Raw genomic sequence first — 144,179 nt, forward strand, 5'->3', positions numbered from 1 at the left:
GCCTTTGGGCTTTGACTCTTTTATTGTGTAGTATATTGGGTTCTTTAAAATATCCTATATAAATACTACTACTATTATTTTTCTTGCTGAAAATGAATCCATTGATGCATGGAGATTTTTGAGAAATACAGAACATATATATTTCTAGGACAATATGCATATTTGTCTAAGTATAACATAATCAGAATAAATGCATCATGTTGATGTTTTCCTTACATGGAGCCATGTCATATACACAAGTGCTTTTAATACTCTGTGCAAATTAATACGGTTCTTTGGACTGCTATTTACAATAGTGCTAGACAAAAGCTTTATATATATATATATGTATATATATATATATATATATATATATATATATATATTCCCTTTCTTGTATACTAATAAATACTTGTTTGTGTGATATTTCAAGCTTAAAATAAAATCTTTGACCTGGTCTTGAGATTAATCTTCCTTCAAATTTTCTGGTTGTTTCATAAAGGGCAATCAATTTTTCCATTTCTCATTTTGAATATTAACAAAACATTGTTATGCTCTTAAAAAGCACATTTATCAGTATTTTATTGCCATGACCGTTTCCATTTCTTTCTTCCTTCCTTTTTTGTGATTGTTGTGTTACTCAATCACTCAGAGTTGATTTGGTTCTGGTCCGGCAATTTAAAAACACTGTAAAAGTTAAATTAACTGAATTGTTTACTTTCACATCTCGGGGTGAAATTAACACTCATGAATTGCGTCCCATAATATTCCTGTGCCAGTTCACTCAGGAGGAACATCTTTGAAAAAGCTGCCGCTGTTTAGAACTGTGTATATGCTTTAGAGTTGCTTTTTTTAAAATCATATTGCAATGTAGAAAATCAGTATAAATCAGGCAGCTTTTTTAAAAAGTATTGTTGAGAGAAGGAAAAGATGATTAGAAACAAATAGATATTGGAGAACATAACAAAATTATAAAGAAAAAACAGAGAAATACTGATATTATTTCGATGATGTGATCCTGGTGTATTTACTATATTCAGCAGAAAGATATTGACAAACTAAGGCAACAGACACAGACCTCAGCTGAGTCAGTGACTTGTTCCTTAGGAAAAATATGGATTTCCTGGCATGTTGGCAAGTGGGAACTGGATGTTGCTGGGTGAAATTGGTTGAGATTTGTCTGCAAAAACTCACCAACAGGTGAAAAAGTGAACTGGACAAGCTCTGCCTTAAAAGTAAAAGTTGTGCCTTAATACAACAGATTTGATATGATTTAAACAACCATTTCTTCAAACATAGCATCTAAACAAGGAAAAACTGGTATTTATGATGAACAGTAGAGCAGATAGTGAAAGCAATTACCTTTCAGGCAATTAAAAGTAGGAAAAGTTTTCATATTTTAGTGTTGGCTTTATATTTCTATTAGTTTAGTCACTAGCTTTATGTCTTTCTGTGTGGGATCTTAACACTCACGTAATTTCTCTGTGATGGATCCAGGCATTGACTTAAAAACTAACCTGCACACCATTCCTTAACTTGGACTAAATATCCTGCCATCAAGTAAACCGCTGGTTCCTTACTTCTTCGGTGAATGAAATTGTTATCACGCTGGCTTTCTCTCATCAAATGGAAAGCCATGTTATATGATACCACAGGAGTCAACTGACAATTTAGAAATTTACGACACAGAAGTGATGCTCTGTGAGAAATCATTTCTAAAGACTTGACCTTTTCCAAGCTCAGTCCACCTAAGGCCTCAGTCTACAAATCTGATATCAATAATCATTAACATTGAGTTGTTTGTTGTGGAAAATTGATGAAACTGTGAAAAATGTGGAGTGGAGGGCTATGTTATTAAGTACTGGAATGCACCAGTAAAGCTCAGGGTTGAGTTGTGAGCTGGGCAGTACCAGACCACAGGTTTTTGTAAACCTGTAAACCAGCTCAGGCTTGGCCTGGCTGCTGGAGTCAGAGCCCAACGGTGAGCAAGATATCCCACATGTGTATAGACTGATTGTACAATATTACAGCTTTGACCATTTGCTTTGCTCTCATGAATGAAATCTGTGTTGCAGCACATTGAATTTCAACCAAATTACTCCAAATGTGAATAATCTAATTTCATAAATGGAGAAAAAAACCTGGCAGATAGTCCAGTGCATTGATAAAAGAGATACACAAGAGGAGTTCATTTCACATTTCTAGCATGAAGTGCTAGCTAAGCTAGAGCACAGAATCACAGTTTAAATACATGAATGAATGAATTAGTAACTGCCTGATGAATTTAACTGATATTAAGTGAAAATGGTAACATGTTAATACACCCACATGGAGCTTCTGCTTCCAACAAGTCCTCCACAACTAAACAATCAAACACATTGTTTTTCCTGCTAATCTAAAATGACTCACATAAGTCTTCCTGAAAAAACATATTTGAGCGTTTCCATGTTAAACAACCAAAAAGCAGTTAACATTTGTAGGTAGGTGTGGTGGCAAAAGCACAAACACATCTGCTTTTAACCAGGAGACTAAAGCATAAGTGTATTGGGTACCTAGGAATATCTTGTGAAGTATAATTCTTACTTGCTGGTTGCTAGTTAGGCTATGGCACAAAAGTAGTTGGTATGAATTAAAGGAGGGGGGAAATCATGGTTTGTGTAAATATACACCTATTTACATATACCAACATGTTATAAAGTTTGTAAAGGTCACTAAATATTAAAACGTAGATCCTGACGTGTGGCCGTTTCTGTGCGTGGCAAAGTCTGTTTTGTTCACTGATTAGCTCTCCTCTCCAGACGACTGACATCAGCCTCACTCGCCTCTTAGTTTTGTTGCACCTGTTAGTGTGAGACAACTTAGACTGTTATGCTAGTACAAATCCCCGCTGAACTATAATACAGTAATCCTTATTTAATCTTTGAGCTGCACGCAACCTCCACCCAACTAAAGGTCTAATCAGCCGGGGTAATTGAAAACACCTGTGTGTGTGTGTGTGTGTGTGTGTGTGTGTGTGTGTGTGTGTGTGTGACCTGTGAAGGTCAGGGATTTGTTTTATGTAAAAAAATCAACTGATATTCTAGACATTCATTTAACAAAATATTGCCATTTTGATCACTCAAGTTCTCTTTTGTCCTTATGATATTGGTGAGTGTATGATTTATCTATCATCTTTGATCATGTACATTATTGCCAATTACATAGAAATTTACATCTTGTTTTTTTTAATAATCCACGTTAGAAATATGTGAAAATATTCACAAGCAAGATTCAAAAATAGATAATAAGATGCTGATCATAATGTTTACCATGCTCACCATGTTAGTTTAGTATTTATTTAATGTAATGAATCTCCCCGTGGCCCTTATGCCCACAGACACAGACCTGTCTGTAGTATGTCATTTAATGAGACACCAATAATGAATACAACATAAGTCTGATAAAACATTAACAGAAGCTAAGGTTGTGTATTTGGCTTGCAGCTGTTTGTAGGAGTCTTCTTCTGCATTCATTAAACAAATGCATTTTTACTAGCTTCCCTTTAGCATCAGGATTTGTGATGAGAGTCTCCAAAGCAAGTGCGTTGCAGACATTTATGCATATAGCACAACAGGGCTAACAAGTATTCACATATACTAGTTTAAATGATTTGTTACACAGTGATCATTGTCCATCAGAGCAAAAATATTTTTCATGGGATTTTTTCTTCATATTTTTGCTTTAATTGAAGGTCAGTGGGCATATTTACAGGACTAATTATTGCTCATTGTTCTGTGGATGTACGTTTCCAATAATCATACTATATAGGATGAGGTGACCTCTTTGATCCTACACTTGCCTGGCTGGAACCAGACCCGTGTCAGTTGTCAAATTAGCAAATGAGTCACATTTGTACCAGCCACAGCTGGAAGCTTATGATCAAGATTCAATTAGTGACTAGATGGTGAACACAGTAAACTATTAAGCATCTAAGGAGCTAGATATTTTTCACTGGAGTTCATAAGGTGAGACCAACACAGTCTTTACAAGAGAGCCGATGCTCGATTTTACCACAAGGATAGAAACACTAATCAAAGGAAATGTTTATGTCTGCTGGGTCTGTAACCTGTAAACTTACATGCTAACAGTAACAACCTTTTTTTTCAGCTTTCTTTCTATCAAGTAGGGGGAAAAAGCAGTTTGTAGTCTTCGGTGAATGCCTTCCTGTTTCTAATGCACACAAATAACACTAAGCAATGACAAAACTTGCATTTATTTTTAAAGAGGTTCAGAGAAGGAAACACAATCTTGCATGTCCAGATAATGGTTGCAAAAAAACTGAAGACTACATTGAATTCATACCTATACATGAACTCTCATACTAATTATTCATATTAATGCTAACATGGTCAGAATACAAGAAAATTATATAGACTAGTAAATCCTCTGATCAAATCAAAATGCTATGCCTCCTGTGAGAGAAATGCTCCCCAAAGATCCGTCCACACTACAACCAAAGAGAAATATCATTTAAGAAATGCAGGAAAACTGTAATTACTTTCATCAACGTTTTGTCCATTTGTGTGATTTACATAAATGTAATGATTCTATTATACTGATCTGTTACACATTCAAATACACATTCGGGGACATTCACCCATACAAGTTATCAACATCATTCATATAGGAGTTAGCTGTGGGTTATTGCTTTGACAGGTTAATAGTAAGGATCATTAAATTTCAAACCAGAGGTGAAAACTATAGAAAATGAGAACTATAGTAAGAGCACAGGCCTTGTACAAAGTGGACCAACCAAAGGGTAATGAAAGCAAGTGGATTCACCTTTTGCACTTATTAACATGTGTGATATAGATGTCAATAACTGATGTACAATGACTAATTTGTTATTGTGCCATTACGTTATTACTATTGTTATATAGCTAATTAGTTATTGTAATATTTGTATTATTATGAGTTAACCCATAGTCATTCAAAAGAGAAATCCCTAATACCTGTAAGCATTGTTTGTACACAAAAATTCTTGAAATTTTTGTGTACAAACAATGGTGAAACAGCCTCCCCCTTATTGGACAAACTTAGTGTACCCTTATGTCTTAAAGTAATAACGAACTGCATCTTTACTATGTTGTGCAGTTCTTGCCAAAGTGGATTTTAATATTAAATGAATTTGCCTTAAAACTGCCTCAACATAACTGATTCTCTCACATAAATATAGAAATTGCTATTACCGCATACCTAGAATATCTGTAAAGAACTTTATAGAAGCATGGGCTCACCTAAATTGAACAAATGAATATTGGAAAAAACATTGCCTTCTCTGATGAGTCTCAATTTCTGCTGTAATATTTGGACAGTAGGTTCAGAATATGTCATACACAACATGAAAGAATGGATCCATCCTGTCTTCTATCTATTGTTCAGGCTTCTACTGCAGGTTTGGTGTGGTGTGGGGGATGTTTTCTTGTCAGACTTTAGGTCCCTTACTACCAACTGTGCATCACTCAATCGCCACAGCCTACCTGAGGATTGCTGCTGACCATGTCCATCTCTTTCTGATCAGTGCACTGTTCTTCTATAGCTGTTTTTAAGTATTTCAAGCTGGTTTATTGTACTTGACAATCAGTTCATTGTAGTTAAACTGCCTCACTTCAGTAGAGCACCTTTAGGATGTGGTGGAACTGGAGATTCACAACATGGATCTGCTGCCAACAGCAGCAACTGTATGATGCTATCTAGCAAGGTGGATCTAATAAAAAGTCTTGTAAGAGTATATCTCAAATGTCCATAGCCCTTTGTCTTCTTCATGTGACGATTTCCTTGCAATGTTTTTCTTCTTTTCTAAGTACCAAACTAATTCATGACTTTTTATTTTACAGCCCACTAATTCAGAATGTTCAAATACTCATTTTAAACTTGTACTTACTTGTACCCAATTCCATTATGGCTTGGCCAATAAAGGAATTTCAAATTTGAATTTGAGTGGCAGTGCTACAAAGAGACGAGACTAAAAGGAGAGAAATCAGAAAAGGAGAAAATGAATTGTAATGGAAGCTTTTGTAATAATGTTTATGCAGCGTGTTGGATTGCTAAAAGGAAATTGAATTGGGGGAGATAAAGAAGCAGTGCAGACATAAGTGAAAGAACGAGAGGGTGACTGATACAAGGAGGATTTTAATATGATAACCTATAACTGTTTCACAAACACACACTCTTCTGTCATGCCAATAAAGCACATCCTACAGAGAGAGAGGGAGAGAGAGAGATGCTCTAGCTTTCATCAGTCACATCTCGCTGTGGGAGGGGGATTGAAGCGGCTGCCTCGGAGCTCTCCGGTAACAGAGACAGTAGACGGCACTGACTCACGCTGACGATCCACGGACAGCACATTTTAGACTCTACCTGACCTGCAGTTGAAGATCCGACAGGAGGGCGATTATGAAGGCATAAGAGAACTTTCCTCTGATTTTTTAGGGGGGGAGGCTGTTTCACCATCTTTCCCGTAAATTCGGACATCAAATAAAGTCAGAATGTACATCAGTGATTTATAAACACCAGATGGCGGTGAGCTGAAAAATCACTAAAACACATCTGAGTGTGTTGGGACGGGACACGGTGTTATTCTTCTCCCCTCCTTGTCTTTTATTACACAGAACTTGTTTTCCACTGGTGGCGGACCTTCTAGGCTATTTTTGTCCTTAATTTTGTCAGACATTATCCGACCCCCTTCTTCTCCCTCCTCCACTACCGCCTCGTCCTCCTCCTCCCGTTCCTCCTCCAACCGTCTTCACTCGGTTTAAAAAAACAAAAAGAAAAGAAAAAGAAAGCCACCAAGGAGACAAGACTACACTCTACCAGCGTTCAAAGGGAATCAAAACAATCTAATCAACATCAGCACAGGACTGGACCCTGACAAGGATGCTACTCCAGCACAGAGGCTACTAGACGGTCCAAACAGCCTTTGCCAATATGTTCAGGCCAGGTAAGGAAAGAGGGCTCCACTTGTTTTTGTTGCTGACGAGGATGTGGAGCGCGCGCAGTCGGTGTGTGCGAGCGATACATTTTTTGTTTGTTCTTTTGAGAAATTAATTTAGTTAAATTTTGGGCAAATTGAGTCACAGACGAGGCTCTCGGTGTTTCTCAAACTTCCCAGTCGTCTCTTATCCGCCGTGGTGGCCGCGACTGGGAAGCAGATTAAATATTTATTCACTTCATGTAAAAATTATTCTTAAAATAGCGAACCGCTGCCGCACTGCAGTTTGTAGGACCTGTCTGCACGAGGGTGGCTGGTGCTGTTGCTACGCGCGAGCGAGAAACGGGTAGAGAGCACGTGAGAGTGAAATTGAAAAAAAGTTTACAATTTCACTGGTTTTCTACAAAAGTTTCCCCCGTTTTTTGGCGCTTTGTGTTAATCCGCGTGACAGAAGGAGGCGCTCAGCCCGTGTATTTCTACTTGTCGCTGAAGGGAGGGAGACGGTGGGTCTCCCCACGGGTTCCGCGGGCCCAGGGAGACTAAAAACAGGTGTAAAAGTGTCTACCAGAGAATAGCTGTGCGCTGTTTACTCTGACACTCACACGCTTCCGTGTTACGGTGAGAAAAGGTATTAGGTTTTACCACGATGACCTTGCCTGCTCATGTGTTGATAAAGGAAAGCTCCATTTCCCTCCCGCCACCTCTTTCTCCGTGCGTGCACGCGCATTGACAATTAAAAATCACGACTGATAAATCCCGTGAAAAAGAAGCAATTTCACAAATTCATATCCGGTATTAAACAACACACCAACCTTTCTGAAATTATTAAATAGTGCTGTGATGCAAAGTGTACGGAAAGTACACGCACACTTACACACACACACACACACACACACACACACACACACACACACACACACACACATTTTAAAGAAGAGTATTTGTGGTGTGGAGTGGTGACTCATCTGCCAATTGCCCCCCCAAAACATGTATGCATGTTGGGCTCCAGTGAAAGACAGCTTGTCTGAGAACTGTTTGGAAATGAGTGCAGTCCATGGTTGACTGAACCCCGAGAACATAATGGAAAAACATTCTTTAATAGAGACACTGGATGTCTGTCATTTGTCATTTCCATGCAGCTCAACGCAGAGCGGGGAAACAACACACATACATCCATGCACATCATAATCTATTAGCTCACTTGGTTGGCCTGAGTCAGGGCACAAGCTGGGCGATCTCCTCATTAAGAGTGGGACCTAATGGGCTTGACAGAGGGCTGATTAGTGCTGTCACTGTGTGTGTGTGTGTGTGTGTGTGAGAGACAGAGCACAAGAGAGAGGGAGAAAAGAGTTTGCTGGCTAGAGGGAGACAAGCTTTAATTTTAATCTTCCTGTAATTTCAGATGGATAGCATCCACCCACCCACCTACCCGCACACACAGCAAAAAACACACAGTGGTGATGGCTGATGCGCTGCTTTGTATCTCCTCCTACAAATATGTGACTGTCAGTCGCAATAATAAAATCCAGAGTAATTGTGCAGTCTGCCTGAGATACAGTTATCTTTGTCTGTCACCTTTACCCACAGTATCTCTCTGCAGTGGGATAAAACAAGAGTGAGAGAGTGAGGAGAAAGAGGATAAGTGTTTTTGTGTAATGAAAACTCCCTCTCTCTTTCTCTCCTTGTCTGTCTCTCATTCTTTCTCTATCTCTCTGCTTGGCCAACCAGCTCCTGCTGCCAGCCTCAAACTGAGAGCGGCCTGGCAGGCTGATTGGCTACTAGCTTGCTGGTTTGGGTGGCTGCCGAAGCTTTGTTTCCCAGCGTGTTTGAAGCTGGATTTGTCTCCCTTACTTGACTTTGCCTCTGTTACCCAACTTGTCAATTTCCCTATTTATCTACATTTTTTTCCTGCACTAAGATGTATACAGGCACTGAACAAAACAAACCAAAACAAACCTTAAAATTAGTCACAAAAAGAATAATGGCCACTTAACAAAAAAGAGAAAAAAAGGCTTTGCTACGTTCTGTAAAAGTGCGGACCGGTTTTTATTGTCAGCTATTTAATGGATGCTCATGGCTTCTGAATAAAACAAACAATTAGTGAATTATTCATATATCAGATCATTGTAGTAAAATAAAACCCCACAAACTGAAAGACGTTTATCTCACACGCAGCTAGGAAATATGTTAAATTCTTACATTTTAGTGGGTACATTAGTCAACAGTTGGTATTTTAACGAAAACCTAAAATGATTGGTCAATTATCAGCTACAGATTACAGATTAATATTTTTATCAGCTGATTCATCACATTTTGAAATTTAGACTATTCCAGAACCGGTGCTAATGTTGCTAACCAATGCAGACTTGTTTGGATAACCATTTAGTAAATTCGAAGACATATTCTTTTTTTGTTTTCCCTTTGAGGAAAATTGGATTAAAGCACATCGGATTAACCCTCTCAGGTTTAAGACATCATAGGTGGTAGACCTAACCCTGTATTTCTGGAGAAAGGCAAATTCATTACTCTGGGAACTCTAGGGTTATAGTTAGGGCTAGGATACTTGTAGATGATGACTTAGACCCCAAAGGGTTACGTGTTTGTCCACCTAATAAGCAATTATACCCATAAAGCACAGGTAAGCCCATTCAATGTTTAGCACAGATAAGCACAAGTAAGTACTTGTGGAAGCAATTGTATCTCATGTCCTGAATATGAGGGGCCAGCCATATAATTTGGCACTAAAATGGTCACCAATTTGAAAACATTCTGCTGAAGAAAGAAACTTTTATGCTGTTTTTCTTGAAAAAACAAAAACAACCTGTCAACATTTACAGTCAGTGAGCTGTAGAAGTAAATTCCTGCTGGTGGCTTAACTGGAGTGAGAATTACATATAAATGTTTAGTAGGTGTAGAGTATAGTTTGCCAAACAGTGCAGTGCTGTTTCAAGAATTTAGAAAAATTGTTGTTAGCCCTCATCAGAAGCTATTATTTTCTGTTAAATGAAACCTCTTTGCTGCACCTTGGCGCTAGCTATGCCATTATACCAGAAACCTTACAGCCCAAATCAATATTAATAGAATTACACAACTCTCAAAAATGATTTGACATGATAATAAAATAAAAAAATTTTCATTAAAAATTAATTTGAAGTCACTGACCTGGTGTGGGCAGAAGATTTATTTAAAAGGCAGGATTATACTTTGTTTAAGGGACACAGACTGAAATGGCCTCACGTTAAATACATTACGATGGCTTAGACATTTAAATAATGTTAGCCACTTCTAACGTTCGGTAATGCTAGCTTCCTCAAACAAAATGATACCGTGTAATTCAGGATAACATAAGAAGGAATTGGAAGGATTTCCCCATTGGTGTTGTTTGGATAACCACTTAGCAAATCCTAAGACATATTCTTTTCTTTATCCTTTGAGAAAAAATGGATTAAGCACATCTGATTAACCCTATGAGGGTTAAGACATCACTGGCAGTAGCCCGAACTCTGTATTTCTGGAGAAAGGCAAAATGATATCATTTGCATTGTTTGCATTTTGCCCTTTGTGAATCAGTATAATCCATTGGTCATTTCCCTTAAATCCAAAGTACTTCCACATGCTTACTGACTTTCTTAGCGACGAGCTGCTGCAGCTGCACTAGCTGCCGTGTCAATCATGTAGTATTTGCTGTCTTTGTGGGCAGTCTTCTTTTTCTAAATATGTGAGCATGGACAAAAACATGCCCACATTGCCTATGGTACAAAAAAACAAACAAACAATACTGTTGTGTTCCTACTTGGTACCATGAAAAGATGAGAGGCTTGCATAAGTAACTATTAAAAGTACTTTCTTGGAAGTACCCAGTGATGTACAGACAACTATCAGTCATAGACAGAAGAAAACTACAAACGTTCCCCAACAAATTTTCACGAGCATCTTCTTTTTATGATTTCTGTGCTGATTTATTCCCATTTTTTCCAAGTGCACATCAAACATAATGATATGATCGGCAAAGCTAAGTCTTCATTCAATTCAATTCAATTCAATTCAATTTTATTTATATAGCGCCAAATCACAACAGAAGTCGCCTCAAGGCGCTTTATATTGTACAGTAGATCGCACAATAATACATACAGAGAAAAACCCAACAATCATATGACCCCCTATGAGCAAGCACTTTGGCGACAGTGGGAAGGAAAAACTCCCTTTTAACAGGAAGAAAACTCCGGCAGAACCAGGCTCAGGGAGGGGCGCCCATCTGCTGCGACCGGTTGGGGTGGGAGAAGGAAAACAGGATGAAAGACATGCTGTGGAAGAGAGCCAGAGATTAATAACAGATATGGTTCAGTGCAGAGAGGTCTATTAACACATAGTGAGTGAGAAAGGTGGCTGGAAAGGAAAAACTCAATGCATCATGGGAATCCCCGGCAGCCTACGTCTATTGCAGCATAACTAAGGGAGGATTCAGGGTCATCTGGTCCAGCCCTAACTATATGCTTTAGCAAAAAGGAAAGTTTTAAGCCTAATCTTGAAAGTAGAGATAGTGTCTGTCTCCCGAATCCAAACTGGAAGCTGGTTCCACAGAAGAGGGGCCTGAAAACTGAAGGCTCTCCCTCCCATTCTACTTTTAAATACTCTAGGAACAGCAAGTAGGCCTGCAGAGCGAGAGCGAAGTGCTCTAATAGGGTGATATGGTACTACAAGGTCATTAAGATAAGATGGGGCCTGATTATTTAAGACCTTGTATGTGAGGAGCAGGATTTTGAATTCAATTCTGGATTTAACAGGAAGCCAATGAAGGGAAGCCAAAAAAGGAGAAATATGCTCTCTCTTTCTAGTCTCTGTCAGTACTCTTGCTGCAGCATGTTGGATTAGCTGAAGACTTTTCAGCGAGTTTTTAGGACATCCTAATAATAAAGAATTACAGTAGTCCAGCCTGGAAGTAATGAAGGCATGAACTAGTTTTTCAGCATCACTCTGAGACAGGATATTTCTAATTTTAGAGATGTTGCGCAAATGGAAGAAAGCAGTCTTACATATTTGTTTAATATGTGCGTTGAAGGATATATCCTGGTCAAAAATGACTCCAAGGTTCCTCACAGCATTACTGGAGGCCAAGGTAATGCCATCCAGAGTAAGAATCTGGTTAGATACCATATTTCTAAGATTTTCAGGGCCGAGTACAATAACCTCAGTTTTATCTGAATTAAGAAGCAGAAAGTTAGCGGCCATCCAGGTCTTTATGTCTTTAAGGCATTCCTGCAGTTTAACTAATTGGTGTGTGTTACCTGGCTTCATGGATAGATAGAGCTGCGTGTCATCTGCATAGCAGTGAAAATTTATGCTATGTCTTCTAATGATGCTGCCTAAGGGAAGCATGTATAATGTAAATAGAATTGGTCTTCATCTGTGTGTAACATTACTCTGCATGAGATTTAAATGAGTAATGGTTCAGAGGAGTAAACATGTCGATGCGCTCCTTTCACCTGACGCAATATCTTTGCCTCACATGCCTTCCTCAGTGGCCTTCTTCCTACGCAACTCTTGAAGACTAAAAGTTGCTGCCTGGATTGGATGGACAAGTTCAATCTATATGGAAGAGAGCACGGTCGTGCAGCTCCTACTCGAGCTGTGAACTTCAGCCTTTAAAAACATGACACCGCGTCATCCTTGCTTCGCATCACTTTCAATACGATTTCATCCTCTCACTTTTCGTCATCATTCCTGCCGTTGGATACACCCTGTGATCCAGAAAGAAAGAAATTAGCAGTATTTGAAATACTGAAATGTTCTGTGTTACTACATTCAGCCATGATAATCTATAACGAACGTCAGCTCTGTATTGAATTTCACTGATCAATACCAATATATGATGTTAAAATTGCAAGTCACTGTTCATACAGGCTATAGCCTCAGCCTCGCTCCAGGCTCTCTCTGGGCCCCAGTGTGAATAAAGCCCTCATCTGATTAACAGACTTGTTAGCAGTGTTATGAAATTTAAGTTGTTCCTGATTAAACCTCCAGTTTTTATTTGCATACTATACTACGGATTGCTGACTGTCATTTGTCACCTCTGAGCCTACTTTCTCTTTGGATAAAGCACAGTATCATGAAGTACATCTGATGGCATTGTGACAAAAGACTAATGCCACATCCTTACTTTCTCTGTGAGCTGACAGTTGCACTGGCACGCATACATTTTGCCTGCAGGCCACTGTCAAGTCTACAGTCACACAATTAGAAGCTGCTGTTGCTCGTTTGCTTTGTTATGCATGCGTGTGTGTGTGTGTTTTGTAGATGAGTGCTGTGGTAGATGATAATAACATATGGATTGGTGACAAAATGTTTATTCGGGTCGTGAAGCACCAAATGGTGGAGTAATTGAGAGCTGAGATTGATCCAAATTTGCTCTTGCTGCACCGACATCCTGAGGCAGCAGACAGATTTTACAGATTAGGACAATATAGGGAACATTATGCTTTGTGTGGATTTTGTGGATATATTATATTAGAGAACTAAATCATCTTGGGATTTGATTACAGGAATGGAAGTCATATCATAATCAATTACATCCCTAATGCAAGCCACAGTGGAGAGCAGGATGAAACGCATCGCCACACACACCGCCACGCAGCGAGTGTCCATGTGATGGCTGTGCATATCAATGACCTTTGCACATCTTTGCACCGCTCCTCCTGCCTGATCTCAAGGTCACTCACGGACTCCTTCTTTCTTTCTTCTGCTTTATCCTGAGCTCAGTGTGGTCCGCCTGCTGAATTCTATTTTATCATTATGTCTCGCCACAATTTTCTGGAACGTGCACGGCATTTACAATCGATGTGCCGCGTAGAAATGCGTAGAAATAATTACACGGGCTGGTGTTTTACAGCTCCGAGCTTCTAAAGTGGCAAACTCTCACAAACACAATGCAAAAAAAAAAAAAAACAACCCACAAAAAACCTTTAATGAGCAGAAATTGTTTTGATGCTAAATAAACAAACACCGAGTGCTACAAATTATGCAGTACAGAGCATGAAATGGCATTTCACAATGGCCCTGTGGTGTTTTATTCCAACTTTCTTGCCAAGTAAAGCTTTATTACACATTTATTTTTATACCAAACATACCCCTTTTTGCATCTTCTGTATTTTTCACTGGGGTAAAGTGCAAGTTAAGGCAGCTATAAGAAAGGAGCCATTTTTCTGCCTTAAAAAAACCCATAAGGCTGTCAAGCAGAATGAACAAAGCTGAAGTGGTTTATTCCTCAGTTCCCTCGAATTAGATTCATACTACTTCTTTAATTGGCAGTGCAGTGAAGTGGCTGCTGGTTGTTGGTAAATACGGTGCACTAATTTGCTTATGGATCTCCACAGTTTACCTTGAGAGCTGGCGGCACACACAGCAGGAAGGTCCTGTGTGAATTAAGTGTCCAATCAAAGAAGACATTACTCCCTATCAGGAGTCCTGTGAAGGCCTCTGATTGCAGGTTCACTTAGCAACAGCTGGGGCTAGCTGTGCACTTACTGCATGTACTCTCTCTCTGTGAATATGTTTGTGTGTGAATGAGCATGCACATGGATGTGCCTGCATATGTGAGCGTGAGAAAGTTTTCGGATGAAAGTGATGCAAATGCCAGTGATCACATAGTCAGAGCATGGTGCTCATACAGATTTTTAAGTGTGTTCGAGCCTCAGGAATCATTATTGTAAATGTCAGAGCTGATGCATGAGAGGGGAGTTATACTGTGCTGATGCGGCAGGGAGAACAGACAGAAAAATGGACACCGTGAGAAAAGGAATGGTTATCAGGAGAAAGAATTTACATGGGATACACACAGAGCGAGCCAGTGGCAGGTAAAGGTAGCGGAGCTGATATGAGCTTACTGCGTGGATGTGTGCTACGGTGTCACCCGCTTTGACGAAGGAACTTTGGTATTTTCTAGTCTTCAGAGGGAGAGACAGTTGGATGAAGCAGCCCTCTCCTTTTCTGACTGAAAGCGAATGAGACGTAGACATTTTGGAAACATTTGTGAGACATTTCTTTCTGAGACTGACATGAAAGGAAGGATGTACATCTCATGTCTGTGCATTAAGTACAGTGAAGGAGAACCTTGGCTTAGCAGTAAAGCTGGAAGCAGGGGGAAACATGAAGCTTGGCTCTGTTCAGAGATAAAGAAAAAAGTACACCAACCAAAATCTCTGAAGCTTACTAAATAACAGGTTGCATCTTGTTTGTTTATCTTGTGCACCAACAGAAATGTAAAAAAAAAAAAAAAAAGGGACTGTATGGGGAGTTGTGTGTGTGTGTGTCTGAGGTATTTCTTAACAAACAGCAGCTCATCCATCTGGCTTTAATACAGGTTGCCAGATTTATGAGGACTGTTTTTGGCCCTATACAGGCACAGTGATACAAAGTGTTCCAACTTATTCAGGAAGCAAGGCCAACAAACAGATCCATCATTTAACTCCCGCTAAAAAGTTGTTGTTTTTCTACATCTCATCAAGCATTTGTCATGCATTTGCAAACATACACTTAAACACATACTATAGCTTGCAGCTTTGAAAATTTAAGCCAACACAGAAGTGTCTTAACCCCAATCCTATCGACATTTTGAAATATATAGATTACCAACTGGGGACCCCAAGAATAATTTACTGTGAGAAGCATCCTAACCCAACCCTAACAAAAAACAATATCATTCTTATTATTTTTGCAAAGTTATAATTAATTTGCATATTTTGTGAGATTCTATACTTTTCTTTGATACAACCTGCAACTTTTAAGTTAAGCTAAAAGTTTACTGTGGTGTCACTTATTTTTCAGTAGTTTTAAACAAACGCTGTTTGTGTTTAATTTTTATGATGAATCCATTTTTAACCCAATATGAAAAACTCAGATAGACATAAATTCCTAGTATCATGAGATGTACTCTTTCCAGCTCTGCCCTGGGGCCTCCTCACGTCCTCCTCGTAGGACATGCCCAAAACACCTCACCTAGGAGATGCCCAGGAGGCATCCTGGTCAGATTCCTGAAACACCTCAGTGGCTTTCCTTTCTATGCGGAGGACTACTCTACTCTGAATCCCTCCCAAATGACCAAACTTTTCTATCTCACTACCTCTACGGTAGAGTCCAGACAACCTTTAGAAGAAGCTAATTTCTGCTTGTATCCACAATGTCATTTTTTCAGTCACTACCCAGAGATCGTGACCTATGAACTGACAGATTGAGGGCCAGCTCTCTTGTCACCACAGCTGAGCGTCTGCAGTGTCTCTGTCAATCTCCTGCTCCAATTGAAAAGTGGCCACTCCACTCTTTTTCAGCTGAGAACCATGGCCTCAGACTTAGAGGTGCTGATCCTTATCCCTCGATTAACTCTCCCCTTAACCCTCGATAAAACTAATGGAATCACATCATCTACAAAAAGCAGATATGAGATCCTGAAACCATAAAAACGTCCACACCTGGGCTGCACCTAGAATTTCTGCCCATAAATGTTATTAAAAGAATGAGTATAAGTGGACCAGAAACAGCTAAAGATACCTAAAGCTAAACAGACACAATAGGCAGCTATAGCACCCAAATTCTTTCATGCTGTGCTCAGGCCCTGTGACAGGAAGAGCAAGCAGTTGCTACCTTAATGTTTGTGATTCAGGAACAAAGGTAACAGCTTTGTGGAATCAGTCTTCAAGCTGAGGACTGGGCAGTCATCAGTGGGAGCTTTGCTCATTCCCAGGAGGGTCATTGCTGCTCAGATCAGGGCTTGTAACACTGCAGCATCATCATCTCTCCCAGGTACATCAGATCCAGCGACCTCTACAACGATATCACACCTTCCAGTCTGGGAAGGTACCCATCAAGCTGATGAAGGCAGCGATGGCATCTGAGTTTTTCTTCTTTATGGCAAATATTAAGTGACCCAGTCGTTGAATTTATTAAAACTACATAAACAATATTGAGTTCCTTTTACTGTGGTCCCCTGAGACTGCAAAAGTGTGACATCGTTAGGAACAAATTGATAGACAAAGTAAAAAAAAAATGGAATGCAGTATCTTTGCTGTTTCCAGGACTGCGGTCTTCTCGACAAAGATCTCGTATCTCGTTCCTGGGATCTGAACTTGAATAACATCCCACTCTTAATCCAAATGATGTCGGCCAACCTTTGCAGCTATAACAGCTCTGCTCTAATTCATCCCAAAGGTGCTCTATCAGGTTGAGGTCAGGACTCTATGCACGTCAGTGAAGTTCTTCCATGCCAAACTCGCTCATCCATGTCTTTATGGACCTTTTACTTTAAAATTTCTCATAGTTGTATAGAAATCTATGAGAAATTTGAACCTATGATGCTTTACTGTTACCCACCTAAGTAAACACTTCCCTAAACGTCTTGAAGACTAGTTTGAGGACTTTTTGAATGTGGAATGATGGTCATTACATAAATTGTGGGTTAGAGGAAAACAGACCATGAAGCAAGGTGTGTTTGGGAAATTGTTATGATTGACAAGTTGTACCACATGAGCACACAGTGTCCCTTAGCTTCTTAGTCAGATCCATCCCTTAATCGTGATATTTGGTTTCAAAACAAAATAAACAAAACAATGGGTGATGTTTCGGTGACTGCATCTGTTTTTTACATATAGTTTATGGAAGCAGGAAGACAAATAGAAAACTTTAGAGGTAAAGCTTCCAGGCTTATCAAAAGTTAAGAAACAAGCAATTCTTTAAGCTGAAGCCATAAACTTTCTCACAGTTTCCAACTAAGTGACTTCCTGCATTCGTTCACTGTTGCTGATGAATTAGTCAAAAAGTGCAAAATATGACAGCTGCATTATCAATACGAGTACACCACATAGTGTATTTCTGAACACACTGACATAAAATAAAAAATTTAAATCCTTTGTGTCTAACTCCCAGGCTGTATCTCCTCCATCCCTCCTCTCTCCCCTCAAATCTCCTCGCCTCCCATGTCTTCTCCTCTGTAGCTGGTTCACTCTGTACCTGTTGAATAATTGATAGCTGTTTTGGTTTCTGATAAGGCGTTTGGGGTCCACAGCTCTCAGCAGTATGGGCTTGCTGCTTTCCTCACGGTAGATCACACAGCTCAGTCCGTCCTTTTACTCCCTCTCTCTTCCTCTTCTTCACTGCCTCCCTCTTTTTTCCCCCTCCGTGTCTTCTCTTATTCCCCGTCGCAGTTATTCTGATAACATGCTTGCGTGCATGTCGTAGCCAACAGCTCAAGTTCCAGGTTTTATTTTTGATAAGGCCTTGATATTCATCTTCTTCTGATTACAAAGGAGCATGTGAACATAAATAAATGTAATACTCGGGATATTACCATGGAAACAGAAGTAGTAGATCCAAAAAAATAAGTATAGGAAGGATAAGCTATTTAAAATATGCTTGCATGAAGCAGCTCACAGCGCAGCAGCCCTGCCATCATATGCTGGTTGTTGCATGGGATCCAAGGTACACCCTACTGTTTACAGAGGGTAGTCAAATTAACAGAAACACTCTTTGGAAAAGTTTCAACTTAGGTGGCTGATTCATCAAAGCAAGCACGGAAATGTGCGTAAAGCAGGCTTCATGCCCAGTGACAGAATTTAAGGACGTCTCCTATACTGTCAATCCCTCTTAGTTTCAAGATGACACTATAATTAGTAGTGTCCTGAGACTGTCCTTGTGAGTAAACAGTAGGTTTAGTTGTGTATTCATTTCCCTCAGGTCGTGTTCTCTGTTCATTTGAATGGGGCTGTGCAGTGGGGGTGCAAACGCAGAGGGCTCTGGCAAGAAAACGTTGCTTAGCATTTGCCAGGATACAAAACAATCCAACAAGGCCCAGCATAGGCCACCATTGCATCCACACAGGGAAGCATTGTGGTGTTGTCACACAGTCTGGTCACATGGCAAAGAAAAAGATAAGTGCCGAAATGCATTGTTGCTTTTGACAGTCAGAACATTTCACGGCTTCAGCACATATGTCTTTGATTCTCCTCTGTGGGGACGTGTCACCAAGGTGGTGATTCTGTATTTTAACCTAATCCACTGTCTTTATGTAAACCTCACCAAGAAGTTTTTTCTTTCTTTTTTTTTGGTGACATAACCTATGCAAACAGTCAATGCAAACACAGCTCCACTTTTAACGTTATACCAGAGAAAGTCTAAAAACATCCTGGTCTAGGGTACAAAGTAGAGTATCTTGAGTGAATGATAGTAACTTGTGGCGTTACCTCAGCCTTCTACCTCCTAATATGGAGTTTGCTGCTCAGCCAATATGGAAAAACTGTAATTGATGTCCTTGAGCACAATGAAAAGACAACTTCTCGGTATTTCACAAACTGCTCTCAATTTGAAAGATAAGAGAAAACCTTGTAAAATGGGTCAAGGTCAAGAATGGTCAGCAAAGGATGTTTTCTTTTTTCAGTTTTCATGCAGAACATTTTTATTGTTAAGTCCTGGCAGACAAAAGGTGTTCTTTTTTTAAATAAACATTGTCCTGAGAACATAATCAAATTGACGTACAAAATTTGGACCTGTGACCATTTCATGACTCAGTGATGTAGTAGTGACAAAAGATAAGCACACCAGCTCTTCATCACAACAAAGTTTTACCATTTTCACGATGTGATGCAGCATCCGAAAACCAACCTAAAGCTATTTCTGGCTTTTTTAGGTTTCCTAAAAATCTGAAAACTTCTAGAGCAACATATAAAAAAGAAAAAATAAACAAAACAGATTTTATGTATCTATCTTTGTTTGTTTTCTACTTAGTTTTTACTTGAAGATATCAAACTGTGTCAGTTCTTTGACTTCTTGCGGTTTAGTAACAATGCAAATTAGGGGTGGGCGGTATAAACGGTATACAGTAGAAACGCTATAAATTTGGCCAACGGTAGAGATTTTGACTATACCGCTCTACCGTGATAGCGCATGTTGATGGTGTCATCAAGCTGCGCCTGTTTTTGTTGAAAGCATGGCAGCGGCTGCAAACAATATCATCTGCAAATTATGCCGGGCGACAGTAATAGCAAAGAGACGAAGCACTTTTGGAATATGTTGAAAGCCAAAAACTGCGCTTCCTCCACTTCCGTACCATTGATTCATTAATGCTGAATTCTCTCGCAGCTGCTCTATTCCCATGTTGTTGCATATACTGCAACAACATGAGAACAGAGCAGCTGCGAGATTAGTTATTAATATACTTAATAACTAACCTCGTATTGTGGATGGATTATCTCAGTTGTTCTCCTGACTGAAGTTTGGTCCGTGTACAGCATCCTGCCATGCGATTGCATTTGTCTCTAACCATCAGAAACCCTCACGTTAACTTTTATCGAGTGGCAAAAAGTTAGCATTCATCCTACAGCTTCACTGTGCTAATGTTATGCTAACATAGTTGTGTCACTAGCGATCACGTAGCACAACATTTTATACCAGCTAGTCCAACTTCAGTAACCCTACAAAAGTCACTGCTGTTTAGTTTTCTGTCTTCATTTATGTTGGAAGTGATAGTAGAGTCAGAACATGGCATATCATGTTTAGGTGGAAACTAGCGAGCTAACTTCCTGCTAACTTCCAACTCCGTTAAATTTAATAAATTCTGTTTTCATGGATGCCTGGATGTTAAACTTAATTGTTACACCTGGTAAAGCAGCAACGCTGATGATTTTATTAAAGATGAAAGAATTTAGACCGTTTTTAACTCTCAGTGATGCCGCAGTGCTCGTTTGACTTTGGGACCTGAAAAGGACAGAGTTTTGGACACAGATTCCTCCGCGAGGCTCCTGACTACGGTGGCCGTAATGCTCCGACAATCCATCAAGCCTTCATAGCTTACCAAAGTCGTACTAAAACATTTTTTGACAGATTTCTGCGCGCTGTGTACCACATAAAATCGGTTTGAGGTTAGTAAGCACAACCATAATTGAAACATAAGGCGCACTGTCATTTTTTGAGAAAATTAAAGGATTTTAAGTGTGCCTTATAGTGTGGAAAATACGTTTTACAGAAGAAAAGAATATATCGCGATATATGTCGTTACCGCACATGCTTCAAATTATATGGATGATATGGATTTTAGGCCCAGCCCTAATGCAAATAGATAAATACTCACTTGTAGCATGTTTTTAAACTATTAAAACTCCACTAGATTTACAGGAACCTGTTGACCAGCCACAACCCATATGACAAGATTGCCACAGGCTAAAGCACCAATATATGGGGTAAATATTGCTGGCAGAGGCAGTTTTTACATCAGGAGCTGCTCAGTACATCTCATTTCTCAGACATAGTTTTGACAGATATTTGCAGACAGTGACATCAAGATAACAAACACTGGGAGCAGTGGAAATTTACGGTTGCTCTTAATTGTGCCACTGCTTAGTTGTTTTTGTGTTCAGCTGTGATACTCAGCCTGTGTCATACATTAAAAATTGTCATGTTTTGATTTCAAATTTAACAGTCTAATATTTTTTTTTATGGTTAACATATGCTGCACATTGGACCTCATTCTGTATAATCCACTCATGCTGAAGCAAAATCTTTTCCTTAATTTACTTCATAGTTGTTTTTCATATATTATTGATGTTGTTTTGTCTATACACCTAAAAACAAATCTCAGAGTGCATGCATATCCCAAAACATATTTAGCGCATTAATATGCATATACTGAAATTCTCTTGCGATTTTTCTTTCTTTTTACTTCTCCCCTTCTAAGCTCTCTGCTCTGGTCTGTCATCCCTGCTGATACAAGAGTGCAGAAAATGTTAAATGCCTGTATTGGCTGTTACCCAGAATGTGAGGAATTGCAGAAGATGGGTTAAAGAGGGAGAAAAGTTAATCAAACCCAGGACAACAAGTCAATTCCTCTTGATTTACCACATCAATCTGTCCCACACACACACAGGCACGCACACAAACATGTGTGTGGCGGTAATTGCTCAGACGCTCGCCGACTTATAAGCTCTGTTTTACATCTTCTGCCTCTCTCTTTCTACTGCAGTATAGAAAGAGAGCAGCGGCAGCAGTAGCAAGTCTTACATAACTACATCACTGCATTAACGAGCCCATCTGCCTCTGACTGGTGCTTAGACTTACTGTTAGGGGGCTGTTTAAATGACACATTATGAATATATGTGAACAGACACCAGCGTGACCGCCTTAGCTGTCCTTTTAAGCAGACTGACCAGGTGAAAACAGGCTAAAGATGTCCAGCTTCCTCCACTGATTTTAATTTTAATGGTCAGGGATGTAGGTTTCTGTAGTGCCCGACTGCCAGTTTAATGCAAATTTGAAATTATAATAAGAGGCAAAACCCAATCAGTGGTTGAATAGTCAAAAATAGCAACACATTTTTACTAAATACCAAATGTTTTTGTTTTGTTTGTTTGTTTTAATTGCAGAAACCTGTGTCCTAGATTTGAACTGCATAGCAAAGTCCTCTACTCTCATCATACATATGCATACAAAGTCATTTACCAAGACCCCCCCCCAGTGGTTTGTCGTGATCCATATGAGTAATGCTCAGTCCAAGTCTTGAATAAGTTAGTCTTTAGGACAACAAGTAGTGAAAAGTCAAACGTGACTTCAGACGAGAAAGCCAGGAGCACACAAAGACACACATTTAATGGGTGAAATTAGACAAAATATTTTGTGGGAGTCTGTGTTTGACATGTACTTCAGAGTGACGGGAGGAAGTAAAGATGGAGTGATGTGAGAGAACAGGAGATGAGGGACGTGTGAGAAAGTGTTGTTTGTCGGCTGCCACAGCTTGTTTGTGTCTTCAGTCTGAGTCTCATTATAAAACTGAAGCATGGTGTTTGTACGTGTGTGTGTGTGTCACACTTAGTCTTACATAACAATCAGTTGCTCAGCTGGGGACACTGTACAGATAAATCCCAGGATGCCTTTTTATTGGACCGAGTGAGGAGGCCGTCTGGAACACAGCTAAAAAAAAAAGTAATCAGTGGTGAACTTTTACAGAGCCGGAAAAGTCATAAATGTGCACTCACGCTAATATTCAAGTAAATCAGCATCACTGCAGACATCGCTGCACGAACCTGCAGTCATTTTCATGACATTGCATTCATATTTTAGGCATCACTGGTGCTATTTTTCCAGAATGAGAATGTCAGATAGGCTTTTATACATTCTTTTTCTAGCAAGTTTTTTTCTTGACATATTGAATTCAGGTGTGGAATTTTTTTTTAGTAGGTGTATATTTATAATTTTTAATTAAATATATCTACTAAAGCACTACATGTCATTTGGACATTTTTAGTGCTCCCAACAAATCTGGATTCTATTTGTGGCCCTTTTTTGGACTCCCAGGCCTTGGACTGCAGCTTGTTGTGTTTGCAGGACAAAAGGACACAAATGCAGCACTCACAAGGCGGGCTTGAAGAACACAAAACTAGCCTTTAATAAGGTTGAGTGGAAAAGTTCGAATGCCAAACAGGCATGAAATGGCACAATCTAAAAGCAAAGTGTGTGGGGGTAACACAACGCTGCTCAAACCAATCGAGATGACGATACAAGGGAAAGTACAACTAATGACAACAGATGATCAAAATAAAACTGGAGACAAGCAAGACCAGGATAAAGACTCAACAGCAAGATACAAGAAGCCAGAGAGGCTAGACTGAACCAAATATAAGCAACTGTAAACACTGAAGGCTAAACAGAGTGACTTATAATAAAAGTAAGGAAAACCTGTACTATAGCTAAACTAAAGACTTTAAATGATTAACCTTAAGACCCATAACTGGACAGAGATATTAATAAACGTGAATTTAAAGTCCAAGAATGATAAACTCAGAGTCCATTCCCAATCCCTTGTTCTGCTTTGCAGTGTCACTGGAGTGGAGCATAGCAGCACATAAAGCAGCTCTACACCTGCTGCAGGATCTGGATAGAGCTGCTCTCCAGCTTGTAGTGGATCCAGAGCAGAACAAGGAGTAATATTGCCAGCTGCCGTCCAGAGGACTTTGAATCTGTTTGAGACATAAGCCTCACTGGAGAAGCAGCAAAATGATGGATGGCATTCTCTAAAATAGCATTCTCCTGGATGAATAAAAAAAAATTGTTACAATGAGTCACCAAATCAGAGTCACACTGGTTTGATTAAAGTAGAAGAAATATGTTAGGAACTAATATTTCGGGGGATTCAATTCAAAATGCCAAACTGAACCTGCTGCTGTCGGCTTTATTTCCAGCAAATTAGAAATGATTTGTACATGATGGGCTCAAGGTAGTGGCTGTAATAATCCATAGTGAATTTTCTTTTTTATGTAGCGAGCTTTGATTTTATGTCAGTCATCATTCAAATGGTGGATTGTGGCTGAAAATGAAAGATCTAATTTATGATATGTTAACAGTGGTACAGTACATTTGCTTTTTAAATTATAGGGAGATCGTTACAGGTTCATATCATCATGCGAATGGACCTGAGTCTTTGCACAGAGCTGCATTACATGCTGAGAGAGAGAGACAACATTTAATGTAGTGAGCTTTAAATAAAAGTGCCTGTTGTTGATAGAGCTAGTTCATGGGAGTGCTGCTGTCCTGTGTAAGTGATGCTTATGGGAGACTTATCCCTGCAGCATCTGTGTTCGTGAGTATGAGCACAGTTAGCGTTGAGGGTTAGGGTCTGTTAGGGGGTGATTATCACAAAACATACACCAATGTTAGTTTGGCCCACAGGCCCACATAATATTACAGTGGTTAGAGGAAGAATGGGTGAAGACATCGAGAGTACACAATTTGAACTGCCTCCCCTTTAACCAACACTGCATTAATCTTCTTAAGCTGTCAACATGACCTAAAACTGATGATGCACAAACACGCTGAGGAGAGGGGGAAGAAAACTCCTGCCAAATAGACAACAGATTGTGACTAATAGTGAGTTTAGCACAGCTCACCAAGTTCATAACTGAGTTGTAGCACCATCATCTTGGCACAAGTTTGCTTTCAGAAAGGTGCTTGCCTCAGTTGTTTCTGCTCACTCATGAGCGATTCAAGCTCTTCACCTGGAAAGCGTGACCTCTCGGTGCATCGGGGCAGCCAAGAGAACGTCACCTTTTGAGACATTTTTTTTCGTCCAGATGTGCAATTTACCAGATGGCTCCACTGCCTAAAAAGTTAATGTCAGCGCGCCCCCGCACGACACCAGACATCCGTGTGGTTATCAGGCAGGTGCGAGCTAATGAAAGGTACGCATGCCAGAGCTGTGTGAAGCAAATGCTGTAACACTGAAAGGAAGTGTGAATGAATAAGGAAGGGAAAATGACACAGAGGATGAAAAGGGTAGCCAGCAACAGAAGCATTTATTCTCGTGATCTTCACAGGAAAGAATTTTTACACCTTGGCTTGCACCCGTTATTTAGCCATATAATGACCCGGGAGATAATCGCAGCACAACAGATGCCTACATAATAATACAGTGAGTCCCAGAAAGCCTGTATGACCCGTGTTGTTGTTATGATTACTACAGTGCTACTGCCCCAATAAGAATTTGGCAACTACACTGCAGCACAGCTGTCATGAAGATGGGCTGCCTGCCCAACTACACCAGCTGTGCCAGCCCAACCATCACTTAATCACCCTGGGAGGGAAGCAGGAAAGTAGGGACAGAGGGGGAGGGAGGAGAGGAGGAAGCGGTGAAGGTGAGAATGTTGCAGTCAAAAAAAAAATTTGCCAAAGGTAAACTGCAAAAGCTCAAAGGGATAAAGAAGAAGACAAGTTTTGGGGTTTTTTTGTAAGGGGGGATAGAGAGGACCGAGCAGGGCTTGCAGATGTAAAAATCAAGCAATTCAACGAAGGGGGAATGGGTGGCTGAGGAAGACAAAAATTTATGAGACGCAAGAGGATGTGGTACCAGAAGTAAACCGAGGCGAAGGCTAGATAGATGAAGATGGGGCGGAAGGTGAGTCTTGTGAAAAGAGTGATGGCAGCAAGAGTGAAGAGGAAAGGTGAGAGAGTGATTTGTAAAAGGAAATAAAGAACTGAGGTGAAGGAAAATGGCCTACACTGTAGAATGACAAAAAGCATGAAGGGCGAAGTGTGAAAGAGATAAACTGGGGAGGAGGGGAAGATGATGTCAAACATATTTTAGGTCGATTTCTCAGCTGACTAGATCAATACAGCTGCAATCAGTCTTGTAATAGCAAGAGCAGTATGCAACCACATTCCACTGTATTTAGCAGACAAAAACTTCTGAGAGACTTTCAAGCACTCGCATCGGTACAAACACCAAGACTGGACTGCAGTGAAATCTCTGTTTGAACAAATCCCAGTAAATATTAAACTGCAACCTTTAATCTAAAGCAAACATAAGTCTCTCTGTCTCTGCTACCTACTGACTCTTGTAAGCTATGTGAAAAAGTAATTAATCCCATGGAAATGTTTTGGTTTTTTCAATTATTATAGGTGGTATGTTTAAACACCACCGCAAAGAAAAAAACTTTTTCAATTATTGAAATTGAAACAGTTTGTGTTTCTCTCTTTAGCAGTGTTAACTAGGGCCGTAGCCCTATTAGCCCTAATGTTTAAATTTACATTTACTGAACTTTCACTCAAATAACTGACACTTTGTTAAGCCTCAGTTACACAGGCCTAGATACCAGTTGATGACTTCCAGGGAAAAATGTAGAGCCGATAGTTTACATGGAAGGTGCCGGATCATCTGTGCGTTTTGAAATGTTTTTGTTACAGCAGTAAGACACGTTTGCTTTGAAGTTTCTGTTTCCAGTTCACATAAAACTTTTTCCAATGCTCAGACATTAAATGGCAAGTATTTGCAGACCAGTATTTTTCTTCTGTGCAGACTACTGGCAGCTGCAACCACCTCGCTGTCACCAATTTTCTTGCAACTATTTGCCAGTCAGTTGTGGATAGATAGAGGTTTTTTGGTTGACTACATAGCTAAAACTAAAACTGAATTCTTGTTGGTGTTTTGCAGATTTTCATCAGTTCCCACTGAATATCAACTCCATGCAGTTTTTCATGGAGAATTCCTGGAGTTTAACAATGTATATCATTTTTTATGCATGGATTGACTTTTTCCCTGAACATGTCAGTGGCTTTACCCAGCCACAACTCCTCCATTTCTTCTTTTTGAGTCATTGCTTTACGGATATGATAGTGTTCTTATGACCAATTATCATGTTGAAAGGTTCACTTCTGGTTCAACTTTAGCCTGCTCACAGATGGCCTCACATTATCTTCAAGCACTCTTTGATCTGAAGCATATCATAGCGGAATGAGTGACTGCAATCTGACCAGTCCTTGAGATGGTGAAGCAATACCAAACCGTAACATTTCCACCACAATGTTTGTCTGAGACAGTCTGTGCTTTACCTTGACACTGCCTGATTATGAATCTGTGCTAAGGGGAAATAACTAATTCATGAATATTAAAGTTAAACATAAGCATGTCTTGATGCATGCCCAATCATCCAGGTAAGTAAATCCCAAAAGGTTGATTCTGTTTATCTGGACGTAGCATTTCCCACTGAAGCATGAATGATAAAGTTAGGTATTAACATAAGCTTGTTTTTTTTGGCAAGATAAGCATGTCTCATCAGTTCAAGGGAGCCTTTTGCCTAACCTAATCAGTCAACAGGCACTGGTCTGATAACACAACTTTGTGTTGAACACAATGGTATAAGGGTCTTCCAAAAAAAAAGAAAGGGAACAAAGACGGTCCTTTCTGCAAAACACATACAACCAAGCTATATTAGATTAGTCTGTTCAGGATAGAGACTGATACTAATTTTTGCTGATTTAAAAATCCAATATTAATTTGCTATACATAGTTACTTATTTACTTGTTTATGCTAAGCCCGACTCTGCTCAGATCCGCTGGTTGTTGTTTGTGGAGTCCAAACCGGAGAAGTGTGACCTCTGGTGGAGAAACTATGCAACACTAACACTCATAACATGTTTGAAGGGTGTTTCTCCCTTCTCTTCTTTACTATTTGATCTTTATATATCATCATTTGTCATTTATCATTTATAAATGCAGAAGCAGATAGTTTACAAATAGTTAATATCAGCTGATAATATCGACAAATTGATAAATCAGTCAGGCTTTAGTCCAGGGCAAGTTATTCCAAATGCTCTGGTCTGATAATTGGAAAACTGTAGTTTTAATTTAATGTTCCCTTTGGACAGCAAAAGCTCAGCCATCATTTAAAATTTGCTTTAGCTTGTAGATAATTGTTCTTACAGTGAAATTATTCAAGTAATTTTTTTCCATGTGATTGATCTCGCTATCCTTTTTCTCATTGGCTTTTACTATAACAAATAATAAAGAAATGTCAGTTACATGTGTCATTTGTTTGACATTACACTTTTTGTCAACCAGCGGTATTTCAGAAAGGATCAAATGATTTTATTTGTCCAGATATGTCAGAAAACAATTTTCATGGGATGTACTTTTTTTTTCCATATGACTGTATCTAACAATCTATCATATTCCTCTTATGCCTTCCTCCCTCTCTCCTCGCTCTGTGAATATGTGTGACTAACACCATGTCAGGCAACGACTCTCAGAGCAAATCATTCATCCCCAGGGCAGATTTGTGCCGCACTGCTCAAGATTTAGGGCAACCAAGATGAGTACGTTTGTCTATATTGTAAAAAGACAGGTTATCCTTTATGTTCACATTGCGTGACTATGAATCTTTGCTAAAGGGGAATCACTGATGCATGAATATTAAAGTTACATATTAACATAAACATGCTTTATTGGCAGGATAAGCATGTCTCATCAGTTAAATGAAGTCTTTTGGCTAAGTTAATCAGTCAGCAAGCATTGATCTGACAACATTCAGTCCTGCAAAACTCTTTGTTTGTATTGAACACAGCCAGCGACTCTTGCATTCATTGACTCAGAACTCGCAAGATTCAATAGATATGGGCAACTCCAAGGAATTAATGTAGTGCTGCAAAATTTAGTTTTATTTATTTACTCGCTGCATGAAATACAATAAATAATATTGCTGTCTTTGCTTATAATGGGAATGAAAATGAGTACAAAGCAATTTTTTGTATCGGAAAACAAAAGACTAATCTGTTTTTAGTCACTATTATGAAATGCAGGAGTGGGAAAAAAGAAAGCAGGTTTATGCAGAGAACAGAACAAATGAACAGTGAAATAACACGAAGCATGAAAAATGTAATGAAAGTTAATAACAGATTTCTGTAGCCAATCACAGGTGTAAAATATATCAAACCTTTATGAATATGACTTTAATGCAGAGTGCCAGTGTTCCTGCCTACCTCTCAGAACGTGTTTTGGTCTGCATTTCCCTCTGCCTACCCCTACCTGCCCTGTCTCTTCCCATCTGTCTCCTCTGCTAGTGTGAGGGACCTTACAGGCTCGTCTCAGCAACAGATCGAGACAGCTACATCATCTCCAAATGTCATTTCACAGGCATTTCCCTTGACACGTTTATGGAAGAGGTTTTTCATGTAGTCACATGTGCATGTGTGCGTCTGGTTGTACACCGAGTGGGAGTTGAGTCTGCTTCCAGAGATGTCACATTTTTGTCTGGATCAGCTGGGGTATTAACCAATTAAGTCTCGTGTGTATGCCATCAGCGTGCCTAATAGATTACATGTGTTTTCATGCCGAGAAGGGAAGTGGGATGTGGGGTAAATAAAGTATTGTGTTGTTTAAATGGTGGAGTCAGAGATGGATGGACTTAATTCCTCCTTAATCATCCTGAGATGTCACCAGAAAAGAGGGTAATAACATGTAATCCACTCCTCCAATCCCCTCCTACTACTGCTGCTTGTTTGGAGGCTTGTTTGGTGTTTTAATAATAGAAAGGGCACCTCAGGAAAGGTAGATAAATTGGATTAAATGTGCACTATGGATACTAAAATACACAATGTGCGCACAAACTCTGTGTTTGGTTCGTTATATTTTCCCACTTAGGCTTGTTTGTACATCCAAAACACCCTCTACAGACGGGTTTCTCTTTCCGACTTCAATTCCTGCGCGTTAACCCAGAAGCCCCCTGTGGTCCAGAGGCGATGGAGCACGGACTCACCTTAAAGAGTTGGCATGGTAATACCTCCTGGAATCGGAGTCAGTCAGCCAGGCCAGAGTAGAGTTAAGCCCTTGCTCTATACTCACTTCAAAGGGGATGGCCCATCCACAGCAGCCTCAGAGAGAGAGAGGGGATAGAGGGGGGGAGGTAGAAAGGAGGGAGGCTGTCATATATTCCCTTTATCACGGGGAATTTTACGGTTCAGACTTGTGATTCTGAGGGGAATTTTATGGGCTGACCAAAGATGGGCAGCTTCAATTCAAAAGCAGAGCTGTCTCATCTGTTCCACAGGAGTGTGTGTAGCATCTGTGTGTGTGCGCGCGCAGTTGTGTTTTTTGAGTTTGTGCCAGACTCACCTTTCTTTACTTTAAAGGCATATTTTATCATCCTGACAGCTTATTGTTTATCAATCCCGCTTTGTTACGAGCTGATTCATGCACTGCTGTTGCCTTCCACTCAGACCTGAATTTTTAATTGAATGCTTCTCCAGGAGGGCAGGAAAAAAATGATCAATTAATCAATTCATTCTGGGGGACAAAGTCGTGTTTCGGGTTGTTTCTCTTTTCGTGGATATATGCTGTGTCACTTTAATAGGCGCACCTTTGGCAAAGGTATTGCTTTCAGGATGAATTTGTGAGCTTTGTGTGAATGGGTTATCAGACTGTGTGCTCAGGAGACTGACACAGCTATCATATCAGCATGACACAGATGTCATTATGTGACCAAAAAACACACTGCATTAATAACAAAAAGTGTTCTCTAGAGATTATTCAAACATTGTTTTAATTACTAGATGGCCTCACGACACGATAAGCTCCTTATCTGATCTGTGTGCATCGGTTTATTTCCAAATGAGCCACTGATATCCGCGTTATGTGTGTGCCCACAGATATCGGCTCCTAAAAGCAGACCCAAATGGACTGGGTGCACACATGCACACAGTGCATCTAAGGCAGCTGGATCTCTTGAGAAACACAATTATTTTTAAATACTTTGGCAACCCTGAAAACCTATTTTCTCTTTCAGCTTTATGCAATGAGTAAGTTCTTATCTCATGGGCAGATTTCTCTATTTGTGTTTTTGTCCTCATGTCTCTAATTTGTTTACTGACTGTAGGGCACAGTTTAACAGTGTTACGTATTTCTGAACACCCATCAGATTGTGGTTAGATTTTAGTTTGCTCATGTTGCCAGCCGCTGTCAGTCAAATCTGATCAAACTGCAGACTCGCAGCCCTGATGGAGCTTAAGCGCTTAATAAATAATAACCATTTGTTTTAATTGAAGTTTAGCTTTGATTCTTGCTCATTTAGTCGTGTATTTAATGTTGTACAGAAATGCCCTCTGAGAAGATTTGAAGATGTATTGTTTTTTCTCGCTTCCAGGAAAGAAACATGGCAGCAGATTGATTTTAATATCTTAACAAAAAATATGCAAAACACATTATTTTTGTGTATATAAAAAAAAAAATCAAAAATCTTTAACACCACTTCCAGAAATTCTGCATAAATGTTCATACAGACTCAATGCGAAGAGACAAGGAGATGAGTGGCTGGGAGAAGGGACTGCCCGATAGACAGTTAGTCACACGGGGACACAATGTGCTCGCTGAAATGTTTGCAGTCATAAACACAACATTGTTTTGAGTCCTTATAGCGCTGTTATGTCTTTCCCCTCATGATAAACAATATTTCACTAGCTGGGACCACATCCTCATTTAGATTTGATTTCTAGGAGGAAATGGCAGATGGAGTAAGCATAAACTGAGGCTGTGATTTCGGGAAGGTCCTCAGAGGGGACTGGCGGCAGCTCTGGGCCAGGCAGATCCCTATGTACTAATGAGAGGTGAATGAATTGAAAAGTGGGTTGGGGGGGGGGCAGCTTGTATTGCAGGAGGTATATATAGAGAGAGAACTGGAAGGGGAGTGCATGAGGTGTGGCTCCACTCCTGAAATTCAGTACTACAATTCAGTGTAGGCTAGCATTAGCTCGGCTCTGAATGTATCCCATTAAGAATTCTGGTTGGTTTGTCTTTAAAATTATGTCTGCTTCACATATGAGACTGAGAGATTGTCTATTTATGCCATATTTGGGAAAAATCTTTTGTTACATCAGTTGAAATGATGATTAATATAAGCAAAATAATAATAATAACATCATTCAAATACCTTTTTGCCAGACAGCTATATGGTGCATGTGATATGAAAGATGCTCTTCTACTTGTCCTGTAAGTGGCCCTGATGGATAACAATTTGTTCAGGGACCTTCTTTCCACCACAGTTTCAAAAGCACCCAGTCTGAAGCTGCCAATCACATTGTTGGCCTTCCTGATCAGTTCATCCAGTCTCTTGGTGTCACCAGCTGCACAACACAACAATGTACTCTGCACTCATCACCCCTGAGTGATGGAAAATCTCCATCATTTTTCTGCACACATTGAAGGATCTCAGCTTCTTTAGGAGATATAACCTGCTCATCCCATCTTGTACACAACCTTGTGTTGATCTCCCAGTTCAGTCTGTTTTTGATGTGTTTGCCCAGGTCCTTGAACTCATCCACCACATCAACATCCAGTCCCAGGATAAACATCCTCTTCTTACTGAAAAACACAATACTATGTAAACTGATTTATAATATAATGAATTTAAACTTGTTCGATAAAAGCAAAGGATTTGCAGACAACTACATTATATTCCTCTAATATTTCATAAATGCAAATTCATGTGTCTCCGTTTTTTTAATACCACATGTGATTGACATTTGATTGGTACGTAAAATTGTGGTGATCAGACCACCAAACAACATCCACTTCACGCATGCAGACTAATGTTAGCAGTCAGTAATTTGTTAGTATGTGTGTATCAATTTTATATATGTAAATTATGTTTTTCCGCAGGTTATGTCTCATTGTGTGTTGCGTGGTGAGCCCATCATTGAGGGCCTCTGCACAATCAAAGCCCATTGTTCCCACACCCTAGAGCGGCACAGTGGTTAGTGTTGCTGTCTCACAGCAAGAAGAGTTGCTTGTTGTTTGAGCAGTATGCAGAGGTACTGAAGTGGAAGAGTGTCTTTTCACTTTTTATACCAAATAAAAAAAGAAGAAATAAAAGAAGTCTTTTCAATGAACTGAAAGAAAGCTTTTCACTTTTCACTCATTCATACAAAAGGCAAAGTCATCTTAAAAGTCTTTGCAACATCTTTTTCAATTTTGTCCTGTGTTTTTTCTTTACTTTTTCAAAACAGTGTGTGGGTGTACGGGATTCCAGTGTAACTAAAGGCTAATAAGCTTAATTACTGTCAGATAACACTTCACAGCTATTTAGTGCAGTTTGTGCTCTTCATATGGACTGTAAACTTTCATGCTACTAAAGCCGCTCAATTGTGATTGTTAAGTAGTGCCAGACTACAACCAGAAAGCTGCCTGTTTACAAAGATTATCCTGTAAATAAGCTATTATATATCTTAATTTCATGAAGTTTGCAAATGACATTGTGAAAGTTGTGTAGTGAGAGTATCGAGCAGATGAAAGAGAGTCTGGAGAGGTGGAGGTATGCTTTGGAGAGAAGAGGAATGAAGGTCAGTAGAAGCAACATGTGTGTGAATGAGAGGGAAGCCAGGGGGAAATGTAGTGCAGACAGGGTGGAGCGGGTGCAGACGAGTGTAAGGAGTGACAGAGGGAAAGCAACAAGAGTGAAAGGGAAGATTTACAAGGCGGTAGTGAGACCTGAATGGCTGGAAATGGTAGCACTCACAAAAACACAGGCTGTGCTGGATGGAAGTGGCAGACGCTAAGATTTTTGTTAGGAGGGAACCGAGACAGACAGGGTTAGAAATGAATATATGAGAGAAAAAGCTCAGTTTCAGTGGACTGGAGATAGATAGATGTACGAGAGGCAAGGTTGAGATGGTTTGGACATGTGCAGAGGAAGAATCGTGGGTATACTGGACAAAGATGGAGCTGCTAGGCAGGAGGAAGAGAGGACGACCACAGAGAGGATTCATGGATGTAGTGAAGGAGGATATGTAGAGGGCTGGTGTGACAGAGAAAGATGAGATCGAGTGAGATGGAGGCAGATGATCCGCTCTGGCGACCCCTAAAGAAAGCAGCTGAAAAGAGAAAAAGAAGACTGTCAGTTGTCTGCTAGTCTTCATAAAATACTGTGATGGAAAACCAATTTTAAAATTGTTTATAGGCTATATAAAGCATTCCATTCCTTAATTACACTAAATATCAGTAGGATTTCATTTTATAGCGGTTTTTTAACTTCCTCTCTATGCTAGCGTAGCAGTTACAGTTACATTATGCAAATGTATGACACGCTTAGCATCATAAAACTGAGAAGATATGAGGCAGTGCAACTGCACAGTTAGAACTGAATGACAGGGGCTGAAGAGGATTTCTAATGAGCTTATAGGTTCTGACGTAACTGACTGTCCTGATGGTCATTCGATCACCAGAGAGTTAAAGGGCAAAATAGATCACAGTGAACGGAGCGAAAACAGGTCACGTCACTCCAATGTTTGACAACCCACATGTGCTTATGACAGCAAATGCACTTAAACAGTTACATATTTGTTTTCTCATACACCAAGTGCCATTGAGGAGTCCAGTCAACCATAGTGCTAATTGCTAAGTGCGAGGGCTTAGTAAATATAAAATGTGCTGAAGTATTCTCAGGAAAGAGCAGTTCACTGTGCTACTTTCTATTATAGAACAGGCAGAACCCAAAAAAGTACAGCGTTATTTTTAGTCTCCCAAACTGTCTGAGAGTCTGCGTCAGCTTCTCTCTCTCTCTCTCTCTCTCTCTCTCTCTCTCACACACACACACACACACACACACACACACACACACACACACACACACACACACACACACACACACACAACAGAACCATGGCTATACTTAATGAAGTTCATTCCACTAAGTATGTTCATTGACTGTGTCACCATGGTATCTGGAATAAACCAATCAATTCTCCTTCATCTGCTAGGAAGCTGGAGAGGCTCTAAGCCTGTCTGTGGCATTATGCATTATGGACAGACCAATTAAGAGTCGGAGACAGAGCCCCGGATGGGAATGAGACACTGAAGCAAAAGACTGAAATATGGGCAAGCGTCTGCACAGAGACTACGCATAAAGTCAGACTGATGGCACTGAACAAAGTAGAAATGGAAAAAGAATGATTTGAATAGATGAAAAAGAAGGCAACCTATCAAGCAAACTGAAAGAGATCGATGCAAATGAACAACTTTCAAGTCAAGAGCGTATTGAAGCAGAGAGTGGGTTTTTGCAGTGATATAAGCTTGGTCCAATAACCATAACTCTTCCAGTAGGTGGGAGGTGGTGGAGTGAAGGGGGATGCTGCTGTTTTAGAATCTATAAGCACAGCTGTCGCCGACAGCTAAAGCAGAACGATTACAGCTTAACTCCATAACATCTGCTGCTCCCTGGCCAGGGAAAGCTGGTCGCCAGAAAATACGTTAGAGAGAGGAATTAAAAACAAGGGTAGGTGCAGGGCAGGGGTTCTTTACGCAGTGTCACCGTGTCCATCCTATCTGTGTCACCTAAACTTGTGATCTGTGTCGTCCCACTTTCCTAAGGCTTTAAATCCCAACAGGGACTTCTTTGCCGGTATCCCCAGAGAGTGGTGGAGATGAGGGAGTAGGAGAGAGAGTGAGACATGTAAAATACAGACAGATGGAAAGGAGATTTTGAAACTAAGCCAATAAGGGGCCTGCAACACCACCCTAAAAATGCATGTGAATGTCTGACTGTGAAAATGAAGGTTTGGCCTCATTAGGAGCTTGTTTGGGTAGGACTGGGTGATGCTACTGTGAAAGGGAGGATCAAGAGGGAGCTAAAGGGAAGCTTGAAGTGGGGGGGGGGGAATTGAAGTCAGATTGAAGGCTAGTTTCTAAAAAAGACTGCAAGAGAAGGACATCAAAGAAATACAAAGTTAATGGGCTCACTTATGTGTGCACGGCCATTCACGTAGTCTTGGCTGTACAAAATCTTTTAAGCAGGTGGAAAAGCAAAAGGGATTCAGAGGAAATAATTTTGTTGATAATGATGTTTTCCCAGGATAAATGCATATTAAAAAAAAAGATTAATTATTTCAGTCATTGCACATTTGTTATTAAATGCCACAATTAGAAAAGAAAAGCAAAGTTTGCGAAATCTGAGTAATTAAATATCAAAATGCGGAAATACTTGGCATACTGAAGATTTCATGTTTCAGAGAAACCAAGGACTTTCTGTTAAACTGTGTATATCAGTATCAGTACCAGAAGGAAGGAACAGTGGGCGAACAGGTTTCTACAGCAGTTCGTTTAAGAACTGGTTCAGAGACAGTTCATGATCCTCTTCCATTTGTCTCATGCCTTTGCACTTACATACAAGAACACTTAGGTAGGGCTTTCATATACCCACTCACCACAAGGTTATGCGATTGGCTGTAAGTACTTTCCAGAGGGTCAAAGGTAAAGTGTTGCAGAATGTCGACTATATCATTAAATATCTAATATCACTACTGCACATGTTCTGAAATGGACACTTCTGTTTATAATTATACCCACCTTACAACTTTATGTATGTTTTGAAAGCAGTAGCTAGTGAACTGAAAGAATGAGTAAAAATCATAAAAAATGTGATTTTAAAAGGGCATTAAAAATACTTTCAGCCAATATTTCTTTTTAGCACATATATTATTATATATGCTGATTGTATTGTGTGCATGTCACATTTAAGCTATTATCCATTGTGCACATAATGCTTGTACTTTTAAGTGCAGCGATATTCGAGTCTAGTAGTGTCTGTCACTGAGGCTAAGTGGAGGGTGAATTAAAAAACGCTGCAAGAAAGAGTGAAAAGAGGAATTTGGAGCAGAATTGATGAGGTGTAAAAAGAAAATGGGGCTGCGGTAGCTTTGATGTTTTTCGCACAGCATCCCTGACAGCCATGCTGCTATGGGACTCAGAAATGTTCCCTTTATTTAAGCTATAAATGTCTATGAAAGTAGAGACTCTACCTAGTTAACATGGAAGGAACCAGAAAATAACCATGTAAAAGTGAGCAGAATTCAGTGTGGAGCTTAGTTTTTTGTCTATTTAAAAAAAATATTTTTTTTTCATTTTGAGAGCATCACATCTGCTTTATTAAATCTGTGCACACCTTAGAGTGTTTAGAGTACGGTTGCACTAGCATTGCATTATATTTGTTTAATCCATTTTAACCAGTGGCTCAGCAAACATTTCCCTTTCCACAACAGTAAGAAGTAACATGTCAAACAAGTCATGCTGCACTCAAAGCAGGGAGAACAGAGTGAAGTGAGGAGATTTTATATCTATTTAACAACATGCTGCTGTGTAAACAGATTAAAAGATAATAACACAGTGGCACTAAAATAAATGCCACCAGAAAACTTAAAAATGTCACGCGTGTGTTTATTATACGGCTGATCTAGAAACTTTAAATAACTTGGCAGCTTGATAGCTTAAACTATATTGCAAAGCTTGATTATAATACAGTTTAAACACCTGGCAAATGGCTTTTGTTGCTTTTAAGGAATTCTCTAACCATGTTTAGCATATCTTAATCTTACATTTTTGACATTTTTCTGATATGATAATGAGCCAGAAAACTTATATTTGGTATGACCACATTTATTCTTCAAAACAGCCTGAACTTTCTTTAACTGGTTCAGGAATAGTTCTCCAGGCTTCTTGAAAGAAATTTAAAGCTCTTTTTTGGATGTTGGCTGCTGTTTGTTCTGTTCTCTTGTCAAGATGATCCCACACTACTTCAATAATTTGAGGTCCAGTCTCTGGGGAGGCCAATCCATGACTTACTGTGTTCCTTTGTGTTTTTCTATCCATGTAAGCTTTTACTGCATTGGTAGTGTGTTTGGGACCATTGTCATGCTGTTTCCAATCAGATGCTTGCTACATGCATGGTACTGCATGGCGGATTAAAATCTAATGGTACTTTTCTGGGTTCATAATTCGATACATCTTGACAGGACAAACACAAACAATGCTTTGGAAAATACTGAAGGGACTGAAAATAAAATGAGGGAGAAAGCAGCCAATGTCCAAAAACACTGAGAGCTCTTCAGAGAGCCTGGGGAACTATTTCCCAAGACCACTGAAATCCTTTTTACATGAATGACATTTTAATGAATCATTTCGCAGGCCCTGTGCACACACATGCACATGGCGTGATGAACATTACTGCCAACAGTTTCACATGCTCCAGTGATGAACAGGTGGTGGTAACGTCACAGCAGCACAGTGATAAATGCAGGTAAGAAGAAGGCAAGAGGGATTTTTCGAATAGTAAATAAGTAAATAACTAAGTGTACATTCATAGTTGAATTTCCAGGAACTTATGTATATATATGACAATGTAGATTCATGCCTAAATATGAAATTATAGAAGAAAGATTGCACATTTTAGCCATCCTGGCCACCCTTTGGTTAGATAACGAATTTCTTTGAGTGATAACAAAATAATGGGAGCTCCACAAAACCCCTGCTGATGGTGCATTTACCCTAAAATCCTGTCCTGCCATTGAGATGCCAGCCAGTATTTTGGGGAATAAAAACTTGCCAATTGCCTTCTTTCTGCTCAGCTTATGCAGTTGAAGATAATTTGGGAAAATAGGAAATTTTAATAATCAGCCTTTTGTTCACAACATTTCTTGGAAAAAGACTGGTGGTTGCTGTGCCGCTGAAAGGCGTACTTCATTGGCTGACAGCATATTCTTTATAGTGCTTGAATGTGTATTTGTGTGGATGCGGGAGCATGTTTTCTTGTACACAGATGCTTAACAGAGCTCAGCTTTCTGCAGCTGACTGAATCCTCCTTATGTAACCCCGTTTCATATTTCATAGTCTTCTATTTCAGCTCTGTGCGCTTGACATTAGATGCTTCGGAGATAGAGGATGAAGAAATGCCAGAGCTGTGACAGACATGTTGAGCGGGAAGAAGGGGGAGAAAGGGGTGAGGAAGAAGCAGTCGGCAGACATGGGAGTGGGCTGAAGTGACTAAATGCAATACTCAGGCGTACACACAAACCTGGGTCAAACCGCATTTACAGAAACTTTTCATAGTTTGCTGTGACTTTCTGAGATGCCAAATTTAGGGTTTTTTTCCACTCAGAGGAAAGCATTTGAAAGCCATTTCACTATGACTGACTACTCACCTGATTTGACCCGACATTTTAAACCCCAAACAGTTGGTGAGGTTAAAGCGAATGCTGGTATTACCATGCAGAAGGTTGATTTGTCCCAGGTCTTCAGGCATTTTAAGTGCCAAAGTTTTCTATATGATGTGACATCTTGCCTGTAATCCTATAAAGACACAAGCAGGAAGAGGCGTAACATTCAAACCCTCAGTGAATATTGTTCAGCTGTCATATTCGTCAGAATGTGATCCCATTTGTGAGGATCAACACCCCAGGAACATAATCTCACAATAATCTCTCTCTGTTTATAAACACAAGTATCCCAGCGTTTATAAATAGTTTTTTGCGGGTTTTTTTGTAATACAACAGAAGGGCCTTACATTTTATTTCACATGTTAGTGTCCATTCCCTAATCACAATAGCACTTCTCAAATACTGTAATATTGGCTATTTAATGCCTTTTGTGTGAGATGCTTTCTCATCATCTTTTAAGGTCTATCGCCTGGAGCTTCACATTAAATCGTTTTCCCATATGCCTTAGACAACAGCCAACACACACACATACACATAAAATCAGACACAATCTAATCCTCCTTTATTGTCCCAATCCACATCTCCTTTTGGAGGGGCCGCAGGAGGAAGGCATTTATGCAAAGCAGGCTCAGTGCACCAACGTGGAGACACAGAGACAAATGCATTAAAAACTGTGCTTGCAAACTTTTTCTCCCCCCATTGTGTTTCAGATAGTAAGGTGTCAATTATTAAAGCAACTTTACATGTATGTATGCAAATTCCAAATGTAACCCCTAACGCCTAGTGGTAGTGTATCATATGTAATACATGAGTTTTGGGTGCTTCTTCAACATTAGGGTTATCTCTTAAAAATGTTCACAATAATGTTTTAAGCAATAAATAGCAAAAAACTAAAAAACAAAAACAGATGTAGCAAATATGATACAAATTAAAACTCCTGCAACATGCAAATTAATATAGAATTATTTTTGTGAAAACTGTCAGAAGGTTTAATAAACATTCAATTTTCAAAAATTTAGATTTTTTCTGGCAATTATTTCAGGGCTTTACAGGGCTAAGTGCCTTTCCCATCATAAAATTATTTGCTTACCTACTCTACCTCTCTCCCTATTTTGTCACACGCACTGGGCTCCACAATCAGAAAACCTCAAGCATGCAAGTGCGTCAGCAGTGACAAATGATGAGAGGTAGCAGCAGTAAAAAACAACTGTCCAAACTAAAAAATGATAAGACAGCTGTGGCAGCACATCACAGCACTGCAGCACACTCATTTATAAGTAGCCTGCAGAGACGCTCAAAAATGCGTGGGATCAGCGTGGACATGGAATATGCATGCACACAGGTGTGTTTTGGGGCTTGATAGGAGACAAATGTTCATGGTTGAAATTTATTGCAACAGGCAGAAATGGTTTGGAACACAAAACACTTTTCAAGGGTTGGAAACAAGGCAATTAATGAGGAAATGACAGTGTGCAATCAGATACAATCAAATGTAATTTTAGCATCAGAAATTCTTTTTACAATTTTCTCACTATTAAAATTTCCCTCCACAGATGAATAACAAATCTGAAAGTACAAAAGAGCAGGGAAATCTCTAAATTCAGAGCTGTAGAGCCATTATAATTATTGGGGTCGTTTCTGTCACTCTGCTTCTGTTCATCAAGTGTTTGCATGTTTTGTTTAACTTTGTGACTGCCAGTTAGTAAATTATAACCTAACACACTGTCCCTGAAGGGTGTTGGGCAGCTTGAGATCAAAATGTTCCATGACATCTGTTAAAAACAATGTTTCATCAAGGGTACGTTTTGCCTGGTTTTTGGAAAGTCCAAGGTCTGAATCCCGGATAAGCCCCCAAGTAATGAATTGAACAAATGAGAAAACTGCCACACAAATGACAGATGGTTATTAAACTATAAATAACAACTGATTAAGAAATGCACCTTTACATTCATTGGTGGTGAAAGGGCGAGAGGATGAGAATGGTTGAGAGATAAGAAAATACTTAAAAAAACAAACAAAAACAAATTCAAAGTGTCAGCCATATGCAACAATCACAGAGACAGAAGGTTTTTTGCATCTCTCTAATTTGTGCCTCCTAGTCTCTAGTGTCCTCTGTGCTCCTGTCTGTGAAAATCACTCTCAGTACATCATTTTGAAGGATGTCTCAATTCCTAAAACACATCTGGAGCACAGTGGAGGGAGGAGACAAGAGGCTTGAAGATGGAGCTATAATAATGGATACACAGGTGTATGCTTTACATAATTATTTTTACCTTTAGTGCATAAAAGAGGCGTGATACATAACTGGAATATATAAATCATGGCAGGAGGGAAACAACTATTTTTTCTCTAATGGTCAGTTACTTAACCTGGTCAACTGTATGATCAGACTTCACAATGAGATTCAAAATAAGGTATGCCATGTTTGCCATGTTGTGAATTTCTTTTAAAAAAAATAGCCCTAAATATAAAAGCGTCATGAACATTGTTACATCTGACACCATCAAATACAGCCATAGTTGGGCTCTAAAGAAAAGTACTTATAATGCAGTTGAGCCAAATGTCATCTTTAACTTCAGTTATGTTAAAATGAGACTCCAAGGTAAGAATGTCCCATGTTGTTACCTCAGCTCTTGTCTTCCTCTCGATCTCTGCTTGCATCATTTTGGAAAGGACTGATGGGTGATTTAGACTTCTGTGGTGAATCTTTATAGAGCCTACACGAGTGACTGACTCCGTTATCAGCATTCATGCTTTTGAATGTTTTTTTTATGTGTTATTTACCTTATAGCTGTATCTCTGTGTTTGACATGTGGTGCCAGCCATGATAGAAAAAAATACAATAAAATGCTGGGACTTTATCCCTCCTGGGTCCCTTCTCTTTGTTGTGATCAGTTTAGATTTTCTTTTTAAATTTTGAAAGCAAACATATTTCTGCCTCACATTTTTCCACTGCTTTGTGAATTCCCTCACATTTATTGCAGTCGGTTTTGTCAAGATTTGATTGGTATTTTCTCATTGATAAATTCACAGAAATGCACAAATGTTGCGAGCTGCGCTTTTGTGATGTGTAGTTACATTTCCAGGAAGGTGTGCATCAGGTTAAATTGTAGAGTTTCAGAGGGGTTTATGGTTACATAAACACACCTACGGCGTACATTTAAGAAAGACTTTCACTTTATGTCCTTTTTTCCCCCACTCCTTCTATAGGATCAACCAAATATTGATGACCACTGATGACCTCTAAACTCCTGGAAAACACACAGAATTTTAAAAAAAGAGAGACAGGGATGAATTTGAAGCACTGCCACTAAAACAAAAGTGATAACTCATATCAACATTTTACTGAGTTGCAATGATCCTGCCAATGTGACCCAAAGCATGCTAGCAAAATCATACTTGAGAAGTTCTCTTGGTTATTACTGATAAATGTAACTAAAATGTAAATTTTGCCCACTGGCTTTTTGCCTTTATTCATCTGTTCGATTTATGTCGCTGATAGACCTCTCCTTTTCTCAAATCTGTGAGAGTTCACCCACTGACCAGGACACACTGGCTGCAGTGAATGTGAGGAATGTGTGAAATACAGTTATGCCCTCAACCACATGAGTCACATACCTACTACCAGCACCTCTGAAAAGAAAGAGCAAAGAAATTGAAAATTCAACCTTGAAGTGATTGGCCAAGTCCCTCAATTCAGCTTCTGCTGTCTGTCACGCATCTGTGCCCTCAGTAAACAGTGACCCATTTCCAAAATGGTTGACTACATCAACCACTACTTACTTAGAGATTGAGTTCCTCTTTGAACACGGGTTAAACACACAAGACAACAGAACCTTGCTTTTTTACCATGTTCACTGGCTCTCCTGGGATTTAAATCGCTTGGAGAAAAAAGTCAGATATACAACAACAATAATAACATTAGTAATATTAAAATACTTGGGTGCTGGGGAGGAAAAATGAGTTTCAGGCACAAACAATAGAGCAGCAGCTGTGTTTGGCAGTGGCCTCCTGAAGTGTGGGAGGTGTTAAGTAGCTGATTAAACTTTTTTTCACACTTAAGAAAGCTAGAAAACTAAACATTTAGAGCTAATAAATATCTCACTTCCTTACAATGGCTCCAAAAAGACTTAACTGAGGTGACCGACAACCTCAAATTCAGTTACAAAAGAGCATATTGCAAACACTGGAGCAACCTCTTTGATGATGATAATCAAGATGATACATCTTTCAGCACTCAAGGGTTATGCACAAGGCCAAACCCATCTCGGGTCTCAGACTACTTCAAAATGACCTTTACATCACACAAGGAGAGTTTCATCTGTTGGGAAAATTGAAAGCCGATGAAGCACGAAGTCTAAAGTAGACAATGTAAAATAGTCAACTGTAGATCAGTGATGCTCAATACATGATACCCTTGGTGTAAACAAAAGGAGATAATTACCACAATTTGTTTGAAACACAAACGAAAGTAGTATTGACTCGGCGCGAAAGTGCAGCTGCTATACCACGCTCGTTTCGTGCATTCAGATCATCAGCTTCCTATTCAGCTCATGCTCAGCCTTGTCTAGCATTCGGGTGCAAATGTTTCCAGACGCTGGACTTGCAAAGTTTTATTCATGTTGTGGAACAAAAACAGCTTCCCTTTCATGTTTTGGTCTGTCATCTTATTTTAGAGGACAGCGACTCAGCTATACAAAGTTGTCAAGCGTGATGTCATATCATTTGAAAAAGGCTTAAGCAAAGTGACACTGTCTGAAAAGATGGTTTTGCAGCACCTCAGTGCTAAAAGAACGAAAGGTTGTGTCCTGGATTCAAAGCTTGTAAATTTGCAGTAAAGTTTACCTTTAAAATGTTCCTATAACAAGAAGTTTTTAAAGTTTTTTTTTCTTTTCTCAACACACAGAAATCGTGAAGACTCAGACATGTTAGAGCTGATCAGGTGTGGTAGCCAAGATTAGACGCTGGACGATACAATATTGAAATATTCTCAGGCTGTTGCTGCAATTAATCTGCATTTAGTTAAATCTGGATAAATGATTCACATGACACAATAATGCATATATTTCAAACTGTTTATATGCATATATTTATATCAATAACATGTTCCATCATTGATTAGCAGTAATACAGCTAATTAGTGCTAATGGAAATGGAACATTCCCTGCAGCCGTTGCATTACAATTACACTCACCTAGTTATTGTGTCTGGTCACTGCAGTAAGTTCTGACCTTAACTGTTTATCAAAAATTTGCCTGCAAGACAAAAGGCATTTCATGCATTTTATCTGGGCAGACACATTTTTTAAATATTGCAGGATGTAATGGATGAATAAGATGCCCCCTGCAAATAGCTGTTAGATGAGTAGTTGCAGGTGCACAACTCCAACTCCTCAGCATGGAAACAAACTCTATAGTAACAAAACAACAGGGGATTCTGTTTGGCTGCACTGTAATTAGATATCATAGCAGGTCTTTTTTATATTTGTGACAAAACCTGCATTTGTTTTATTATTAAGTTGTGGGTGAGGGGCTGGTTTTTCTATAGACTGTATATTAAAGATGGATGTAGCCACAATAATATCATCCGTTGGCTGGCAAAGTGCTTTATGGATTTGATAAGTGGGTAATCTTACTGAGAAACTACTGTCTGTTCATGTGGTAGCAACTTGTCAATCATTAGGAAGACCTTGACCTTTTTGACTCTTAATGGCCTCCATAATTTACAAAACAAACTTCCTGTTGTATTCATTGGTGCTTGAAGCTAGAAAAAGTGATAAAAATTACCAAAACAAATTACTGATGATTAAGGGTCAGATTCATGTGAATGTAATCCCCAAATAGTGGTGACAGGTGTGGTTAGTTTTTTCAAGTGATTTACAAAAGTTGTACTGTTTTTCGAACAAAGAGTCTTCATTTCAATATAACATGTCCAATCTTCCAAGAGACAAACTAGAGATGATATTTGGCTGCTTTAACTAACAGAATAGGTACAGTTTGTTAATTGTAATTTAAAAAAAAGCGTATAAATGTAGGTCATACATGGTAAAATGTAGGCCTAAGATGGCAGTCTGGCAGAGAGATGTGTTATAAAGGAAAGAAGCTTCAGTAAATGATAGGCTTCAATGAAAGGACTGTAAGCCGTGTGACAGTATTTAGACATTATGTTCTCGTATGAGGACAGGTTACATCCCTGAAAGCAATAAAACAAGCTGCACTGCATTCAAGTACCAAACTGTGGCTCTGCCTCAAAAGGGGTGTGTGTGGGGGGGGGGGAATCATATGTGTGTGTGTGTGTGTGTGTGTGTGTGTGTGTGTGTGTGTGTGTGTGTGTGCAAGGTACTGACTTTATGGGAAAACAGTTTTGTGTTAGAGCACAGTTAATGAGACCACAGTGAAAACCACTTGCGCTATCCATGGTGCTGAAATTGCAACAATATTTCATCTTATTTAATTTTATTTAAGGAAAAATGTTTTTTTAAATGTATTAATGTAAATGATTACAACAACAAAAACAAGCAGCAACTTCAAATTATCAAACCAATTCAAACCAACCATGCCATCGAAGGATAGGGTCCAAAGTCAGCGTCGTCACCCCCCTGTTCTTCGTAGAGATTCGTTCAAATCATTTCGCTTTGAACCCCATTGCACAGGCTGTGAAATTCCTGCCACAGAACACGAAGCCTTGAAAACTACCCGATGCCAAAATTTGAAGACTTTGCTCCTAGTACCACTTGACTCCTTTTGGTTTGAGTTTTGAGATCATCTCTTGAGTGCAGTGGGAAAATTAGTGAGTTAGGTGGCTTGCTAACCTACATATTCATATTGCATCTTGTTCTAGCATTTCAAATAAATTGACACTAAATTTTTCCATTGGCCAAATAACTTAAACAATGGAGAAATTCTTCTAGTACCTGCTCTGAAATTTCTGTGATGCCTCCTCTGCACAGCAACATCTGTCGCCATATCAGATGCAATAAATATTGACTTAATTAAATAAAGTGCATTCGGCAAACGTTAATGAATGAGTTTGCCCACTAGATTTAAATATTCTCATTCCTATATTTGGGGACTTGAGAAAGGAACTAAGTGAGCAAAAGGTACCTTTACCACTGACTTGCCTATGCATTATTTCGATGCTGCCATTCAGATGTCTTATTTTAAAAGGTTCCTTTGTATGTAATAAATATATACAGTATGCTCTGCTTCAAAGAAACCAACAAAACATGCTCATCGACTCAAAACTACCTTTTTTTAAACAAAACAAATTACTAATGATTAAAAGCAGCAAGTCATACCTAAATATATGATTCAGAAACATTTTCACAGTTGGAAAACAATATTTAATACAAGATTTTTAAAAAATGTTTTGGGTCTTAAATCTCTTTATCTTTAATGCCTTTATGTCTAGTCTAGTCGATTTTTCATGCATTTTTAAAGTAAGCCGAGACTGATAAAAGACTAGTTGAAGTTGTAAATTACCATTTTTACTCAATGTTGGTTTCGTTTTTTTCTTGTCCATCTTATAAGAGGAAACATAAATTATAACACACTTAACAGACTACTAACATAACAGACTAAGAGACTGGGTAAATTCTACATGTAATGAGGTCAAGTTACCACCACTACTGTCAACAAATCAAAGAACACTGAAAGTAAACTTGAAGACACAGTTTATTATCAGGTCACACTACCAGATTGTTTTTACTGTTAAATTGAAATTCAGTCTGTACATGCCACTGCACAGTGGGACTTAAATTAGAACTCAAGATGTACGGCAGATCAGATGGATGAGGGAAACACTTTAAGACCGTTCAAAGAAGCAGAGACAGTGAGAGCCACTTGGCAACTTTTTCCACTAGCTGTTTTTGCACGTTGCTTTTTCTTTCAGATTTCCTTCAAAGTTCTCTGTCAATGCATGGTTGAAAAATTGAACAGCCGAGGAGCATGCAGGTCTACATTAACAGCAAGGGAGAGAAAAAAAGACTTGCAAAGCAAAGGATGTCAAAGACCCCTCATCCATCTCATCAGCATCCTACAATACTTTGGAAAAGGCCACCGCTGCTTATGCACATGAGTGGCATGGCAGCAGGCAGCCCTTTTTCACACCCCTTTTGAGGCAGAGCCACAGTTTGGTACTTGAATGCAGTGCAGCTAAAACAGTTCTGGATTTGAAAATTGATATCCAGTGTTAGCTGTTAGTGAAAGGAACTGGAACGCTTATAGTGGAAACCAATTCTAAATCTTGAAGTTAGGCCACATTGACACAACAGTGCAATAAAATTGCTTTGTTTGCATAAAAAAGCTGCAAAGGGAGCATCATGCAACAAACTGGAAAACCAGCAGAGTTTAAAGCAGATGAACACGGAGTGCTTCTCTTCCACTGCCACCATCAGTGAAAAGTTGATTGAGAGCCCCTCTGATGTGTGCGGCTGTCAGATGCATGAGCTCCCTTGATCCTGTGTTCATGGTGCAGCATGCCAAACAGTTGGAGAACACCCTATGGATTCTACTTAACCCTAAAGTATTGACTTGGTTCCCAGCATGGAAAAACCTTGCTGAATACAAACCCTCTGTGGCAGAATGATTACAAACTACAAAACAGTGTTCTGTTATGTTTACAGCTTTCCCTGCTGTGGTGGATGATTGAACGGTGAAAAAGTGGTGTGTATGTCTTAATGGCCTTTTGAAATCATACATGCTGTTTAATTTTAAAAGCAGAGATTCTTGGCTACCTGCATGGACAAGATGTAGATATGTTCTGAGATATGATTAAAAAGAAAGGATTTGTTATTTCTCACCTGATATATCTGCATTCATTTTTATTTCTATGCATTATTCTGCTGCCGTTACTTCAGTTTCAGTTGGCTTTCGTTTTTTGATGAATCTGGTGCAAAATAACATCCACAAGCCATACAATAAAAACGTGATTCCTTAAATTTGTGGCTTGAAAAGTCTTAAACGTCTTCATTAGGGTTGTACGTGCTTATTTCACATTGTCATTAAGACATACACACCAACGTGAACCGCATGCACTAAAATAATCCAGAATTCATTATGCATATTCTACTTATGAAAGCAGAACCACCATTACTCATCAACATGGCAGCAGAATGTTGCTTATGAATCACATGTGTTTTGTAACTTGCTCTTTTTATTGAGCCAGTCATTAACATACATCGTGACCACTTTTTTTTTCCCGACAAATGTGAGGCAACATGTTCTTTTTCCAAATGTCCTGGTGTCATACATTCCCACAGACTTCTTCATACATTCAGTTAAGGGATAAGTGTGGTCTAACTCCACTGTGCTTTTCTTGCCCTCTGTGTTTCTAGGTGAGGGTGAATTTTTAAAGCCTCTTTCCTTTCAACCCCCCTGCATAATTATATAATGTATATTTGTAACACATTGCAATTTATTCTCAAAATTCCTTCTCCATTCCAAAATGTGTTTTGTTCATTGTTACTTCAGTGGCTTGGTTGACCTTCACTGTGCAGAGTGATGTATGTGAGTGAGTTTGATAGCGGAAGGCTGTTTTTACATTCACCTTCTGAGGGGGAATGTGTCTCCAGGCTCACCTTAAATCTCAATTTAACTTGTGCATACAAGCAGGTTTTTGACAACACAACTCTCTGGAAGCCAATCTTAATCCAATATGCAATTTACACAAGCGTGATGTGGAAACTTGAAGCTCCCAGTGCTCAAACACAACACATGAAATCAACAGAATTTGCATATTCATAGATTATGGATTTCTCAACAAGGGAGTAAAAGCAGAGGTAATTTGAAGCATTAACATGGCAATTATTTGTGGAAAAAAAGAAAACAAACGTACGGCATGAATTATTATAGTTTAGAGTAAAATGTCAATGCTAAAATGTGTATGGGCAGCCTTATAAAGAGGCAACTTGCCATCAGGCAAGGCAGAAAACTGCTTGGGGCTCCTAGGCCACTGGGAGGCTCCCAATGGCTGATGAACTTTAAACTACAGCAGAAGCAATATACCAGTGTGGGAAGTTTGAAGTGACAGTATAGAAAAAAACTCCCTGAAGGGGCCCCACTTGACTCACTCTCCTTTCAACTGGTGTTCACGTGTGCTTAAATCAACCGAAAGCCACCTGATGAAAATGAAGAGGAGTGGTCCTAGTGGATGTTGAGAAAAGTGAAGCAAGACAATAACAGAGCAGAATAGTTAAATAATTAAATGCTGCTAGTCTAGCTTTGATTGTGGTGGACACTAGATTAATGTAACATCCACCTGCACCACATTAAAATAAGTTAAATTAGCTAGCAAAGCAACGTCATATGTTCAGCTCTACTAGGATTACTGAACAAGCGCACATAGTCGGGAATCAACCGGGACAACAGCGGTTGACTTGTTAGCACTACTTGCCAGCTGAAATTTAGTAGTTACAGTTTTAAAACTTCATAACCTGTTAAACTTATCCTGAACTTAGTTATCAAAATGGACCCTAATATTTCTAAGTAACATTTTGCCTGTAGTTTTATAACACTGCTGTTCTTGTTGGTGTCAACATGATCCTGCAGTACACATTTGCTCACTAATAGAATGCTTATTCGTTTTTGCCTCAGTGTACGTTTAAACATATGCAGTTGCTTTGCTTGTTTGATTATAATCAGGGGTGCACATAAGTGGTCCGCAGGTGCGTATGCGCTGTCAAAATAAAAAACACGCACCAGATAAGAAGTTGTCCGCTATAGTGGGATTTTCATGGCATATTCTGCACCAGATCTCTGTGCGTTCATCATTTGTTTGAAGCCAGCTCACCTCCTGCAACCACTTTTCCGAGAATACGCGCTTCTTTTGCAGTTCGGACTCCTGACATTTCTTTGGAGGTGGAGGAACACCAGGAGCTTGCTTCTTCGACATCTTTAAGAGTTCTAAACAAATGTCTGTCCTCCTCCTCTTAGATAACTTCTTATCTGGTGTGCGTTTTTTATTTTGACAGCGCATGTGCACCTGCAGACCACTTATGCCTCCCTGTAGATGTGTGATATGTGAAGTAAATTACAGAGAAAATGTACTGTATGCAACATCTTTGTTTTTCTTCCATTGTAAAAACTGTCACACATTTAGTCCTCGGGGCATTCTGGTGGCTCACTTGGCTCAGCAGCTATGATGTAATAGTCATGTCTGTATCTCATTTGTGGTCTGTGACATTTGTTTTATGTCAAGAGTCATACCATTTGGTTCTCTTGCTCTACTGTAGAGGATCATGAAAGCAAAAAAGGAAAAAAGTCAAAAATTCTTTTTGTATGGTCAATAAATATGTTTTTCATTTACATACTTCGCTGCAACGTCAGTGTTAATACTCACAACTTCCTAAACTTCAAACCTCTGCTTCCAACAAGGTACTACAGTCTTTTCTGTTTCCCTCTGTTGCTGTCATGCTCCTCAAGGACACTGCATTTAGCATTGCCAATGCTGCTGTAAGCGCTGACCTTTTTAAGTCTATTTCCATCCATTGAATCTGTATGTTCAGTGGTTAGTGTGCACGCCTCGTGGAGCAGAAACTGTTTTCCCCAATAAAGCAGAGAAATGACACAACAGTCACCTCATGCTTATGTCTGCTGTTCACTTTATAATCTGTTGTTGTAAATAGTTGGACACTTCACATGATGCATGATCACTTTGGTGTGCTCTAAATTTTTCCACACAGTGCCTGGTCACATCTGTAGAAAATTTCTGAATATATAATAAACTGAAAGAGAGCACAATAAGTAGAATAACCTGGTGCATTTATTTAATCGATATACTTGTACGTTAAGTAAATTTGATTTCAGACTCATCCTTTGATTTTCAAGAAATTTTTTAGACATTCAGACATTTATGATCCTAAGAGGAGGAATTCTATTCATGATTTTTCCTTCTAGCACCACGCTGAGGTGGACATTTATAGTACAGAGTGACATATCTCCATATTTACTGAAGATAATTTGTAACACTTTCTAACACCCTTTCACTGAGAATTGAAAGTGAGAGTTGTAACTTTATTTATCCACTGGCATTTCTTTTCACATGAGGCTTTTTATGGCATTTAGCTAAAACATGATATAACTATAACCTGCGTGCTGGCATGTCATTATAAGCAACGTTTAGCTCAGAGTATTAAGGGTAGGTGCAGCGCTGCTCTTTATTACTACCTATTACCAAAATCTCAAATTGTAACAGTTCTTTTGTTGTTTGTTTATTTGTTTTTAGTTCCAGAGATACTGTAGGCAGTATGGGGTTGTCAAAAACTCTTAAACTCGGATACTAATTGACACTTTTATACTAAAAGAAATGACTCTATTAGATTCTATTAGATACTAATTGGCTGCAATATTAATACCAACAGTGCCATTTTAATAATGAAACTCAGCACTGCTGCAGACTGGCAGACACACAGTCCCTCCCTCACTAGCAGCTGAACACACCAACGGTAGCAGCTGAACACATCAACAGTAGCAGCTGAACACATCAAGGGTAGCAGCTGAACACATCAACGGTAGCAGCTGAACACATGAGTGGTAGCACCTGAACACATCAACAGTAGCAGCTGAACACATCAAAGGTAGCAGCTGAACACATCAATGGTAGCACCTGAACACATCAACAGTAGCAGCTGAACACATCAAAGGTAGCAGCTGAACACATCAATGGTAGCACCTGAACACATCAACAGTAGCAGCTGAACACATCAAAGGTAGCAGCTGAACACATCAATGCTTCGAGTTCTGCTAAACTTGATCAATTTTTTCCACTGACCGCCTTCCTCAATCTGTCTCAGATCTGTCTTCCTCGTTCTAACGGTGTGTGTTCAGCAGTCACATACACAGTTTTAACCTTTCCCGCTTTTGTTTCTGTGACAGTGACTGTGTTTACATGAACACGGTACCTCATTGACCCCTCCTTGTTCCCTCTTTGTTTTTCATCGTTCTCTCCTATCATATCTTTTCTCTCTGCTTTTGTCCTATTATATCTGTCACTATGGCCCCTCAGCTCTTAGCACTCAGGTAGACTCATTATATCACAAGGCCAGCTGGTAATTAGTGGTATTTTAACAAGCTTGTGAATTGCTCCCAGTCCCACCCCTCTTCACCTCTCTTTTTCTCTCACAGTCTCACACCTATCTCCCCTTCAGCTATCGTCTTTCTCTTGTCCCAGCCTCTCTGCCTTCCTACTGTCCCAATTTCGTGTTACAAGTGAAATCAGATCTCAGATAAATATCACAGATGGAGTAGCTGTAGTGGCTGAGCCTCAGTGCCCCGCATTCTCTTCTGATTGTTCATTATCAAGCTACTTTTGTGCATCTGCAATTAAAAACAGAGGAGGGAATTTTCATCGCAACCACGCTATCACATTGCATCGCTTTCTTGTTTGTCTCATCATAGCCACTCAGCGCTGTTTATTTGATGTCCTGCCACTTTTCTTTTTCAATCTTATTCTAAGCACCCTGCAACGCTCTGGTATTTGGCTTCATCATGTCTCCCTTGACTAATTCCCCCCCACACCTCCCTGTGGCTCCTCTATCATTCTGCTTGCTATGCGCCTCACATAGACCTGTCTAATTACAGTGGAACGGGGAAAAAAAAGAAGAGATGGAACAAGAAAGAACAAGACACAGCCCTCTCTCCACCCCTCCAAGCCGCCCTTCCGTTGTTCTCTCAGAGAGCTTCCTTTATACTCTTGTTACCTCTCATCTTTAACACACACACCTAAACACACATATGACACCTAAATGAGCGATGCTCTCATCACCTCTTTTCCTTTCTTTTTTTTTCCATGCGCAGTTACTCAAATCTGCTGATGACAGCAGCTCACATTATCGGCTTCTTCGCCCATCTGGACAATGTGTGCAGAGCGCACAACTCAAAGTGGGCCTGTATTAGACTGTGTGTGCATGTGTGTGTGTGTGTGTGTGTGTGTGTGTGTATGTTTGTCTGTGTGTGAGTGAGAGAGAGAGAGTCTGGCACACACATCACCTACCTTTTTGTAAACTTGAAGCAAACTTGTAAAATAAAGCAAAATCATCTAAAACATTTATAGAGATAAATGCTCTCTTCTTCTCCCGCACACACAAATATACACTTCTTTTGAAGTGTCCTTGAGCAACACACCATATCTCTATCAGCTCCAGGGATCTTCTGCTGTTCTGAGATCTCCACTTTGACCTTCCTTTGCAGAGGAGAACTACAGGGCTTCCCTGCAGGAATGAAGAAAACTCGCACACTTAAATCTAAACACCAACCAAGTTACTCCGGAGCTTTTTGTGTTTGATGACACGTCCAGATGTGTGTCCAACCTGCCCTTATTACCTTTTGAGCTTAACAGACTGGCCCTGAACAGCTCGATTAGCTTGGCCTTTGTTTCACATGGCAGACCCCAATTAATTTAGGCTGCTTGGCCAGGGCTGGTTGCCATGCCAATTGGTGATCAAATCACACCGTGGCTTTTATAACCTCTGTTCTTCTCATTCCCGCCGATACGCTACATTTAGTCCAATGGACGGCTGTTATTGTTTTTCTCAGCCTCTATTTGCCATGAAGAGACAACATGTTCTTGCAGTAACGCTGCTCATTTATTTTAACCAGGCAGGATGAACACTGTAAGTGAAACCAGCCACCTGCTAGGAAGGAAGAGGCAATACAGAAACAAATCATTTTTTTCCCCTTAAACCATTGCTGTAATCACTGATGAACATATGGTGCATTTAAAAAAAGTGTGCTCTTTAATTTACAAGAAGAAAAAAAATTGGACAGAAATTTAAGTGTTTAACAAAACAACAGAAATTGCAACATTTTTAAAATCTAAATATTCCATTTCAATTCAGTTTTATTTATATAGCACCAAATCACACAACAGTGATGTCAAGGTGCTTTATACTGCAAGGTACAGATACTATTTATTTCAAAGAAAATAGTATTTTTTGAGTAAATACTTCAGAAAAAATCAATACAGCTGATCAAACCTAAAATATCAAGGTCAAAATCTTAAGTTGAGAAAAATGAGTCAAATATGAATGTTTACAAGGCTTGGGAGTAGCAACATTGTGTACCATGGCTTAGGGTTAGGGAGCACTACACTGCTTGAAATCATTAGAAGCATGGAAACTTGCACTTGGAGGTATATAATTACTGCTAAAATTAGCCCTTCAATAAATTCTATCTTCAGGATGATTGGAGTCTATTGCAGGACTCGTGTTATACTGCATTAGTTCTAGTGAGGTGTTTTTTATAAAAAGGCAACTAATTGAATTCTGGCAACATTCAATTTAAAGATCTGTTTGGGCATTTTAGAAAGAGGACCTAGCTAGTCATAGATGTGAGAGGAATTTGTGCAAATTTGTGTTGGATCTTTGTCTTCATTACATCTGAATGACCAAATGCTGTTTTGTTGTCGAACAAAACATGTTGGTACACTTCTATAAACCTGGCAACACCCCAGTCAGATTTAACCTTCTTTGTGCTTACCTAATAAGCACATAAGAATATAATAAACCCCTATTTTTGAACTCAACCTTCCACAGATTTTTAAAAAAGCTGAATACTTTTCTCCTTAGATACCTAAAAATTGGCCTCCATTACTCATGTGCACATCATAATATGTGCGTGACAGATATTTGAATTTATATGTAGATGGATATGTTGCCATCACATTGTTTGTCCAGCTCTGTCTCCACACTTTCACTCTACAGCACATGAAAGCGTTTTTTTGGCATTTTACACTTTATTAGATTCGACAGCTGAGAAAGATTAGACAGGAAATCAAGAATAGTGGGGGAATGACACAGAAAAATGCTCTACAAGAGACTTGTACATAGGTCAGCTCAACCCTACAGTGGCACCCATTGTATTTCATGGCTGAGCAGGTGTTGGTTAGGATAAAGGTCAAGTGGTGTCCTAACTGTAAGCTGTTGATTAACTTTAGATAAAAAAAAATGTTACAAATTAAAAAAAAAAAAATGATACAACTACTGGGCGGGGAGGACTGATGTCCAGGAAGTCGGGCACCGTAAACACACTAGTTTGGCATAACTCGAGAGTGAGACGATGTATGGGCTTCAAATTGATACCATAGGTGTATCGACTAAAAATTTCAGACGAGTTTGAATCTAGGTGACGTCAATCTCAAGGTCAAGGTCAAGTTTTCTGAAAATCTTGTGAATGTGATAACTTGAGAACAAGGTGATTCCAAATGATACCACAGGTCTGTCTACTATCAGTTTGACGGGTAGTACTGGAAGTTGCTGATATTTTTCAATACAACAATGTATTTAAATCTATATGTACACACAAAAAGTCAGTGAATATACACTCCAGTAACCAGTATACCCACTATTGGTCAGGGACCAATTTTATATCCGTAATGCTTTTAAAGCATTTTATTTATTCTTTGTGGATGTCTATGGTTGTACTGTCATTACTGGTTGTGGGAGGCACTGGTACCAATATGTGCGCACATGTGTTTGTGTGTGTATTCGTGTGTATATCTGTGCATGTGTTCTTTGTATTTTTCGCATTTTGCCAGGATGGCAGAAGCGCTGAAGATGAAGGTTAGGGTTGAGCTAATGGTTGTTAAAGGCCCCTGTGTTTATCTTGTCCTTGTCAACATGAAATATAACCTCTCCCCCCCTCTCCCTGTCCCCCTCCCTCTCTCTCTGTCTGTGGCAGTAGCCGTGTGTTATTGCTGTGGGTCTCGGTCGTCCGCTCACCTCTGAAAGCCGGATTCGTGTGTAGCCACCGCAGCGGATCATTGGGAAATTTAATTACCCGTCTGAAAGCTCTTTCAATCAGACAGATTACCCGTTCTGTGTGTGTGCCTCTGTGTTTATGAGAGCGCGCATCAGAGTGTGTATGTGTGTTTTACGGCGTACACGGTCAATGCGTATGTATGTGTTAGCACAGGCTGCCCACTGAGCACCACTCCGAGGAGCCAAGAGAGGCAGAAAGTGAAGAGAAGCAGTTTTTTTAAAACATGCTTTTTCTCACACAGCTGAGAGTAAGATTAATGGAGAGTGTATTTGATCAATTTCCATCACACGGAGACAGATTTCTCACAAAGAAAATCAAAAGAAAACCGAACCTTTGATATTCCAACCCCAGTTTTATTTAATAATAGCGCACAATACTAAGCAGCTCACAAAAGCAACAGATTCCGTACCTCAGGCAAATAAAATGTGTGGATGTCTTTGAAATGCGTAGCTAGATTGAAAATCATGTAAAAATCAATTTAATGTTGAGGTCTTAGCATTCAGTTTTTTATGTGAGCAATTTACTACTTTTTGGTGGCTTCCTTTATGCGTTTTGTCAAGGAAGTGTCGTGTGGATCGACTGTATGATGTGTTTTTGTTTTTCTGCCCCACCGATGGGAAAAAATCCTGTAAACCATGGAAAGACAAGTGCAGGAAAATTGTGCAAGCAGTGCAGCCAAGACCGAAGATGAGGGATTTAGTGTTTTGTTGGAACTGGCAACAAATATTTGGGTCATTTAGTAATGATGACTGAATGATAACTGCTACCAAGAATTTGTGATGAAATCCATATATAGTGCAAGGCATAGGGGCTAAAGAAATGCTGCAGACATTGCTGCTGACATCTGCAGTTTGAAGAATCTCGCTGATGCAACTTGACTGATGCCAGACAAAGGTATCAGTATGCAGACAGACGTGTAAGTATTGATTTATGGCTTCTTGATAGTGGAAATCAGGCTTGTCCTTCAGTGAATGAGATTTACAAAACTAGATATTCAGATACATTAGTATTTTATTATATTTACTTATAGCTATGCTTTTGCGCTGATACATGTTTAAACTAATTTATCTATATTTCAGTCTTTAGTTGTGACTCTGCAGAGAACTTTATGCTCCTGGCTTCAAATCCCACTATCGACTGGTTTGCCAAGCCTCATTTTGAGACTTCAAAGTCAGCATTTTGGCCAAAACCATTTTTTTTTTTCAGAGCTTAAAGTGATCATATTTGATCAAGATTGTGAAATCAGATAACAGTTGGCTAGAAAGGTGTCAATTGCACAGATACATACAGCTGTTAATTAGTGTTGCATAACATACAAATACAAGAGCAGAATTCTATCAAACTGGAGAACAGACCTCTTGGATGGTTTATTAGTAGGACTGACACACGGCAACCATGTTATTTGTCACACAGGATCATTAAAACTACTGCATTTGGACATCTCCCTCAACCACATAAGCCACTGTTGGTTTAGTGGCTCTTCCTAAGTAGGAGGAGGAGTACTAGAAGCATTATCAGCTGTGACACTTTTATTGTGTTGGTCTAAACAAAGGGACTATGTAGAAAACTTTTAATTAGACTTCCATTAACCTTGGTGGACTAATAAACCTTGAGTGGACGAAACTGTTGATTAAATTTACGATCTGGAAATAATGCACCGCTTAAAAAGACTTAATCTTCACAGCTTTGCTGAATTCTCTATATAAACATCTTGCAGGTATTCATGTTTTCTTTCTCCCGGCATTTTTATTTGAAGCTGGCTCCATCCCAGTGTTTTGGAATTTGTCCAGACACTGACAATAATCCAAGTGAAGACACAGCCAGATATTTCCAGTGATGCAGTTCAGATGTGGTTTCCTGACTTAGTGAAATTTCTTGACTTGAAGTGACTCACATCTCGGTTTAGCTGATTCTTTCTGCTCAACTTCACTTTCATCTCCATTACTTTTTTGTGAAAGAGCTTGAATGAGCTTTCTCTAGGGCGCTTTTTCTTTTCTTTACGGTACACACTTTGACTGGTTTTGTGACGACCTGGCAGTTGTGGGAGTTTTTGCTGCAACGTCCAAGTTAATCAGTCCAGCCTGGAATACATTAAGCTCCAGAGAACAGATAGAAAAGACAAGCTGCATAACAATATGGAAGCATCTCTATGTCATTGCTGGCTGGATTACTAGCAGATGAAATTCAGGAATATCAAATCTCTTGCGTGTGCCTGACTGATATACTGTTTGCACATTAGGTTGCTCTTTGATCTGCACTGTTTCTGTGTGTGCCCAAGGCAACAGAAGGATGCAGAGCAGCAGGCAATGTTGCAACAAGATTTTAAACAAGATTTTTCACGACTTCTCATTTGATAAAATACCATCATCTTATGACAGAAGGAGAACCAAAAATAGAGGCGAACAATAAGCCTGAGCAGACTGTTATACTGTGAGAAAGTTGGGAAATGTGACTGACATGTTAGGTCCAGGACTAAAATAGAAGAGACATGAAAATAAAGTGAAACAGAATTGGAATATATCATTTTTAGCTGTAAGAGCTGCTTAGATATTAGAACCTGCTGTTCAAAATTTTTCCATATTAATTGTCTCATTATAAAAAAGAATTGATTCCTCCACTATCTCCATCAGCACGTTTGATTCCCTTTCCAGCTTTGGGAAACAAACCACTACTTGTTTGACTTAAAACACATTGCTTCCAAGGCACAATCATTGTCATGGTAGCGCTGTGTGGCAGGCAGAGGTAGGGTCCAAATGCAGGACTCGGAGGCAAGGGGGTAACTAAAGGGATCAGCTTAATTTGCTGTAATTATTAGACTCAAAAGAAATACAAAAGCACGAAACTCGGAAAATGAGAAACTGGAAACTAGGAACTTAGAACAAGGAAAAAATTATGGAAACTGAACTGAACACTTGGAAACGCACAGCAACAAGGACAAGGGACTATCAAAATAAAACAGGAACCTAACACTGACTGAGACTAAACACATCAACTTGACAGACCAAAGCAAACACAACCTAACTTAAGAAAAGGTAATATTTGGGTACAAAACCCAGGATCATGACAAGCATTGGAATGGAAAATACAGATTCATCTGGAAAGGGCTTGAACGGGATGTTTACTTTTATGTCAGAGGCCCAAAATACAGGTTAAAGGAAAGAAAACACAAAGTTGTGCTCTGTATTTTCAACTTTTTCATTAGTAACAAAACATATTTTAAGGATTCTAGTAACAAGCGCTCAATTAAAAGGAGGCCATTATAAGCAGAAGCCTCTCAAAGTTAATGAGGTTCATCGTTAATAATTTGATGCCAAAATTAGCCTTGCCTCATATACCCCTCTGGAGAGCTCCAAAACTCTCCTGGAGGTACACTTACCCCAGTTTGGGAATAGTGGTACTTGATACAATATGCTCTTCAGTGTAAAAAAAAAAGAAAAAGAAAAAAAGCTCAATACATCCAGAGGCTTCATTTCAGATTCATACACATTTTTTTTGCTTCCCAACATCTTATGTTAAAAAAAAGAAGAAAATAGTGATTCATGCAGCTTACCATTGCATTGCAAAATTTTCCAATTTTCTGACTTTATTCTCTCAAAATATCAAAAGTTCTCCCTTCAAATAGCTGCCTGCTGAGCTCCTGCTGCTGCATTTTTAATTCCCAGACGGTCCTCTGGAAGAAGCATAGAATAGTAGCTATAGGCTCATATTGCATGCTTATGTGCTGCCACAATATAGCCAAAACAGCTTTCTGCAGGATGGGCGAATTAAAGGGGAGGCTAGAGTGTTACTCATTTATGAAAATTACTCATTCACTTTCACAGACAAGATATTCTCAGTGAGGGGAATTGAACCAAAAGGCCACGCCACAAACCAGACAGAATCAGTTTCTGCAGTAATCAGAGTGGTGCAGATACAAGTGTGCTCCACTCTGTGGATTGAAACAAAATTAATAAATAGGAGAAAAAATACAAAGATGATGAATTGAAAAAAGCACAGCCAAATTGAAAAAAAGTTCCTAGCAAGATTTTTAAAAAAGAATTGGACTGGCAAAGGTTGTGGAGATGATGTGTTAATATGTAGATGGCTGAGAATCAGAGTTTCTACAATAAATAAGTTTAGCGCTGCATGATCATGACTTGTTTTGAGCATGAGAAAATTGCTAACTTGATGATTTATATAATAATATTAAGAAAACGTGAGTTTCAAATCAGTCTTTTCATCAGTGAGGACCTCACAAAGTTGAGGTACAGACACTGTATTTATATAAACGCATCCACTGGATATAGCAGTGAGGAGCACAGTAAATCTCTGTGCATCAATATAAAAGAAGTGCAGATAAAGGAGGCAGTTTTCAGTAAAACTTCTGTCACAGAGGCCAAGAGATCTATCAGCAACCCTCTGGTGATCTATGGTTGTTGTGGAAAAAAGTGTATTCCCTGACCAGTTAGTGAGCGGATGCTGGAGGGGTGGTGGCTGGTACCAGGTGAAATTGGTTGCAAAGTACCATACTAAAACAATCTTTGTGATTGCTTATGTCACTAGCAGATTGTTGTGATCACCTATAGTTGGATGGAATACGCCAACTAGTCTGAAAACACTCACCGCTTACCTTGAAGCTTTAGTGACACTTGAAAAAAGTACAACACTAACGGGGAATTGAGCATGCTTGCCTTGTGGCTTACCGCTGCAGCCAGGGCACTTCAGAAGGAAGAACTTTTACTTTGAAAGTGAACGATTTCCATTTCCGGTTTACACCACTGACTGGTGTGAAGTTTAGAGAATATTTAGTTTGTTCCCGGCAAACCGCTGGCAACTATGGCAATCTACTGTTGACCAAATCAATTGCAGATTGCTTTGGTCAACATCATGCTGATCATCATGAGTTACTTCAAGTTTTTATAGATTTTTTTTAAATTTAGTTTTTATTGAAAGATGTGAACAAAAAGGATTGTAAACAAAATATGGATGAGATGATAAACATGCGCAGGAGATGATGGGCATATTTAAAAGTGATGGAGTTTTTGGATAATTGCTACTAACAGACCTCAAACAATTTAGAATGTGTTAGCTATTAATTTTGGTAATTAAAAGCACAATATTACACAGTGTGGTGACATGAATGCCTACACCCTAAATGAAAACATGACATAGCATTAATGTGCCATTAAAGAGAAATTCAACTGATGTGCTAATTACAGGATGTGTGAAAGCTTTGCATATTGATTTGGAATTGTGGTGATGATACAAATAGCAGCAAAACAACTCCACATGATAATAGCTTAAAGTGGCAGGGTCATCATTTGCTTTTAATAATGTGAGAAACTTCTGTGTACTAGTTTGATTATTTGCTTTCTTGTAAGGATTGCTGAAGAACTTTTGTGGAAGAAACTCACCGGCAGATCATCAAGCAATGGATCACGTCACAGTTACAAACACTTGAACAAAAAAGGTAGAAATAAATGGTTTTTTAGGGAAATACAAAGCTGGACAAGGTGAATAAACTGTTTTGGAACTTCAACAACATCAGTCTGCACTTGCTCAAGGTCCTCAGTGGATAGAAGCCATTAGACCTGCAACTATTTTATTTGAGAGTAATGAAATATAGAGAGCAATAGTATTTGAATTATATTTATAGTTATCGGAAGATACACCAAAAGTTATTCATAAACAGATGTTTTTATGAACAATTTCCCTCATTTGTTCTGGGTATTCTCACACTGTGATTTAGCAATAAGCTCGGGCATTTTTGAACCCTTACGTCAGTTTCATCTTGCTAGTACAATGATTGGGCTTTCTTAACTTCAGCCATCTTTGTGTGGCACAGCTGAAAATCTCTTTATTAAGTAATTGTTCAGTTTACAGAGTAGGCGAGAGCACGCTGTGTCACCTCGCCCCAGATAACGAATGATGTAAATAGCATCACGAATCCTATTGTGCGACATGTGAGCGCTTTTCTTCAGCATTTCTCCGGTTTTTGCGATGCCAGTGTTTTGTTATTGTGCCAGGATTTGTTTGCGCTTCATAATATGTGATCATGGTCCTGAGTAAATGAAATGATTCAGTGCACTTCCAGATGAAATGAAAATATTTCATGAAGCATGAGCCTGTGATTTGACTGTGTGACAGTAAAGTGACATTAGCAGAATAAAGCCTCAGTATGTGCATTTGAAGTGAGGGCTGTAGGAGAGAAGAGACAGAGCAGGGAATTGTTAAGAAAGGGATATTATAGAATTATTATTGTTCAGAACATGCACTGTTGCATAATGCAAGAGTCAGTGCTTTGATTCTTCTAACTGCCTTCATGCCTTAACTTCCAGCTGTACTGCTGCTGTCTCTCAGCTTAAACCGGAATGCAAATGTTCTTCTGGGAATTAAGTGCTTTTTCCTGCATAAAAAAAACATGCTTATTCTGGTCCAAGACTGCCTTCATTTTGTGCTTGTACATGAATTAATTTCCCCCCTACAACCTGTCTCCAGCCTGAGCGCAGCCATTCTTCAACTTTTACTGTGACATGTTTGCGTTGTTTTCCACGATTATTTCCATATTCATATCAGCCATTTTATTTTCACATTTCTACAATTATGAAAATACAGAAGAATTTTCCCTTGTCAATATTCATGCCATTGTCATCTGCCTCCAGCACTGTAGGCTCTTTAAGTATCCTAAGCGGACACTTGTATCCCCCAACAGGATGTGTATATTTGTGTTTGCGTGCAGTTTTTGTGGGTGCGTAGTGTAATTAGGCACATGCTCCACTGCACTATTCCATATGTATCACACGTCGTGCAGAGCCAGTGTGAATATATATCCAGATTGGTTTGTGCTGTACATTTCTATGATGTACGTTCAGGAGAGATTATTGTTCAGGAAGTTTGATGCCTGGTGTAAATGAGTCACATCACTGCCGCTCCATGTCTGTTGCTGTTAGCATCTTCACCTCAGCCTTTGCACGTATGAGTTGTGCTATAAAGTCGTGGCTCAGAAAATATTTATTTTTTTCTGCTTTTCTTTTGGTATGTTGAAGTTTCAGGTTTCAGATTTCGTTATTTTGGGAATTCAAGTTGGGAATCACACTTCTAATGTTTTTTAGATGTTGCTTAGGCACATTTCCCCCAGGTTTTCCTCTAGCATCTCGATGATTATGATGTGGTTTTGAGTGAAATGCTTTGCAGCAGTTGACGAGTCAACTTTTGGAAAAGCTTGTTGCAGGCCTTTAAGTTCCTCACTGGATAAACTGTAATAACAATGTTAGCAGCACAACATAACATATGAACCATTTTTGAAAGCGTCTGTAAAACAGTAGCATATAAACAAAAGAAGTAAGACTGTAACAATGTTACTGTACACCTGAAATGAGAAAATTTCAATGAAAGTCTTGTTTATTTTTGTAACAATGCCAACAACAAAAATGTAGCCAGTATTATACTATGTGGCTTTCCTTATATGCCTAGAAAATTGCGGTGTGTTTAATATTTGTATTTAAGTCAATATTTTTCTTTTTAATCATCTTTAATGAACCCCATTTCTTATGATCACCAGATCGTTGCTAATTAAATGCCATAGCTTGACAAAAGAGGCGAGTCCATGCATGGATCGAGCGATCAATGCTAGTTTAGATTGGCTGCACGATGCATTTGGGTGTTCTCTGATGCATTGACATAGATGTCCCTGGTGTGATCGTGGGAAAGGTGGGGAGGGTTTCAGCATCAGAACCCTTCACCCAGGTTACCCAGCCAGAGTTGATGAAGTCCTGGCTTGCATCCCAGCAGCAGTGAGTCACTGGCCTGTCCTCTTATCCAAAGCCACCTGTTCGTTTTCTCTGTGGTGAACGTCTGGCCTCCCCATTTGTTGCAGGTACTGTAACAGAAGGAAGGGCAGAATAGAATGCTCTAGTTTTCTTTAAGTAAAAATTACACCTAAAAACTTCAGTAAATTTCAAGAGAGGATTGTTAACTTCATGGATTTGGATTATACAGCTGGTAAAGTTTCATGGTTGCCAAATTTATTTATTCTCAGCAAAAGTAAGCTCTTGGCTTTTTAAAGTTTCTCCGAGTGGATACCAAGTTGTTTTAGAATATATATAACCAATTTAACACACTTTTTCTTCCAGGAAAAGAAAGAAAGAAACTGTGTGAGATTTCATTGAAGTGCGCAGGCTAGGCTGGACATTACGTCATGACTTTGGATTTATATTAATGCTCCGTTAGTAGCTTCAAAGACCTGCCAGTGCTTAGATGGATGAATAATGCAGTTACTATTAATTCTTAGCATATGTAACATAAAAATGTCCGGCACGTGGATGCAGTTCATCTAGAGCAACCTGAACATGTGAGGCCTGTGGTGTGAAGATGAGCTTTAAGTTAAGAGTGCCACTATAAAACACATGTTCCTTAAACCCCTACAGCGCAGCACAATTATCATCATCTCTTTTCATGTCACTGGATGTAAACTGAAACTTATAATTATGCTGGTACTGTATATGCATTTTGCAGCTCACTGCATCACGTGTAATTACTTACATGCTCATTGCAGCACATTTTTTCTTAAGGCAATAAGAAGCACCAGCTCCCTCTAAACCCTTGCGTGTACAAAGGTTGATTTCTTGTGGAGACTGCGAAAATGCGATTACATATTTGCAACACAATACAGCGTGTATGAAGTTTATTTAATGCTCGCAAATGTGCTATGACACATGAAGATAAAATACTTTGCAAGATGTTTCATTTGCAATACTGTGCAAAAGTGTAGGTACATGCAGTTTTTAGATTTTTGTCCATCATGCAGTAGGCTACCGTTAGACAGGCACCTGATTAGTTATAACAGGACAACAACACCATAAAGTACTGTCCTCATCTTTATCATTTAGTTGTTTGCTCCACTCCATATCATATTTATCTACATTTTTCTGGTTTTCCTTTTCTTTTGCTCCACCATTAGGTCATTACTCTGACCTTAGTTCCTCCCTCCTCCTTACAGCGATTCCATTTTTCACTCTCAGCCTTCCCGTGTCTCGCTTCACCTCTCATTTTTTCCTGTACGACCATCCAATAACAAATGTCGCACTTCATTAGGTAATCGTTTGAGTGTGTGCAGAAACATCTCTGATTCTTCTAGGCAAGCCTTAGTTGTCACCTCTGCTACAGCTAAGAGATTCAATCCCATGAGGTTTCTAAGAACACATTTTTCACAGATGCACGATTCTGTTATGTTTTCAAAGACTTTCTAACTCTCTGAACGTCCAGAGATTTAGGGATAAACTGCTGATGTCCAATGTATGCTTTCAAGGAACACACTGGTAGCATTTTTAATCTCTGAAACAGAACATGATGTGCTTTAGCTGCTCTGTTCTGTGCTGTCATAATGGGAACTTTCCACGTTGGCAGGCAGGCCTCTTTATTATCTAATATTTTTATCACACTAGCTAATCTTACTCCACTAATGCCCACATGCATCATCTATTATATCCTACTGTATTTAAGGCTTATGGCTTTATCAAAGCCTTTTTTTCCTCTCCTTTCTATTCTCGGCTTACAAACACCAGTACTGAATTAGCCTTTGATTGCATGAAGTAGGTATTTAAATGCTTCTCTGTGCTGAGTACTCAGCTTGTACAGTTTAAAGTTCAGGTAACACACTGCACTCTCATGATGCGGCAAGGCTGTGAATCAAACTGCTCACGGTTAGATGAGCTAGCTGTTATTAGATTAGAGGGGAGCAGATAAGATGTATTTTGGAGCAGTGTTTGAAAGTAGGAATAATTTTGTGAATGTCTGCATATGTAGCATTGAAGGAACACCAAATTAGCTACACCTCTATAACTTCCTGATGGCTCTGTTTAGTTTTGTTTCACTTTGTGTTATAATCTGCACTTCTGAGGATTCCTCTCACCGCCTTCTCTATTTTTATCCTGCTCTAATTTCTGTCTCTACCTGACTGAAGGTAGAATAACATCCAGTACTAAATCCTATTTTTCTTTATCCACGATAACCTCTCACCTTGGCTAAGCCTGAGGAAAAAACCCTCTGGGAAATGAAACGCGAAGCCAGTTATTTGACGTTTTTTTACAGATCTCTGCACACTAACATTCATAGGGTCCCGACGACACACTTACAAAGATGCACACGGTCTGATAAGCACTGACCTCTACACCTGAATGACTGTGGAACTGACCATTTAACATAAAGATGATCCCATAACCCTGAAGTAGCTCAGCCAGTCTTTGGCACCACCGGTCAGTTGTACGTATTGATGTCGGCCTTTATCTGATGACTTTGATAATGGAAGGTCTGTGTGAAGAAGACTTAGTGGGAGAGACCTCATCCCTGAGGGGCTAGGAGGAATGGATGGTGTGTCACATTGTGCTGTGTTGGGCAGAAATACAACAGTTTCAGTAATGGAATGCCACTGACCTTTCCACTAATGCTTGACCCCCCTGTTCCTGTTCCAACATCCAACATGTGTACTTTTTAAATGAGTGCGGATTTCCACTGGTTACTGCAGCTGAATTTCTTTTGCTGTTAGTATCTCATATAACAGGACTGGTCAGAACATGCACAGGGTTTTTTTTTTTTTTATACACATCCAGGCTCGTTTCTGCTCCTGTGCGCTAATGTTTTGTGTACCTACGCCTAAATCGTGTGTAGATTTGATGTCAGGCAGATAAGCATGCGAACTGCTGCTGGTTCTTGTAGTGTTGGCTTCTGGCCCACAAAATTGTTGCCAGATAAGAACGAAGAATGGCCATCTCCTATCACAGCCCTCCCTCAGCACTCACAAAATGCTGAGCAGTATTAGATTTTTCACAGCATTTGGTGCAGGGCAGTGATACTGGCTTTCCCCCCTATTTTAGGAGCAGTCCATGGTTTTCACGCGTGGTTATTAATGAAACCCCACTTGAAAGTGTGAAATTTTACACTTTAATTTAAACATTAGAGAAACAGGTGGACTCCAGGTTTTTGCTTCTGGAAAAGTGTGTGTGACAGTATAGGAAATAGAAATAGAAATGTGAAATAAAAGTTGGGTTATCTAAAGTTGACAAAGTTTTGTAAGCAAAGTCAAACCATACCAGGTAATATTTCATCGCGCCATATCTATTTACTACCTGACATTGGCCAAAGGGACAAAACAGCTGTAGTTGCAAATGCTGTGACAGTAAAATACATGGTGATTCAACAGGAGTTTTACCCTTCCAGCTAGATGTGAAAATATCTCTCATGTTGTTGTTAAGCAATAAAATATCTTCGAACTCAGGGACACCGATCAGCAACCCCCTGCCATCAAAACAGCTCTAAACTGTCAGGACACAGACACAGGACCTCTGGGGCTGTCCTGTGTTGTCTGGCATTAGGACATTGGCTGTGGATCTTATGGGCCCTGTGGGTTGTGGTACGAGACTTAGTGTTATGCTAATGTCTTGAGTCACTATTAATTCCTTCATATTTACATATCGGGGCGATCGTGGCTCAAGAGTTGGGAGTTTGCCTTGTAATTGGAAGGTTGCCGGTTCGAGCCCCGGCTCCGACAGTCTCGGTCGTTGTGTCCTTGGGCAAGACACTTCACCCGTTGCCTACTGGTGGTGGTCAGAGGGCCCGGTGGCGCCAGTGTCCGGCAGCCTCGCCTCTGTCAGTGCGCTCCAGGGTGGCTGTGGCTACAATGTAGCTTGCCATCACCAGTGTGTGAATGTGTGTGTGAATGGGTGGATGACTGGATGTGTAAAGCGCTTTGGGGTCCTTAGGGGCTATTAAAGTGCTATATAACTACAGGCCATTTACCATATTTTGCTTGCAAAATAGAAACTACTGTAGGTTGAAACATGTGCAAACATACATGGAAATACAGTATATAAGACAAAAACAGAGTTTATACAATTCTAATGAGCTTGAAAGTCAATATTTGGTATGATCACCTTCATTCCACAACACAGTATGAACTGTCTTAGGCAGCTTTGTTGTCATTTCTTTAATAACTCTTCAGGAATAGTTCTCCAGGCTTCTTAGAGGACATCAAATGCTCCTCTTTGGATGTTGGCTGCCTTTTGTTCTGTTCTCTGTCAGGATCTCATACTTCCTATCCAGGTATGCTTTTACATGCATTGGCAATATGATTGGGAACAGTGTCATGTTCCCAATCACACTATCCAATCATGTTCCTAATGCCAGTACTGGTGAATCAAAACCTGATAGTACTTTTCTGCATTCCAAATTCCACCAGCTGTGACAAGATCACCAACAGCTCTGACTGAAATGCAGCCCTGCACCATGACAGAGCCTCCACTGTGTTTACAGCTCTGGACATTCACTGTTGTACCTTTCTCCTGACCTTCTTTGTATGTATTGATGACATTTTGAACTATCAAATTTGGATTCATCGCTCCATAACAAGTGTTGTCACTGACTTTTAGTCCGGTTCTTCTGTAATTTGGCATACCTCAGCCTCTCTCTGTTTCCCTTCCTTAAGAATGGCTTCTTGATAGCCACCCTTCCACTGAAACCTTTTCTGATGAGGTTTCAGTGAAGAGTAGATCAATTGAAGGGTCAGCTGCATCTCTTAGGTCTTTGTTTTGCCAAGCTATTCTATTTGTAAAATGCTATTTATTTTATGCCTGTCAAACTGTGGTGACTTTGGCATTTTCACAGATTCAACTAAAGACATGGAAACATATTGGCTGCTAATAACAAAGTGCTTAAGATACAGTTTAAAACTGCAAAATTGATTCTTTGCTAAGTCATCTGTTATGTGAAGACACAGGATTGATTTATACCTTGAGTTATGTTCCTTTAGATGTTTGAATGATTCATAGGTCAGTGTTAAGTGGCTTAAGAAGCAAAAGATCATTCCTCATAAAAGTAGGAGGACTGGACTGAACATCAGTGTAAAAGCAGCCAATGTCCAAAGGAAAACTTTGACAGACCTTCAGAAGCCCAGAGAACTACTGTTGAAGAGAAAGTTACAAGAAAGTCTGGCTCAAAAGCAAATTCCAAAGAAATTAGAGCTGGCTCCAGACTTTTGCACAGTACTGTAAATGTATCATGCTTGCACTCAGTCACATTGCAGTGTGGGGAAACCAAAAGCTGGGCTACCTTTGTCTCTTTGCTGCAACCCTCAAATAGTTCCTGAGATGTTATGTGGAGTTGTTGCAGTTGTTTTGGTGTACCATTGTCTGTACGGATCCTTGGCTACCAGGCTCCAATGTTTCCCAGCAGAATATCACACCGTAATGAGGAGAGAATGTTATTTGCTTTGCTGGTTTCAGTTATGTGGCTGAGGGGTGTATCTCACATGAACAGATATGCATCACCTCAGCTTCCACTGTTAGAAAAACACGTGACATTACAAAATCCTCATCCACCATCCACCACAACCTCATTCCTACTCATGTTGCTCCTTCATTTATTCAGTATTATGCTGGTAAAATCAAATTCTCTCACCTCTCAGTCACATGTTGAAACTGTCATGTATGGCAGACTGTGGCAGAGGTGTCAGCTGGATGTCGACACGTTTTGAAATGAACTTCATCACAGTTTTCAGAGCCGACAGCCTTGATTCTGAACTGATTATTAAGACGCATCTTTAATCAATCGAATATGTATTTCAAACAATCACAAATCCTCAAATTTAGTCCTTGATTAACTGTGAACCGTGCAGCACCAGGGTGGAAATCAGCATAACATCACAGACTAAAGTCTTGATTTTCTGGTTTCCAGCTGTGGGAGAAAGATACTCATACAAATAACAACTCATGCTAATGTCCTACTTAAGAATAACATAAAAAAATAAAAATAAAAAAAATTCCACCCTGACTGAATGAGTATTGGTAGCTTTGAAATGACATTTGTTTGGTCATTATAGTTATTTTGTAGATTTAGATTTGTTGCAGAGCCTTTTTTGTTGTTATTGTTCTTACATCCACACTGAGGATGGCTTTGATCATTACCCTGTTAATGAACTGCCTTGATTTCTGCCTTGAGTAGCCAGCAACATGCAGTATTAATAATCAATGCTGGGCAAGAACTGTGTCTGTGAGTCCTTTCTGAAGGTAACAACATTTGCTGAAAGTTGATGAAAAAAATGCCTAAGAGTCAAATCTTTGCTTCTGCTTTAAAATTTCACCAGGCGCCTTTTTATTAAGCATCATCGGTGACTGAGGAATTCACAGAGGGACCAAAGGTTACACAGAGGTCCACTCTTACACGCCAAGGGCCGTTATGTTTGACACCAAAGCCTGAGTCTGTACACTCTAAGAAGACTCACAGAATGGATAATTAACCAGAATTAATTTTGATAATTGATTTGTGTTTTGGGACTGTTAGTCTGATACGAATTCCAAATTAAAAGACAAATAACAGCAACCAAACAAACTGCTTAGTGTTTGAAATGTTTGTAATTGATCCGTTTGATGAGTTACCATGTGGCAATGCGAAATTACTTCGGTGCCGCCTTGTGCAATTACGAGGCTCCTCGTGTGGTACCAATTCAAAATAATACATATAAAAATGACAGATCTGCAATTTCCTTCTTTCACTGCTCGTCACGCTTCGCAATCCTTTTAAACACCACCTTGGTTTTATAACCGTCGAGGAAGGTACAAATCTAGTTTCAATAAAGGTAAACTCATCTTCAAAATCATCATTACAAAAAAGAAGGAAATTACAGTAATCTGTCAAGTGCTTTCATTTTTCATGTCTGATTTTCTTAAACACAATCACTGATAGTGCATACCTGATTTATCAGCCTGACCCCCTCCCTCCTGGCTTCAGCAGCATGTCAAATAGATAATCAATAGCCTCTCGTGGCTTTGTTCCCCTGCACGCTAGATAATGGTTAGAGATGCCAGTGTGCTGAACACACCTCATTAACCACTGGTTGCAGCAGTTTGGCTTTTTCCAGTGCAGCCCGAGCCCCTAGTCAACAGCAAGACTAATGCACCTGACAGTTACGGCAATGACACACATATTTCAGCCCTGCTGCCAATGCAAGGGTGAAGATATTCTGCTCCATGAGTCCTGCTTGGATTCATGAAAAACAGATGACCTTTGCTAATTTTGTACTGTGCGTGTATGTTGGTCTTTTATGCTTATCTCTCATAATGTACCCTCGTGCACGCATAAGATGTACAAAAAAGAGGCTGAATGGGGGGGAAAAAAAGGAGGGAGACAAGAAAACTACAAAAGGAGGAATGGACAGAGAGAGGAGTGATGGTTGTGTGAATAGTAAAGAAGGATGGAGAAGCTCAGAGATAATCCAGAGACTGTTGTCAGCAGTTCTGCCTCACTGAGAGAGAGTGGGAGAGACAGAGAGAGAGAAAGATGCACATGTTTAATTTAAAGACATACATGTAAGTTATTTCTATTAGGGAGACGCACATCACGTCACCTGGGACACAGGGAGATTGTGAGCTCTGCCGTTGGGCTGGAAAACTGACATCCTGTTAAAAAAAAAGAAGTCAATACATTTATTCATCAGGAAAAAAAGTGGAGTATCTGATGTTCTCCACTTTGAATGTGAATCGGAAAAGTTTCAGTTCACGGTGGTGCTAATGGTTTATTTACACATCATATTGCACACTCGCGTATCTGAAACTTCTGCAGCATGAGCAGGCAGCAAAATAAGTCAGACAGTAGAGTACAAACAATGCAATCAGCAAGAAAACAGCCAATTACAATACAGAGTTAGTGGCTGGGAACAACTAATAAACAACTGGAGATTATAATTATTATCCGCAGTTATTAGGGTTGAAATATGGGTACATTTCTTTTGGTTTTTCAAATGTCTCAGTGCTTTAATGAGAAGAGATTATTTTAACAGAAGATATGTAAGCATTTAGCCTCATGGCATCCTCTCTTTCCTTTGCCTCCTCTCATTGCATCTCAACTTGCTTTTCTCTCTACCTCCTACCCTCGTTGGACCACCTCCCTTACTGGAGATTTTGATTGGCTGAGATGCTCAGAGTGCATCGTTATGCAGTTTCTGTGTCATACGGAGACAAAAGCTGTGGAGTCTGTTTCATGCAGTCGATGAGATGAACAATGGTGGACACACTTAAGTACATTCAGGAGTACAATGCATGCATGCAGGCTCATTTTCCTACTCATTCTGCCCACGCACTCCACTGTTATGATATCGAATCTAAATAACTGAAATGGAGTCACTCCGTTCCCCAAACTAATTATGTGAAGCAGACATGTGCATCAGGTCCATCATGTCATCATGGCAGTCATCTTGTTCATCTCATTTGATTTCCTGCAAGCAATAAAATGTTACATGTGATGCAATCCCTCAGCAAGGCAAATATCCAAGTGAAGACACTATTTAGTCTCTTGGATCATTTCACAATAATGTTGGGATACTTTTGGAATTCATTTGTTAGGGACGGGGAGGCATGAAATTTCTTTGTGGAAGAATTATTTGAATTTTCTGGCTGCAAAAAAAAAAAAAAAAAATCCCAGTTGGAATACAGTCAATCTGTGCTCCTTTTCCATTGTTATTGTTCATAATTTAACAGTGTCTGTAGCTGTGTTGAGTGCAGAATGGAGGCTTTGTATGGCCACACTCTGACTATGATTTTCTCCTCTGAAAGAGCAGATTTATTATTGCTTAGAGTTGAGAGTGGTATCAAGATTCTCATTTAATTTATAAAAATAGACACCTCGCTAGCTTCTCCCCAGTGTACCAAAGTGAAGCCAAAATATCTTGGAAATGAGCATTGTCATCTTGAGCTGGTGATGTCATTTGAAACCAGAGTCTGTTCAGTAGTGACTGAAGGATCGAAACATTGCATTAATGTTTCACTCCTGATCACCACAGTGCAACCTCAGCCTCTTTTCATTCTTCGGGTGTCCAATACTGCTGTTCTGTCAAGGCAGCTGGAGTCTCAGCAATATGGTGCTGTGCAAAAGAGATGTGATTAGTCACCCATCATTTCTATACATTTTGCTTGGAAAATGGGAAACATGCGCAAAGATACATGGATATAATATCATCCAGTATATAAGCGACAGGGAGAGTTTGTACAATTCGAATGAGCTTGAAAGTCAATATTTGGCATGTTCACCTTAATCTTAAACACAGTCTGGACTCACTTGGGCAACTTTCTTGTAATTTTTTTAAGTAGTCTTCAGGAATAATTCTCTAGGCTCCTTGAAGGAGATTCAGACCTCTTCTTTGGATTTTAACTACCTTTTGTTCTGTTCTCTGTCGACACTGCTTCAGTAATTGGCCAATCCATGATTGATTGTGTCCCATTATATGCTTGTTTTTTTTTACATAAGCTGTGTGTTTGTGTTTATTGTAATGCTGTAAAATGAAGCCATTGTCAATCAGATGCTTTCCAAATGGTATTGCATGGTGATCACAGTCTGTCTGTGCCATGTATTGGCTGTGTGGCAGGAAGGATGTGGACCAAAATCCAAAAGTCAAAATGCAGCTTTAAAAGACCAAACCAATAACTGGGTGGGAAGAGCAAAGGAATCCAAAAATTAGACATTTTCAGGGAAGCATAAAACAGGGGGACACACAACCATGAGGGACGACATCACAAAGGACAAGGGGAGACTCAGACAATATATACTCACAGAAGGGTAACTGGAGAAGTGGAGACAGCAGAAATTCAAAAACAGTGGGTCAAATGAGTCGAGACTATTACAGGCCATTTTTTCCTGTGTTTAGGTAGATTAATAAACTGAAGGTCTGCTTCTTTTGTGTTCCATTTGTCCATTTTCTTCAATTTTTTAATGACACATTGCTCAGCATGTTGAGATATACCAAGTTTTCAACATGGTGCACAAATACTGTTTAATTTATGTTTGTCAAAATGACTGAAAATGAAGCCAATGTGCAAAGAAAATGATCTTTTTAAAATAACTTTTACATGAAAGTCTGGCTCCTTGGAAGCAAAATGTAAAGATAAAATGAGTGGTGGCTCGAGACCTTTGCACAGCAGTATACACTCAAGGTGTTCTTTGGCATAAGTGCTGTGACACACTGCTGGCTTTCACTGCCAGCTCATCACATCGATGAAGACCCATGACATTTCACTACACTGTGTAAGCATCATTTTTCACTATGGAGGGTTAATATTCTGGAGAGGAACTTAAACTACAATCATTTCCTAAACCTAACCAAACCACAAGTGAAAATAAACATATAAATTGAGTGAAAACTAAACAAAACTTAAATAAAAACACAATGTTTCCAAACAGCGCATACATAACTGTCTCCTAGATAAGAATTTTGTGATTTATGCCACCACTATACTTCCTACCTTCTTCTGTGGACTTGCCCTTTAAAGTGTAACTATTAGCTCTCTATGTTCAGCATTGCTGTAGCTGATGTCAAGGCACAAACTCAAAAGGACACCTTGTAATTATCTCTGTAACACCTGCAGCTTCTGACAGAATGGTAACATTTGACAAGCTGGGATAAGAAGCTGTTTGCAGAGTCCGGTTGCAGTGACATTACCTGCACAAGATGGCGGTGGCCATTTCCAAGACATGTTTGTATGCAGTCTGAAACTCAGCAAGAAATCCAATCAAATTATTTAAGAAACTATTAACTCTTCTTTACCGGGTGATTAGATTTTTAATTAGCTCATAAACTCCTTCACTTTCCTTGTTATATTTGTCTTAATGTTAATTTTTTTTCTTTTTTTACATTTGCTGCTTTTTAAACACCCTCAGGTGATTGTATGGCGCTGGCAGGGAAATGCAGTGCCTTTTTAAAGTTTTACAATATTTGATGCTGGTTTAGCACCATTTAGCAAAAGTTACAGATGCAGCATGCTGGAAAATGAGCAGGAGCCTAGGCAAACAGAATTCAGTTGTATAAGATCAGGAGCACACATCCCAAAACATAATAAAATGTGACCTTGATATGTCAAATGAAATGATGAGATGCATGTGCCTCATTTCAGCTGACTCGTGGCTTACACATGTTAAGCGCAAAGAGTGTGTACGGTGGGTCAGCAGCTTGGAAACAGAATATATGAAGTGTGAAATGATAATTTATTTCTAACCCCTGATAAGTTGCTGTATTGAATTTTTCTCCTTATCTATCAACAGAGTGCTGTGAGGCTTAGCAGAGCATGTTTCACTCCACTGTATATCAGATATCACTAACAAAGCTCCTAAGAGCTGTTCTGTTACTGTACGTAACATTAACTCTTTACATTAAACACTTCCAGTACAGCCACCCCACAGAGAAAATCCACACATTATTTTAGCATCGCTAAATAAAAAAGGGGAAGATTTTAGTTGGACATCAGCGAGAGGCAGGAACGGATGGAAAGAGGGGGCACAGATGGGTTCGGGAGGAGGAAAGCGAAAACAATTTGGATTTTCATGACAGATGAGGCAGTGGCAAAGAGGTGGAGGGAAGGGAGGGAAAGAGAGCAGGGCTACGTAAGGAAAACATGAATATTTAATCAAACTTGTGAAATCCTGGAACAGCGAGCGAGAGAGGTAAGGTGGAGAGAGTGTGGAGAAAAAAAAGTCAGCTGTTGATGGGTTCTCACTTAAGCTTATTTATAGCGTGATTTATAGCCTCGACTTCTAGATTATACATTAAGTGGGGACTTTTGCAACAATTAAATGAAACAAAAAAGCTGATGCACAAACCAGTTTTATCCAAACGTAACCTGAAACAAACAAACAGCAGCGACGGTCAGAGTTTGGTTTCTCAAGGTAAACGATGCTAAGGCTGAGGAAAGATTCTGGAGAGGGTTACATGAGTTCAGAAAAGGGCAATTTCTCCTCACTATAACATTTCATCCAGGGGATCTGTGTGGTGGACTTTCCTGCTTTTATAAATAGACTAAGAGAGTGACCTCCCACACTATGCTGTAAAAGTGAGGGAGAAAGCAGAGCTCCTTAAAGGGTTTCATAAAAATGTCTTTTATTTGTGTTATTTGCCTAATTAAGGTCCACCTGTTTCATTCACGCTTAGCATGTGTCTGTCTTTTTTGCAGCTCTCCTCCACTAGTTTCCCCGAAATGTGTTTGTATACATGTGTGTGTACACTTGTTTAAACATCTTTGGTGCATCACTGTACTTTTGGGGATAAAATGCTTGTCCTCACAAATTTGATGGTTAGGGTAAGGGGCTAGGTAAAGCATTGTGTCAATTTGATATCCTCACTAAGACATGTAAACAAGTGTGTGTGTGTGTGTGTGTGTGTGTGTGTGTGTGTGTGTGTGTGTGTGTGTGTGTGTGTGTGTGTGTGTGTGTGTGTGTGTGTCCATCTCCTGCTCAGCTGCGTGCCTGTGTCATTGTGACACATGCACTCCAGAGCAGAGAAGCAGCTTGAAGATGTGTTCTTAAAATTGAGGACAACTTGTCCCATTGATGAAAGGGCAATAAATGTTGTTGAGCAACTGTTGACCGAAGATGTCAGCAATCAAAATCTAAGGGCCAGACCAAAATATAGAAAATCCCTGTTACTGGCAAGTAGTCCTTCTGTGGCATCATATGATCATTCACTGTGTTTTCTTTTGCTGTGGGAATATAATTGTTCCTCTTTTTTATATATATATAAATATTCTCTCCGAGTGAAAACGAACTGAAAGTGGAGGTGTTGTTTTGTACTAGTTTGAGCCCTAGTCAGACATATAGTGGTTCTGAATGTCATATATGACACTATTAACTAGATTTATTATGATCCTACGAAAATGTTAAAATATGAAGAAAAAACCCTTAAACCTCTGATAGTATTAGGAACCAGTAACGACTGCGTCTGACATTTCTCTATCCACATTTTGGTTTTCCAATTATTCTTTAGTGGCTAAAACCTCCACCTCCTTGAATACGGATAGAATAACAGAAGATAGAGGGTAGAATAAAGATTGTTTATCAGAGCTGTTTCACTGAAAAAAGCCTGAAGCTGCATGATTTTAGAAATAGCTGGTACAACCCAAATCGGCATACTTCCCCTTTCTTTCCCTCCCTCTCTCTCAGTATATCTTCTTCTTCTTGTTTTTCCACCACACAAACTTTCACAGTCACTCTATTCTAACAAGTTTTTCCTTCCCCCCAGTCGCTCTCTCTCTTCACCTCCTTTCCCATCTTCCCATCCCCATTCTCTATTAAAAATGCTTGCGTCTTCTCACCTCTGCTCAGTCATACAGGTTTATTTTAGTCCTTTGCCTGTTAGCACAGCAGCATAAGATGGTTGTCACCCTTACCCGCCACTGCTTTGCAGACAGCCCCTCACTATTTCCCTCCCTTCTCTTTGTAGTCGCTCACATCATTTCTCCATTTTGATCACTTTTTCACCCCCTCCTGGTTGGCCAGTTCAGCCGTAGCCGGTGCTGGTGTGTTTCCTTTGTTTATCTTCCTTCTCCGGCTGGTTCTCCTTCCTCAGCTACTTAGCAGGTATGTTTTCAGCTGAGGAAGCATACGTTGTGGCATTAGCCTCTGTGCCGGGGTTCATCAGTGCTTGAGTGCAAGGACTCAGCCTGAGAGGTTGCACGGGGGTTACTGCCACTGTGGAACTATAATTACCTCAGCTGTCAGTCAAACAGGAGTGTGTCCACACATCCACACATGCACACACATACACACACTCTTGTGAACTCACTGCTTCTTCGGATCGTCTGCATTACGTAAAAAATTACTTCTGTTGCTACTTTTGCCCGAAACACCCCCATGTGTAATTTTACGTGCCAAGAAAAGCTGCAAATCTGTAAATGAATGTTAATATTAGCATTCTTGTTTGTCTGTGTGCATTTGTCTGCCGAGTATCTCTGTGGGGCAGTTTTGTCTGAGCTGACTTGTACAAGGGAATCTTTTTACATTCACGTCCTGCACGTGACGATGTCGCTTGACGAAAACCGCCAGACATCAAAAAAATGCTGCACTAATTAAGGGTTTGGATGACATTTTTGAAGAAATTCTTCCGCGAGGTTGTACAGGCACAGCAGTGGGCGTACTACAGCATAAAGCAAAAATATCTGTAGGCCAAAGATTTGGTATTAACTTAATGGAGTACATGATTTTTTACACAGACAGACATCTTTGGGGTATGGCAGTAGTAAATGGGAAAATATGCATTGAAGTAAAAACCCGACAGTCCCATTTCTAAACAGATTGTGAAAATATCCCATCAGTCATCAGAAACATCCATCACACTAAGTGCTGAATTGTTAAAATGTCATTTCTGTGTTGTTTGCCATATAAATAAAAACACGCAATTTCCATTGTCACTGCACACGGGTGCAAAGCAAAACAATAAGCAATTATTTTTCTCATCCAGCAACACTCTCCAGCTGTGACAAGTGCCTCAATTTTTTTGTTTTTTGCTACATTCCCCCCCCCCAAAAAAAACCCCAAAACAAAACAAAACAAAAAAAGAATGCATGTGCTTTCAGTGAAATGTATTAAGCCTGAATGTGCCTCATGTGTCAAATGGGTATTATACTTGCGGGTCTCAGCTTATCCATTCGCGGTGCAATAATTATAAATAAATAATAATAAAAACAAAGTCAGATTTGTTTTTAAAATCAGGTTTTGGCCTTGTAAACCTGGAAGGATGCCAATTAGCGCTGAGCACTGAGCTCGGTACAGTGGAGACAACAACAAATTTGTTTGGAGCGGGGTTAATGTTGCTCGCATACAGCCGCTCGTATGCTGACTGTGGAGTCAGGGAGAGCCGTGTTAAATATTTCAGCTCATGTCCTCGCAGGCGTTTGCCTTACTGAGAAAGCGAGAGACTATTGATGTGGTTAACGGCTAAAAGATGGATGAGGATAGATCAAACTAAACCAAAATAGCAATAAAAATGAGGCAACAACCGTTTCTAATCTCTGTTTTTCACAGTGTTGTGTGAAATGGAAAGGCTCAACTGTTTTGGACTCAAAACAGAGGGCATGGAAAAAATGAGCAGGTCCCAGGGAGCTGAGTGCTGTGGGTCCCAGCTGACTTCTGCACAAGAGTCAATGCAGGAATCACCTCGGCAGTTGTTTGTTTTCAACTCTCCTTTTTTCCGTGTTTTCTTTTTATCGTTGCTGTTATCTAATCCTTTTGTCGCTTAATGCTGCTTGCTCTCCCTTTCTCCATCACCTGCAACAAACATGCTTATTCAATTCTAGGATTTAAATCCAATAACAAGCACAAATCTGATCTACGAAGAAAGAGGCTTTTCCACCTCTGCCTACCTCTTTCCTGTCTCTGTTTCAACAACAAAGTGGATTCAGCCTGAAATACCATCACATAAAGCAGAGAGAGGCTATAGATGCCCGGGCTATTATTTCCACCTCACTCCATGTCGTAATACGCTCAGCGCTCTGTTTTGATATGTATAATAAACTTACCAGAGGAAAACCACGGGAGGTCTTAGCAACACTGGGAGTGGCGCAGTAGGGAAGGAAGCTTAGGAGCTTATGGACAAGCAACACAGCTGCTGTAGACAAAACATCACGGAGCCTCGCGACTCTGCTACCTGCATGCTGCCAAGGATAGAAAACCATGCCGCGCCGCTTTCTCATAACAGGTGCAAATATGTATTAGTGACAGTGTGACTGAAGGAAGAAATAAAGAAACTGAAGACGAACATTGCTGACACACTTGACTCTTTCTCTCTTATTGTGCCTCATTCACTAATGAATGTCTAGAAACTGTCCCACCTGGTGCAAAACACACGCAATATTGCTAAAAGTATTCGCATATGAACTTGAGTGCCATTCCATTCTTCATGCCGGGTTTAAAATGATGTCAGCCCACTCCATTGCAGCTATAACAGCTTTAACTGTTCTGGGAAGACTTTTCGCAAGGGTTAGGAATGTGTTTATGGGAATTTTTGACCATTCTTCCAGTAGCACATTTGTGAGGTCAAACGCTGATGCTGGACAAGAAGGCTTGGCTCACAGTGTACACTCTAATTCATCCCAAAGATGTTCTATGGGGTTAAGGTCAGGACTCTGTGCAGGCCAGTCAAGTTCTTCCACACCAAACGCGCACATCCATGTCTTTATGTACCTTGCTTTGTGCACTGGTGTGCAGTAATCTTATGCTGGTATGCTGAAGTATTAAGAGTTCCTTTCACTAGAGCTATAGGGGGCCAAGCCCAACTCCTCAAACGCAACCTCAGACCATAATTCCCCCTACAACAAACTTTACACTTAGCAAACCCGGACGTCTCCACTGCTCTAGAGTCCAGTGGTGTGCTTTACATCCAAGGCGTTTCATTGTGTTGGGTGATGTAAGGCCTGGGTGCAGCTGTTCAGCTATGGAAACACATTCTGTGAAGCTCTATAAACACTGTTCTTGAGCTAATCTGAAGGCCACATGAAGTTTCAAAGTCTGTAGCGACTAGGTCTGCAGAAAGTTGGTGACCTCTGCTCACTATTCGCCTTAGCATCCACTGACGGCACTCTATGATTTTACACAGCCTAACACTTCGTGGCCGAGTTGCTGTTCCCAGTCACTTGCACTTTGTTATTATACCACTAACAGTTGACTGTGGAATATTTAGTAGTAAGGAAATTTCATGACTGCAGAAGTGCCATCCTACCAAGGTACCACACTAGAGTTCACTGAGCTCTTTGTAGACGCAGTCTGCATGCATAGGGGCTTGAATTTGTACACCTGTGGCCATGGAATAGACTGGAACACCTGAATTCACCGATTTTAAACGGCTGAGTGAATTCTCTTGGCAATACGGTGTAAGTGCACATGCAAAATTGGCATTGGGAGTCATGGAATGGGGGCACTGGCCAAATTTCTTTTTAATGACATGCATATATGGTCAGAATTATACCTTGATAGGTGGATGCTTGCTATCTGCAATCTCCAAATAGAATTCTGTCCTTTTTCTCTACATTAAGGAAACACATTAACCTTGAGGCAGATCATGAAGAAAGCTGTGAAGTTGTTGCAAAAAGAAAGACTCTGAAGCAAAAACAGGAGGCAGTATGAACAAATTCAAACAAATCCAAGATTTGTGTGTGCAACGTTTATGAGCGCGCAGATTTATGTGTACACACTGTTTGTCTATGAGAGTCACGTCTGTTCCTGCGGTAATATTAAACATACCACGAGTGGAGGCAAATACAATAATATGATTTTGATGTGCAAATTGCATAGCAGAAAGAGCAAAAGATCAAGAAACTGGTGGCAAATGTTTGAATTATGAGTGTCTGTCCCTATTTACACAGTTCCCCATTTTATATCCTTGTTAAAAGGGTATACAGTTTTTTTTATACCAGTGATTTTTCCTCCTTTCTCACCCCGCCCTTCCTTTCCTCTCTCCCTGTTTTACATTGCTTGTCCTCTAATCGGACTTTTCTGAGAAGCAGAGAGAAGAGAGAACGTCTCCAGGAGATTTGAGAAGCCCATAAAGTAAAGCGGCTCTCTTCCAAAGGCAGCTAAGAGGCTCAAGGGAGGATGGCAGTCACCGTCTTCCTCCAGAACATGTGCCTCAAAGCAGTGACATGGTGTCACAGTGAGAGAAGAGCACAGAGAAAGTGGAGAAAAGTTAAAAAAAAAAAAAAGCAAAGGGAGGGAGCATACAGTAAGAAAGTGAATATAAGAAATATAAGAGAAAGACAGAGAGAGAGAGGCAGAGAGGGGGAACTTGGTCAACTTGTCATCCATTATAGATTGCCTATTATTCATTCAGGCCCATCCCGCCTTGTGCTGTTCTCCCTCTTTCATCTTTAGTCGGTTACTCAATCTTTCTGTGTGACTGTATCTGTCTCTAGGCAGAAAACTCACTGTGCAGTATTTTGGGAGCTCCATAAGGGCAGCTCCACCATGTACAGTTAAAGTTTAGTGTGTTTCCTACAATACTCACATTGACAGTGCATTAGACAACAAAACACAAGAAAAGAAAAAACAACATAACAACTGGGCATGGAAAAAAGCTCCCATTATAAATTTAGCTAAACATGTCTTCTCATTATTTGTAATTTAAGTGTACATGTTGGATGAGGAGGAACACAGAGGTGGTACACAAAAGCAAAAAATAATTAAAAAAAATTTGATTTTGGGAGCAGTAGAGTTATGTCATGGTCATATCATCTGCCCACTAGAACAACTTAAATGTAATATTTTTAGAGCAAACCCTTAGCGTGACATGAAATTTTTGGGGAATCTTCATATCTTGGCTTGACTTAACGTAGCTAACATAAATGAAATAATAAGTGGGTTCCGATGACTGACTACACTTGGCTCAGCTTAAGGGCCTCCAAGTGGTGCACAACACACAGTATGTGCGCCGCATCAGTACAGACACAAACAAACAAATAAAAAAATGAGGATCTTCAGTTTAGAAATAGACTTTGTGTTTGAAGTGTAATCTTTACTCTATACAGAAAATATACATTAGGCATCTTATTATTCATTTTATTGTACTTGGAAGATGCTCATTACACCGTCTGCTGCTGTGTAGAAGCCAGAAAAACGGCTGCAGGAGGTCAGAACATAGAGCTGGTAATAATGTTAAAAACTTAAACAACTGCTGAGAGAAAGAAAGCGCAGCAGATTTATTCTCTTCCTTCTCGTTTGTGTGCTCAAAGTGTAAATGTCACATTTACTCACATCTGGGTTTCTGGTGTGAAAATCACTGAGTGTTGTCTTCCTGTTCGTTTTCACATATGCGCTCATGCACCCTACATTTGCATTGCTATTCATATATAAACCAACATTGATATGTTTTTTATTCCTCCAAAACATATTTCCAAATCTTTTAGAAGTATTGTTAAGATTTGTTAGGTTTTTATAAATGGATTAAAAGAAAAATCACAGTTTGAAGTTTGAAGATGCACCATTTACAGGAGGATTTCTCCTATTGTCCTAAAGGCAACAAAATGTACAATCCCGCATACTGTAATGACACAGATCTATAAAGTGATTTAAAAGATTGAAGAGAGGCTTATTATGAGCCTGTTTATATACAAATACACAGTAAAAGTTAAAGCAGCATTTGTTGTCAGCTCATGTTGCAACAATTAACAGCGCATGACAGCCCTAAAGTGCAGATATAGACAGTTGTATTCACAATAGCAGAAACAAACTTGCCAGTATTAGTATCAGTAGCTTTTAGACAGTAGATATGAAGTTTCTGTATATAGTATAGGATAGCTAGTGGAATATAACATACATCATTATGAGATGAGAGTGTAAAAATCTACGGTTACCAGTGTGTCCAAATGTAAACATACTGCAGTAAGTTAGTCTGTACAGTGCAGACATACCATGCTGTCTCTTGATCCGGGGGAAGAGGCCTGAAGGTGCGGCAAAGCCTTTTTGCCTGGGGAAAGGAGCTATTGCAGTTTCTGGCAGTGGTGGTTTGGATGCTCTGAAAGCATATCTACCCTTTAGCAAAGAGTGATATTCACGAATGTGGTGATAAAGATCTGAAAAAGAAAGCTGACCCAGAATTTTCACAACTGGTTAATTCCCCGACTGAGTATTTAACCTTATGAGAAACATTACCATCTTACAGATGAATAACTTTATATACAAGAACACATGGTCTCACGTATAAAGACATATGCAGCGTGGGTTTAATGGAGTACATAGTACTTAGGTGTAAAATAACACTACATTGGCCAAAAATGTAAATGAAGTCTGCATCTCACCTACCTACATTGCACTACATTTGTTTTCTAAACCTTTTATGTTAATGCAGTCAAAGCGGTGCGAGATTAAAAGCTTCTTTCCAATATACATAAAGTAAACACTGGTATGTCCAGGAATGAGCTTCAAAGACACCAACTGTTAGCATGACTGTTTGAGACAGATATTTAACATTTAGCCGCTGTACCTTAAAATGAGAAGAGAAATTCCAATACAACCTGAGCAAAGCTTAAATACATTGATGATTACTGGCTTTTGCTACCTTTTATATCTGTAATTGAAATGATCGGTCTTACTATAATTATTATTGGGACCCTGAGTTGGATAAGCAGAAGAAATGGATGGATAATTATAATTATAATTATAATTATAAACAGATTAGTATAACAACAAAACAGACCAAGTGCAAAAACTAGACACAGACACAAACAGATCCTGACATAAATATAATTTGAACCAGTGTGAAAAAGATAAATTAAGAGTCAATTTAAAAGTTTGCATAAGGAGAACCAGAGCACAGTATACTCCTAGGGGAAAAATCTCTACGATTGTTACAGTTTTTGCAGTAAATACACCAATTAAGCACTTGTAAACCACTACTGGCATCTCACAGCTATCCAGTTCCTTATGTACATGTATGTGTTGTCACTGAAGAGAAGCCAATCTTGTCAGCTAACTGTGCATGACTCATTGCTCTGTTGTGTCAGTTTGAATATATGCACCACAATTCCCCCAAATCCTCTCATTCAGGATTGCTATTCTGTCAGGTCGCCTTCGTAGTAGCAGTCTCATTAGGGTCAGATTTACACCTGAGCCGAGAGGTGACGACAGTTAATTACGCAGAAGGACAGAAAACACAACTGGATTTGAGGCCTGCTGACACGTGTAGCCCACGCAGACACAAGCCTGCATATACTAAGTCGCAACACACACATGCATAAAGACACACCTTGGCCATACATGCTCAAAGCATTTCCCACCGCCCTCTTCTCACCTCTTTGTCACTCTTGCAGTCCTTATGCCGTGACCAAGATGCGACTGAAGGCCAACAAATTGTTTAACCCCAGGAGGCTGAGGAAGAAACAAGAGAAAACACTCTCTCTGTCCTAAACGTGCTGTCACGCTTTATCGCAGGGGAAGAGTTGTTCTTAAATTCAGAAATGTCATCCAGGTTGCTTTTTACTGATGTAAAAGGTTTGGTTGTGGCACTTTAGACTAACAGTTTCACATTTGTTCAAAGTCATGGAGCAGCAGGTCTGGTTCATTAACATAATTTCTGTAATTCTGTACTGCTGGCCATAATTTTACTGATTAAATGTTATAGGTCAAAGAAAGAAAGAATACCAAGAATGTATGATTTCCAGAAGAATGTGCATGCTATTAGCTATTTGCTGTATTTATATTGTGAAGGTATAGCTTCCTGTAGTATTATACCTCACTGGAACAAGTTAAACATATTATTTACAGCAATCCTTTGTCTAACATGACATATATTTGGGAACCTTCATATCTTGGCTTGACTTAATACTTAACACTTCGCTCAGCTTAAGATACAGTATGTGTGCTACGTCAGCCCAGACACAAACAAATTTTACTGATTGTAATAGATTATAGAAACAAAGAAAGAAAGGTAGAATAATACACATCAGTTATTTGCGTCACTTCCCATCAAATTCTTTCTTGGGCTCAAGTAAAGCATTGAGTTTGAAAGTATAAATATTCAACGTCAACCTACCCGCTGCAGCGGCCCTTCAGAATATTCAAGGGTTATTTTTTTTATGTAGTGCATTACTGTAGAATTATGGTGCTAATTAGCTCCAACCTACAATACAAGAACAATGCATGTCTTTTGTGTGGATGATTAGCTTGTCATCTACAGTGCAAGTCTGCCATACACGAATCACAAGCTGGCTGACTTTTTGCCTTTATGGAAAAGTATTTTTAACTATGAAGACGTTACTTCCCTGCTAGGAAGTGCCTTTGCAAGATTATGTTTTTGAAACTACTCTTTATCAGAAAGTGTGCATTACTATAATATTAAACAGGCGTTTCTCTCTATCTACCTGTCTATACATTGCTCAGGGCTATCAAGAATTGGTCAGTATTCCTTTTTTTCCTATTCAAGTGGTAGTTCAGTAGTTACAACTAATAATACCCAAACTTTAAACTGAACCTGAACCATATGATTAACTTAACCCAGTAAAATTACATGTTTTACTTGTTTTTTGATTGTACGTGACGCATAAAACATGCCTGTTTATCCTTATCAGGGTCGGGGGGGCAGGGACCACACTGGATCGGTCTATGGCAGGTCTATCGCAGAGACAGACAACAATTTCATATTCATTTGGGCAGAATAATAATAATAATAATAATCTATAACCTAACCTAACAACCCCACAGGGAGAGCATGCAAACTCCACATTTGCTGCTCAGTTTTGACCATAATAATCACATTTTTTTTATAGTGTAGTAAGTAAAAGACAAATGATGGTATTTTGATTAGTTTAGATTGTGACAGCTGTCATTTCAGACAATTAAAACTTATTGACTCATATATTTTGTTTATTTTTTCTCTACTTTATGCTTGTGTTTATTTGTGGATTGTGTTGCAGTCCCTACTGAGAATGACTTGTTAATTGCTGTTGAGCTTCGTGAGAACAATCCTAAGGCCATATGGGATGAAATGTAAATACCGGCTGAACACAGCAGGAAGTGTATGTGCACGTGTGAGTCGTATATCCGTGTGCACACTCAAGTGTGTTCATATGCAAAGGCAGAGAGTAATCGCTGTATATGTTTTGTAAAAAGGAACAGATAATATGCTACACTACAGGTGACAAATCCCTATGCAGAGAATGCACTGACCAGACTTTAAAGATGAGAACAAAATGGCTTCAAAATCCAATTTTCCAAACCTGCTTTACATTCAGGAGAGAATAATTTCAATCCAACATAACTTGGATGCAGGCTTACCTTTTCTCTCTTTCCACCCATCCCTCAGCACATGCCTCATATCGTATATTTATGAAACAGGCAGAGGTCACATGGAATATTGAAAATATGGTGACTCTGCATGTGCGTATTTATGCAGATTTATTCTAGTCTCATCTGAGATCTGGATGTTTCTGCACATGTGTGTGATGCTGTAAGTCTATGCATGCTAATAAATGCATTCTGGGAATTTGTGTGGGTGTGTGCTCCCCCCATTCACAGCTCTGCAAGTGCTCATTTAGGGTGTTTCGAAACGTTTGTTTTTTAAATCTACTTCACTTCAAAGGGGCACATGGAGAGCTGGGGGCCTTCTAGCATATGGACTCTAATTGAAGGAAAGACAGAAAGAGAGATAAAGAGAGAGAGAAATTCAGGAGTGCGTGAGTTTGGGTGTGTGGGGGTTGAGGGTGTGTGCTGGCATATAGTTTACCTCAGTGTGAGACATTTTACCACCAGAACTCTGCAGCTGAGAACGATTGTTGTGTGTTTGTCTTCAGGGCTGCCATAAGCTGGCAGTACAAAGTGGCATTTATAAAAACGCACATGCACACAAAGACACACACACACACACACACACACACACACACACACACACACACACACACACACACACACACACACACACATATATTACTGGCATTGCCCAGCAGCCCTAAGCTGGAGTAAAAACAAGGGAAAAGCCAGGACCAGCTCTCTCTAGGATCAAAAGAATTCAGAGTCAAACTGCGTGGGTCAACTCTAATTCAGACACAGGGAGGAGGAAGAGAAGGAATAGAGGAGTAGAAACTGAGCGAAGTGACGGGGTCATGGGAAGGTGGTACAAAGCCGGTGAGAAATTGAGGATTATGTAGCCAAGGTGAAGGATTGGATTGAGCGAACGGTGAGTAAGTTGGGAAGGAGGACTGAGCTGGAGACATGCATTCATAATTCATCTCCAGCTGGCGTGTGCATTTGTGTGTGAGTTTCTGGCACAGTATGTACAATATGTGTGTGAGTGGGATGGAACTTGCATAGTGCTTGAAACTATGCAAGTAGTGCGCGTTTGCTTTTTTAGCTTGTACGTATGCGTGCACGTGCCGCAGCAATTGCACTCATTCCTCTCAACCATAATCTGGGTGTGTTGACACACACCCTTGACTGCATGTTTTTGTGTTTCTGCATTTAAAAAAAATTTTGTTTAGTGTGTGCTCACACGTGTGTGCATTTGGAGGTGTTTGTGTACAATGAGTGTGGCCTTCAGGAAGAAAAATCAGAACATTTATGGAGTCGTGATGAGTGGTTTGGCCCTCGTGCTGAAAAAGATCAGGGACACACTGCACTGTGGGTGTGCTTCTCTTTCCTTTTCTCGCCTCAGGTGAGGAAGAGTGGAGCCGTACTGCCTGAAATAATATGTTTCAGTTTAATTCACAGTCCTGAATTGCAAAGGTGTGTTTTGTTGAAGAACCCTTGTCTTTGTGTATGTGTATGTGTGTGCATGTCTGTGAGAGTGGGAGAGTATGTAAAAAGATATTCAATTGAAATTTCTGCCCTGAGTTCAGTGTCTCAGACAGCACATGCTTTCAGTATGTTAAATAAATTAAATGTGGAGTATAGTCAAACCCTGGTGTGCCCCAACACACACCAGGGTTTGAATAAGACAACATATTTTCTCCTATCAGCCACAATATTAATACTGTATGTCCCACCATCGTAGCTCTGACCTGTGAAGGTATGGACACAATTCCTCTGAGCGTGTCCTGTGTTGCCACCATGACTTTGGGAGCAGATCCTTTGAGTCATCTGCAATGCCTTGTTTTGTTATATGTAGAATTAGAGACTGGAGGTCTGGGTTCTGTCCTCATGTGCAGTTTCTGGAGTGTGGCGGATCTCATAGCAAGGGCGCTTCTGCCTCCTGTTAACAATGGTTGGTGCTGGGCAAGCTGAGAGGTTTGCACCTCCACATTGTGGATAAACTGCTGCTCAGTGAATGTAAAGTGAAGGGAGGTCACAATGAGAGGCAAGGTGCTGCTGGTCAGCTTTTGCTATTCTGAGATCGGCTACATTCAGCTAGCATTGTAGCAACGTAGCAGATGAGTTTCCTCTTGATAACCAACTTGGCCAGTATGTGTGATGTAGAGAAGATGGAGCATGAAAAAGGTGTTAATAATTACTTTAGTACATTAACAAGATGTAGGTCTGTGTTTCTGTGCTAATGATCATGTGATTATATATAGAATATCATGCTGAGCACTGAACAGAAATAAAGTGTCTAAAATGAGCTCAGTCTTAAAGACATGCAGTAGTAATAATATTTCTATTTAACACTGATAGAGGACATTTTTCTGAAAATTAATCATTTTTACTCTTTATACTTTATGCACAGTTTTCCAGTAATAGTTTTATGTGTTCTGGTGTGTTTTCATGGTGCTGTATTGCTTCTTTTCCTAAAGGAATGGTTTGAAAAAATTCCTCCACACCTTGTCATTTTCAGCTAATTATAAATCATTTTGGTGATAATGTAGATATGTGTTTAAAGTAGAAGCAATGTTTGTATAATTCTACAGCCAGAATTGTAGTGCAGAAAGATGCTGCAGACAGACAGACAGCACAAATGGTATGTTTTACTCTCATCCAAATTATCCTGTTAAATTGGTAAATTGTAGAGCAAGATGTTTTTCTTTGTGTGTGTATTGCATTCCTCTCTGCTTGCCTTTGTCTAAAAGTCACCACACGCCACTGGTTTTAATGTTGTGGCTGATCCATCTCTAAATCCTCTGCTGCCACCCCAATACAGTGGAGGTGAATCAAATTTTGTTTTGTGATGTTCAGAGAGCTTAAAATTACATCTGAAAAACGGTCACATGCTTTTTTTTTTTTTTCCAGAAACATTGTCCCGGTTATCCTGGATAATCCGTACACCTCTCTGTGAACCCTTTTCAAAAGTTTTTACCAAAATAAACAGTGGCAATAAACTAAGAGTCACTGCAATCAATGAAAGGGGAATCAAAATGGTAGAGTAACAGTAAACAAAAAGAAAACTAAGTCAGAAAAAGTGCAAAGAGTGAAAAGAAAACTGAAGGTAAATGAAAAGAATTATATTGAGCACTGACATTTAAATGTGAAAAATGGAAAAACCCAGTGTTTATTTACCGTATGGACAAGATTATTAGGCCATACCGCTTAATCTGAGAATTCACATTTTCAGTCTCGCTGCTGCAGGGTTTAAAAAATCGAGCACCTACCCATGCAGTCTGCCTTTACATATGTGAAAGAACAGGTCATTCGAAAGAGCACAGGCAATTCAGTTCAATTTTATTTAGCACCAAATCACAATAACAGTTGCCATGAAATTTCTTCCCTCCTTTATACTCCACGATCAGCTCTAAATGGTACTATTATAAACCTGAAGTGTTTAGAAACCTCAGCAACCACATAAACTTACAGAGTGGTGCCAAGTGCATAAAAATCACCAGCGCCCTGCTGACTGAGTAGAAGAGTTCCAAACCTCCACTGACATTAACATCAGCACAAAACCTGTTCACCAGGAGTTTCATGGCATGGGTTTCCATGGTTAAGCATCATCTATAGGTGTGATATGTAGGAGTATTTTTGTCCATATAGTGTATGTGAGATGACTGTGAGAATATTTAGTGTTAGAATTCTCAAGCATAACCTGAATTATGCAAACTGAAGCCCCAACATACTGTTTCTGGTGTGAACTGTATTTAGCCAGAGCTTTCTGCTGCACTTTTGTCCAATTAAGACAGGGAGAATAAAACAAACAAAATAAAAACAAATAAGAATAATGCAATTCATTTATTGGAGGAACAGGTTTTTATTTTTTAGTCATACAATAACAATCCAAGTTTAGACCATTTTCTTTTGGAAAAGTTTAAACCTACTCATCCTGCTAATCACAGCTTGGAATATCAGATTGTACAATGCACAAAAAAACCCAAATTTGGAGATTTACTGGAAAGAATATGTGGAGAATATAAGTTCCACACAGTGTTTCTGTCTACAATCTTAACAAGGTCAAACAGACAAACAAAGAAATTTTTTTTTTAAATCAGTACATACAAGAAGTATGAAAAACCGATTATAAGTTATTGTGATTTTTTAGCATGTTCTTTCTTTCAATATATGAATAACCTGAAAAGTCAAACAAAAAGTCATGTTTAACCATATCAGAAATGACATTTTCCCCTGTCAGTCATCAAAACCACCTGCACAGTGCTGTGTCTGTACACACTGAGCTGTAATAAGACCTCAGAGCATAGACACAGAACCAGGTCTAGGCATTTTCAGTGCACTGAATCTCAGTTCCTGTGTTTTTTATAATACTGTAGGTTTGAGTCCTTCATTACAATGCCACTGAAGAGGAACGCTCATAGTTTTCACAACATTGCTAATAGTCATACTCCTTCTCATACTTACCACATGGTGAAGTGGTATATTGACACTGATGCACAGCCAGCATAAAGCTAAGCAACAAAGAAAAATTGTTGCATTGCAGGAATTTCAAAGGTTTCTGTTAATACTTGGTATGTTTAGAGACATTTTTGATGTTGTGACTGAGTCATCACTGGAATACAGCTCCTCTGAATCCTGCATACTTACCCTCACCCTGAATGAATGGGTTTCAGGCTTTTTAAAGCCATCCTTACAGATGGTGAGTATTTTATACTCTAGGTAGATTTCCAGTGCATCACTTTTTTTTTATTTAAAAAAAGCCCCTAAAATGGGAAACACGATCAGGATCACCAGATAGCTGTTATAAGCAGAGCACAGCCCTTATACTAATAACAGAAGGGATCATTATAAGAAAGCGCAGAAGACGAGCATGATGAGACATTTCTAGATTATTCTAACCTTCACAGCAGCCAAACTCTGTGACTAATGGCAGAGTTTAACCGGCAACCTTCAGATTAGCTACATCCAATGACTGATTAGGGAAGTTTAACTGACATCCTCTTCTCGCTTCATCCATCTCCCTTTAGCTGATGGAGAAAATCTGTGACACCTCTCCCTGTTTCCCCCTCATACATCCTTCCTCTCCCTTCCACTTCCCATCTCATATTTCCTGACTGATGTCTCCTCTATGCCATTTCTCTGTCATTCCACCTGAATGCATTTTTCCACAAGCACCATGGTGTGAAAAATGTCAACATGAAAAGCAGGCCGAAGGGAAAATGTAGCACTTTGCAACTCTAATATCATGCTAATAGTGTTGTGAGAGCAGTTATATTGTGATCAGTTGAAAACTATTAGAAACAGTGTGACATTCTGGGTTTACATTGAGATGGTTGATCCATCAGTTTCAGTCCAGCGCAGTAATACAGTATATGTAGCTGTGCTTTCAAGTCATTAATCATTTTGTTGCTCTGGGTCTCACTTGTCAGCTCCTACATAAGCCATTTGGAACAAAACTGTTTACATCAATGCGACCAGTTCTATAGTACTTAAAGTCGTGCTCCACGGGGAGCTTATTTGATGAGAGGCTTGATGCCGATTTCCCCCTCTTGTTTCGTCCAATCAGGCTGAAAAATGGTCAGTGCCTGCCTGTGATTGGCTCTGTCAACAGCAAATGTGCAATAGCAGCGTGCTAACGCATAAAACAGCCCGTCGACAGATGATCCCTCAGACATGTCACTGCACTAAAATCGCACACTTCACTTGTCATTCTGGATATTTGGATTTGTAACCCTTCATCTCGCTCGCCTTCTGTCGCCTTTCTCTTTTTCTTCTGTCTTTTCTTGAGTCTGCACGTGGCTGATTTACAAGTGTAATCCCAGAGCTCGACAGAAATTTCTCTCCGGGAGCCTCAAAAACAAATACTTTGGAAATAAGGTGCAAGAGCACAGACACTCATTGCTAGAAAGATGTATGCAATAATAAGTCCTGATGTACTTTTAACAGTCTTTGTAATAGAGACAGATGGGAAACTAAAGGAACAAGAGGGAGGAAAGCGGAGGAGGGTGACAAAGGGTGATTCATACCGGCAGTGTAGAGAGGGGAGCAGGGAATGATTTAGTCACAAGAGGAAGAGAGATTTTCCTTGTGCTGGGAGAATTGGACAAACAGCTATTAAGAGAAGAACCACCTCGCCCCCATGCTGCACTTTCTCATCCTCTTCTCTTTGGGCTGTTGGACAAGCTCATTTCTTGCCACTTTCCACTGAGGATATCTGCCAAAGAGACGTCCGGATCCAGTGATGGGGCGACACGGGGCGGGGGCAGCACCAGCACCAGCACCTTAACACACAATTCATGTGAAGTGTGCATCAATGGGCACACACACAGACACACAAAGATGTTAAAACTGTTCATGCACACCATCTCAGCAGACACAGATGCCTGCTGCCAGATCAGGGTCAGTCAGCTGTGAAATTCCTGTGATTGGTGTGTATTTGCTCCACTGTGGGTATACATCGCTGTTTGTATGTGTCACTTTGCATCTGCATTTATGCCTGTAAGCCTGTGTGTTATCATTTGAAAGAGCGCAGTGTGTAAAATTGAAATTAAAACAGAACTATTTGCAAATTATTAAGACTTTAAATTGAATTGAAACAACCGGCAGCGTATTAAAGGTTGATAATTTTATTTTTTGTTTTTTAAATAATTTTGAGTAGTAAGATGAGCTTTAGTGTGTTATATCTGTGAAGGTTCTCAGTCATCCAGGTCATCGTAGTCTAAGAAGCTTGGAAAGAAAAGCATCTGGACTTCTTTAAGTTGCTTGAAGACGTTTCACCTCTCATCCGAGAAGCTTCTTCAGTTTTAAGGGTCAAATGGTGGAGAGTCCCAGATTTAAACCCAGTGGGAGTATCCCCTCAAATAGGGACAAAAGGACCCCCTCTACCTAATCACATGAGCCAAGGTGTGAAGACGGGTGTGGGTCCCAATCAGCCAGGGTTTCGGGTGAGCTCATTTTGAATTTTCACATGTCATTTTCACAGTGAGCTCACCCAAAACCCTGGCTGATTGGGACCCACACCCATCTTCACACCTTGGCTCATGTGATTAGGTAGATTTCCAAGCTTCTTAGACTTTAGTGTGTTATGATGGCACAAAGCATTCACAAGGTACTGGTGTCTAAACACAGATAGAAAAATCCGATCCAGCTAGATTTCACCATGTGCGCTTCACTGTAACTACCGTAACTCTCAACCACTTTGGGGTAGAGAGAAAATTAAAATGGTTTCTGAAAAATGATTATTTTCTAATTTTACAGCCAAAATTACAAGATAAGTCCAGGCGGGCTGATACTTGGGTGATAAAGGATTAAAGAATACTGAAAAATGCAGTTGAACTGAAAGTGTGGCTATTGATATTACATTCAGTACTTTAAGATGGCCTCGTTGTTCCATTTTTAATCTATTTGTTGAGAAGCATTCATTGTGCTAACAAGTGCATGGCCTTCCTGTGTCCTTAATGAATTTGTTTTGGGTGCCTGGGGAGCAAGGGCCACACCTCCTCTTTGAAATCTGAACATACCCCCTGTTTCCCATTGACACACGTCACCCTGTCGCTCTGTGTTATCGTCGCGGTTTTGAGTGAGGCAGGACAAGATGAAGAGCAGCAGCAGAAGCAGTGCCGTGAGCTCGCTCACATCTTACCGCTAATAGGCATGATTTAAATAGGGAAAGCTGTGACCTGCATCATCTGATTATGCATCTGAAGACTGTGGGTGTGTGCATATATGGGAGGGAGGGAGGGAGGGGTGAGCAAAGTTTTTCGGAGTATAATTAGAGTCTGATTAGTGTTGAGATAAGCTTAGCCTTTCAAATGACCCAATTACTGCATGCAAAGAGGGGTAGAGGTTATATTTGCGTTTGGTCTCTCTATCTCTGCCGTTGTCCATGCACGCACCCTCACCGATCGGAGAAGAGCGTGTGTATTTTTAATGGGCCAGTATGTTGTGTGCTGAACAGATGTCACAACGCCAGGCCAGTGGCCATGGGGGCCACAGCAGAGAATCAGACTGCCGAGACTGTCAGGCAGTGGAAAATAGACCTCATAGGACCAGCACTAATTATAAGATACCTAGATACCTTGAAAATAGCTTTCAAGCAGGCCTTCGTGAATTTGTTATACAAGCAAGGAGCCAGTGAACTTCTTTCATGCTAATGAACATCGATTTTTTATTTCAGCTTTAAACATTTTGCTTTCCTGCTGGACAAAGGCGCACAGCATTGCTGTTCTGATTAAAGAGTCTAGTTTTTAGTCTAATGTGATTACAAAATGGATATGCATGTTTTGGTGCATTAACAGTAGCTACACGTCATACAACACAATTCTGTAATCTTTCCCTTCCAGGCAGTCTTGATGTGCAAAATTCTGTGTGAACACCAAAGGAGTAGTTTATCAACGTGAGCACTTTATGTGTCAAATACACTGGGAGTAATCACATATTCACAAGCAAGGACTCTTCTGAAAGGTGTCATTGGTGGTGTGTTCAAGGACACTTTATTATCAAAACTTGAGAGTCACCTGTAGAAAAACTCCACATTCAATTATTATGTTTTCGCTGAACAGAATGGAGATGGCAGTCATGTCACTTTGGTTGTTAGTTGTTACACAGGACTCAGATTGATGGAGACGGATGGATAGATGGATGGCCCGGTTCAATCAAAAAGAAAAAAAAAAGTCTGATTTATCGCTTGTAATGATTGATCAGTACAATAAGAGCACTTAACTTTTCTGGCCCTCAAACAAAAACATTGTTTCGGTGGTTTTATTTGTCTTTTTTGTTTTCAAAAGTAAAACCTGCCTCAAACTGTGTAAGAAATGAAAAGTATTCTGATGTATAAAATGTTTTAAGATCTGCAGCACTTTTCTTGTTACGTCATGTCCCAAAGGCACTTCTACCTTTCCTCATAAGATTCTCTTTAAACAGTTAGACAGCGCATCAAGGATCAAAACAAGGGCGTAGCTACTGCTGCGTCTGTTTCAAGAAATCAATTGTTACTCCTACTCAGGCCCGGATAGCCAGTTATTTGCTTTTAAGTATTGTTTGAATTTTTTTGTTTGGGGTCACAAGAGTGGGACTTTGAATGAACAAAACTTTCAAAACTACAAAATAATAATTCCTAGGCCACAGGGAATCAGTGGTGCAGAGCCGGCAGTATTGACCTGATTTGTCTGCAATATGAAGATGGATGTTATGTACTATATTACATGAGAGGAGAGGATTATATAGTGCAGAGATATTTCAGCTGTGTCTTTGAGGCAATGACGCCATTTAAATCTCCTATTAACTCTGCCAGAGATTTATCACCGTTTGAATGAGCAATGCTAAATGATCTTCGGGATTATGCTAAGCTAAATCAACCACTAACAAGAGGGGAGCAGCATCTATATCGAGTGTCTGAGCTAGCCATCTTTCCTCCTGCACCCCTCCTCGCCCCCTGCATTTCTGCATTTTTGTAAACTGGACTTTTGTTCTGCGTGATCATTCCTGTTTCTTTTCTGTTTGTCAGTACAATCAACTCAGCCAAATGTCAAATTTCTTTAAAAGTGAAAACCAGGGCATTGGCCTTGTTTGCACTGCCTTAGTGCCCTTATGTTTTAGTATGTGTTTTGCTCTCTGCTTTTCTTGTGCTATTTTCCTGTTCAAATCCAGCTGTCGCTGCCTAATTGGAGTTGATTTTGCTTGTCTGCATGTGAACGTGGTTCACCTGTGCATTGCGCACATGTGGTTCATTGTGACTAAATTATTTTTTCGCAGTTTTTAGGCCAGTGACTATACAAGTGTGGTATGTATAATTGATTGGTAAGTGTTTATCTGACTCATCACGCAGAAGGTCATTGAATCGGGTGGCAATTCAGGAAGTCACAGTTGTGCTCTGTGCTGAGCAGACAGACATTTACACTCCTACATATATAATGGTTTACACTTCGAAGTAGATCCCTGTCATTCCCATCATCCTTTTTTTAGCTACAGTCTCACTTGCTATGCTCTCTTTCCCTCCCACACCACCACGCTGTGCCTCTCTCCTCCTGCCTCTGCTTTCATGTTATAAGAGCTCCACATTCCCTTTGAGCATGACATTGCCCATTCCTCCCCTCTCCGGATCCCTTCCTCTCCTTTTCCCTCCCGCTCTTACATTCCACATTCTGTTACCTTCTCCTTGTGTTTGCCAGAATGAGTGGCAGGTGTCTCTTCCAGATGCCAAGTTGTTGTTGGGAGGCAGTTTTGACGACGACCTGACAAGCAGCATGTGCGCTTGCAGTTTTTTTTTCCTCCTTCTTCTTCTTTCTCTGTGTGTTGTACGCACATTATTACTGGTATGGAGGAATGAGAATGAGAGAGAGGAGGAAGACAGATCTTGTAATTGAACCCTGGCTGTGCTTGATGAAGCTTTCAGCAAATATCTAACCAGGGAAGCTAAGATGAGAATTTAGACAAACAACCAGCGGGAAATGGATGCAGACACAGAGAGTGAAAAGAATGAGAGAGAAAGAGTTTTGATTAAAAAGGCATCACTTGCTGAACCAGACAATTACTGGTGTAAAGTGAACACCACATTGTGTACGCTACACCAGAGGACAAAAGGACATCGTCACCTGTGTGTTAATGAGGCAGTCAAGCTGGAATTTGAACAGCAAACCACTGGAGACAAAACTTTACCACTTCAGAAAGGCACGAATTACAGTATGAAATGATCAAAAGTGTGTTGACACCCAACTCCAAAAAATGATCTTGACCAATAGGGGGTGAAAATCAAGCCAAAGCACAGCTTTCTAAAACTGCAGGACCATGGCATTATGAAAAATAATAAAATAAAAAGAACAACAGGGCTAAAGCTACCGGATGGGACAGGGAGGGGAAAAGAAAAATCAAAAATGTAGCTCCCTAAATGGTCCGTCCTCAAAATGTTTTTTTTTTTTGTTGTTGTTGTTGTCTTGATAGGTAATTTTCCTCTTTTGACAGCAGCATCGGGCAAATGTTTATATAACTTCATCCATCTATCCAATATTCCTATCTCAGCTGTCATAGGGTGAGAGGCAGACTGGTCTATAGGCCTGTCTATAGGATTGGGGCTTTAGCAATAATTTTCACTAGCTTCCAGCAGCCACCCACAATCAGTGGGTGAATGCTCATTTTTTTCCTCACAACCAGTGGTTACCAGATGGTTGCAGATCAGTCTCTAGGCCTTTGTTACTGGGGCTTTACTTTAACATCACATGATTAGTGGTCACCTGTCTGCAAATTCTCAGTAACTGATTAAAGCAGCCACTGACTCCTATCTGACTTTGTTTCTCATACATACTATTTAAACACAGGCTTAGTCATTGGAAGCTCTCACATACTGCACTGTCCTGGAAAAGAGAAACGTGGAGAACACTTTAGCATGAGCTGTCTTTTGTGGATCCCATTGTGAAAACTACAAATAATAAGTCTGAAATCTAAGTCTGTGGTTTGGTCCCTCTATAAGACATTCCTGGACTCCAATTATAACGGAGTCCCTACTGTGCATAGTTCAGCTGGGCTAAGTGTTTACCCACTGCTGGCTAACTATCAGTGTTGAAGCCGGCAGAATAGTGAGCAAACAAATTACAATAGTCAGTGGAGAATAGTTATGTCGGGGGCTTATAAATACAAAAAAGAAAAGCAATACATTTTGGTTAAAACAAATAAACAGGAATGCTAAATATGCAGACTTTGAACTTTCAACTTGATGATATGACACACAAAGAGATTAAAAATTAGTTTTTTATCCATTTGGTGTAGAGATATGTAAACCTGAACACAGCTTTCCATCCCAACCTCAACACCATCCAGCACCTTCTGGATGAAATGGGAACATGACAGGGACCCAGATCTGATCACCCAACAACAGCATCCATCCTCACTAATACAAATCCCTGCAGCCAGGCTCAAAATTCTTATCAAAGGCTTTCTCAGAAGAGTGGAGGCTGTTATGGCAGCAGATTATTTTTAAGTATCATGGGGCATTTTAAGCCTTTATTACAGACAGTGGAGAGACGACAGGCAGAGAAACATGCAAGAAAGGTCTTTGGATGGACACAGCAGAACCTGTGGTTCATCGTAAGTGGTGAGCTGAACAGTTACTCATCACTCAAGTTAATTTGTACATGTGATGTCCTGGTGTCAAAGCTACTGTAATTTGTGCATCTAATGACTGTGTCGTTCATTTTACTGCCTTACTTGCAAGATGCTTCCTGGTTCAATATACTGTAAATCTCAATAGAAGACATTTTTCTTTGACAAACATCTATTTGGGGCAACAAAAACTCTTCTGAAGCTGCCCCCCCCCATCAAGGGCAAGGGATCAAGGGCAAGCAAACATGTGCTGTTGTCCAACTACTGCTCTATATAGCTCTAAAAATGTCTTAAGGCAGCAGGTATCAAATCAAATAAGATTTAAAATATTTAATCAAGAGAGATTCAAGCCAGGTATGAATCACTTTAATGAAAGTACCCATAATTCATTTTCTTATTTAACTGCAGCACATGGGGGAAATGCATCATAAACAGTTACCAGTGAAAAAGACTTTTGTTTTTTGTTTTTTTTACTTTGAAGCTCCATACTGGGAGTTTTTAGGGGTTTCAGATTTGGCCCAATTCCAGTTTGATACCACGGCTACTTGCTGATTTGCAATTATGTTTATGTATTTCAGCACTAGTACTGTGAAGCTAAAGGCAGTGGCGAGTCCAAAGAACTGCTGACTTCAAATTACGATGTTTCGAAACATGCTTGGAAACAAGGTCCTGTTGTTGATGCAGGATTGGAGATTTTCCCTCAAAGGTGCTGAGAACAGTAGCGTACATTTTGAGAAATGTCAACAGCTTATGCATCATTAAAAATGCCTATGTGGCTCAATCCTTGACTCACAGGCCCTTTTTTCTCTGTTTCTATCTTACTCTTAAAAGCTGTCTAACATCATAAGTGAACAGAGAAAATTTCGTGTTTTACAAGGCAAATGATGAATAAATAAAGCGTCTGGATGGATGGATGCTGGTGGGAGTTATACTGCCCCCGGTGTCAAAGCCATATGGCAGTCAGCAATCTTTTTATCTAATATCATCAGCTTCATCTCTCAATCTGTAAACTTTGAACACCCACAGTTAATCTGCAAGCAAAGATGAGCATAAATCAGCAGACATTTCCCTCAAATGGGAAACACATGCACACACTATATTGAACAATGAAAAGCAGAAAGATGGAGGATATAATTGGAAAGACTGAAGGGGGTAAAGGGTAAAGAGAAGGGTGTCAGATATAAAGAAATGATGAAAATACCAAAAGGAAAAAAAGAAATGAAAGACTGCAGGGGTAAACAAAAGGCAACGAGGGAGGAAAAGCAATTGGAAATGCAAACTTAAACGCTAACAGCATTATCACAAGTGTGTGTCAAGGAGTCTTGAACCAAAGACAATTTGGATGAAAAAATACATATAATGGGACCAGTGGGAACACGCTACTGGTGAGTTTACCATTGCAAATTTAAAGTATACTAACAGCTGAGAAATCATAAATGTGATTTGGGATGCAACTGAGGTTGGAGACGTTCCCAGTAGAATGTTGAGTGTACTTTACCAAGATATGAAGACCTTAAGATATGCAATGAGGAGCTGAATGTCACTGCCACGTCAGCTTTAACAACAAATTCATCAGCTGAAAGCATCTCGAGGCAAAAGATTAAGATGAGCTTCTATTCAAGCAAAGACAATAGAGTTCAGTCAAGTCCCGTCAAGCGATGCTGTTCAGTAAGAACCACAAAGAGACAAGGACGCAAACGCAGAAAGACGTACATGCACAGTATTTATTTCCCATGCTCACGCACACAAAGTAACAAACAGCAGCTTTATCCCTAATTAACAGACACAGCAGGTGGGGCAGAGCAGCACATGAAGATAAGCTGGGGAGGAAGGCAAGTGTAAATGTTCGGTAGAAAGAAGGCAGAAAAGCATGAAGAAAACGGGCAACACAGATGGACCGATAAAGCAAAGGAGTAGAGAAAAGTTAAGATAAAATCATTTCTATACCCCGCAACACTGAATATCCACTATATGTGTTACCGTTTATAGCAATAACGCATGACCAGTCAAGCCTATACACAGACTGGGGGGAAGAAAATGTGTGGAACAGATAAAAAAAAGAAAAGGAAAAGAGGACAGGGAAAAACGAGACAGACAAGGAGAACTAGGGAAGCCGGGGGCTGCACATGTGAAGGGAACTCTAACATTAATATTTAATGTAAAATTGATCAGTTTTTATACTTATTATTCAACCCTAGAGTGGGTCTGTCAGTGCAATGTATATATTCAAATTTAGATACATTAGTACAGCTCACAAACCAAGCTATGATCTTATTTGTTGGTGCTGCAAAAAGCACCTCAACACAGTAACAAACAGCAATGGCTAGTTTACGATGGCTTACTTATTTGCTGTTTAACAACACATTTTAAAATGAGTTGCTTCTTTTACTGCATTACTATTATTTTTGGCAAAAAAAACCCTTTCAGATCTGCTTCATCTCACTTTAGCACATTTCCCCTGCCAGTGTTTTGCAGTCATTGGCAGTTGCACATATTTGATCTGAAAAAATACCATGTAAGTTGGATATTGATTTAAGTTTGGGAACAATGCTACATGGCTATATAGTGATCACAGAAGAAGAGAAGTTTTGCTTGTGCTGTGATTCATTAGTTGTATAGATACTTGGCTGACAGTGACTGACAAGAAAAACTGCTAGTAAGTTAGTTATGATTCTCAATATGAAAATTTATGAAACATAAACATAAAACTGTTAAATGACATTGAGGTCTACCTGATGTTGCACGAGACCAGAGACCATCTCAAACTGAAACAAATTGAAACATTTCCCTTTTATTCTGCAGTGAGAAAATCCAAACTCTTGGATTGCACTGAATGGCTGTGCTGCGCTTTAAGGCAACTTGTGTCGGGGCCACCGCTGTGATAAAGATCTCTACTGCTGTTTTGTTGCTCTTTGTCAGATTCTCTTTCTCCGTGTGTCTTCCTCTGCTCTGTGCTCCCCTCTCGTGTGTTGAATGTGGTCAGTCACGATGCAGAGCAGCAAAACAGCAATAAAAATTCTCACACTGAGCTGGAATAAAATAAACAATAAAATAACATAAATATACATAAAATAACACGAATGAAATACTCTAAAAATGTTTTCCTTTCATTCTTACTTTCCTTCCCTCTTGGAGAGAGCCAACAGTGACATGCACGAACCAGCACATACAGGTGGACTCACTACCTGGGGGTGGGGTGGGGGGTGCTACTTTAATTTCTGCTAAAGGTTGCCACGCATATCTACAACAAATGTTTTGGTGCACTAACAACGTTTGAAAGATTAAAACTTTTGGGTGTGATTGACACATATTAAACACTTGAAAATCATGTTTACAATGACTTAGGAAACATGTTTAACTTTTCAAACCACGCATCGTAATTTTTTTCAATTCTTAATAAATTATGTATTTTTATCTCCAGATAAATAGTAAAAACATGGACAAATCCACAAATAATTAAGTAGTTGTTGCTTAACCATCCATATTTATTAATATTCATTATATCATACAATATTAAAGTACACAGTATTGATTTGTTGTTGGTATGAGAGAAGACAGAAGATGGGCTGCTGTGATAACGGAGGCTGTGTGCCAATTTTTTTTGACAAAAAGGTCAGACTTGTCCAACAGAGCAGACAGCGCTCTCAATACATCCTTCAGAAGAAATGTCACATACTTCTGCAAGAAAAAGTTTGTGAAGCCTTGGAGTTTCAGGTTTTTATAAAAGTGAACTAATGTGGTCTGATCTTTATCTAAAAAACAAGCTGATTAAACTTAAAGGAAACAAGCTGCTGTGCTTTCCATGCCTTTTTTTGTGAACACACTAAGCAATCAATCACAGTTAAGGCAGGAAAAAAATAAATGAACGACTGTGTTCCTGGGGAGATGAGATTGGATGTGTGGGTTGTAGAGGCTTCCTTCCCTATAAATAAAGGCATAAAAAGTCTAGACCGACATAGTCTGCACTTTCCCACTGGTTGGTGTGAAACGCAACTTTTTACTTAGTGTGTGCAATAAAGACATTAAAAGTGTGCGTGTCTGTATACAATTGGTTTAGCCAGATTGTGTGAAATATCACTTTTATAAGTAATCAATCCAGAAATCCAGGATTTTGTCATGTGCAATCTCAAATGTGCTTAACATAAAAGATTAAAACACAAAAACCTAAATATCTACTATAAGTAAGTCTATTATACCTCAGCAATAAAAACAGAGTAACACTTTTTAACACGACCCACAAATAAAGAGCAAGTACCCTGTACTTACCTGCATTTTGCAGGCAACAAGTCTGCAAAATGCAGGTAAATGCAAGAAATAATGAAATAATTACACTGTTAGACCACAAGTATCCTGTAATTACGTGTAACTTGGATGCAGTTTGCGGGCAACAAGTCAGGTTTTTGCAGGAAACAATGAGACAAGTACACTGTAAGTATCCTGTACTTTCTGGGGTGCGTGTAGTGTTATGGAGTGACTAAGGTGCAAGTACCCTGTACTTACATGCAATTTGCAGGCAACACGTGAGGTTTTTGCAAGAAACAATTAATCAAGTATACTGTACACCCTTATGTACACTTAAGTACATACCTTGTACTTAAGTGCAATTTGCAGTAAAGTACAGGGTACATAAGATGTAAGATGGGGAAATATTGTTTGTTTTTCTGGAAATGTACCATGAAATAACCCCTTAAAATTACTTAATTTAATTTTACATTAATATTTTATTGTTTCCTGTACAAAATAGGGTTGGGCGATTGGACGAATATATCGAATATCCCCTATCGTCAATAATTTTTACAAGGCTGATTTATTTATTTATTTGCCCATGAGTAAGTTTGCTAATAATGATGGAGCTAATAGAAGCAGTCAATAGAAAAAAAGAAATTTTTACATATCACCCAACCCTAGTACAAAACTTGTTACATGAAATTACACGTAATTACAGGGTACTTGCGGTCTAACAGTGAAATTATTTTATTGTTTCCTGCAAAAACCACACTAGCTGCGCACAGAATGCATGTAAGTACAGTGTGCTTGCGCCTCATTCGCAGGTCATGTTATAAAGTGTTACCAAAAACAGGGCAAAAAAAACTTAACAAATAGATAAAATACAGCCATAAAATAGCCACATTAGCCATCTGTTAGCATTAACATACTGTAGCTTTTCTATTTTTCCAGTATTGTATTAAAATGTGTTTCTTATTTAGTTGTAGCCAGCTGTGAGGTCAGTTTTAAAATGCAGGCAGTGGTTGGTTCAATCTTTTAGATTGTGTTGTTTGTCGTTGTCTTTGTTTATTAGCGTATTTGTAGGTTCCGCGTAATTTACCTTTAAGATATGAACTGAAATTATCTAAATAATTTGTAAAATTAATAAAACCTCTAAACTTAATCCTAAATACTTTTGTTAACTATAATGTATATTAATGAAAATGAGTTAAAAATCAACAGTGTAACTTGTAGCACATGGCCACCCCTCCCTGAGCCTGGTTCTGCTGGAGGTTTCTTCCTGTTAAAAGGGATATTTTCCTTTCCACTGGCGCCAAAGCTTTTGCTCAAAGGGATTCATGTGATTTTTGGGGTTTTCTCTGTTTTCTTTGTTTTGTTATAGGGTCTTTACCTTAAAACATAAAGGGCTTTGAGGCAACTACTGTTTGCATCTGACGACCTCAGAGCATTCACTGGGTTATAGACAGTGAGCAAGTCAGAGATCTTATTAGGAAGTGAAAACCACTGAGAGCTTTATGAACTATTAGAAGGATTTAAATATACTGACAAACACACATTATGTTACAGCGGGACAGAATGCTGCAGTCCCGCTTAGAGTAATACAGAATCGTGCAGTGCGTGGATAAAACTCTGCTGTCCTCTGCTTACATTTTAGAACATGTTGTTCTTTACAGAGCAGCGATGTCCTGGTCAGGATGACATCTGTACATCACATCTGTCCATATCACTCACACATGCCAGTTAATAGCTATTAGATCACTGAGTACTGAACCTGAAACTTTTTCAAAATAAGACAGTAAAAATTGGCACGAATCAATGTGTGACACTCTAGATGGCTTTTACTTTGAAAAGACAGGAATTCTAATTTCCCTGTCATTGGGTTGTATTTAGGGGGTTTAGGTGGAAGCATGACTTGTGTGGTTTAAATATAGGATATATTCAGTCATTTTAAAACAGGTATATAAAGAAAGCTGTACAAAGAAAATGTTAGCGAGTTTCTGGTTGTATATTAACGCATCAGGGGTGGCTGTAGCTTCAGAGGTAGAGTCGGTCATGTACTCGGAAGGTTGGTGATTCATTCCCTGGTTGCTCCAATCCGCATCCCAAATATTCCTGGGCAAGATACTAACCCTAAATTGCCTTTTGATGCATCCATTGGAGAGTGAATGTGTGTGACTGATAGAAAGCACTTAAGCATAGAAAAAATGGGATAAGTGAATGGGTGAATGTGGCATACTGCATAAATTGCTTTGAGTGCTCAGGTAGAGTAAAAAGGTGCCTTATAAGAATCAGAACCGGACTTCATTAATCTCTAAACCCTGGTTATGGGCCTGCTAACACAAAAACATGTTTCTATTTTGGCGTGATTGTCTTTGTGTTATTTTCTTTCTATTCCATTCTTAATTTGTTTCCCCTTTATATTGTTAAATATTGTTCATTGGATTTTTATTGTTTTTATTGTCACATATACAAAAACTTAACAAGATGCATGAGACAAGGAAACACAAACAGGCCTAAATTTGGAAAAAGAAGAGATGAAGCAGAAACACAGGAAAGATGATTATTACAACTTGTACAACTAATACTAGAAATAATATACAAGTTATGAACCGAAATGCAATAAATCACAAAACAAAGCCAGCACAGTATTGCAAACCATCAGTTAGAAAGACATGAAGTAAAAACAGATTTCAAAAGCTCAGAACCACAAGAAATTAAACTCACTATAGCAGGTATACCATCACCTCGACGTTGATGTGTTGTCTTTGTGTCACATACAAATGACGTCACCGAACTTTTGGCCACGTTGTTTTAACGACCACATGCAAATTAGGTGATACTCAATTGTAATGGGAAAAAAACAAAACCGAGTAGATTCTGGTTGGCTGATGGCTGCTCCTCCCTGAGCCCTTTCCTGTCTGAGGTTTCTTCCTGTTAAAAAAAAGTGTGTTTACTTCCCATTGTCACCACATGCTTACTATTAAGGGGTCATGTGACTGTTGGAGTTTCTTTCTAATATTATAGGAGCCTTTCATTTAACTATTTATTCTATTTATTCTTTATTTTACTTTATTTATTTATTGGTTTAATTTCAATACCCCTCTTGGCTCTCCCTTCTAATCATGCAATCTGAGACTTAAGCAGGTGCAAAAACACAAGTTATGCACACACACACACATTTCATTTCAAATAAAAGGAATCTTACTTGCTTGTGTCATCTTTGTCTGTATTGTATATGACTTGTCTAAATCAAATTTAAATGAATAATAATTATAATATTGTAGGGTCTTCAATCTGAAGTGCCTTAAACAGACTGTGGTTCTAAAGTTATGCTATATAAATAAAATTTAAATTGAAAGGCAGACATATACACCGACACACCAAAAGTTACACACAGGTCAGCACCTGATGTTCGTGTTGTATCGTTCTCTTCATTTAGCAGTTACTCCCAAGATCTGCACCCTCATCTCTTTCTGCTTGACTTCATTTTTGTCTCCCCAGCCCTACAAACACATCAAACACTAGAATGATCCAGAGCAGGGAAAAAAGTCAAATAAATGTGAGTGAGATGAAGGGAATCTGAAAACAAAAAGTAATATCCACTTCACAGCCACACTGCAGATGATTCCCCTATTCATCCTCCACCTCCTCCCTCTCCCAATATCCTCCTTTCTTGGTTTCCTTTATTGTGGGAACGTATTACAGGTGTGGTGTGTGTTCACTTGTAAGCAGCAGAAACATCGATTTTCTGTCGCCTTTAGAGGATAACCAAAGGATATAACACTGCATGATGGGATGCTGTGTGTGTGTGTGTGTATGTGCCATATTGTCAAGATTAGTGGTAGGAAGAGAAAAATATAAATGTATGTACCTCACTGACAGCAATACTAGCGCACGATAAAAAACACCACACACTCTCCCCTCTTAACAAAATGCTTGCACACCTGAGCAGTATTTTTCTATGTTTTGCACATTGTATACAGAGCCTTTCTGAGGCTTCGGTAGAAGATGATCCCATGACTTTAAATTTGGGAGTTCGAGCTAGTTTATTGTGAAGGTAGCAGTGGGTGTAGAAAAGGTTTGAGAGCAAACACTTTGCAAATAGTTGAAAAATATGTAGGAAGAATGAGCTCACACAACCATACACAAGTATGTGTGTGTGCGCGAGAGAGAGATTTGTGTCAGCGTTGTAATTCATCTGCACTGAACCATGCCTATTGTTGTCCTTGTAAACTGAGAGCAATGAGTGTTTCATTCAAGATGCGTCTGATAACAGAATCTCTGCCTTATGAATTAAATTAATATGGCTTGTCTCTCTCTCTCCTTTCCATCCTTCTCTTTTTTTCATCCCCATCCTCCCCTCCTCCTCCCCTCTCAGGTTACGGTGGGGTGGAGCTACTGTTGGTGTTGTGGGGCCTGGATCTCTCTTCACCCTGCCCTCGACACTGTATCTGCTACACTTCACCTAGCACTGTCTCCTGCCAGGCCCACAACTTCCATGCTGTGCCTGAGGGCATCCCCGCTCAGAGCGAGCGCGTTTTCTTGCAAAACAACAAGATCCAGCGGCTACTTCGAGGGCATTTCTCGCCCACTACCACTATGCTGTGGCTTTACTCCAACAACATCTCCTATATACAACCATCCACCTTCCATGGCTTTGACCGCCTAGAGGAGCTTGATCTTGGGGACAACCGGCACCTGAAGGCCATTGCCTCGGACACCTTCCTGGGCCTTGGTCGGCTACATGCCCTTCATCTATACCACTGTGGCCTGATCACCCTCCCTCCTGGGATCTTTTCAGGCTTACATAATCTCCAGTATCTCTATCTACAGGTACACGGATAACAGCTGCCTTTTATCTCTATTGTGTACTGCATCTGCCACCACAATCGCATTATGTTGTAATCTGTCAATCAAGTTGGTTCAGCACTTACGCCCCATGAATTGGTCCCTGATCAAATAACTGAGTGTAATGAAAATACCACAAGCTCTCCCGAAACAACAATACACCTATAGTACAACTTCTGTGGTTAACCTCTGCAAGAGAACTATGTAATCCAAAACCATGCCTGAATATATGATTTCATTAATTACGTAGTAGGTTTATGAAGAGAGAAGGATGATCTATTTATATCACGATGGAAAAATTGTTAAGATTGGCAGTGAATGATAGTGGTGCATTTACTGCAAAGTATCTTTGAGCAAGATGCTGAACCCTCAGTGGCCCGCGATGCAGAGTGTGAGTATGTGAACAGTAAAGGTTAAAAGTGGTTTGGGATAGAAAAAGAGGACTTCAGTGTCGTCTGGATGATTGAATGAAGCTTGTAGTAAGAAAGTTCTTTGAGTGCTTGAATTGAGTACAAAAGCGCTATGTAAGTGCCAGCCCATTTATGAAATATCTTTGGGTCTGTTAAGTGCAAATGTCAGATGTCTAGTAGTTTTGACTTGCTTGCTAGTTGTTGTCAGTGAGCTATAGCAGTCTAACAGGTTTAGACATGAAAGAGACTGGTTTTTACCTATTTGTGTTCAAATAAAGAGTCTGTTTAGATTTTTACACTGCTCTGGAGAAAACTTATATACCATATTGGGCCAAATAAAAGTGGAATTCATAACATTATATGAAGGGGTTAGAAAATTCTGTTTTCAAATCATATTTTCGAAAGGACAGTTTATCGGCACTAAAAGTGTTTCTACAACACGCTTTACTTTCACAAAGGGAATAAATTCATGATAAAAGCCTCATCAGATCATGAGCTGCATTCTCAGTGTTGACAGAGAGAAAATCATTGTTACTATGGGCAGTTTTTTTAAAGCTGAAATTACACAGCTGACTGTGTGACAGCTGACTGTGTGTGTAAGTGTGTTTTTCTCCTTAATGGATATGTTTTATTTGATTTATGTTTTTGTTATATTGAGAGTTAACAGCTCATAGCCTTTTTTCTTACTTTCTTACAGTACTTACTGTTTGTAGCTTTTAAGTGCTGTAACTGTTGCAATTTGAATTACGGCTAATTGGGTATTTATTCAGTTATTATTTTAATAAATGAAAAAGTTTTTCTTTTCTTTTTTCACTGAACTGAAAATTTACGGAACCATGAGTGAGTTCAAAACTGTCCAAAGGTTCATTATGAGTAATTTTTTTTTCATTGTTTCAACCCTACTTAGTAACTGAGGCAACAGCTACAGACTGACAAGTTTGGAAGCATTTTTACATCAAATGTTTGTTTGTTTGTTTTTTCAAAGAAACCCCAAAGGGAAAAAAATAGAGAGAAATCAGTTGGTAGAATGAGAGTAGATTACCCCTTATTATTTATTTGATATAGTAATCTCCAAACTCAGTCAAAAACTCAAAACATAGTTTTTAATTCAAAGGGTCCATTTTTGAGCCCCTTAATCCACTTTATTTAGCCAGTGCAAATTGGACATCCGGCCAACCACCCAGTTCAGTTAGTTTATGCATGTGTTCTCTATAACACACACACACACACACACACACACACCAAACACACATGTATAGTTTATTTAATGATTAAAATTAACATATTATCTGTATCTTGTATGATTCTAAAACAAACATAAAAATGCAAATGCAATGAATTACTCATACTCAAGTAATAAAAACTATGCTTGATGTCTTGCAACCCATTTTAAGCTTCTCTTTTTATCTTTCCTTTTTATTCCTACATCCTGGCAGGATAACCAGTTAGAATTCCTAGAGGATGATTTGTTCATCGACCTTCTGAACCTCAGTCATCTCTTCCTACATGGCAATCGTCTATGGAGTCTTCGCCAGAACACTTTTCGAGGTCTAGGAGTCTTAGACCGGCTCCTTCTCCACCAGAATCGAATCCAGTGGGTTGATCGTCAGGCCTTCCATGACCTTCGGCGTCTCACTACTTTGTACCTGTTTAATAACTCCCTCACTGAGCTGTCTGGTGCCACCCTGACTCTTCTGCCGGCCCTGGAGTACCTGCGACTCAACGACAACGCCTGGGAGTGTGACTGCAAGGCCCTGTCACTTTGGGATTGGCTGCGGAGGTTCAGAGGCTCCACCTCCTCTCTGATGTGTGTTTCGCCGCCTGAGCTGGCGGGGAGGGACCTGAAAACGCTCAAGAAAGAGGAGCTGCCCAGTTGCATATCAGGCGAGAGTCATGCGCATGGCGCCCCAGGTAGAGAGATTGAGCACGGGGAGTCTTTAAACCACCTGAATCGTCACAGAAACCATCACAACCACCATCAGCGGCCATACTTGCCCCACGGGGACCAGTACAGCTTGCCTTCACCCTCACCCCTACCACGGCCACCTAAAGGAGGTCGCCGAAACTGTACTCGCCGTGGCCGCAAGGCAAAAGGGGGGCTCAATGAGGTGCAGGTACTTCAGGAGGGGGGTGAAAAAGACTACACTCCAGATGGTGATAAATATGACCTGTCTGCCACAACAAGGAGGAAGAACAAGTGCATCCCCAGAACTTCCGTTGGCCCACCAATTGGGGTCCAGAGAGCTAATAACAAAGCAGGGTCACATCATGCAGGTTTAGTTTCGTGTTTGTCATCAGCTCTGCTGCTGTCATTCTACTTTGTGATCCTACGTTGAGACAGGAAACGGACACTGTTGTGCTGGTGACGCAACCTTATGATTCATTCTCCTGAACCACCTTGTTCTGGCTCTTTAAATGAGGCATGTGCACATAAATGTGTGTGTAAATGACTGTGTACAAAGGACTTCACTGAGAATCCCTGTGGTATTAATGCAGGGGTCATTCTGAGTCATAATCAATACATGTTAGTCAGGGAAAACTATTTTGCCCATTTGCTTTGATGATGTCACCAAGGGAAACAACAGGAAAACTTTTGTGTCTCTGGCATCAACTGCTTCACTGAATTTATGTACAGCCACATAAAATAACAAGCCAATAATTCAGCAACAGGAACACACAGTAAGTATCAAAACAGTTCATGGCTCGGTCTCTGCGTTTAGCCCCCGTGACACGATAGCGCTCACAACCGCAACCTCCATCTGTCAGTCAAGCCGAGAGGAAGACATACTCATTTGTAGCTGTCACCGTACTCACTCAGCAACACCTTAAGATCAAGAAAGAAAATACCGCTGACCCAAGTGGCAGGAAAATGAGTCATTGTGAAACGTTTTAGCAGTAATAGCTATAACCATTATATACCTGCAAATAAAGTGGTTTTCTTTCACGTATCAGGACAAGTTTAATGTGAATCTGTATGCTTAACTTTTAACTTCTTAGTCTAAATTCTGAAAGTACCACAGAAATTGTCACTCAACTATTCGCCATTCAGGTCTTCAAACTGTTGAAAACTATAATTTGTCCGTGCCCTCACATCGAAACTTCAAAAAGCCATTCAGAACTAACCAATCGTTTGAGGAGCCAGCTGGTCACAGTCAGTGTAAATGAATGGGAACGAGTGACTGAAAAAATTAAGATTTTTTGTATTAATGTTTGTATGTATATGTGTGTGTATGTGTGTGTGTGTGTGTGTCCTCTAAAAAAAAAATTAAAAAACACTAAAGCCATGCGGGTAGAATGAAGTTAGAAAGCAAGAGTGCCTATCGAGAGCCAGTTTCCAATATGGACAAAACTTTGGAATTTCATTCAGCCTTTGACCTCTGTGGCTACAAAACAGAGGCTCAGCTCATGCAGGTCAAGGAAAAGCTGAGGCCTGAGCCAGACTCACAATTCCAAGAAACAGATATGCACTTTCCTCTTTCATACCACAGAGGCTATAAATACATCTTCTAAAGAGAGATGATCCAATCCAAATATTCTTCGGAAGCTTTCAATCAGATGATGATCACCACAAGTCACGACATCTTCTGCAAAGATCCAATCGTTCATCAAAAGGAGAGCAGAGAAGTAGCTCAAAATCTGTGATGATCACCGGACGACTGACAAACTCCTGGTTTTCTTTCTTTGTTTAGTGTGCTCCGAAACAGACGGACTCATCGATGTGCAAGCCCTGACTGGAGACTTGGAGTTTAATGCTGCTACGTTTGAGGAGAGAGAATCCCATTGGCCTTTTGTTGGCTTGGGACTCCTCTTCAAGAAATTTCAAAAAGCACAGAAAGGACTGTGTGACATGGCGCCCTTTGAGAGGTTCAAGCACACACCCTCTAACCCTCCCAAAATAGCCCAATCTATCACCTTCACAGCCTTCCTGTCCCACTATAAACTCCCCATGAGTCCAGGGTTTTCGAATCACAAACAGAGCACCACAGATAATGCCGAGACTTTGACTCAGTCACTCAGCCAAAGTGCTCAATGACAAAACCTGTACAGATACTCATGGGCCACCCGGGTACCTTGGCAAGCCAGTAATGCTAAAGATCTCTTTGTTTCTTTTACAATTACAAAGTTATGAATCTTATTTTGAAAAGGAAAAATACCCTTTTATGCAAAAGATGAACTATAAGCTTAAAAAAAACAAGCTAAATAATTGACATGCTAACAAAAAGCACAAAAAATAATGAGTTTAGTTTTGCTGGCATCCTAAAAATACCTGGTTTTGATGGGAATTCATGAGCAGGGCCCGCATTTGTACCCTGCTTGGGTGTGTTTCCCGCTGAGCCCCGCCTTTTCATGTCTCTCTATCTAGATGTCGGGAAGCCTGTCACTTGAGTCATTCTCCTGACATGTAGGATTTAGAAATCCCTACTGGTGAACTTGTTTGTGCTGCTGTTAACCCAGAGGTGATGTAAATTGTGTCTGTTTATTCCTGTGAGGATGACTTTTATATATATATTAAAAAAAAGAGAAAAAAAAGTGGATAAACTGATTCTCTGATGTGTCTCAGTAGTTCCCTCAAAAAAAAAAAGAGAGAGACTAAAAACAGGGAGCTTGAGGCTGGAACTTTTATTATTATTTTTAAAATATGATTTTTATCATTATATCATTTTCCCTTTCAGTCTTTTTTTTTCTTTCCTGTTTTGTTTTCGCTGACTCACTGAAGATAAACGGTACACTGCACTGCTCCACCCCCTAACCCCTCCCCTTACCGCTCCTCCTGCTTTCCTATTCATCCCTCTTTTCTCCCTCCCCTCCCCTTCTCCTCACCCCTCCAAAACTTGCATCCTTTCTCTCTCCTTGTCTGTCTGTCTATTCGCTTTTCCTTCTCCTCCTTCTCTGCTCCTTTCCTTGCTACTCCCAACACACACACACACACACACACACACACACACACACACACACACACACACACACACACACACACACACACAGCTCTATCTCTAAACTCTTTTCCTTTACTCTCTTCCTTTGTGCAACCCAAATGTTTTGTATGTGGTTATCAAACAATGCCAGACTCAAAAGCTGTTTATAAATAACATTAAACAGAAAGTGTCCTCAAATGGCTGAGGTGGTCTTGTGTTTGTTTGCCTCCCTTTTGTCAGCGCATATGCGCATCTGTCTGTGTGTGGCTAATAGACATACGTCTAAAATGAGCCCTGGGGCTGAATGATAAGCGAGTGAAAGGAGAGGAAAATGGTTAAAAAGTTTTTTTAAAAAAAGAAAAAAAGAGCTAATGAATAAGTATGCACATCATCTACTGCTCGGAGAGAAACACTCACATTTAGCCAGGATATATTTTGGCCTCCTTCGTGTCCTAGTTTCACTCACTACGCTGCAGCCTCATATTAAATATGTATCAGAGTGAGTGTAAGCACATGCGCACGCACAAACTGTCAAATACACTCACCTGTCGAGCTCTATTAGCTGCGAGGGTGCCAGTGAGTTGTCTTGCGTCGGGTCAAGGCGAGGTCAGCTAGAGCGTTGGCATGTGCTGTGCCTGCTTTAAATGTGTTCATGCTCATGCGTGTGTCCGCATGTGAATTGTTGTATTGATGCAGGCGTGTGTGTTTGTGCACTAAATATGCATGCTCACCGCTGTACCTTGTATGCACACTGGCTCAGCAGATCTAGCCTGACAGCCGGCTAGGGCAGAGAGAGGTGTGCCTCTGAGAGACAATATCACTGCTCTGTTTGTAAAACAAAGCTGACAATTGGGAGAGAGAGAGAGTGAATTAGACACAAGGATTTAAAGGCAGAAGGGTGGATGTCCATGAAGTAGTTATCAGCGCCAGACAGACCAGCGGCCAGGGGATAGGAAGTCAGCATAACACAGGTGGCTCCAGCATCAGCGGCTGCTGGTGTAAAGTCGGTCACTGCGTGCGTCCCAAATGAAGCCTGGGTTGCAGCTTACATGTGTTCATTCATGTAGAGGCACTACACAAACCACTAGAAGCCAGCATTTAAATTAAGCAGAAAGGTTCTGCATCAGTGAGTTCGGGGAGATTTATGAAATATGAATCTGTTTCTAAAATTGAAGTCACATGGTTCAAAGGGTATTAATTATAAAGGTAGTTAAAGTAAAAGGTTTATGAGCACAATAAAGAATGGCCAGCGAAACTGCAGGAGGTGAGATGTATGGAAGATGGGAAGGAAAGAAGACTGAATACTAATTTCAGATGATGAAAAAAGATATTAGACTAAGATAAGGTGAGAAAATATAAAGTGCTTTTTTTCTAATGATGGGAATTTTAAAAAGTTACCCCCATCACAACTCACACCTGATTACGTCAAAGCCTACTGAATTAAGAAATCCCTCAACACATCGTCCAAACGATCTAAAATAACTCAAGAACAGCTGAGAAACAACATCAGTCTAGAAAGGGTTACAAAGCCATTTCTAAGGCCTTGAGTGAACCCAGCCTGGTGAACCACAGCGAGAGTAATTATCCACAAATGGAGAAAACTTGGGACAGTGGTGAACCTTCCCAGGAGAGGCCGGTCGACCAAAACTATTCCAGAAGAGCATCAGTTGAGGTCAGAGTTCATGATTCAACAGTAAGAGAATGAGCAGAAATGAGGAAAAATGGCATCCATGGGAGAGGGGCATTTTCACATTAGACAAAAAATTTATTGATGATTGGCACTCGGATTATTCACCAAAAGAATGATGGGAAACACCAGCAAGTCTACCTCTGAATACCTCAAAAAAGAAATTCACCTGAGATGTTTTGGCTTGACCTTAAACTGCCATTCATACGTGAAAATCCTCCACTGCGGCTGAATTAAAACAATTCTGCAAAGAACAGTGAGCCAAAATTCCTCCACAGTGATGTGAAACACTCCTCGCCAGTCAATGCAAACGCTTGCATTGTAGTTCTTCCTGCCAAAGGTGGTCCAACCAGTTATTAGATTTAGGAAGCAAATCAGTTTTTCACACAGGTCCAAGCAGGTTCGGATTATGGTTTTTTGTCAGTTGAATGACTGAAATAATTGAATGAATTAAAAACTGCATTTTGTATTTATTCAGGTTATCTTTGACTAATATTAAAATTTGTTTGATGATCTGAAATATGTCATTGTGACATATATGCAAAATAATTTCTAAGCACTATATAACAGACAAGAACATGATGAATTGATAAAAATGACAAAGTTGGCAAATGTCAGAGTTAGGAAGTTCTGAACAAACAGGAAAATTTGGGTAGAAATTAGAGATTTACATATTTTTAGAGATAAAAAATTAGAGATTTACAGAAGTACATATGGAAAAATAAAACAAGAAAAGTAAAAGTGAGGAAGAGAAGCGTGATAAATAATAGGAAGGAAAGTGCAGGAAGAGTTTGGAGAAGAGAGAGAAGAAAAAAAGCAATCAACAGACGTAACAGATGCCGTTAAAGTCAATCAGAGGAATGGAAGGAGGAAATTAAAGAAGAGAAGGATGCATGGGGGAAAAAGAGAAAACATTCAGAGACAGATGTATGCAAGCTTCATGATCAAACAGTAGAACAGCTCATCCACTAGTTCAGTCCCTAAGCTGAGGATCTAAAATAGCCGCATGTGAATATTTATATATATTCCTATGTTCCTTTCCATCGGCAAAGAGGCCAGGCAAAATTGATTTCTCTGTGTGAATCCCCGAAGAGTTGAGACTCAGCAAAAGAAAAGCAGCAAAGAGCAAGGGAGAGTAAAGAGAAAGAAATAAAGCGATTCTAGAAAGAACAGAGGCAGATTTTTGTGAAATGAGTGGAAAACGAAGAAATGAGAGACACCTTCGGCTAAACGCAAGTGTACGACTGCACCACACTGATGCAAATGTTTGTCTCTCATACAATCTATACCAGTAAGACCGCAAGAATATAATTCACACTATCTTACTTGATTTTCATTGCCATCACCATCCAAGTGCATTGCATCTCTCGCGTACCAGCTCACATGCCTTACAGTTGCTGGCTGTAAGCACCATTTAACACCAGCCATCTTTCCATGGCCATAACCATCAGGCTACATTACTCTCATTATCGGCAAATATATGGTTCTAATTAGAGAGAAGGTCAAAGTATTGAACCGTGACTGAGCTAGTGGAAGACATGCAGCTATGAAACTGTGAGCCTGTACATTTCTAGATGTGAAACTTTTTCAAAATTTTCAACTTTGAAGTTAAAACTTACATGCACTTACTTGCTGATGGCCAGTGTAATCCTGCTGTACTGGGTTGCTTCTTTATGAAGTGCATCTACATATTATTGCCACTTGACAAGCCTTAATGTCATAAAAAGGCAATAAAAGTTCATGTGCATATGAAAAATCAGCAAGACTCACACACAGTTTGAGGCGTTTTCAGCCTTTTAGCAGCAGAGACTTACACAAGGAAATGTGAGAAATGACATCTGAAAATGCAGCTGAAGTTTTCATTACCTCTTGTAAATGTGTTATAAATCAAACATATGTCAGAGTGATTTCCTAAATTTTAGAGTCTTGCTGCAGCTTTATTAAATGTTTCATCATCCTGGATTTATGTTATAAATAAGTAAAATCTGTATCTGTGCCATAACGTGGCAGCATATGCACTCGCAGAAACAATATTAGTGTTATCTCCATTTTTAATGCACTGTTCTTTTTTTTTTACTAAGCAATCTGGAAACTGAGGTCGAAATTAATTGAAACACATCCGAAAGCAAGTGACAGTAGGCAGGCGTTTTTGTCACCATGCTAGTTCCCATCTGAGAAATTAATTTCACTGACAAAGCATCGCTGCACAAGAGTATAGCTTAGAAACTATTTGTGGGCATAAATAATAAATGCTGTGGAGAGCAAAACAAACCAAGAGTTGGGCAAAATGTGTTTTGGATACCTTAACTAGAGCCTGTAGCTACAGCCCGGTGAGACCCACTTCAGCACATTGTATGTATGTAGGTATCCTAATATGCTGTCACCTAAAGTTCTCCACAATTGGTATCTCAGTGGAAGAATATCTGAGAACTTGTATTATGTTACATAATACAAGTTTTATCATATATTCTTAGCTTTTTGAGCGCTTTTTAAGCGAAGCTTATGCATGTTTGTTTAGGAGGGTCTATATTTGTTTGTTTAGGAGGGTCTATATTCACTCATCTGCCTGCATTCCTGGGTGTTTAGCCTGCTAGTCTATTCCTTACATCACTTCTGCTTTCCTGCTGGTCAAACTTAAATCTGTCATCATCACTCTGGCCCAATCAGCTTTCTTGCCCACCTTCAGCCTCTGTCTCACCTGCTTTAAATCGCACTGCTCTTTCACATGACTTTCATTCATGTAAAACACCTCCACCTCATCTCCACTTTTTCCTACATTATAGGCTCCAATCAGACTCTAATCATAAAAATAGTTTAATGTTTAGTTGATCTCTCATTATTAAAAGGTTATTTTTGTTAAGGAGAGGCTGTGTTGTGTTGGCAGACAAAGAATAAACTTAAAAGCAGCTTTATAGTTGAACACTCACTGAATACAAAACAAAACAGGTCATGACCTAATATTTCACAACAAGAATCTTCCAGGAAAAAAAAAAAACACACTATGAGGAAGGCAGAACGAAGACAGAGACCAAAGGGAGACAGACAATAAATACAAACACAAGCAGATTTGAAACAGGTGGGAATGCAGCCATGAAACACAAGAGACTAAAGACTACCAAAGTAAAACAGGAAGTGAGATAAGACAGACTAACAGCATGCAAATTTTCACAAAAGTAAAAACCAGAAGAAAAGGCTGAGTGAACAGAACAGGAACACAACACAGATCAACCTAAGGATGTCAGAGGCAAAGAAAAAATAATGAACAAGAAATAGAAGAGAGTTAAAACTAACCAATACACACAACAGAACTATAAAACAAAAATAACCAAAGATTCAAAATCAGAAAAACTCCAAAGATCCCAAAACTCAAAACAACCATGAAAGCTCCACTAATTATTTAAATATTTCAGTGTGGACCAAAGCAGTTGGCTGAGTGACAAAGTGACAGACTGACATTGCCATCCCCGAGCAATGCCACTACTCTAAGTACACATGTGGCTGAGTGTCAGTCTTTTTCAATGTCCTAATGTCAAAGTCCCGGGTTGTTTGGATCATTAAATGCTAGTTTGTCAGGTGCTCTCTATTTGATTCTGTTTGCTTATAGTGTACACTTTTTCATCCTCATCTATGTTCTTTAGCATTTTGAACCTTTTGCTATTAGTTACAGTTTTGTTTGTATTAAAGCTAAAATGTTCCCTCAGGGTGTTCTGTGTTAAGTTTATTCCTGTGTCTGTGCTTCCCCGTTTAGTTATTAACTGTCATTTCCTGTTTTGTTTTGGTAGTTATTTGTCTCCTGTGTTTTGCGTTTAATTTGACTTCCCCTCCCAGCTCATTGTCTTTGATTACATTACCTGCGTCTCATTACTCTCCTTTGTCCAATTCCCTGATTACCCTTTGGTGTATAAATAGTGCTGTCTTCCCCTCAGTCTTAATTTCTGTCTGTTACCCTTACTTATGTGTTCCCTGCCTGGATACGGTTTTGTGCTGTCATTTGGGTTTTGGTGTTGGCTTTTCCACTGGTTGAATTAAAGGTGTATTTTCAGTTTGTCCAGTTTGTCTCAAGAGCCTGCATTTGGATCCCTTAGCTGGCAATTTATGGCACTTATATTGTTTGGGTAAATATTTGTGTTCAACATATGTAAACAGGGTCAGCCAGAGCATAAGGACTGGATGGGAACCAACTTGAATGCAATGGAGAGGTGGGTGTCCACGAAACAGAAATTATTACACAGTGGGAAACCGGGCAATTTAGATGTAAAATGTAGAGGCACTCATAATTAACAGATTTATGCAGTTGGCATATTTACAGGCTACACAACAAATTCCAGGATGAACAAAATGTACATTAAACCATGTTAAGAACCAGTGTGTATAATTGTGCACATGCTGCATACTGAGAAATGTGGACACATTTACAAAAGTGTACGTAATACATCGCTAAGATAACATAGTAAGCAATGCAGGAGAAATGTTTTTATCAAGGTGCACAAGCTGTGTAGTGCACCAACAATGCATTAGGACAGCTAGTGTTGGCCACTGTGGCTGCATAATCTTCTCAAAGTTTTTGTTTTGCAATTTTCAGATCACATCGTTTTTAAAAGACAACTGCGTAGGTTTAATGGCCTGTTTTTAGTTCCACAGAGATGTGATTGGTACTTCTGTCCATCCTCTCCAGAATCACTGGGTTGGCTCAGTGTTCTTCACTTCTTAACCTCTATTGTTCCAGATGTTGTGTGGCTATTAAAGACGTTTAGTTATTGCAAATGTGGGAAGTTGACTCTTTATTACTGTTCCATTTTTGCACTGATCATCACCTGCACACATGTATATATTAATCTGCTTAGCACTTTTAATTCTTATTTTTATGTTTATTTAAGTTTTGTCTTACAGTTTGTTTTGCACTAAGTACCGCAGCAATTTCCTAATGTTGTAAACCTGCTCAACATTTGACAATAAAACCCTTTCTGATTCTAGTTCTGATTCTAATCTATATGGCTCGATTTTACTTATAGTTGTAAATGTATGTCAGGGCCCATAGCCCTAACATGCGCTTATCTACTACCCATGGAAAGTACTTTTCAATGTGAAGCCATGTCACTTTCTTAGTTTTTCCTGGAAGTTAGGGAAAATTCTTCGACTCTACTTTTTCCAACAAAAAAAAGTTAGGAACATCACCAAGACCTCCGTTACTAATGTGGTCCTATGTATTATTTCTGAGGGCTCTGCTGTACTGGGTGGTTTGAAACCACTTCTGGTGGAGACAGCATGTCACTTTTAGTCCTCTACCTGTCATCTAGATGCTGTCCCAAATTAATTCCTATGCCACAAGTCCTTCTAAATGATTAATTATTTGCCTTTTTTGGCATTGAGCCATTCTCTTTTTAGTCCCAGACACTCGGGATTACCCCCTACATCGATAAAAGCTTGTCTTGGGTTTTGATCTCGTCACAGTGTCCTGGCTTCTGAACTCACATCCCTTTCAAACCACCACACTTGGCTTTTGCAGTTTGGGGAAATTTTACCATCGAGAGTATTTCTTATATTCTCTCGGTAAGCCTGAAGGTAAAAGGCTCGACTATCTCAACTGCTTGAAGTTACCAGAATTCTTTTAAGAGTTGTTACTTATCAATTTATGAACCTGTAAATCTAACCATTCGTGTGAACTATGCGAGTCATTCTGGGTGAGTCTGAACTAAGAATTTGAGTTTTCACAATCATTTTGTTTTTCAAGGTCACCCATGTATCGAGCTAAATGCTTGCAGTTAGTTTACTTACTTCGAAAGATTCTATTTTAGACATACTTTCTTACTTTTGATCAGTAAAAGACCTTTTCTTTTTAAGCTGTGGCATTTCAAATGTACAATACACATGAAGATCTACAGAGCTGAGACTTTGCAAGACTTTATCTTTTTCAGTAACCTCACAGTCTCAGCAGCGATGATAAACTTCCTCCAAAATTAGATACAGAGCCCAACACAAGCTATATACATGTGTCTATCCACCAACACGGAAACTCCAAGCAGTGCAGGGAACTGATGTTTAGTGAACTGATACAGATACGGCATAACCCAGCAAGTCACCTGAAATAAAGCAGCAGTCTAAGCCACCTTTGATGCACATAAATGTATCCTTCACTTCATATGAGAACACTATCACTGTCACTCTGATAATTTGATCAGACAGGGATAACAACCAGATACATATGCTGTAATGTTAGGCATAGAATCATACATAATGCTCACAATGAGCATTAAGATCTAATTATGACACAGTAAACAGCAAAGACAGAGAAACACATTTTGTTCAAATCATTTACATGAATAGAAAAAACACATAGTATTCCCATATAGTTTGGGAGCGTCTGTGTCATCTCCAACACCAGTTCCAAAACTGCGATAGCTGTTTTGTCTAGCCTTTAAAGTTTATCAATCATTTTTAATTTCAGCAAAGGAGTGAGTGACCTCTCTGTAACTATAAAAACTGCATTTTCTATAACAATAGTCACTTTGTGCAACCTCAGTTCTGAGAGACTGCAGAGAGAGAGACAATCTGCAGATTTGCACCATGTGCACGCCACCGTTACTGACACGCCTGCAAGAACGGCACATCCGCTTGTATTTTGGGTTAAAAGGTGTTGCTTTGACTTTGTTGAATAAACGGAAAAAGTGTTTATTTCAATTCCTATCAAACAAGCTAATTCACTGACAGTGAACTTCTCAAAACTCAAAGTTGAGACTTTACTGCGGCACCACAGATCAATACAGGGGCACATGGCACAGTGACAGGGGTCAGCAACACCAATAAATGAGGCGGATAAAGACAAATAAAAATGAAAGTTCTGCTTTATATGTCTAAATAGGGGGATTTATTTTGGCAGGCATGAACCAATAATCACCTAAACTGCCCGCAGACACTGTCTCTGACCCTAAGAGATACAAATAAGCAAAGGATTTTGATTTTAAAGCTGTTCACACATTCACCTAACAAATCTCTTTGGGGAGGCAATCCTTCTCAATGCATAGAAATCTACCAAATCAGACTACCCGCTAGTAGTTTGATTTGATAGGGGCTGCCACAGCTACCTAGTGTGGCAACCCCTTGTGAATGAGGGAGCAGCCAAAAGTAGCTTATTTTTGGATTAGTGAAGACTTCCTAGATCCAGACTTAAAAGCAGAGGTGATAGAGCCTTTTCAGTGGTGGCTCCTAATCTTTGGAATAAACTACATTTTCACAAAAGAGATGCAGATTCTCTAAATCATTTTAAAACACTGTTAAACACCTATTCATTTTCACTTGCTTTTAGTTTTAGCTGAGCAGGGTACCCTGCCCTTTGTTATTCAAACATAGTGTTATTCATTTTTATTTCATTAGATGATTTCTAATGTATGCTTATTGTTGATTTAGTGATTGCTATGTATAGTCTATCTTTTGCATAGCATATAGCACTTTGGTCATCTTAGGTTGTTTAAGATTTGCTATAGAAATAAATTTTGACTTGACTTGACTTACACTGGCAAATGTAATTCTGGAGGTGATTCTGAACGACCTCAAACTCAATTTGTGGCTTTTCTGTAACAGTAGTTTTTGTAACTTAAAGGCCAGCATGCAGTTTTGTTAAATAAACTGACAAATATTCTCTGTGCCCTGCTTCCAGCCAAAGCACTTTACAATTGACCCTTCACTCACCTCTACTCACACAAAACACCCCTTGGAGGTAAGCTACCACACAATACACTAACTAGTCATCAAGAGCTATTAGGTTTCAGGGTCTTGGTCATGAATATCTGGGGCAAGGAATCCATCTGCCAAACCTTCGATTAGTCCATGATGAACGTATAGAGCTGTACAATGCAATTTTGGGCCATGACACACAGTTTCATAAGCAGAGGATTCTTGTCACTGTACAGTGAATGAATTATTACATGCCTAGTGCCTGATAACAGCAGTGCAGAACAGTGGACCCGCAGACTGAGAAAAGTTAACATGACCAAGATTGAGGTATAGCACTTACAACGACATGATTGCATTGCTAGTGGGATAGCTCCCATGCTATATAGAGCAGAGTTTGGCACCAACAACAGAGAAAGACTAAATAGTAGACAGTGTCCATTTTCTGGTCTCTGTTTTCTCATTTCAAAATACACCTGCTGCAAAAAAGTTACTCCAATACCACTAGAACAGAAACAACCATAGTGACAGTTTCTGTGTAAAAAGAAAAGAAAAAGAAATCCTGGCAAAAAGTTATCTGGTTAAATATTTTTTTCACATCCCAAAAATCGAAGTCTCGAAATTATGCAGAGCAGCAGAGCTGTCACTGCATTTATTTGTTAATGAGATCATGCATGGACCTCAGTTTATCATCACTGTCATTAGGTTGACAAATACAATATGTTGTATTATATGCTTTCAATAAAATGCCATAAAATGAATAATGTGATTAACATTAAAAACACATGGTCTTAGTCATTGAGCATGAGTAAAAATCTTTTACAGGCACGGGTTTGTTAATGTTTTTCGAGTTTTCTGTTTCTCTCCTCACTTTGCAGCAGTAGAACCACTGACATTATTATATTTTCAAGTTGACATAGTAAACCTGATCACAAGCAGTTTCTTGGCTATTTACTTAGCCAAATGTTTTGGAAAGTATTATCATTGATTTGGAGTTGTGTTTTTGACCATCTGGTGGGCGTAACCTAAGCCCTGTACTCACTCTCCTTTACTTCTGTTTTTGGTCTCTACATCTGCCTCGTTTGCTGCCAAGTGCTCCATGTGTTCAGTGGTTAGTTACTCTGCTGTGTGTTGTTCATCAGGTAAAAGTGGGGTTTTTTTAAGCTAAAATATTTGATGGCTATGAAAATAGTTCAGTGAGAGCCAAGAGAGTGACTCAAAACAATAAAAGGACAGATAGACAGCTAAACAATGAAGTGAGACTCGTTATAAAGCCCCATAAATCATTCATTTAACACTATCACATTTGACACTTTTATTTGTTATAGTATTATTACAAATGTACAGGGTGGGCCATTTATATGGATACACCGTAATAACATGGGAATGGTTGGTGATATTAAAAGTCCTGTTTGTGGCACATTAGTATATGTGACAGGGCAAACTCCTCAAGATGGGTGGTGACCATGGTGGCCATTTAGAAGTCGGCCATCTTGGATACAACTTTTGTTTTTTCAATAGAAAGAGGGCCATGTGACACATCAAACTTATTGGTAATGTCACAAGAAAAACAATGGTGTGCTTGGTTTCAACGTAACTTTATTCTTTCATGAGTTATTTACAAGTTTCTGACCACTTATAAAATGTGTTCAAAGTGCTGCCCATTGTGTTGGATTGTCAATGCAACCCTCTTCTCCCACTCTTCACACACTGATAGCAACACCGCAGGAGAAATGCCAGCACAGGCATCCAGTATCCGTAGTTTCAGGTGCTGCACATCTCGTATCTTCACACCATAGACAATTGCCTTCAGATGACCCCAAAGATAAAAGTCTAAGGGGGTCAGATCGGGAGACCTTGGGGGCCATTCAACTGGCCCACGACGACCAATCCACTTTCCAGGAAACTGTTCATCTAGGAATGCTCGGACCTGGCACCCATAATGTGGTGGTGCACCATCTTGCTGGAAAAACTCAGGGAACGTGCCAGCTTCAGTGCATAAAGAGGGAAACACATCATCATGTAGCAATTTCAAATATCCAGTGGTTATATTGATGTGTCACATGGCCCTCTTCCTATTGAAAAAACAAAAGTTGTATCCAAGATGGCCGACTTCTAAATGGCCACCATGGTCACCACCCATCTTGAGGAGTTTGCCCCCTCACATATACTAATGTGCCACAAACAGGACTTTTAATATCACCAACCATTCCCATGTTATTACGGTGTATCCATATAAATGGCCCACCCTGTACTATAGCTGGCTTAAGTGAAAGCGGGAGCACCATTAAGTAAAAAAATGGACATTAGGAAATATGTAACATTTTACCCAAGTAAAAGTGCACAAGAGCTATTAGTATTAAAAGTAAAAGTGTCAGTACATTAAAATGCATTAAAACATTACTGCATATTGCACTGTAATGCAGGGAAATATATTTTCAAGATTTTATTGATTTAAATGCTATTAGGAAGTCTGCCTATAGGTCTGGTTCTTTATTAATTCACCTATTGCCAATCCATCCAAATGTTCATCAACACATAAAAAACAATGACATTTTATAGTTGGTGGTGATGGAGCAGGTTTTAACAGCTGTACATGTTGCCGGTGATTATAGTTTTTTCTTTTCAGTTTTTAAAATAATAATAATAAACTATAGTTGAGACATAAAGATAGTGGAGCAAAAAGAACAGTATAGGCCATCGCTCTGAACTAGGTTGTTTTAACAAAAAAAAAAAATGTCTTCATTTTGTGCTCTGAAACCTAAACGCGTGAAAAAGCCTTTTGTTCAATGATGAGTCCAGAATCTGCCTGTAGCAGCTGGATCGTGTGTTGAAAACGTGGAGCACGCTGATTGCTGCATCAGTAGGGTAACAGCTTTTGGTGGAGGCAGTATGATGAAGTGGGCCGGCATCTCCCTTACTGGAAAAACAAGGCTTGTCATCACTGAAAGCAATCTCAATGGAGAGAGACATCAAGACGAGATTCTGCAATCCCTGTCTGCAGACCTGACCTGAATCCCATTGAACACTTGTGGGATGAGCTTGGGCGTGCTGTTTATGCCAGTGTGACCGACACAACCACATTGATTGACTTGTGACATATCCTGGTTAATGAATGGGATGCCATCTCACAGTAGTGTGTGACCAAATTGGCGACCAGCATGATGGAGAGGTGCAAGGGTATTGTAGTTATATATGGTTCTTCCACATGCTACCAAGGCCCCTGTTTGTTAAATTATTGAACTGTTAAGTTGCCAATATGTCTTGTTTCCTCAGACTCCAATCACCCAATCCAATAAACAACACCAAACAAGTGTCAATAGCAGAATAAGCTATTTGGGACTGACAGAGAAGATTTGAAGTTTTCCATGGGTATAACCCAGGGGTGGGCAACTCCAGGCCTCGAGGGCCGGTGTCCCTGCAGGTTTTAGATGTGTCCTTGAACCAACACAGCTGATTTAAATGGCTAAATTACCTCCTGAACATGTCCTGAAGTTCTCCAGAGGCCTGGTAACGAACTAATCATGTGATTCAGGTGTGTTGACCCAGGGTGAGATCTAAAACCTGCGGGGACACCGGCCCTCGAGGCCTGGAATTGCCCACCCCTGGTATAACCTGTACGCTCAAGTCTGTTGCTCGACCCACAATTGATTTTCCTTTAAAATGTGATATAGAATTATTGCCAAGGAGCACAGCTGAAACAGAGAAATAATCAACCAAGCAGAATTTTTCTTAGAAGCATGAGTGTAGGTAGAAACAGCAGCTATGATCCTACAGGTGTCTGTTCGTCACTGTTTTGTTACCTGTTTATGATCAAGCTCTGACTGCTTGGCTGGAGTCGGCATAGTGATGGCATGCCAACAAAAGTGATCATCTGCCAAAAAGTGATTTCTACTATTTGCCCCGAAAAATAATTAAACTGTTCGAATGCCTTGCTGACCTATAACCTCGCAAATACATCTCTCATGTATGCTATAAAGCCATTTTGTACCCAAAAATGTCAGCACACACTGGGCTCTTCATTAGCTTTGTGTTAGCATGCTATCTGTGCAGATGGTTGCAAAGAGTTGACATTGTGTTAGGGCATGTGTTGTCCCCTGACCCCCAACCGGTCGTGGCAGATGGCTGCCTCCCCTGGCTACCTGAGCCTGGTTCTGTCTGAGACGTCTTCCTGTTAAAAGGGAGTTTGTCCTTCCCACTGTCGCCAAGTGCTCAAAAGGGGGTTGTTTTGATTGTTAGGGTTTTCTTTCTATTATTGTACAGTAGGATCTTTACTGTAAAATATAAAGTGCCTCGAGGTGACTGTTGTTGTGAGTTGGTGCTATAGAAATGACTGAATTAAACTGCACCGTTAACAGTATAATGCAGTTGTTACTTTCCTAGATAAGCCATGTAAGCCATCGGCTACTGGTTCTGAGGAAGAATTGCAGATTCATCAAAGTGCTTATCAGGTAAAACGAAAATAAAAACTTCTTAAAACCAAGTTCACCTAAATCAGACTTCATTCACACAGCAGCTTCACAGCAAGGAGAACAGCAGAGAGTGGAGTAACTGTAGAAGCCCAGTTGTCGTGCACTAAGTGGCCAACGTGACCACATCCTCCTCCAAAAAATAAGATTATGAACATTAGTCAGCAGACCCCAGGCAGACACCAGTTTTAATCTCCTTAATCTCGATGGCAAGTGTCGAACTGCTTCCATAACAATATTACAGAGAAAATGACTACATTATAGTGGAACAAACACAATGACAACAAAGATTTTGGTAACACATTATAATAAGTGCACACTATTAAGCATTAGTTAATCATCTCTTAAGCATTAGTTAATGGTTACTTAATTCTCTCTACAGCATCTACAAAGTATTTCTCATAATCAGTTAATAGCTTTCAAGCACTGCTTTAAACACTTTATTCATGATTAATAAGCTAATGTACAACACTTTTTATTAATTATGTTTTCATGTTCTAAAACTCATTGATTAATCATTTATAAACGCTACTCTGCATCAGTTACAAACCACTCATTTCAGGATGTTCAATGGTATACAAAATCATTGGTAAAAGGTAAGTAGATGGTTAACATACCCTACATAATACTATAAACTCTACATGTACTACACATAGTAGTTTCATACTAGATGTTTTATAAACACTGAATATCAGGGTTACATCAGTCAGCTGCTATATCTTAACAGATGTCTTACAATACATTTATAACTGTCACTTAAAGGCTGCCAAAGCTGTAACTCACTATCGGCCAACTTCTTTTTCGAAAGAGTATCTATAAATACTCATAAATATCTTAATGAACTTATTTAGGAAGTTACAAACCATTTACTACTTGTTAGTAAAGTATCTTGAGTGAGCCCATCTAAAGTGGGGACCATATATACCTTACAACCTATTTATAGATGTAAAAGTTTTTAAAGTACATTGTAACAAAAAATAAATGACAACACACAGGGTAGATCCAGAATGCACTGTATTTTTAAGATGCCAATCACAAAAACATGAGAACAGATTGGACACACAAATTTTGTTACAAAAATAAAAAGTGTCATAAACGATCACCCTGATATTCAGTGTTTATAAAACATCTAGTATGAAACTACTATGTGTAGTACATGTAGAGTTTATAGTATTATGTAGGGTATGTTAACCATCTACTTACCTTTTACCAATGATTTTGTATACCACTGAACATCCTGAAATGAGTGGTTTGTAACTGATGCAGAGTAGCGTTTATAAATGATTAATCAATGAGTTTTAGAACATGAAAACATAATTAATAAAAAGTGTTGTACATTAGCTTATTAATCATGAATAAAGTGTTTAAAGCAGTGCTTGAAAACTATTAACTGATTATGAGAAATACTTTGTAGATGCTGTAAGTAACCATTAACTAATGCTTAACAGATGATTAACTAATGCTTAATAGTGTGCACTTATTATAAAGTGTTACCAAGATGGGTAGGCCAGCTAATGCAGGATCTGATCTTTGGCACATCTGTTACTGTAACAGTAGTGAGCTATGAGCATTTCAAAGTGCATTAGGCTAATGCACAATAGGTCCAATCAAGCTCTCAGAGCACACAATACTGAGACTGTCCTTCTTAAGGTCAAAAATGACTTTCGTCTGGCCGTGGACAGCAGATGATGCTCAGCTGTAATCCTCTTAGCCTGTAGTGCAGGTTTTAACTCTGTGCCGCTTCATTTTGATCAGTTGCCTCAGAAACTGCCTCTGACAATGCTTACACAGCTTCTCTCAGCAACTTATTGTGTTATGGAAATCAATGATTGAGGCATTTTATTTTCATCGTGACATAAATTTTGTAGTTTGTAATGTATGGCTGACCACTGGCAAGACTTTTATATAATTATCTTTTGATGAGTAAAGTCAGAGCAGTTTAGAGAGAGGTAATCTGCTTCTACAACTACAGCCCTCTCTAACATGAGTGACATTTTTAATATCAGTGCCTGCGCAGATTCAGGATCTGAGTGAGTATTCATGATGAAAGAATTCACTGGCACGAGCGTGAGGCTTTGGTTGGGCATTATGCTGTTGAGAGGGAGAAATTGGGGCAGTCCTCCGGAGTAGTAGTTGGTATTCTCAGGAATGCTTTCAATTAAAGGCTTCTCTGTTTTCCTTATTAATTAAAGCCTAAGTATTTGGAAAATTAAAACCGCACAGAGAGAGAGAGAGCAAGGAAGAAAGAACAATGACTTAAGTGTAGGTGGCTTGCGCCTTGAGCTGTGTGTTTGTCGGTGTGTATGCACACTTCTTTTTTGTTGTTGTTCACATTATGGCTGGCAAAACTGTCAGGATGAGGAAGAAACAGGCCACATGGGGGAAAAATTAAAGGGGAAACACAAGAGCTTCTTGCCATTCTTGTCCTTATCTTCTTCTCCTTTTCATAACCTCACTGTGTTTATCTGACTTCTGCTGCTGATTCCCTGATCCATCATGGTTTAATGTGTTTTTATGAGTCTGCCTAAGCCTTGCGTGTGTGTGTGTGTGTGTGTGTGTATCTGTCTGTCTGTGCATAGCAGGTGGCTGGTTACAACAAAGAATGCTGTGTATTTGGGTATCGTTGATTCCGAGTCACAAGAATATTCACTATATCCTTAGAGAGCAGGGCTGATGCAGCGCTAATGTAAATCTTTGAGGCAGGAATTCAACTGACAACATGTTGCCATGGTATTTATTGACAAATCCTTCGCAGGGAGGGTCTCCGCAGTATTTATCATCATTACAGATACGAATTTTGTCCAGTGGGCAGCTTGTAGGCCAGAAGAAAAAGCTTCAGAGACTACTGGATGCAAGAAATCAGAGAGATCATGACTGGCTCCAGCATTTACTCTATATGGATTACATCTGTAAAGAAAAACAACTTTTCATGTGTTGCAGAGCAAAGCTGATTGGGCACACAACACAGATAGGTCCACAGGTTTTTGGAAAGTGTGCTTTTGTATATATTTAATCTCTCCACCACAATTTTAAATTCAGCTGTCAATGTGTGACTGAAATGCAGATTTATAGCTTTATCTCAAGAGGATTAAAAAGTGTTATTACATAAAGTATTTATGATTTACAGCCATTTGTTTTCAATTTTCACAAATCTAAATATAAAGAATGTTTTTAACACTTTAATGAAAATATTTTGCATTTAATAACTACCTGAAGTGTGAAACACATGGATGACTCTTCCAGGCCTTTGCTGCAGCCACCTTCAGTGGTTGCTTGTTTGTCGGTCTCCCTACCTACAATTTGTCTTCAGTAAGTCAAGAGCATGCTCTGTTGGGTTGAGATCAGATGACTAATTTGGCTGATATTGAAAAATATCCAATTTCTTTGCTTTGAGAACTGTTGCAGTTTGCTTTGGGTCATTATCCCTTTGCACTGTGAAGCGCTGTCTGATCAGTTTTGCAGCATTTGGCTGTATCTTAACAGACAGTGTAGCCCTGCATGCTACACAGTTCATCCTGCTACTGCACAACCTGCTTTTCTAAGTAGGTGCTTTCTATCTAACATTCACACTCCGATGGATGCTACTTGGGGTTATTATCTTGCCCAAGGATATTTGGCATGCAAAATAGAAGCAGGCAGGGATCGAACCACCGATTAGAAGATGACCTGCTCTACCTCCCGAGCTACAACCCCTTTTCCATTAATTATAATGTCTCTTGAGTCGAGACCTTTACAGTGATACTTCTGCTGCTTACAGAGTGTTTTGACTTGGTTAGATAAAACCCACATTTTAAACACAAATTCAGTGCTTAATGCCAGATTGGCTTAAATTGGCCATAAAACTGTTCATCTGTTAATTGTCCAAAAACTTTTAATCCTCTGAAAATGTTCATTGTAGTGACTAACAGAGGCAAAAATCCAAAGTATGGGTCATTGTCCAAAAGCTGCAGTTCACACAAAACTTTATGGTTATATAATTTTTCAGGCAATTAAATTGTGACTCAGTCGCTTTTGGTGGAGACATTTAGAGAAGAAAGTAATTCTTAAAAAGTGATCAACTCTAAGAATATTAGGGTCTTGTGTACTTTTCCAGGTCAAGGGAACAGTGTATTTATCCACTTTAATCTAACTATACACATAGTTCACACCTCATAAAGCAGAGCATTTATTTTCTAATATAACAAATATTATAGATTATAGTGATAATCAAGGAGAAAACTAATCAGTGAGTGAAAACAAAGTAAAAAACAAATAAAGAAACTATTAGCTCACACAATATTACATTTAATTTTAACCAGTGTTTACAATCAGTTTCCCACCAGTAATTAATGTTGTGCATTTTTAAACTATGCAGAGTATTTAATTTAGGTTAACACAAATAGTTTCTATTATTTAACACAATCCTTTTACCCCATAACTGTTTTTTGTTTGTTTGTTTGTTTGTTTGTTTTGTTTGTTGGCGTGTAGGTGTAAAACATGGTGGTAGTTATGCAACACTCACAAGATTCACACTTGGCTCATCAACTGTTTCTCCCAGCCGTTAGTGTTTGTTCATAAATGACAAAAAGAGTAAAATATAAATTACACAAGAACAACAATAAGAAGAATTGCAATAATATTATAGAAACAATATTTAAATAGATTGAAATGTAATTCTATTCATATAAACCATATAAATACATATAAAATATTTATATAAAATAACTTAAATGCATGCGTTGTCCTTTTGAGTGAATATCTATTTTTAATTAAAATTTATTTATTTAAACAGGACAATGCAGTTTAACATATTTCCAATACAGAGCATGAAACTTACATGCTGCACGTTGAGTTTATAGCTGTTACTAATTTCCATCCCTTTCGCTTTCTTTGCTTTTACATTCACACTGGACAAACAAACTTTACAACATTCGATCACATAAAATCATAATACACTATAAATACAAAACTACAACATGTACACTCGGTGTAAAATATATTGTAAGGATGACAGAGAAAGACTGAGATAGAGAAATTAAAACCAAATTAAAATTCTTTCTGTCTGTGATGTAAGACTGTGAGTGAGGCTGCTGCTTCCTTCAATGAAGAACAAGCTTTCAAGGAGCTGAGGAGGAAATAAAAGCATAACAAGTTTGAACTTTGCCTTTAGTGTAACATAAACCAAATATAGCACAATAAGCCCCAGAAGTGATGAACAGTGACTGAATCTTAAGCATACAGAGTTCAGTCTTGACCTTGGTATCGGCACGTGACTAATCTCAACCTTTGGTCTTATTTTGTGTTTTCATTATTTCCCCAGCTAGTAAGTGCATTGTGAGTTGGGATTATTTTGTCACACAGCCAACTGATTAGTTGTTGTGAGAGTGATTTATGACGGCTTGGAAGACAGCTAAAAGGGAGATGACATCTGGAAATGCTCCAACGAAGCATTTTCAGAACAGTGACAAATTATCCATTTTGTCAGTTGACATCTGCACACTGAAAAGCACCGGGTCAAAACCAACTGGGTGGTTGGTTCGATAGAGCAATTCAGACACAAAAATGGGTTAACTTGTTTCCAGCCTTGACAGCTCATCATCTGAGTCTGCGTGTGTGTGTTTGTCATGGCAAAATTTGGTCTACTGGCGTGTGAAGTACCACAAAGGTGGTTTATAGGAGTCTGGCAGGTGTTTAAATGACTGTGAACAGATTTTGTCAGCTGCTGGTGGCACAACTGTGCAAGACGCTGTGACAGAAATTCAGGTGTGCAGCTAACATCCAAATGAAAGCTGAGCTCAAATCTGGGAGTAGTCCAACAACTCACTGGCATCTCAGGTGCTGTGATCTCGTCACAAGGCGGTCTAGTTTGACCTTTTGGTAAAACAGGATTATTCTGTCTTGTTTTCTGCAAATGATAAACATTACATCAGCAGGAACCATGGAAAATTACACTGCATCATACAGTCCATTGCAATGGTTTGTTTCTCTCTTGGTAAATATGCCCTGTAATATTAAGACAAATATTATGGATGACCAAACTAGTACTTAAAATCTGTATGAACTCATATTAGTTAATGGTCATTATGTTAACAAAACATTAAGTTCTAAATGAAGCTGAACTTGAGTTCAACCTTCATTCAAACAGTTACGCTCCCAGCAACAGCACATTCAAAGGGAACCTCACAGTTTAAGCTCCCCCATGCTCCTTCTGTATGAGTTTAAATATGAGTCATGCGCAATTACATTCTTCCTGTACTGTGAGCAAAAGACTGACTTAATCACAGAGAAAGATTTTTTCCAAAAATAGCAGGAATTGCTCCATAACTTTCTTGTATATCATCAGAAACAAATGGAAGCTGTAAAGTGCTCTTAAAAACTCCCCCCTCCAAAAAAAAGGCATCCAGTGTTGATTGTCACTGTTTCTTTCTAAAAACTGCTTCCAGCCCTTGAATATCTGAGGAGAGGAATAGAAATGAATTTTTTCCCTTTTTTTTTCTCCACTGGACAGAGAAGCTGTCAGGAAATTATGTGGGAGGACAGCGAGTTGACAAGATTTGTCAGTTTTCACTCTTTTTCTCCCTCCCCCTCCTCTTGCTCGCTTTCTGTCTCTCACACACACACAAACACATACTCACGCTCGCTCCCACACAAGCAGGGGAAGCCCACTTCACTTAGAAGCGCTAACCAAATGCATAAAAAAGCCATGAAGGAAGACATAAGGATAAACATACTTATTTGCATGTATTACACTCTATTTACTTCTCGGTCCTTCCCCATCATCCCCACTCAATTGTGGCTTTTTGCTCTCTCCATCAAAGTGTCTCTGCTTCTCAGTTTCTCCATCATTCTGTCTACTTTTGTCTTACTCATCCACTCTCCAACTCTGTCACATCTCCTTATGTCTCACGTCTCAGTCTCCACCTCCCTCTCCTTTTCTGCCAGATGCCTATGATTCACATTCGAAGTGTTTATACCTCCTGCTGCTCCTCTTTTTCCTCCCACCTTCACACTTGTACCTCATTCTCATGGTTTTTCCTTCTCTTTCAGTCACTTATGTCTTCTTCTTCTCCCACTGTTTTTCTGCCTCCCCCTGTGCCTCTTAGATAACTGTCTTCGCTGTTGACACTTTCATCACTCTGAGACCAATAGAAATGGAGGAGGGTGCAACACCCATCCATGTCACCCTGTCAGTCCTTCTTCATCCCTCCTTGTGGATTCCCCCCATATTTTCTTCCACAGAGCAGCTTTCTGAGATCCATCACTTCCCCCATCCTTGTCAAGTTAATCACCTCCTCCCCTCCCTGTTACTTTGTGAGACTTTTCCTTTGTTCTGCTGGGACAAAGTCACTATAAAATAGTCTCAAGTTGCTAGGTACCAATGTGATTGCGTATAAATAGCATGCTACTTCAGGCACATGCCATGTCTAAACATTTTAAATCTTTTAGGAGTCCTTTTTGAAGTCCTTTTGAGCAAACATTTTTCAGGTTTTCTGAAGCTCTTTCAAAGTTTTTCTTTGGACATTGGCTGCTTTTTCTCTCATTTCAGTTCAGCGCATGTACCTGACCATTTTCAGTAGAATAAAATTCACTGCCATGAATTATTCAAGCTTTTTCATGTGTTTACAGGTAAAAGTTAACTTGGCAAAGAACCCATTTTAAATTGTTTCTTCAGGCACTTTTTGCTAGCTTGCTGTGGCAAAAGCATATAATTTAGTATTTAATATAGTTTAAATTTTTTTTAGCTGAATCTACGACAAATAACAAAACTAATGCTAATAATATTTTAGCACTTGACTTGAAAACGTGGTATAGCTTGGCATGGTGCCCTGCAAAAAAGAAGTGGCAGGACTAAAAAACTGCCTACAGCAGATGAACAGTATCTGAAAGTCATATCCTTAAGAAAGAGGAAATAACCAAGCAAAGATCTGACAGAGGCCTGCAGCTGGCCCTAAAGTTGATCCATTTAGCGTTCACTGAAGCCTCACCAGAAAGGGTCTCAGTGGAAGGATGGCTAAGAGGACATCAGCAGAGAGGTACAACACTGTGTGTCTGCAGCCAACCGTGAAACACAGTGGAGGCTCTGTCATGGTTTGGGACTGCATTTCAGTCAGTGGTTTTGGAAATATTGTTAAAATTGAGTTTATCTAGACAAACCTTTCCACAAACATGATCACACATACACCATTAATTAACATCAATATTTTTTTAAACTAAAACTCACAATTTTGTATATTTTCATATTCATCATCATCCCCTTGCAAATTCAATGTTACATTCTCCATTTGGGTATGTTTCACATGTCACGTCATATATAACAGACACCAAAATTTGTATCTGTGACAGAATTTTGTAAAGAATGGATAATTTAAAAACATGTCTTATGGTCGGATTTTGCTAGTATAAAGAAATGAAGAGTGGCTCAAGACTTTTGCACACACATTGTATTCGATTTGAAATGATTCGATTTGAAAGGTTAGACAGCCAACTCTTCAACTTTTATTTTGCAGCATGTCTTCATTTTGAATTATCAACCCACAGTTGGAGCTTCTCTTCTTTTGCACTTCCGTTCAAGATTTGACAAAAAGAAATCAAGAAACCTTTTCCTCCAAAAAAAAAAAAACCTTTCATGTTTGAGGTTTTATTCAAAGTACAATTTCCAGCTGCTAATAGTAGGACTTTCCCGTGGATGTTTTAGATTAAAATTGAGGCTCATATAATCAGTCTACCAGTATTGTGGAGTAAGGGAACACAAGGAGCTTTTAGGAAACATGGGTCCATAATGACTACAAGAGAAAGCCACTTCCTGTGATTTGTGCTCTACTTTTTCTCCCATCCCCTGAAACCTCCCCTGATTTATTACCTTCATGGTTATGAACAGATGCTGAGTACGACGCTGAGGTCTGTGTATTTGTCACTGATTAAATTTTTTTTTTTAAAGAAGGTATCTTTAATTTTATGATTTTTTGATACCAGTTGTTGCCTTGTATCACGTCATGGACTAACGGTAATTTATTTTGTATTGTTTACATTGAGTACTAAGGGTTATCAGCCATTTTTTCCCCACCCTAAAATTCAAACCAACCAAATACCGTCTTTTAACACAATCTCTTCTCTTTCGAATGATTCTTTTCAGAGTAAAAATAGTTGTTCTCGCTAACAGTCTTTGTTTTTAAGCTCTTCAGTCTGATGTAATATTTGGCCTCACAGCAGGCAACGTATTACAGCATCCAACAGCCGCATTCAGTGTCTCCACAATCGCTTCATGCTATGCGACTGTGGTGTGGCTTTAGCTCACATTTTACAGAGAGCTTGCTTTTCATACAATTTCCTGCAATTCACAATGAGTTCAGGCTTAAGTCACACAAACGAGCACACACAAGCACACATACACACACTTGGGTGACTCAGACAATGTGCTCTGGTGATACCAGATTGGGGGGTTTACAGCAGACAAATACAGCTGGCCATGCTTGCACACTCCACTAAACCATTTGTTCTGCAAGCACACACGTCAGTGCTGCAGACACAAAAACAAAGGCGCACATCCACACATGCCCACATGCACGTGAAGATGCTCACATAGGACCAAGTTTTCTCAAAAACAAAAAAATACAGCCGGGTCACAATCAGTTACATAACATCTTTCAAGGGTATTAGAATGTTTCAGGGCTTTTTTTTAGTTCATATTAGATAAGAGCTAAAATAAAGTCAAGGTCAGACAGGTATTTGAATCGACAGCCCTTTGTTATTCTTTTTTTTTTTTTTTTTTTTACTTTTTTTCTGTCAAGAGTGATAAAACTGCCAAAATGACCAGGTGCAAAGCTGTCCCTTTGTGCTGGCTGCTAAACCATCCCTTTGCAAAGATATTCTGTTGTTCCAGATCAGCATTTTTAGCACTAATGAAAGTCCTCTATTTTGGGCATAAGGGACAACTGAGGGAAAACTGACCCAAAGCCCTCAGTTTTTTTCTTTCACATTACAAAAAGCTGTCCATTAGAAAGTCGACCAGAATCATGCTGTGTGAAGTGAAGCTCCATCTGGCTCCATCTTCAGTCCTCATTATTTTTGCCTGCCCACTGGCCCAGTACCACACAGGCAGCTATTTACTGATGACAACTAACTTACTGCACAGGCTGGCAAACTTTGGCTTGTGTTTTCTCTTCTGGGTAGCAGGGCCACACACATACATCCACATATATGCCTCAGAGGGACTACTCTTTAGGTTATGCACACACACAAATAGAAATACACACAAATGCAGACATTGTCTCTGGTGAGTTGTCCGAGACAGATAGTCCTGCTGCCTCATAAATGCTAACCTACATTATTTGTGCGTCCCACTTCTTCATGATAGTCTGCATAACTCCCTGCTACCACCACCCACCTAAATAGCACACAGAAAATAATACTGTACTTCTAACTTTTGAATATAAAACATGTAACTTTGTAAATCCCTGGTGCCAGTAACCTATTTTTTACTTTCAATTTTATTTATAAATCACAAAGACAAAGTATTTGTGCACTCAGTTTAAATTCATTACAGATAAAACATCACAGCTAAGTTAAACTGGACCTATCATGCTTTTTCTTATTTTCTGTCATATATATGCTGTTATAGAGGGTGCTGCTCTTATTAACCATGGCCAAAGATTCAAATAAGGAGGTAAGCATATCTGCAGATAGTCTTAGCGCGTTTTCACACCTATAGTGCATTTACTCTGATCCAAATCAGTCGATAAGTTTGATAACTTGTAGCTTTTCCCTGTGTATAGGGTTTGTTTTCACCAAAGAAAACAAGTGAGGTCCAATCGAATCAAGACACATCACTACAAACTACATATGACTAGTCAGTGTGCAGACTGACCAAATGTGTCTGGGGTGCAAGTAACAAAAGTAAATACAGGTAGAGGGTGCTGTTATCTGGTCTTTTTGAGAAAGCATTTATGCTCATTTCACATCTAGGTGCTAGCTCTTACAGACCTTTGCACATCTATAATACCTTACTTCACTCTAGAATACAAAGCATACATTGCTACAGGACGGGGTTTTTTTTAGCTCAAACTAACAAGCATACCTGGTGTTTGGGTGGGATTGAGGTTGGTTCACATTCACACCACAGACGAGCCGCTCTGGAGTTTTGTTCCGCACCCGGGTGGGTTTGCTGTGTTCTCATCTGCATAAACAAACCGCATCAAACAGGAAATCAAACTAGAGTTCGATTTAAATGCACTAAACTCAGCAGGTGTGAAAACACCCTTAGTCACGTGAAAAAGAAAGTTTCAAGCATACAGGATTCGTGCAGTTTGTGAAAAACTACACTCGTGCTGGTTCCATACGAATCAAGAAAATAAGTAGGTGCCAAGTGCTGCTAATCGAATGCATTTGATTAAATGATCATCAGTCTGCGATCTATTAAAGACGTTTTGAGCATTCTGGTGTGTGTTAACACAATGCAGCAAGTATCAGTGAGAAACAATTATTATTGCTCATTAATCTGTAAAAGTTGTAAGGACATTTCCAAACTATTTGAAGCCCATCATTCTGCAGTGAGAAAGCTTATTCACAAATGGAAAACAGTCAAGGCAATCTTCCCAGAGTGGTCTTCCTGCAAATCCACTGAAAGGTCAGACTGTGCAATGCTCAGAGAAACTGTCTCAGATATGTCTCAGAGTCTACAGGCATCAGTTAGCATGTTAAATGTTAAAGTTCATGACAGTACATTTAGAAAAAAAAACCGGAACAAGTACGCCTTTGTTGGAAGAGTTGTCAAAAGAAATCCTTGTTTCTCTAAAAACACAGACAGCATAGCTTAAGTTTGCAAAGTTCCAACTGGACAAACTACAAGACTTCTGGAACAAATTTCTTTGCACAGGTGAGACCAGAGTGGAGATATTTGGCCATAATTCACAGTGCTGAATTTGGAGAAACCCAGACAAACCCCCCATAGCGAATGTCAAAATGGAATAGTTCCTATATGGCACTTTAATCCTCTACTCAAGCATTCACACGACTTTTTTATTATATTCACCCGAGCACTCTTCTAGCTAACACACTATTTAATTCATACGCCAGTGAACGCATTGGAGAGGGTTCAGTTGCCCGAGGATATTTGGCACACAGACTGGAGCAGCCAGTGATCGGACCACCAGCCTTCCGATTAGTTGACTTTACCCCTACTTTACCCCCTGAGCTACAGCCACTCTATAAATAGTGATTTAGGCATGTTTTGCAGCCATAGGACCTGGGCACTTTGCAGTCATTGGTAAATGATAAATGGACTGGTTCTTCTATAGTGCTTTTCTACTCTACTGGAGCACTCAAAATACTTTATACAACATGCCTCATTCACCCATTCATACAAGCACTTTTTTCTCCTAACAGACACACACTTTATCAGAAAGCAACTTGGGATTTAGTATCTTGCCCAAAGATACTCTGGTGTGCAAACTGGGGAAGGGATTGAACCACCGGTCTTTAACTCATCAACTCAAGTTGACTATGAACTGACTATTTTAGCCCTCGTGTGGCATTTGGGTTTTCAGTGTTTACCAAAAGGAAAACTTCTGGGATTTATTATTATTTCAACTGAAGCCTTCTTGCCTATGGCCCATTTTCTTTGAAGAACATAAGAAACACACATTTACACATTTGTTGTTTGTGTCCTGTGTGTCATAAAAGTGTGGACGTGCTGTGTCCCTCACCTCCATCCTCCTCCAATGTAGCCTGCTGTCAGTGTGTGTCTGTGTTCCTGTATATATGTGCCAGCCAGAGTGTGTTTCGTCTTTTTGCGCCTGTTTTTTCCCACACAAGGTTCAGACATCATTACATTTTAAGCACCTACACCTGGCTGTTCCCTCATTCCTTCACATTATAACCACTGACTTTCAGGAACTACTCTGTATTTTCTCATACTTTAGCCTAGCTGAAAATCAGGGGTGGAACACAACAAATAAATAGCTTTGCCTTTATCGCTCCTTCTCGATCAATATAGTGAAATTCTCTGCTCAGAGAACCTTAGTGCTTTTTGAAGAGAGACAAGACATGGGAGATGATGAATAGGAATAGTTTTCAGAAAATTAGGGCTTTCCCCTTCATTGGATAGGAGGGCAGGGGAAGAGTGAGGAGGAATGACACACAGCAAACTGTCTGGGTCACACTCAGACCCTCGCAGCATGCACTCTGGCCTTCAACACATGGGTCACCTGCTCAGCCAGGTGAGCTATAGTACCATCATCAATTCAGACTCTGACAGTGAGTTTGAAGATCAGGCAGCTCCAAAACAAGCTCATCAGCAGCCAGCAAGAGATGAAATATGGATGTGAAAAAATTATGAAATTCTTACCCAAAGAACGAGTCACCCCACATGGCTGTCAGCGTGGCACTTCTTCATATCAGGAGAAGTTCCCTGATCTAGTAGCAACAAAAAGAAGAGCTGCAATGTGTGTGGATCCAAGATGGCCAAGAAGACACAAAATACATGCATAGGTTGTAGTTCTTGTAACAGGTGCAAGAAATTCATATGCAACACAGCAAAAATACCCCTAGTATGTTGAATAGACAGGCATGAATAGGCTTTTTGTTCAGTGGGACTGCTGAGTAGCATATGTTCAACTTCTAATTAATTTCAAAGAAGTAAATATTAGCAGTGATCAAAAACTTTGCTTTATTTATATTCTGTGATAGATTTATCTGTTTTTGTAACAAAAAAAGTAATATGGACTTTTATTTATACATAAATAGCTTCTAACAGAGGTAAAATATTATCCAAATATTAACCATATATGTGCTCCGTATTACTTTGAATTGTTATGTACTTAGCAGCTGGTAAGTATTTTTTACATAACTTGTGGGTGTATTGATTTAATGAGCACATAATGCAGTGGGTTCACAAGACCCACCAGCATTGGCAGGGTAACAAAAATATGAACACCACACAAAGGCTACAGTCAAATGTGTGTATCTGACACTGACCATAATAGATCCCCTTTAATTCACAGATAAAAGGTAGACTACAATAAATTCTGTGTTGGACTCCACATGAAGCAAAACACATCAAGATTGATATTTATTTCATATTCATAGAGAATTTAACTGTGAACATAATTCCCATCAATCCATCAGGTCACCAGGTTTGTGTTCTCTTCCCAGAAGCGAACCTGAACATTTCTGGAGCCAATAGTACAGAAAAGAGGATAAAGGCTTTACTTTGTTACCACATTTATTAAAGTCAGTGTGGGAATATTATTAATATATTATTAATGTCTTGGGTGTTTTGCTACAGCACTTCAATTTCATTTATTCTTCTGTTTAATCTGTCTCAATCAAATTTGCTGTTTTTTTTTTTGTTCTGCTTTTTTAATAAACCCAATCGATTTGTGATTGTTTTATTTTTAAGAATAATAATAAGAAAAATAATACATTTCTTTGAAGAAAATGGATAGATGGCATAAAAATCCCAATCAATTTGTTTTTTAAAGGAAGACGGAAAAATGAATGAAATCATGTTTGACTTCTGTATGGTAGCTATAAACATGTTGATCTCAAAGCAGGACTTGAACTTCACATTCATAAATGTTCAATGAGTGTCTTGCAGAAATAAGGCATATAATTTTAAACCCCGCATTTTATGGAGTATTTATTTTTCATTGTACAGTAAGAAGGAGCTACTTTCAGCTGCATCCTTATTCACAGAAGGTAGCTAAAGATGTGATGTCCTTCCTGGTGCAAACCCAAAGATTCATGTCTCTTCCCAGGATCAAATTGGGGATGTTGATGTACAGTATTATTTTCTATCTTAAGATAGTGACACTGGTGACACTGCAGAGCAGATTTACGTGCTGACAACTTTTAGTCAATCAAAACATTGCCTCAGATTTTTTTAACGAAGTCCTCACACTTATTCAAACAGCCCACTCAACGTTAAGATCAATTGTAAACCAGAAACTGGATATCTCTACTGTTTTGTGCGTAACCTGGCACTCAGTGAACTCTTCATAATCACTTGATGTTAAGTAGTATCAGCGTCTGACTCTCCACAAATTTCCAAATGTGTTGCATACTCCACAAATGATTCACATTTAGCTGATGGCTCCTATTGAGATGATGAATTATTTCACTTAAGATTGAAGCTACCCCTCCAATGCTGTGCAAGACATTCAAGAAAAAAAAAAATAGGGCTTACTTTATCAAAACAGATGATCAGTAAGCACTGCCTGTTGGCCTAATTTTTAGAGTTTCATGTTTATAAATAAAGAATTAGGGTAGTGGAGTACCTCTTCCTCTGTCTGCCACAGTGTATAAACAGCTGGTTCTTATTCTTCACCTTTCTGTATTTTACAAATCCACACTTAGGAAAGGGATTTTGTGCCCCGGTAAAGCATATTCGCAACATGTTGCCCCCGGAGTCAATGTATGTGGAAACCCAACAGAGTCATAAAGTAGCCCATCATTTGACCTCCTGAATGCAGTACATAAAATGCATTATGTATGGTATGTCCTCCACTTGCGCTCTCTGGGTCTCTTTTCCTCAGGAATGTGGTTGAAGGGATCGAGGGAAGGAACGATATCATTTGTGAACAATGTCCACCCGTAGTCTTAAGACAACACAATAAGTCGCTATTCCCTTGAACATCCTCACTGCAAGACTTTCTGTAATGAAATATGTTATTCTACTGTGTAACACCTCTTTCAGCTTGCCATCCACAGCATGATAACCTTCCATCCAATTATGTCCAGAAACATGCTGGGAACAGAGTTCTTTGTGTTGAGATAATACACTGCGACTCTTGAACAGGCACAGAGACAGCTGTACTTTTTTTTAAGAGAAAGAGGGAGATGCAGAGTGAGAATTTAAAAAAAAATGAAAACTCCTTGTGAATGATCTCAACATTTCATTAGTTTCTAAGTGAAATGGAATGCCTGATTAGGTCGAACTCATTAGCAGAAGGTGCAGGATAAATGGGAAGGCATAGAACTGAGGAGAGAGTGATTCTAATTAGACTGAAGACAAAACGACCAGAGAGAATCTCTGTTATGTTATTACAAAGAAGGCTAAATTTAAAAGGGAGAAAAAAGAAAAACGATGCTCACTTGCGGAAAATTAAGAACGCCGGTACAGTTAGAGGGTAAATCCTCCCATTAAAGCAAATCCAAAGCTACTCTTACCTTTTAGAATAAGTGTTGACATCTAATGTTGTGGGAGACATTTTATGGCAAAAATAATTTTGCCACTTTTTGGCACGAGTTTTGATTAAATTGGTTTTGTAAGGTTTTTAAAGCAAAAATGTCTAGGATAACAAAAAAGTTGTTGTTGTTTTTTTCAATTTTTATAGCACTAAATCACAACTGTTGCCTCAAAGTGCTTTGTAAAGTAAAGACTCTAGAAAGAAGCACCAACAATCAAGCAACTCCATATGAGAAAGAACTCGGTGACTGTGGGAAGGAAAAACCTTCTTTTAACAGTAAGAAACCTTCGGCACCAGGGGTAGCCATATAGGGGCCACTAAAAATATTGGGGTGGCACCCCAAAAACAGATTTTCCAGTTTTATTATGCTGTTGTCAAATGTAGGTTACTTGAAAGAGAGTGCTAAGAAGAGAGAAAGAAAAGAATTATATGCCTAGTTAATTTGCAGCTATTAAAGTTGATATCACTGTAATTTATATACATATGAAAACCAAATAAGATTTTGAAAACTTTGCTGGCACGGTCTCTGCGCACAGAAAATCTGTGTTGCGCACAAAACAAAATCTAACCTGAATTGAAATAAAAATAAATACTTTAACGATTCATTCTGTTTTGCAGTGTGAGTCAGTAAGTGACCGGTGACTGGCTACTCCAGCCAATGATGCGATTCACATTCGTTGCTAATCAACGTCAGGCGTTGACAGGCCATGACAGCGTCCTTATGTGCGGCGTGGCTGATGTGGAGTGAAGCCACGTTAATGACAACGTGTACAACCATTGGAGATGTGAGCAGGACAGACGGAACAATTTTCGGAAAAAGTGTGGACTTTATACCAGTTTTTAAACGTAAATAGTTTGAAATGTTTATTTATTTTTTTTTTTTTTTTAAAAACCTTAGCTGCATTTTTAGGTAAACAGCTGCAAAAAACTTTGTTGTTTGCAAAACTCAGTAACTTTTTTTGAAGAAGTAACTATATAATTAATTGCCCAACATTGGTCATTATTTACTGTATTTTGCAGACAGAGAGTTACAGGACTCTCTCCCAGACCACAGACTCATCCTCATAATACAAGTCAGAGCTTTTTAAAAAAAAAAGAAAAAGAAAGTTGTGTTTTCAAAATTGGAGTTCAAGTTATTTTTACTTCCAATAGTGTTAACATACTACACAGGTCAAGAACAAGATTTTTTTTTTAATTTTTATTGTAAGTGGGCT

At 39.4% G+C, this 144,179-nt stretch overlaps 1 protein-coding gene across 1 annotated transcript; it reads left to right on the forward strand.

Annotated features, from left to right (window-relative positions):
- Positions 1-6,285: 6,285 nt before the first annotated feature.
- Positions 6,286-113,631, forward strand: LOC134637050 (reticulon-4 receptor-like 1). Its single transcript, XM_063487372.1, has 3 exons — positions 6,286-6,958; positions 107,183-107,637; positions 109,499-113,631. The coding sequence occupies exons 1-3, from the start codon at positions 6,946-6,948 to the stop codon at positions 110,396-110,398; spliced, it is 1,368 nt and encodes a 455-aa protein (XP_063343442.1). The 5' UTR covers positions 6,286-6,945; the 3' UTR covers positions 110,399-113,631.
- Positions 113,632-144,179: the final 30,548 nt, after the last annotated feature.

This window comes from Pelmatolapia mariae, linkage group LG10_11 (genome assembly GCF_036321145.2).
Source record: "Pelmatolapia mariae isolate MD_Pm_ZW linkage group LG10_11, Pm_UMD_F_2, whole genome shotgun sequence".
Lineage (NCBI taxonomy): Eukaryota > Metazoa > Chordata > Actinopteri > Cichliformes > Cichlidae > Pelmatolapia > Pelmatolapia mariae.

Coding starts and splice junctions, on each gene's coding strand:
- LOC134637050 (XM_063487372.1), top strand. Junction 107,638..109,498: donor TCCAGTATCTCTATCTACAG/GTACACGGATAA, acceptor ACATCCTGGCAG/GATAACCAGTTAGAATTCCT.